This window comes from Onychostoma macrolepis, chromosome 07 (assembly GCF_012432095.1).
Source record: "Onychostoma macrolepis isolate SWU-2019 chromosome 07, ASM1243209v1, whole genome shotgun sequence".
Classification (NCBI taxonomy): Eukaryota; Metazoa; Chordata; class Actinopteri; order Cypriniformes; family Cyprinidae; genus Onychostoma; species Onychostoma macrolepis.
The window spans coordinates 44,774,722-44,918,900 of NC_081161.1; the positions used below are offsets into that span (position 1 = coordinate 44,774,722).

General features: G+C 36.8%; 8 protein-coding genes, 2 long non-coding RNA genes and 1 other non-coding gene across 16 annotated transcripts; 6 read left to right on the plus strand and 5 right to left on the minus strand.

The window, feature by feature from the left end:
• Positions 1 to 2,099: 2,099 nt before the first annotated feature.
• Positions 2,100 to 11,459, minus strand: si:cabz01074946.1 (CD48 antigen). The gene is made up of 6 exons (XM_058782921.1): positions 11,028 to 11,459; positions 10,453 to 10,767; positions 10,085 to 10,366; positions 5,755 to 5,877; positions 5,616 to 5,667; positions 2,100 to 5,535 (listed from the first exon to the last, which is right to left on the minus strand). The coding sequence occupies exons 1-6, from the start codon at positions 11,074 to 11,076 to the stop codon at positions 5,478 to 5,480; spliced, it is 879 nt and encodes a 292-aa protein (XP_058638904.1). The 5' UTR covers positions 11,077 to 11,459; the 3' UTR covers positions 2,100 to 5,477.
• Positions 11,460 to 14,052: 2,593 nt separating this feature from the next.
• On the minus strand, positions 14,053 to 34,206 carry vangl2 (VANGL planar cell polarity protein 2). Of its 3 annotated transcripts, none has more exons than XM_058782970.1 (8): positions 34,012 to 34,206; positions 28,042 to 28,296; positions 25,858 to 25,981; positions 18,993 to 19,600; positions 17,666 to 17,802; positions 17,409 to 17,544; positions 15,633 to 15,876; positions 14,053 to 14,429 (listed from the first exon to the last, which is right to left on the minus strand). In XM_058782970.1, exons 2-8 carry the CDS (start codon positions 28,110 to 28,112, stop codon positions 14,169 to 14,171), a joined length of 1,581 nt encoding a protein of 526 aa, XP_058638953.1. In that variant the 5' UTR covers positions 28,113 to 28,296; positions 34,012 to 34,206; the 3' UTR covers positions 14,053 to 14,168. The 3 variants fall into 3 exon arrangements, with proteins under 3 accessions (XP_058638953.1, XP_058638952.1, XP_058638951.1); XM_058782969.1 differs by lacking the exon at positions 34,012 to 34,206 and adding an exon at positions 33,105 to 33,121; XM_058782968.1 differs by lacking the exon at positions 34,012 to 34,206 and having other exon boundaries at positions 25,858 to 25,975.
• A 4,352-nt stretch (positions 34,207 to 38,558) lies between these two features.
• On the minus strand, positions 38,559 to 77,064 carry arhgef11 (Rho guanine nucleotide exchange factor (GEF) 11). Of its 3 annotated transcripts, none has more exons than XM_058781478.1 (42): positions 75,811 to 77,064; positions 70,643 to 70,657; positions 70,148 to 70,239; positions 69,962 to 70,066; positions 69,156 to 69,205; positions 69,000 to 69,057; positions 68,728 to 68,918; positions 67,973 to 68,044; positions 67,787 to 67,894; positions 67,084 to 67,132; positions 66,948 to 66,985; positions 65,413 to 65,502; positions 65,263 to 65,331; positions 64,066 to 64,170; positions 63,143 to 63,241; positions 63,009 to 63,051; positions 62,819 to 62,915; positions 61,113 to 61,235; positions 59,831 to 59,854; positions 59,610 to 59,739; positions 59,429 to 59,522; positions 59,189 to 59,218; positions 57,752 to 57,875; positions 57,405 to 57,608; positions 54,529 to 54,576; positions 54,296 to 54,444; positions 50,806 to 50,946; positions 50,489 to 50,565; positions 49,472 to 49,597; positions 49,276 to 49,393; positions 48,119 to 48,297; positions 47,970 to 48,045; positions 46,428 to 46,598; positions 45,827 to 45,908; positions 45,616 to 45,693; positions 45,495 to 45,529; positions 44,490 to 44,657; positions 43,433 to 43,663; positions 41,779 to 41,853; positions 40,326 to 40,645; positions 39,839 to 39,974; positions 38,559 to 39,716 (listed from the first exon to the last, which is right to left on the minus strand). In XM_058781478.1, exons 1-42 carry the CDS (start codon positions 75,843 to 75,845, stop codon positions 39,658 to 39,660), a joined length of 4,314 nt encoding a protein of 1,437 aa, XP_058637461.1. In that variant the 5' UTR covers positions 75,846 to 77,064; the 3' UTR covers positions 38,559 to 39,657. The 3 variants fall into 3 exon arrangements, with proteins under 3 accessions (XP_058637461.1, XP_058637459.1, XP_058637460.1); XM_058781476.1 differs by lacking the exon at positions 75,811 to 77,064 and adding an exon at positions 70,978 to 73,634; XM_058781477.1 differs by lacking the exon at positions 70,643 to 70,657.
• A 1,145-nt stretch (positions 77,065 to 78,209) lies between these two features.
• Positions 78,210 to 78,281, minus strand: trnae-cuc (transfer RNA glutamic acid (anticodon CUC)). The gene has a single exon. It is a non-coding gene; the product is annotated as a tRNA-Glu (tRNA).
• Positions 78,282 to 78,846: 565 nt separating this feature from the next.
• On the plus strand, positions 78,847 to 85,221 carry myadma (myeloid associated differentiation marker a). The gene is made up of 2 exons (XM_058780464.1): positions 78,847 to 79,002; positions 81,504 to 85,221. The coding sequence occupies exons 1-2, from the start codon at positions 78,875 to 78,877 to the stop codon at positions 82,432 to 82,434; spliced, it is 1,059 nt and encodes a 352-aa protein (XP_058636447.1). The 5' UTR covers positions 78,847 to 78,874; the 3' UTR covers positions 82,435 to 85,221.
• A 1,212-nt stretch (positions 85,222 to 86,433) lies between these two features.
• On the plus strand, positions 86,434 to 90,583 carry LOC131544597 (GTPase IMAP family member 7-like). Its single transcript, XM_058782936.1, has 2 exons — positions 86,434 to 86,615; positions 89,255 to 90,583. The coding sequence occupies exons 1-2, from the start codon at positions 86,609 to 86,611 to the stop codon at positions 90,448 to 90,450; spliced, it is 1,203 nt and encodes a 400-aa protein (XP_058638919.1). The 5' UTR covers positions 86,434 to 86,608; the 3' UTR covers positions 90,451 to 90,583.
• Positions 90,584 to 101,559: 10,976 nt separating this feature from the next.
• LOC131544685 (GTPase IMAP family member 7-like) lies at positions 101,560 to 107,957 on the plus strand. The gene is made up of 3 exons (XM_058783070.1): positions 101,560 to 101,686; positions 103,978 to 104,032; positions 106,426 to 107,957. Exons 2-3 carry the CDS (start codon positions 104,026 to 104,028, stop codon positions 107,577 to 107,579), a joined length of 1,161 nt encoding a protein of 386 aa, XP_058639053.1. The 5' UTR covers positions 101,560 to 101,686; positions 103,978 to 104,025; the 3' UTR covers positions 107,580 to 107,957.
• Positions 107,958 to 108,245: 288 nt separating this feature from the next.
• Positions 108,246 to 109,623, plus strand: LOC131543892 (GTPase IMAP family member 7-like). The gene is made up of 2 exons (XM_058781699.1): positions 108,246 to 108,252; positions 108,307 to 109,623. Exons 1-2 carry the CDS (start codon positions 108,246 to 108,248, stop codon positions 109,458 to 109,460), a joined length of 1,161 nt encoding a protein of 386 aa, XP_058637682.1. The 3' UTR covers positions 109,461 to 109,623.
• Positions 109,624 to 116,531: 6,908 nt separating this feature from the next.
• On the plus strand, positions 116,532 to 123,499 carry LOC131544372 (uncharacterized). The gene is made up of 2 exons (XR_009272114.1): positions 116,532 to 116,604; positions 123,050 to 123,499. It is a non-coding gene; the product is annotated as an uncharacterized LOC131544372 (long non-coding RNA).
• Positions 123,500 to 125,486: 1,987 nt separating this feature from the next.
• On the minus strand, positions 125,487 to 126,132 carry LOC131543515 (uncharacterized). Its single transcript, XR_009271925.1, has 4 exons — positions 125,999 to 126,132; positions 125,795 to 125,905; positions 125,639 to 125,709; positions 125,487 to 125,534 (listed from the first exon to the last, which is right to left on the minus strand). It is a non-coding gene; the product is annotated as an uncharacterized LOC131543515 (long non-coding RNA).
• An 8,975-nt stretch (positions 126,133 to 135,107) lies between these two features.
• LOC131543222 (uncharacterized) lies at positions 135,108 to 141,558 on the plus strand. 2 transcript variants are annotated; one of them, XM_058780354.1, is made up of 4 exons: positions 135,108 to 135,144; positions 137,184 to 137,218; positions 137,327 to 138,274; positions 138,332 to 141,558. In XM_058780354.1, exons 2-4 carry the CDS (start codon positions 137,212 to 137,214, stop codon positions 138,991 to 138,993), a joined length of 1,617 nt encoding a protein of 538 aa, XP_058636337.1. In that variant the 5' UTR covers positions 135,108 to 135,144; positions 137,184 to 137,211; the 3' UTR covers positions 138,994 to 141,558. The 2 variants fall into 2 exon arrangements, with proteins under 2 accessions (XP_058636337.1, XP_058636335.1); XM_058780352.1 differs by having other exon boundaries at positions 137,327 to 141,558.
• Positions 141,559 to 144,179: the final 2,621 nt, after the last annotated feature.

Sequence of the window (144,179 nt, forward strand, 5' to 3'; positions counted from 1 at the left end):
TGCTCACATCTGATTGATCCAATTTCAGTTTGAGATCTCTAACTCAGAACATAACCTGCCCCGGAGCAGGATAGCTGTGGAGTGTAAGTTATTGTGGCAATGAACGCAGCTGAAAGCCAAGCCACTTTCATGGTACCTAAAACCCAGGATTGGTGCAAACTAAACTGAAACTTACCTGGGCTAGCCAGCTAATCCAGCTTCATTGTACAAGCCCCAGAACAATTTTTAATATAACTCCGATTGGATTCGTCTGAAAGAAGAAAGTCATTACACCTAGGATGCCTCGAGGGTGAGTAAAACACAGGCTAATTTTCATTTTTGGGTGAACTAACCCTTTAAAACTTCTCTCACATAACGCTATTAGATTGAAGCCATCACTCCAAAACTCAAGTCGTCTCACAATCATTAAAGACTTTATTCAGGTTAGGCGCCAGGATGAAAACGAGGCTGTGAGGGATAGACCATGGGACACATTGTATAAAGGTCCTAGATAAGCTAATTTTCACAACTTTCAAAACTGTTTTATGGAGTTTTTCTCTACTCTTGGCCAAGTTTTTTTTTCTTTTTTTTTCTAGAAAGATTTTCGTCAGCTGAATAATTGGTATGTTGTCAAACAACAGTACTTGCAAAGTTACTTATAGTCAGTAGAGTGTCTGTTGGGAGACTACAGCATCACAATAAAGAGTTAACAGATATGAAGCAGACAGTCTACTAATACTCTTATGAGAGTTTGTTGACATGTAGGTGCAACATTACTTAAGTGTCAGTTTAATGTTCAAAAGAGACCATCAAAATAAAGTGTTACCAAAAAAGGCTTTATTTAAGCAACCGAATGAACCGAACCGAATCACATCTGTACATTTTCAGAACTCACAACATGTGTATGAAACGTTTTGTTGCCTTTATTTTTTGTTAATGCATATGCTAAACCAAAAGGACCGCAGTGAATTGCACGAACTGCAAACGGTGCAGACTTCACACTTCAGCTCCCCCTCTAGAAAAAAGCCTAAAAGCAGCAAACAACTCTTCATATATTTGCGTGTGTCACTTTTCAGTGGCTCTGCCCTGTGAAACTGTCCAGTGTGGTGAAGTTTTCAGGCCGCTTCTGTCACGAACAATGTCTCTTTGTTCACTCTGCTGTCAGTAAAGGCCATTTTCATCACGGATTCTGCAGTTTTATGAAGTTAAAACTTTCTTTAAAAACCAAGTAAATTTAAGATATCACCTACACTTAAAGTGGTCATGAACTGCCTCAGTTTTTTTTATTTTGTACTGTTCTCTGAGGTCCACTTATAATGTTATCAAGATTTTTACATTTAAAAAAAAAAAAACATAATTTAGAAGTAATAAGCTATTTTCTGTCCTGTTATTAACCTGTTATTGAATATTTGACCTGGTTTGAGCTCTCAGATGAACTTGCCGTTACACGTGCAGTTTTGGACGTGATATTTATTCAGTTGGATTTGATATTATTTTCGCTGTGGTCACTGTTGCTGTGGTTATAGATGATATTCACAAGTAGAATATATGGGCTTGATATTTCCGAGAATCAGACACAAACCGTTGCGAGTGCTGCTCCAAGCGGGGCCTCGCGCCAAAATAAAGTACAACCTGACCTGGTGATGTGAAGCCAATAGTTTTCAGGATTTTAAAAAATAATTAAACACTGTGGTGTCAAATTTGATATTGTGGTTTTATAAAAGACTATTGTATGTGTCATTATATTATTAGCATTTTATGAAAGTCAAGCTGAAGTGGAGTGACCAGCGAATGTCAGACATATGAGTGTTTTGCAACATTAAAACAGTCCCATCTGAGGCAGTAAATGCATTGCATTACATTTTCATAAACTTACAGGTTATAAGGTTTATTGGAGTTTTGTGGGCACTCGGTTTTTTTCTGTCATTTGGCATGTTAAAAAAGTTACAGTTAGAATAAGTTACTCTGGTATTTCCTTGTATTTTGTTTGTTTAAATGTATTGTTCTGATTTGTCTTCTCATGTTCTTTCTGTGACCAAGTGACGATGAGTCAAAGAAAAGCACAATATCAATAAAACTTTGAAAACAATTCTGAAAAAAAGTCACTGGGCAGTTTGGAGAAGTGTTAAAATTCAGTGGAATATCCTTTTATTGGAACCAGTTTCTGAAGTATTTACGCAGAAACTGAGGTCATGTGTCCATTTCTATGAAACATTGACAACTTCCCATTGACAAGACAAAAATAGCACTCACAGACTTGTCAAGAATACTGTGACACACTGAGCACATACTGCTACAATTCATTATAACAGCTAGTAATTGCATAGAAAAATAAGCTTCACATGCATTTTTGAACAAAGAAGCTAAACGATTTATTAAATAAAAGAGCTGCCATGCTGAGTCCAGATTTAAAGGACATCAGTACCAGAAGGGTCATGTCCGTTCAAACTGAAGGAGCACAAGCCTCCAGATCTTTCAACATCCATTTTTTGTATCTTTGAAAATGTTGCCTAAAGTACCAGAAATGATCATGCACACAGGTGACAGATGACACATTTCACAGACCGCATCCAATGAGGTCAAACCAACACAACCTCCGCATATTGTTTTCTTTAAAATGGAACTTCTTAAAAAACAAAAACTGTCAAACATAATGCCAGATGTTCTCTTCCAGACATGTTCACAAGTCTCTGAGGTCCAAGTCAAGTCTCATGTTTTTGAGGTCAAGTCGGTCAAGTCTCAAGTCTTTAAAGCGGAGTCCAAGTCACGTCTCAAGTCTTTGTTCTATTTATTAGCAACAGTTCTTTCAGCTAGTAATTGAGGCTAAATCAGTTTTGAAATACTGATTTCACGATATGATTTTCTCGGCAACAACAACAACAAAAAAAAACTAACAAAATTTAAGACAAATTAGAAATGAAAAGGTGTCCATTTATCAATTGTCAAATAAAATGCTGCACATTTCTTTGAAAAATTGAAATGATGTCAAACAACAAAACTACATTTTAAAACAAACCCCAATTAATCAAATGAATTATAAAAATGAAATAAATAAATATCATATAAACAAACTAAGGCTTTGTCTGTGCTCTTTTTCAATTTAAAATTAGAGGCAACCGCTGTATTTTAAACACAACACAATCCAAACAAAGAGGCTGCATACATCCAGCATGAGCAGTTTTTAATCTAAATTGGATTGTATAATTTGAAATTTGAAGCAAAAACAAAATGGTCTGACTTTAGTTTTGTAAAGTCTTAACTATTCTACATAAAACATCTGCAGAAACAAAACAGCAGACAGGCTGAATTAATGCAGATTCACTCTCTGCCAGCAGGTGGCACTTGAACAGCAATTAAACATAGTTTGCTCCCTGATAGCACATGTACATCTTGGAGACGTCTATTTGACGTCTGCATTTACATCTGCAAGACGTATTTTTTAGGGTGTTTTAGGGTGTTTGCTCATCTGCAATATGTCTATAGGACATTTCCTTTTGACCAGCAGATGCTTTCCAGATCAAGAGATCTTGCAGACGTACGTGTGCTATCTAAAGCAAATTTAACATAGGCCTAGATCAAGCTTAGTCACTGTGGCAACTTACGCTGGGAAACTAACCTGGTCTATGGTAACCTGGTTTTATGACAGCTGTACCTTTTATAGTTTGAAGAACATTAGAACATTACAATCTAAAATTCCTATTTAAAGCATTAAAATAACTAAATTAAAAGTTAAAAATCACTGAATTAAAAATGAAAATAAATTTTAAAAATGACGATTTTAACTGCTATAAGAAACACACACCCTGATAGCACACGTACATCTAGGAGACGTCTATTTGACATCTGCATTTACATCTGCAAGACGTATTTTTTAGGGTGTTTGCTCATCTGCAATACGTCTATAGGACGTCTCCTTTTAGATGTCAAATAGACGTCTATTAGATGTCTTTAAGATGTTTATGATTTAGAATGTATGTAAAACTGACATCTTACAGATGTCTGTCAGATGTTTGTAGACAGCAGATGCTTTCCAGATCAACAGATCTTTAACAGACATCTTGCAGACGTACGTGTGCTATCTGGGACATTAACTCATTTGAGCTTAGTAGTATTTGACGTCTGCATTTACATCTGCAAGACGTATTTTTAGGGTGTTTGCTCATCTGCAATATGTCTATAGGACATTTCCTTTTAGATGTCAAATAGACATCTATTAGATGTCTTTAAGATGTTTATGATTTAGAATGCATGTAAAACTGACATCTGAAAGACGTCTGTCAGACGTTTGTAGACAGCAGATGCTTTCCAGATCAAGAGATCTTTAACAGACATCTTGCAGACGTGCGTGTGCTATCTAAAGCAAATTTAACATAGGCCTAGATCAAGCTTAGTCACTGTGGCAACTTACGCTGGGAAACTAACCTGGTCTATGGTAACCTGGTTTTATGACAGCTGTACCTTTTATAGTTTGCAGAACATTAGAACATTACAATCTAAAATTCCTATTTAAAGCATTAAAATAACTAAATTAAAAGTTAAAAATCACTGAATTAAAAATGAAAATAAATTTTAAAAATGACGATTTTAACTGCTATAAGAAACACACACCCTGATAGCACACGTACATCTAGGAGACGTCTATTTGACATCTGCATTTACATCTGCAAGACGTATTTTTAGGGTGTTTGCTCATCTGCAATACGCCTATAGGACGTCTCCTTTTAGATGTCAAATAGACGTCTATTAGATGTCTTTAAGATGTTTATGATTTAGAATGTATGTAAAACTGACATCTTACAGATGTCTGTCAGATGTTTGTAGACAGCAGATGCTTTCCAGATCAACAGATCTTTAACAGACATCTTGCAGACGTACGTGTGCTATCTGGGACATTAACTCATTTGAGCTTAGTAGTATTTGACGTCTGCATTTACATCTGCAAGACGTATTTTTTAGGGTGTTTGCTCATCTGCAATATGTCTATAGGACATTTCCTTTTAGATGTCAAATAGACATCTATTAGATGTCTTTAAGATGTTTATGATTTAGAATGCATGTAAAACTGACATCTGAAAGACGTCTGTCAGACGTTTGTAGACAGCAGATGCTTTCCAGATCAAGAGATCTTTAACAGACATCTTGCAGACGTACGTGTGCTATCTGGTTACCGCTATAAACAAAGCAGCGCTGCGGTTATGAACACTACATTTAATATGCATTATACGGAGGCAAGATGAAAAGAAAATACCATCTAAACTTTTCTAAAGACAGCCAGTTCCCCTCAGAGATACATTTATATGAACTCCTATACCAAATGACTAGCATTTTTTACGAGTCTCATGAGTCACGAGTCCAAGTCAAGTCCAAAGTCTTTATTTATGCAACTTAAGTGTGACTTGATCCAAGTCGCAGACTCGAGTTTCCATCTCTGTTCTCTTCCATAGAGTAATACGTAAAACTGTTCATTTGCAGCTTATGCAAGAGGACTTTTCTTCTTCTTATGCCGCGGTTTGTTTCCTTTGAACACCACGGGAGCCAGGACTGAAACTGGTGGTGCTTTAAAAAACAAACATCCAAGATAAGTACCGCGGTAAACCGAGTCCATTACATCTGTGATGTCTGTGGTGTGATGTTACCTATTCTGGATGAAATTGCAGGGACTTTTAGACCAAGCATCTAGAATTCTGCCTAGAAAACATCAATCACAGTTCATGAAGACAATATGATTCATGTAAACATTGCAATGTAAAGATGATTAGAAGATATGTTTGTTACCTTTATTTTTTATAATTGCATATACAGAGAGCAAAACAACTGCAGCTGTAAACAGAATACTCCATAGCACAGCGGAAGCGCAGGAACTGCAAGCGGTGCAGACTTCATACTTCTGCTGCTCCTCTAGAAAAAAAACAAAAAAAAAACAACTTCATATATTTGCATGTGTCACTTTTCAAAGGCCTTGCCCTGTTAAACTGTCCAGTGTGGTGAAGTTACAGGCCGCTTCTGTCACGAACAATGTCTCTTACTTCACTCTGCTGTCAGTAAAGGCCCTTTTCAAATGATCACGGCAGGTTTTTATTTAAGACTCTTTAAGACCAAGTAAATAGCATTTAAGGTATTAGCAACACTTCAAAGTTTGAAAATACAACTTCCAACTGTCTTGTACTTTTTAATTCATTTTACCAAAAAAAAATAAATAAAAAATAAATAAATAGCTCAAGGTTTGAATAGATGTGTTAAGCAGAGCTAGGTTTTATGTGTTTAAGCTCAAATGTCACCGCTTTCTTTTGCATTCAAAGATTTCACTGTCAACATTTTACACCTCAAGGCCAAAATATATTCATGTTTTGATGCAAGCAATTAGTGCAAGCATACAGCCAAACTTTTAGCCATGCAAAGTACATTTAATTTGATAGCGCACGCAAATGTGGGCCCTCGATACAAGTGAGTTTCACTCCTGTTCAGTGTATGTGCTATTTTACTGCAGACGTTATGACCAATATAGGACGTGTGCGGCACACTTGGTTCAAGTCATGTTGGACAGATCATATTTAGGAGTTGACTGCATTTGAATGCCACCACAAAGTCGTATTTACCAAACTCTTAAATTTCTTTAAGCCCTGAGTTTCCAAGCTGAGAGCGTGTCAGACAGATGCAATTAATGCAGTATCAGGTTTTCAAAGTAGAGTTAAAAGAAAAAAATTGCTTGAATTTTATGTATCTTTTCAGACCAAAGTGACTTGAATGCACCTGATGTGGTAATTACGACTTCCCAAATCTTAATATGAACTTCCCAGGAGGACTTCAACGCACCAAGAGTACAAATGCTGATAATTAAAGGGGTCATCAGATGCAGTGTTCACTTTTTACATGGTGTTTGAATATAAATGTGTGTTGGAATTGTGTGTATACATCCACCCTATAATGACAGAAATCCACCCAGTGCTTTTTTTTTTTTTTTTAAATCCCCCAAAATAATAACCCCTTTCTCTGATCAAGCCATTCACAGATTCTGACCTGATGTACGTCACACAGACCCAGGCCCCTCCCACGACTATTGATCGACACTAGGGATGTGCATCTCATGACTGAGGCTGATGCGATACACATCTCGATGCATAGCCAACGATACGATACATTGAAGATACATATGAAGCAGCTACCGATGCGATGCGATACGATTCACCCCTATTACGATGCAGTACGAGCCGATTTCGATTCAATTCGATTCGATTCAACACAATGCAATACGATGCAATGGAGATCACTTTTCAAAAACAAGAGATCACTTTTTCATAAAACAAGTTAACCAAATTAGTCAGGCTTATTTCAGTTAGTCTGACTCATTGTCAAATGATTTGGTTCCCTAAAGCAAATTTAACATAGGCCTAGATCAAGCTTAGTCACTGTGGCAACTTACGCTGGGAAACTAACCTGGTCTATGGTAACCTGGTTTTATGACAGCTGTACCTTTTATAGTTTGCAGAACATTAGAACATTACAATCTAAAATTCCTATTTAAAGCATTAAAATAACTAAATTAAAAGTTAAAAATCACTGAATTAAAAATGAAAATAAATTAAAAAAATGACTATTTTAACTGCTATAAGAAACACACATTAACTCATTTGAGCTTAGTAGTTAGTACTGTACTAGCTTACATTTGATTTACCCATTACAATAGTCCCTTTACAGTTACTGCTATCATAAAAATACACTTATATGTAGGTTTAAAATTCCATAAAGACACATTTAATGCCCAACAACAAATATTTTAGCGAAACATATAGTTTACTCTGAATTATTGTGCCCCTATTCTTTGCTCTCGCGGTCTCGTCCACTCCTGACAGTAAAATAGATATGTTTGCTTGACTTTCTAACATATACACTTGAAAAATATACCTGTGACATGTCAGTTGTGCACTGAGGAAAACACAATGTCTCTTAACGCATTAAACAGCACAGATATATTCTCTGTTTGCCATGGTGGATCGATTTGATCCATGATTGACAATAAGATCTGTTTATAAATAAGCATGCATAAATTAGTTAGATTGTCAAGTCAGGTCAAGTCACCTTTATTTATATAGCGCTTTTAACAATAGAGATTGTGTCAAAGCACTTAACAGTATCAAATTGGAGGATAGCGTGTCAGTAATGTATAATGATAAGATTAAACACTCAATTTTCAGTTAAAGGCATTTCATTATTGAATTCAGAGATGTCATTGTCTAGCTCAGTTTAGTTTAAATAGTATCTGTGCAATCAAATCGGCGATAATCGCTAGAAATGAAGTGTCCCCAACTGAGCAAGCCAGAGGCGACAGCGGCAAGGAACCAAAACTCCCTCTGAGACAGAATGGAGAAAAAAACCTTGAGAGAAACCAGGCTCAGTCGGGGGTCAGTTCTCCTCTGACCAGACGAAACCCGCAGTTCAAAAGTTTAGATTTCTATTTTGTTGCAATTTCTAACAATAATAGTAATTATGTAGTTAGGTATTTTATTATATTTTTAGTTATTTAGTTATATTTTTATTGTTGTTGTTATATTTTATATTTTTATTGTATAATTCAGATTGTGTGAATTAAATTTGTTGTTTATGGAACTGCTTTAGCCCCGATTGATTTGTTAGGTTATTTCAAGTCAAGTTTTGGACTTTAATCCCAGTTTTTCCTCAGGTCTCCGCAGTGTTGTGATTCGTCATATTCACGCAGCAGTGGTGATGAAAGAACACGCTTGAGACACAGTTTCGAGAGGAGCAATCAATCTACATATAAAATATTGGTCACAGTTTATTGGTCACTTTAATAAAAGTATAGCGCATCCACTAGTAATTATATATAAATAAATAGATTTTTTCAGATGCAAATACGTTAGAAACGATGCATCGCGATATCATTAACTTTTGGCGATGCTCCCAGCGAATCAGGGAATCTTCCCATCCCTAATTGACACTGATGTTTTACTTTAGACCCGCTCTGAGTGAGCTGGAAACAATATGCCATTGTTTTGATGCTGGAGCAGGTGTAGACAAGAACATCTCCTAAGCGATTGAGGTGTTTTGTTGTTGGATGTAATAATGAACATTGCAGTCATCATTTACTCCTGACATCTGAGACACTGAAGATGCAGTGGATTACTTTTGTTTTTGAAGGGAATGTGCCCCTGATCTGCCTAAATGTGTTTATGTTCGTGCAAATCATCCGTGATCCAGCTTCACCTCCAGAAGAAGTAAGTATAAGGTTTTTTATGAATCTTTGCAAATCGCCTTTCCTAACAATGTGCTAGTTAGCAAGTTTTGCAGCTAAATTCAGCTAAAGTGTACAGTCTCATGAGAACTGCTGCTCACCCCACAGAAGAGAGGGGCGGGGTGAGCAGAGCTCATTAGCATTTAAAGGAACATGCACCAAAACAGGTTGCTGTGAATAGAGCTGTTTTGACAGTGTAATAAGGGTGTTGTTTTACACTGAGAAATTTTTACCAAAGTATGTTACTGACTTTTCATGAAGACCCTAAAAAATCATACCAACTTGTGGAAAATGGACATCCGATGACCCCTTTAAAGTTACTTCACGCACACAGTTTGCATAACCTACCCAGCACACGTACGTCTGCAAGACGTCTGTCAAAGATTGTGTTATCTGGAAAGCATCTGCTGTGTACAAACATCTGATAAACGTCTTTAAGATGTCAGTTTTACTTACATTCTAAATCATACACATCTTAAAAGACATTTTCTAAACAACTATTTGACATCTTATAGGATACGTCTTAGTGACGCATTGCAGATGAGAAAACACTCTAAAAAATACATCTTGCAGACGTCACATAGACATATCCGAGATGTGCTATCAGTGTAGTGTAAGCAAACTAAACGGTTTACCGAAAAATAGCAACATATAGAGAAGGAACATGGTTCTATTGATTGGCTAATGTTTGGATTTTGAAATGTGGGAAAAGGACTCAAAAATGAGGTAGTTGGATGTGAGCTTGAAGAGTTGGAGTTTAAGTGGACTGAATGATTGGAGTCCGGCTTGTTTGGAAGCGTGTGACTTAATATGTAAATATACAACATCCTAAAGAAGCAAAAATGTGTTGAAACTCACCTGAACATCCCACTCTCATTTGCCTGGTCACTGTCTGTTGACCACTGGAAGCATTACAGTTAAATGTCACGTTTCTGTTGCCACTAAATGATGCGAAAAGAACCAACGAAGAGACGACAGAGTTTGGGATTCCTGAAATATACGATCCGCTGAACTTGCCATCAGGCGCCCAGGTCAAATTCACATTTTGGCCAAATGCAGTGCACTCAAGAGCAATGTAGCAATGGCTGTCATTGAGGGAATAAAGCATCTGGATCTGGATGTCTGGTGTCTTGAGACTTTCTGCAGGACATTATATCAGTTACTCAATCTGGCCGACAGTCATTAAGTAGAAGTACATTGTTGACTATACTCAAAAGATTGCTTACCTTGAACTGTGAGATGAACTTTAGCTTGTTTACGCCCGCCATCTGAGGTGGCCAAAGCCACGTTGTATGTCAAGCTGTCGTTCACCGTCACATTACGGATTGTTAAATCTCCCGTTTCATTGTTGATGCCAAGTCGACCCTGATGTCTCCAGAAATTGTATAAAACCACGTCACCGTCCTTTAGACCTGCAATGTATGTGGTGTTCTTATAAATGGACCACTGAACTCTGGTGAGATTCCATGATCGGTCCGCTCCAGATTTCAGGATGACTGACTGGCCGCTGTAACCAGTAATATATTCCTCTCTGCCGCGCACTGCAAAAAATAAACACAGATACGTTGATTTGTGTGAATGCTCTAATATGTGAGAGGAAATGCTTTGTTGTTTCGCAGAAAAGGGAAACACCCTGTTTCCAACGAAGCAGAATTTAGGTTCACTTTCTTGTTTCTCACTGAAAGACATTTCATTTTCTTCTCAAATATTCTCCAGTAATCTCGTCCGAAGGACCAAACTATAATATAACAATAACACAACCAACCCTGCAAGATATAAGAGTGAATTCCAGTCAACTCACCTTGATGGATACACACAATACACAGCAGCACAACTCTACATAGATTCATCGCTTGTTGGCTTGTTGGCGTAAATCAACGAGGTCCTTGAAGTTCTTGGCCTTCCTTCACGCCTCTTCTGATTGTGGGGCTCCTTATCCAAAAACACAGCCAACTGACTCCTTCAGAGTCATGCTACAAACAGTTCGCTTGAACGAAACGGGAAGTGTGGCGTTAAACACGTGTTTCCTTTCATAGCGTATCTTGTGATAGCCGATATTTTACGAGCGGTGGAAAGTACAAAAATTGTTGCGTTGGAGGAAGCCTTGGTGGTTTTGAAGGAACACTTCTAGGGAATCAAATAAAGAGACTACCCCATTATATGTGATTGACATCACAGTGTTGCTACATCAGTCAGAACTCTAGCATATATATTTTTTCAAGCTTAAATACGGCATGTACATCCCCTAAACCACGAGACACTTCCTCTTCATCACCCACGTTTTCACATGTTAAATGTTACTGATGCTTACTCCCGACTGAAACTGAAGCTTGAACTTTATCCATCGCATTAGTCCTGATGCGTTTTTACAACAGCAAATTATAAAGGAACCGTCCCAATGGTGTTTCAATCCCGTGGAGCGCAAACAATGTTTTGCAGAACAAGTTTGTCACTTTTATACACAGTGACTGTAAACGTTAATCTGTTGTGCTCATAAAATGAATTGTTCACTTGAAGTCTTCCCTTTTTTGTTCCTGTCAGACATCATGTGCGTTTGGCCAGTATTATAAACCATTGATGCTTAGTGTGACTGATTTGAGAAACCATATTTGAATGCAAAACTAACAATGTGGTGGAACGGAAGTTTTTACTGAAATGTTTTTTTTTAACATTATTCATAACACAAAACTTATATTACTTCTGAAGAGTTGGATACAGAGAATCATCACAGTTTTACCCAACACCATTGATTTTAAACAACATGAGGGAAAGAAAACTTCTCTTTTTTTTTTTTGGCTAAACTGTTCCTTTTAAAGCAACAGTTTCTAAGTCAAGATGACTTAAAACGAGACAAAAGCTTTAACCTGTCAGGTGGCAGTCAAATATGACCTTTTAAAACTTCAATTAAATGAATGTACTACATTTTAATTTATATTATAATTTAAGTTATGTAAAATTCAAAATAAAAGTTTAAAGTTAAGAAACAAATATTTTAAAATGTTTTATTTTTATTTTTTGCAAAACATGTAACATTATTTTACTCAAACTGTAAGAAAATGAAAAACAAATCTAAACAAGTTCCAAATTTGAGGTTGATAAAAAAAATAAATAAAATAAAAATAATCTTTGGGCGCAGTACCAAATATTTCCACTAGATTAAATTTGTTTCCAATAAAGTAATTTTCGACCACAAACTGTACAAGTGTGACAATTTTTTCAGGACCATTTAACCTTTTCAAATCATGTCCATGCCAAAAATCCTTTATCAGGATTTGTACCATTTTGACGGGAAGGGTGAGGGTGTCACTTTTTGTTGGTCAGAAATGACCAAAGAGAACCAGTGTGTTAAAATGGGCTAAAATAATGATTTGTAAAATAATAATTTTAATTCATCCACAACAGCTTTCAATTGGAACTAGAATACACATTCTTGGAAAACCTGGATTTAAAAGTGTGATTTCTACACCTGGAAAACTCATATCAGTCAATACAATCAAAGCACAATGAGTATTTTTATAAATACAAGTTATGCAGCCAAGCTCTAAAATATTTAACTGGGTAGAAGCAGAGTTAACATTTAAAAAATAAATAACTTTAACCAATAACAAATACCTGGATAAGGAAATTCACTGTTTTAAAAAACTATTTTTAAAACCATTTTTATTTGAGGTGGCCTTGGTGACTACAGCTTAAAGACACGCTGCATGTCCACTTACACCATCAACATCCTGCTATCAGACGTTCAACTTCATACATACTTCTAGAAAAAGGAGCCAAACTCTGTAAAAGTAGAGTCGATCATTTATTTAAAAAAAAAAAAAAAAAATTCTGCAACATTTTTAGTTCTAAAATTATGAATTGCCAAAAAGGTCTTCACACAATAACCAAAAATCTACAAATCTCTTTACAACAAACCATTTTTTAAAGGGAAAATGTTAAAAGATTAGCTTAACTTCCATACAAAAAGAGTAAAAAAAAAAAAACAAAGTACAAAACCGCATCGCCTATATGCATGCATCAGGCCTAAAACTTAAACTGTCACCAGCTACATCATTTCAAATCCCTCTTTCACTGACGTACACGCGCGTACAAAAGAAGAATGAGTTATGTACAAAAGGTGAAGGAGGGAGGAACAAACTACAATGACCCACAGTTGGTAGCTGGGTTAGGGAAATGTGAAGGACTAGTTAACTCATTGTCCTTTAACCAGCAAGAAAAGGGTGTGTGTGCAGCCACGAGAATGCCGGCCGCCGAGGCACAGTTATGACATTTGGCACACATTCATGTTTTTGCATTTCATGTAAAGGTCACATTTGATTGGTCATGTATGACAGACGCACAAACGAAACGCTACAAAAAAAACCACAGCGGCTTGAAGAAAGTCAGTGAGTTTGCTGGTGCATTTCAACACAATGTAAACCAACGATATAAAAAGGCCCCTCGATTCATTAGATTAAAGTACTGCAAACGCGATACATACGACATCTTAAACATTCACGACAGATACAGAGTTACAAACATGCTTCTCCTGTGCTTTTTTTCGACCGACAATCATAAAAATTAAAGCACTTGATTGCTCAGCTACAATCTTGTAGTGTTTCCATCACTTCTGAGTGATTATTTCACGGGTTTTGAAGCATAAATGTGTGTGTAGTGTTATTTTGACACCTGGGATTGCTGGTAAATCGTCCGTATTGTGCAGCACTGATGTGTGAAAGTGTATTTGACTGTGACACACGTTATATTCACAGCTGAAATGCATAAGAGTTAGTCAGTCCAGAGTCAGTCTCTAGATCAAAGTAGTTCATGTAGTGTAAAAAAAAAACAAACAAAAACAACAAAAAAAAAAAAAAAAAAAAAAACATACAAACGGTCATAAAAGTGATATCTAAAAGACAAAAAACGAGTGGTTGTGTCCTTGTAATGGAGTCTCTTGTGGTTATCACACTGAGGTCTCTGATTGGAGCCGCATGACAAACTTGTGGCTCTTGGGATCGATAAACTCCTCCCCCAGGTTGAGGAAGGGGAGGGGTGTCACCGTGACAACCAGAGAAAAATCGAGGCGGCGGAGGGAGAAGACCAACCCTTGCCGCAGCGCTGAGGTCACAGGCTCCTCGCTCACCAGAGTCCACTGGCGCCCCCTGCCGTTCTCACGCTGGTACTGCATGGTGGGGCCCGGGGCCAGGTACCGCTCCAGAAACGCCTGAGCACAGAGACATTTAGCACATCAGGACCAGTCATCACATGTGTGTTCCTTATGTTACATGCATGCTCTACCTAAAAGTACTATAAATGGCATTTTGCTAATTCTTTTACTTTGGAATTCTTGTTTTAAAAACGACTCACACAACACAGGACCGTTTACAATGAACTAGTAGAAGGATGTAAAATATACACTTCAACATGCATACAGAAATTACAAAAGGTCTTTGGGCACATTATGTATTTTTCTACCCATATAGACATGAACAAAAAAAAAAAAAAAAAAGTATTTAAGAGAAAGGCCCAAATGTTTGTTTGTGATTTAATGAAAAGGCGGCTAAAATAATTAAGTTATTAAAATTACGAAACATTAAAATAATATTTTCAAATGCATATGTAACATTTAAGTAAATTTATTAGTATAATAAATAAATTAAAATGTTACAATATTAATAACAAGTTAATACCAATTAAAAAATAACTTTCCTTAAATTTTGCAAATGTTATGCATTAATCTACCACACAAAAGCTTACTTGGTAACACACGCGCACACAAAATAAATAAATAAATAAAATAATACATTTATTTAAATTTATGCAGGTAAAGTTTGTCCTGAAAAGGAGGACTGTATGGAGAAATTTAAGGATCGATATTAAATGAATTAAACTTAATTTAAATATTAATTTAAGAACATTAATATATAAAAAAACAAATACAATAACATTTTAAAAACTTATTTTAACTATTTTACTTTTGATATTTTTAAATTCTGTTTTTTAATAAAAACTAAATGTGTCAAAAATAGTCAATCAAATAAAACAAATTTCCTATGCAATGCTAAACAGTATATTCAGATTTGAACAATATTTCTGAATGTAGTACACTACATTTTTTGAGAGTCTCATGATCTCACTACACTGCACATTTAATTCACCAAGTGCTGTCGAGTTATTTTAATCCAATTTTGTGCAAAAATGTCTTCAGTTGCAGCAGTTCAGTCAAGAAAGAGAGGTTAAAAATCATAATGATGTTACTTCTTGTTGCTGAGCACATTGCATTGTGGGATATAGCACACAGTAAAGTCTGCTTATATAGTGCACATGTAATAAGTTGTCTGAATATTGCGTCACACACTGCAGAACCGCAGCAGCAGCAGTGTGGATGCCAGTAGCAGACGGGTGAGTTTTGGCTGTGTTTGCTGACCTTGGGCGTCATGTTGTGAGTGATGCAGAACTGCAGGTGCGCGATGATGCTCTCCATGCTGTGGTAGGGCTGCTGGCGCGTCGTGCGCAAGTATTTCTGCATGGCTCGTGCCATGGGTGCGAAGATTGCCTGGGCTGCCTCTCGAGGGTCCATCACCTCACGCGGGTGCTTGGGCGACGTCGCCGCCTCGTCGTCCTGAAGCCTTTTGATGTGAGTGAACGCCTCCTCTACTGCCACCACCAGTCTGGGAGGAAAAAACAACTGTGAGCAAACGATCTCCACAGGTGAAAAACTGAATACAAGAGTCAGGAACATGCAGTTACACACACACACACAATGTGTCCAGGTCACAATTCACTCCAAAAATAAAAATAAAATACAAGTGTATAAAATAAAATATAAATTAATAATAATATTATAATAAATATTAAATAAATAAAAATTAATAGCGCTGTCAAACGATTAATCGCATCCAAAAAAAGAGTTTTTGTTTACATAATATATGTATGTGTACGGTGTATATTTATTATTTATATACAAATACTCATACAATAATTGCTTGAATCTGATTGGCTGACGAACGTTCTAAGGTGTGCAATTATTTTCAGGGAAACGCACAGCGAATGTAGTTCCAGGCAGCTCTTGACCGCATTACATAACAGAAATCATTTGAAATGACCATATCACTTCGCCAAAGGTCTTACAACAGCAAAATAACCAAAACCCACAACGACACTGGCCAAACAAATAAATATAAACAAAAGGATAAAAACGACATGATCATGTCCATGTTTTTGCCACAAAATTACGCTTTATTATGTACGGAAAGCACATACTCTATCTCTCCCTCACAGACCGCACATACATAACAGTTTGCGCACACACTAGCATACATCGTGCTAATGTTGTTAGCGCTACTCTGACAATTTTATCAGTAAACAACTTAAAAACTACATGATTTCTCACAAGCAAGGTAACAACGACGGCGCTGTTCATGAAGAAAATGAACTAAGTTTCACTGCTGCCGAACACTGTTGAGAGACGCACAGAGGTAATCTCTCTCCCTCCCTCTCATAACTTATAGTTATTAACTGTATTAACTGCATTAATCTGTTATCAACAGCTCAAGCCTCCGTTACTAGGTTTAAAATGACATTTTGGAATTAGCAACGGAGGCGTTGGATGAGATGCGGAAGAAATAATCCTACTCACAATAGGGATGTATCATCTGATCGATGTCTTGAGGTGTGGCAACCGTAGTATAAGTGGAATAATTTACTTCGATCCGTTGAAATATTAGAAAAATAATGCACACCCGAGGTGTAACTCCACTTCACGTCATGGCCGCATCACCACCTTGGGTGTGCATTATTTTTCTAATATTTCAACGGCCCGTCGTCAATTATTCCTTACATATTTAATATAAAATTTGTAAATATATGTGTGCATGTATGTGTGTGTGTATATAAATATATACACAGTACACACACATATTATGTAAACAAAAACTTTTATTTTGAATGTGATTACTCATGATTAATCGTTTGACATCACTAAAACTTAATAAAAAAAACATGCATACTAAGATTTTCTGCATTGATTATTTTCATAAACACTTTCCATCTAAATTCTGATTAATACAGTGAGTTTTATATATTCATTAGATTGTCATTAATGTAACAGTAATTTTTCACTTTTGTTTTGTGAGATTTACCCAGATATTTATGATTTATCAGGAAGTATTTCTTTTGAAGAGTTTTTCTTCAGGACTCTGACCTGGCCTTGCGTTTTCTGATCCTGCGGTCCATCTCGGCCTCCTCGTAGTAGTATTCGTTATGAGAGTTGTCTCGTCTGCGGGCGGCGGCGGCGATCATCGCTCGAGACTGACCGGTCGAGTTATTGGTGCTGTTCTCTGGAGAGGAAAAACAAGCGGTCAGAACCACTGGAAACAAACAGCCCTGCTCAGTCACTCATCAGCTGAGTTTGAGAAACAGAGACTGAAATGGCTGTAAAATGGGAAAGATTTGGTGTACCTTCTCCCAGGGAGTACACCTTAAATCCAGACATCTTTTTAGAGAGGATGGACTTGGGCAGGTTGAGTAAAGCAGGGTTGTAGACGGGGAAGTCAGTGTAGTAGTGATCCAGAACCCACACCGCCGCTCGCTGGATACTGAGATAAAACACAGACACACAAACCTTCTGAATCAACAGCATTTATCACATCATTTACTGATTTATTCCAGAGGTGCATGATTTATTGAAATAAAATAGAAATTGCAATATGGCTTAGTGCCGTTATCAAATCGCAAGTGCTGGGATTTAAGGAAATAAATATACATGTTGTGCGTTTCAGAGTGAAGAGCAACACGTGCCAAGCATCTTCCTTAAACTTAATAAACAGCACTCATAAACCAGCTGTTGTCAACAAATAAGAAGCTTGTGGTCTTCATACAGTTTTCTGCCAAAATAAAAACCCAATGTTTTAACATTTGAAAATTAAGACTGCCATAAATTTAGTATCAACTCAACTTTTATTTATAAAGCACTTTCAAAACCATAAAAATGGACCAAAGTGCTGCAGAGATATAATTATAACTAATAATAATGCTAATTATATATAAGCATAAGCTTTGGAAGTGCCTTTTTCTGTTCTAAAGAAGGGGGTGTCCTAATATGTTTGTCCATATAGTGTATGCAGAAGTCATTGGTGTTTGGTAAAGAGTTTTTGGCTCAAGATCTGCATTTAAAGTTCAGCTGGATTAGGACTTGGCTTTCTGCAGACCAGTCAAGTTCTTCCACACTGACTAAATCAATCATTTCTTTTTGAACCTTGCCTTATACACAGAGGCATTGTCATGTTAGAATAGAAAAGAGTCCTGTCCAAACTGTTGCTTTAAAATTAGAAGCACACGATTCCTAGAATATCATTATATGCTTAAATAAATACATATATACATACATATATACATATATATATATATACATATATATATATATACATATATACATATATACATATATACATATATACATATATACATATATACATATATATATATATATATATATATATATATATATATATATATATATATATATATATATATATATATATATATATATATATATATATATCACATTACAAACATTCAAACCAACACAGCATGACACCAATATATTATTATATGCATTTTATGAATCACCAAGTACCACAGTTTCAGCCAAAACTCTTTACTGTTCTACTGAAGAAAAAAAAAAAAAGTCCCTACCATCTCTGTTAGCCTGAGTGTGAGTAAATTAACATCAAATTTTCATTTTTGGCTAAACTATCCCTTTACGTTAGTAATGAGTGGTACTAACCTGAGGTGTCCCACGTTGTAGAAGCGGCTGGCCCCGTCGGTGGTGCGAACCACTTTGAGGCAGAAGGCCGGTCTGAGGTGCCTGACCTCCAGCAGCACAAGCGCCAGATACTGAATGAACAGCAACGCGTCAACCAGCGAGACGGCGTATCCCACGATGCCCCTGTAGTCACGCTCTCGGGGCTCCAGCACCCTGACGCCGTAGAAGAGCCAGTACGAGGCCACGAAGAGGAAGACCAGCGCCATCAGCAGGCAGCGAAAGACGAAGAAGCGCGGCAGAGTGGCGCGGGGCGGCCGCAGGAACAGGGCCCAGGACGAGATGAGCAGCACCAGAAGCTTGAAGGCCAGCGAGACGTAGAGGCCCTCGCATGGGGTCCCGCAGGGCTCCAGAGAGTCACGCCACAGCAGCTGCGGCAGCAGGAGGAAGGCCAGCGGCGTCAGGAGCGCGAACAGACCCAGAACACCGCTCAGGACGGGCCCCGCGAACCGACGGCACTCCAGCGGCGACGAGTCCTCCAGCTCTTTAGACGCCCGCGTCAGGTCCTCATTAGACACGCTGTGCTCGGACGTCCCGGTCACGACGGTGGTGGTCTCGCCCCAGTTATCATCCTGATGAGACATCAAGAGAGAGGCTGTGAGTGATGCTGAGAGGAGCGGCGACGTCTGAAATATGAGCCTGTTTCTCACCGCACGACATCAGATGAGGCTCATGAGTCACAAGCACTGCTGTTTTTGTCAATTAAAATCATTACAAATAATACTTGATAACTAAAAGCTGAAATAAAATATAAATATTAGATGAAAACGTAAAAATTAGAAGCGTTGCTTTGGCAACTAGCTGAAATAAGTTTAAGTTGAATTATTAAAATTACTAAAAAGCTAAATATGAATTAAACACTTTACAATAATAATAAAAATGATTATTATTAATAATCATGTAAAAACTAAAAATAAATAAAATTATATATATATATATATATATATATAATAATAATCTTACAAAAATGACAAAAGCACATAACAAAACTACAATTTACGCTAAAATTAAAATACAGAAAAATAAAAACAATGAAAGGTAATTAAAAAAATTAAAAGGCTGAAATAAATGCAAACATTAGACAAAAACCTTCAATTTAAAGGATAATTAAAAATATTTCAATTAGCAAAAATATTTTAGTAATTTTGCCAAGGCAATAAGGCTAGAATAATAAAAAAAAGGTAATAGACATTATTTCACACATATACACACACACACACACATTATACATTATTTCAGTGAAGGCAACATTTCAAATTCTAGTTAAAGTACTAAAATTACTTAAACCGAAATAAAAATAAAACAAAAAAAGAAACATTGGAAAACTTTATTAAAAAAAAAAAAAATCTCAAAATATAAAAAGCTATTTTAAAACAAATACTGTAATAGTATATAAATACTACTAAAATTGGTCACATGGACTGATTTTATGGTTATTTTATTGTACTTTTTGTCCATTTTGGTGCCAACAAGCTGAAGTCTGAAGCTGAAGCTGAAGGGAGAAGGCGATTAGTCACCAGAAGAGACAGACGGCAGTGCGTAAGTGTTTTAATACTCATTCTTAGCTCTGTTGTTTAAATTAATTCCTTGCTGCTAGGAAAGAATAGTTTGTTTCCTACCTATTTCTATTCTGCTTTTTCGTTGTGGTTTATATTTTTTATTGCACTTACTGGTCATTATAATAACTGCCCTTTAGCTTAAACTCCTTTCCTGCACTTAAGTGCGAAGTGTTAGTTTCGATTTGAGCCATTGCCCTGCGATTGGCTGGTGGTTGTGCTAATTAAAAGCGACCACAGCTTTTTTTCACTCTAGACTGTGTATTTGTTTGAGGTGTGTGCGCTGACGCGGAAGCGTCTGCGGAAGCGTTCAGCCGTCGTGTTCAGCCTCCTCGTGTGAAGACCGAGGGGTGTAAAGACCTGCGACTTTTTCCTGTGCGACTTGAACCGAGCAACGACACCGAGCTACACACTGAAGTATCTTTTTTCCTTCCTCACTCTGCTCTCCTATCCTCTTTCCTTCTACCTCTATCATGTGTCTCCAAAACATTCCGGTTCTCTCTCAGCCACGCTCTAACATCACTCGCAGACGGCAACGTAATACTGCTAACCTACGCCCTATCTCTACATCTTCCACTACACCTCTGGCTTTCTCTGTGGGTCTCTGGAATTGTCAGTCAGCCGTCAACAAAGCTGACTTCATTTCTGCCTTTTCTTTAAAATCCACTCTCAGCATCTTGGGCTTGACTGAGACCTGGATTCGTCCAGAAGACTCAGCAACCCCAGCTGCTCTCTACTAATTTCTCTTTCTCTCATACTTGGCGTCAAGTTGGTCGGGGTGGGGGTACTGGCCTGCTCGTTTCACACAATTGGAAATACTCAACCCGCTCTACCCTTTGCAATTACAACTCATTTGAATGTCATGCCATTACTGTATCAGCTCCGATAAAACTCCAGATTGTGGTAATCTACCGTCCCCCTGGACAAATTCTAGCCACCTTCCTAGAGGAGCTGGACGGGTTGTTGTCCTCTTTGTGGAGGATGGCATTCCACTCTTAGTCTTTGGTGATTTCAACATTCACCTAGACAAGCCTTATGCTACAGACTTCCACTCGCTACTAGCTTCATTTGATCTCAATCGCCTTACCACTACTAGCACGCACAAATCAGGCAACCAACTTGATTTAATTTACACACGCAATTGTACTGCAGATAACATTCTGGTACAACCGCTACATATCTCGGACCATTTCTTCATTACATTTACACTACATTTTGCTACCCGTGTGCCACCAACCCCCTACGGTTACTTTTAGACGAAACCTGCGCTCCTTTCTCCTTCCCATCTTTCCTCTGTAGTATCCTCCTCTCTTCCCTCACCTACCCATTTCTCATCTCTGGATGTAACGCAGCTACTGAAACTTTATGCTCTACCTTAACTTCTTGTCTAGACGACATTTGTCCTCTCTCCTCTAGGTCAGCACGGACTGCCCCTTCTAACCCCTGGTTATCTGATGTTCTTCGTGAACATCGGACTAAACTCAGAGCGGCAGAGAGAAAATGGCACAAATCAAACAACCCGTCGGACCTGAGTAGGTATCAGTCTCTGCTCTCATCTTTCTCTGCTGATGTCCACACTGCCAAATCCTCACATTTCCACAACAAGATCAACAGCGCTCCAGACATGCGTAATCTCTTCAGAACATTTAATTCTCTCCTCTGTCCCCCTCCACCACTTCTATTACAGCTGATGACTTTGCTACTTTTTTTTACAGACAAAACTAGATCGATCAGTGATCAGTTCTCACCTCCACGCACACAGGACCCCCAACCAACCACATCCACTGCTAAACCTCCCATTTTCTCCTTCTGTCCCCTGGACGGAGGCTGAAGTATCAAACTTCTCCTCTCCAACCATCCTACAACATGTCCTCTTGACCCAATCCCTCGCACCTTCTGCAAGCAATCTCTCCCACGCTCTTACCAACACTCACACACATCATCAACACATCCCTCCTCACAGGCATCTTCCCCACTGCGTTCAAGCAGGCTCGGGTAACCCCACTGCTCAAAAAACCTACATTAAACACTTCTCTTATAGAAAACTATAGACCTGTCTCTCTCCTTCCATTCATAGCGAAAACACTTGAACGTGTTGTCTTCAACCAGGTCTCATTGTTTCTTTCACAGAACAACAAACTGGACGCTAAACAGTCAGGTTTCAGGAGTGGCCATTCAACTGAGACTGCGCTTCTCTCGGTCACTGAAGCCCTGCAGTGCAAAAGCCCATTCCAAATCATCAGTCCTCATTCTGCTGGATCTATCTGCCGCGTTTGACACTGTCAATCATCAGATACTCCTCTCCACCCTCTCATCACTGGGCATCGCTGGAATTCCACCGCTGGTTTGAATCCTATCTCACTGGTAGGTCTTTCAGGGTGGCCTGGGAGGAGGTATCCAAAGCACATACACTGGTCACTGGGGTTCCTCAGGGATCGGTTCTTGGACCCCTCCTCTTCTCCGCATACACTACATCACTGGGTCCCATCATACAGGCACATGGATTCTCCTACCACTGCTATGCTGATGACACACAGCTCTATCTCTCTTTTCAACCAGATGATCCAACGGTAGCTGCAAGGATCTCAGGTTGCCTGGCAGACATCTCGGCATGGATGAAAGAACATCACCTGCAGCTCAACCTGGCAAAGACTGAGCTTCTTGTCTTTCCTGCCGCTCCAACTCTACAGCATGACATCACGATCCAGTTAGGTTCATCAACAATTACCCCATCAACTTCGGTCAGAAATCTTGGTGTAATCTTTGATGACCAGCTGACCTTCAAAGACCACATTGCAAAGACTGCTCGATCTTGCAGGTTTGCACTACACAACATCAGAAAGATCAGGCCCTTTCTGGAGCATGCTGCACAACTTCTTGTCCAGGCCCTTGTCATTTCTAGGCTGGACTACTGCAATGCTCTTCTGGCTGGACTTCCATCAAACACAGTCAAACCTCTACAAATGATTCAGAATGCGGCGGCACGACTGGTCTTCAAGGAACCCAAAAGAGCCCATGTTACACCTCTCTTTATCTCATTGCATTGGCTACCAATCGCAGCTCGCATCAAGTTCAAGACACTGATGCTTGCTCATAGAACAACCACAGGCTCAGCACCCGCCTACATGCACTCACTATTAAGAATCTACATCCCCTCCAGAAATCTGAGATCTGCTAGTGAGCGACGCCTCGTGGTACCATCACAAAGAGGCTCAAAATCACTCTCCAGAACATTCTCGTTCACCATTCCTGGCTGGTGGAATGATCTTCCCACCCATATTCGGAGTGCTGGATCCCTGTCAATCTTCAAGCAACAGCTGAAAACTCACCTCTTTCAACACTACTTGACTTCAACCTACACATAAAAAAACTCTTTCACTCTTTCTCCTTACTTATTCCTTCCCTTGCTAGCTTGTACTTATTTAAACAATGCCTGAGACTTGGTGTTACAAGCACTTCCTTTGTCGGATTGCCTCTTCAAGATGAATCGCTTCATGTGTTCCCCAAATTGTAAGTCGCTTTGGATAAAAGCGTCTGCAAAATGACTAAATGTAAATGTAAGTCTATTTTGGGAAACAATAATATTTTTGTATAGTGACATTAGTTTCATGACATTTTCCACTTTGCTATATTAACATCGCTCCATTAAAAACAACATATTGACCAACGTGCTTTACAAAGGGCTAGAATATATAGTAATAACATCTCTACTGTCTCCACTCACTCCCATTCCCATTTCTTTTAAATCTCAAATAGCTGTGTCTTCTTGTGCATCTCCATCCATCTCTTCTATTTCTTCTACAGCTTTTTCGATCTGCGAGGACGATGTCAGAATATAAGGAAATCTTCTGGCCCTGATCAAGTGTCTCCTTGTCTGAAATGTTGTGCAGACCAGCAGGCCCCTATTTTTACTCAGATCTTTAATACATCATTAAGACTGAGCAAGGTTCCAGCATGTTTCAAGCGTTCTGGGACCATACCGGTTCCCAAAAAGGCTTGCATCTCAAGCCTAACCGACTATAGACCGGTCACTTTAACCTCAGTGGTTATGAAGTGTTTTGAGAGGCTGGTATTAGTACATCTGAAGGTCATTACTGGATCAATGCTGGATTCATTCCAGTTTGCATACAGGCCTAATAGGTCTGTGGAAGATGCGCTGAATATGGATCTGTATTTTAGTTTGAAGCATTTAGATACTCCAGGGTCTTATGCACGTATTCTTTTCGTAGATTTTAGTACAGCCTTTAATACAATTATACCAGACATTCTTCATATCAGATTAAGAAAGCTTTTGGTGCCAAGTAATATCTGCAACTGGATTTTAAATTTTTTCACGGACAGAGTGCAGCAAGTAAAATTGGGGGAATTTACATCTGGAACGAGCACCCTGAGTATTGGTGCCCCTCAAGGGTGCGTGCTTCCCCCATTGCTATTTTCTATTTACGAATGACTGTACTTCCTCAGATTCTACAGTCAAGCTTTTAAAATTTGCTAATGACACTACAATCATTGGCCTTATTCATAATGGAGATGAATCAGCATATAGTCAGCAGGTGGATCAGATCGTCTCGTGGTGTATTCGTAATAACTTGCATTTAAACATTGGCAAGACCGTAGAGATGATTATTAATTTTTACAAAGAAGTCTACCTGCTTTGCTCCAATAAAAATAAATGGTTGTACAGTGAGCATCACTGATTCTTATAAGTTTCTTGGCACTGCCATCTGTAGCGATCTCAAGTGGGACAACAACGTTATGCGCGTGGTTAAGAAATCACAGCGGAGGATGCATTTCCTCCGTCAGTTAAAGAAGTATAATCTGTCTAGTGGAACTGTGTGTATATTCTACGGGGTATGATTGAATCGGTCCTGTGTTCTTCATTTACTGTTTGGTACAGTAAAATAAGAACTACCAGATTTCAGAATAGCTTTTTTCCATTAGCCATAAAAATTCTACTTTGTAACTGTGTGTGTGTGTGTGTGCGAGACGCCTTATACCGGCAGTAAATTCCTTGTATGTTATGCACACTTGGCCAATAAATGCTGAACAAATGCTGAATTGAATAAGCAGCAATAAGAGAGTAGATTTTTAACATCTTCGAACAATTCTCTATGGCTGGCCGAACTTATTTTTGATGTGTCCTGATGTTTTACTTCTGAAGGTTTTTTGGTGATTTGCATTATTCTCAATGGTGATTCTCATTCCTGTGATACAGTAAATGAAATTCATTCTTTCCAAACACTTTCTAATACTCTGGTGCAGCATGTACTGACCCGGTCATCTCCGCGTGTGGACTCGGCGTCCAGCAGCGGCTCTCCAGGAGCCTGGATGGTCACAGACTTGTCTCCTCTGCTGCTGCCGTCTCTGCTCTTCGAGCGATGCCTGTCTCTCCTGTCCCTGAACCACATGGGACAGACCACGAGTTGCATAAAAGCACAAGAAAACACAGCTTGATCAGAAAAAAAAAAAACACATTTTACACTGCAAATGAAGTGAAGAAACCACATTTAAACTACCATTCAAAAGTTTTTTAAGAAGTTTGAAAGAAATACTTTTTTTAAAAGCCAGTATCCAATAAATTGAAAAATGAAAAATGACAGTCAAGACATTTATGAAGTTACAAAAGATTTCCATTTCAAATAAATGATGTTCATCAAAGAATCCTAAAAAAAAAAAAAGTGTTTCATGGTTTACACAAAAAAAAAAAAAAAAAAAAGCAGCACAATGGTTTTCAACATTGATAATAAATCAGAAATATTTCTCGAGCAGTAAATCAGCATATTCGAATGATTTCTGAAGATCATGTGACACTGAAGACTGGAGTAATGATGCTGAAAATACAGCTTTGATCACAGGAATAAATTACATTTGACATTCACATAGAAAACTTATTTTCAATTTTAATAAAACTTCCCTGTTTTACTGTATTTTTGGTTAAATAAACGCAGCCTTGGTGAGCAGATGAGACTTCCTTCAAAACCATAAAAAAAAAAAATCTAAAAGGTTCAGCTCCAACTCTGATCAAACACCTGAAGCAGCTCTTTAAGATCCTCAGCAGCTCTTGATAATTACAGACAGGTGTGTTTGATGAGGCCTGTAACTGAACTCTGCAGGAACAGGAATGGGCAGGACTGAATAAACAGGAATCATTTCAATTGAATACGTGACCCTAGGGATGGGCATTTTTGGCAATTTCTTATTTCGATCATCATTAGGTTTCAAAAACGATTAATCGAGCACTCAGGGGCGGGGCATGGCTGTAATGGAGATAATGAAAATATCTGAAGACTGTTATAAAAATGAATGTTAAAAATAAAAATGACATGAAAACATGATTAGAACACTGTTAGATTGATTATAATGCAGCAATGTTATTAAAAAAAGAAGCATCTAAAAACGAATAGCTGCCTGAAGTGAAGCTGACTTTTACAATAAACTGAAATCCGTTCTATGACACTTCTTATGATATTAATCAGATAACTTGTACAACTTGTATCTGCACAAAAGGATGCATATGGCAGTGAACTGTAAGTTACACGCTATAGCGAGAGCGAGAGAGAGCTCCTGCCGTGAAACACGGGCAAAGAAAAGGGGTTACTATAGATTTCACATCCTATAAAGTTCTCATTATAATGCTTATGGCAGATTTGTGCTATATTTTCATCTACATTATCATTATTATAGGATCAGTATTTTTTTTTTTTTAAAGAAACATCTAAAAGCAATATGAATGTCTCAAATAACTCTGTCAATTTCGGGCATTGCATGTGTGCATGAAACTAATCACTGGTAATATGCAGCACATTCAGCATGTGAATAAATGTTAATATCCCAACGCATCGTCTATTAGATTAATCAGATATGCATGTAGCTAAACTAACCCAGACATCACTACGTGACTTCAAAGCCAAGCTTCTCTCTCTTCTCACGTCTATACTTTGAACCGCATGCTGTTGCAAGCTAAACAATCAGAGCTCAGGGTGTCGCCCAAGGTGCTGCTATAATATTTTTTTCATGATCGATCATCGCTGTCACGGCCGAGTAACTTCCAATTAATTTGAGATTGAAAAGCATAATCTGAAAGCTGAATAAATAAGCTTTCCATTGATGTATGGTTTGTTAGGATCTGACAATATTTGGCTGAGATACAACTATTTGAAAATCTGGAATCTGAGGGAGCAAAAAAAAAATCAAAATATTGAGAAAATCGCCTTTAAAGTTGTCCAAATGAAGTTCTTAGCAATGCATATTACTAATCAAAAATTAAGTTTTGATATATTTACGGTAGGAAATTTACAAAATATCTTCATGGAACATGATCTTCACTTAATATCCTAATGATTTTTGGCATGAAAGAAAAACGTATAATTGTGACCCATACAATACATTGTTGGTTTTTGCTACAAATATACCCGTGGGTACATGTGTCCAGGGTCACATATGTGATCAGTATGTACCTGTGCTTGCGAGAGCTGCGTGAATGTGAAGACTTGTAGGAGTAGCCCGAGTACTGCGACTCGTTATCCATGTCTGGGGCTGGTGGGCGGGGTTTGTGGGCCCCAGCTCCGCCCCTGGAGCGCTCTGTGGTTCCGCCCAGCTGAGTCTTGCGCTCCGAGATGGATTTGGACGACAGAGTCAATGGCAACTTCAGCAGTTCCACCTTACTCCTGAGAGAATCTATCTTGGAGGCTGACGGAGAGGAGAGGACGGACCTGTGAGGAAAACAACAGAAGATTAACGCTTATGAATTTCTGGACTTTGCCGTCACATCACAAATCACAATATGCACATCGCAACAACCAAATCATACTTCAAAAAGTTACAAAATATCCAAGCTATATGTAACTCAAGTTACATGTAAAACATAAATTTCAAGCATTAAAGATTACATTTTTCAAAAAAAAAAAAAAGCTTTTACAAAAAAATTCTACACGGCAAAAAATGCTTTTCTTACTAAGATTGTGTTGTCTTGTTTCCAGCCAAAATATCTTAAAATGCTTAAATCAAAAAGGATTTTCTAGACAAGTAAAAACTGTCTTGTTTACAGCAAAAACAAGTCAAAATTAAGTAAGTTTTTGCTTGAAACAAGCAAATTAATCTTGTTTTCTGTTTGAAACTCACTTAATTGAGACTTGTTTTTTTTCTGAAAACAAGACAATTTTTACTTGTCTAGAAAATCCTTTTTGATTTAAGAATTTTAAGATATTTTGGCTGGAAACAAGACAACACAATCTTAGTAAGAAAAGCATTTTTTGCAGTGTACATTGCTTTTTTAATTGCTTTTACACCTCTAAATTGCTTGCATATCACATTAAATGTTCAAAAACTGGGTACAACCTTTATGTTCAGAGTTATTCACCCACACTGGTTTCCATTTCATTTGCCAAAAATCTACACTGAGGTGCAAATACGCATTCATTCGTACTTGTTTTGCCTTTTTCTCAAACCCTTGTGAGGGTAAAACGAATCTCTCATGCTGTTTTTTTTTAGTTGCAACACTAGTAATTGAGATCCAAAAGAACTAACAAACCAAAAACAACATTTAACAGATCTGTGAAACTCAATTTGACAAACAACAAACTTTTCTCAGACAACTGAGAAGACAAGTCTCAGTTTTCAGGAAACTTTGTGTTTTACATTTCATAAGAGTTTGCCAAGCTACAATGAAAGTCTTCTGTTTGCTTTACCCGACTCTTTGTTTTTTCAAAGCAATGATTTTTGGTAAATTGCATGCAAACCAATGGGGGTCAACATAACCCCAATACAAAATCTGTAATATACAGCCTTTCCAAAACAAGTGTGTTGAAACTTTGCATGCACATTCACAACCCTAAATGAGAAATAATCACCAGAGTTCAAGAAGAAACGAACAGTTTAACTAGTATTTTAAGCAACTTAAATCAAGTATAGGTCAAATTCACCCCAACACAAGAGTAGGGTTAATAAGTTATCGCATATCGCGTTTTTCTTCAATACAACGCAGCCCTAATTTACTTACATATTCAAACCAGAAACCCAACACTTGACCTCTGTGTAAAAACACCGAGCTTCATTTGTGAAACACAGGCTGAGGAAATTGTATTTAAATCATTCTCACGTAAATTGTCTCATTCAATTAATCACAACAATTCAGGCAAACAACGATTTTCCACAGAAATTTGTTCTGCTCATGTGAATGAATGATGGCCATTGTGTTTGAACATCTCTCAGGAATACACACAATCGGCATTTCTAATCGTTTTGAAATAACTCTAAAGACTTCTGTTGCGATGCACAGGAACTAAAGCATTTCTGTAACACTTTAAGATCATCAAAAAACTTTAGAGACTAATCTCAGCCAAGCATCCTGCACAAGGACTTCAGCATCTCCATAAAAACCCCATTACTCAAACACACACACACACACACACACACATTCCCCAGCCATCGCCTGTCATCTCCACAGCAACTGAGCTTGGCTGTTTCTATGGGAATGAATGTGTGAGGGGTCAGGAGGGGCTGTGCGCTTCTATCGCCGCCTGACCTTTAGACATCCACCATATATGAACATAAAACTCAAACCAGTATGAAGAATAACACTTGTCTGTTTTGCATTGTTTTCTTCACCAAACGAGCCGAGTTGTTTTGCCCGTTTCTTAAGTAACGGCTCAATCTGATTATCTAAATAAGAGCCAGCACTCTGCCGTCTATTTTTGCTCTTAACGCTGACATTTCTGTCTGCTAACAGGACTCATGTGAGACAGACACAGACAGACAGCGTTTCTTCAAGCACAAACACACACGTGTGTGTGTGTGTGTGTGTGTGTGTGTGGGCGTCAGGAGTTGTTTACAGAGCTGATAAGACACCATTTGTCCAGGACGGATTCAGAACATGTGTCACCCATCAGTCTGAGGAGGAACGCCCGTCTTCTCTTGGCCTTCAGCGATTAAACCCAACTGTGAATCAAGTAGCGCTGGAAACTGAAATACAGGTTTTTGGGAATAGTGTCATTTTGTTCAGACTACCAGATTTGACAGAATACAAGAAACTTTACAATATTCACTATTATCTGAGAGTCTTCCCTGAACAACCTGCTAACTTGCTGCTTATTAATACTTAGTATGGTAGTTGTTAAGATTAGGTATGGGGTGGATTAAGGGATGTAAAATATGTTCATGCAGAATAAGGCATTAATATGTCATTTTTAAGTACTAATAAACAGCCTATATGCTAGTAATATGCACGCTAATAAGCAATTAGTTAATAGTGAGAATTGTTCCGTAAAATACAGTGTTCCTGAAACTTTTTTTAATCATCTAAAATATGCTACAACTACTTCGAATCAAGTACATATAGCGATTTTTTGATTTTGGTGCATCATTGCAACAAGTCAACTGTTGTCACTTCAAGTTTATTCGTATAGAGCAATTTCCACGTGATAGAAACTCAGTTTCACATTAAATAGAGTTTAGACTTGGCATCATTTATAATAAGTGTTGCTTATAAGGAAAGCCGCCACTATATTTTATATGCAAGTTCTACTTTTATTTCTAACTCTTGTTCTATATTCTGTTCAATTTAAAGGATTAAATATCGATCAGTGCAACAGGTTAACTGTTGTCACTTCATGTTTAGTCGTTTAGAGCAATTTTCACATGAAACATTAAATAGACTTGGAGTTTATAATAAACATTGCTTATAAGGAATGCCACTATATTTTCTGTTTAAGTTCTACATCTATTTGTCATTTTTGTTCTACAGCCTTTTGTGTTAAATTTAAAGGATTTTGTTGAGTGAGAGGAACTAAAATAATGTTTATAAACGTTTCGCAAAATGCGACTTAACTGTGCTTTTTTTTTCTCTCTCCACAATGCAGTTTTGAACTAGGTCAACTTATGTGTGTTTTATTTTGTAAAATATAGCAATCATCCTCCAAATGATTGAAAGAATCGTTCATTAGACCCAAGTCACAAAGTTGAATCAGAATCGTTACAGTCGTATATAGTTTTAGACTCAAGGTCGGCGAAATCCAGTCATTTGATCAGGCAAGATGCTCAGAAAGCTGCTTTTTTTGAAAGTGACTTCTGTGTGATCTGTGCTTCATACATTGTTACAGTACTGATAATAGACAATAAAACTTTTTGCCAGCAAAATTTGACTAATGCGTCTCCACCTTTAAACAAGACACCTGGGGGCCAGCTGCCAACGCTTGCGTTTACGTGGGAAGCGCTCGTAAATGCATCAGATACAGGTGTGATGAGCAAAACAACCTGAAACAAAAACATGAATCACTGTGTGACCAATAAGTAATAGGATGGACAATATGGAGAATACTCCAGTTCTTAAAAAAAAGAAAAAGAAAACAGGCATTGCAACAATATTACGCACAATATTTATCAGTCAGCAATCTCAGCTTTCTGTATAAGTAAACCACAACCACATGAGACATCGTTAAAATCAGCAGACAGACCTTGATAAACAGATCAAGATCTGAAGAAGGCCATGCTCCAAAACTAAGCGTCCGCATCCTACAAGATTGCATCTAAATATATCAGTCCAGGATGACACGCCACTGCAGTTTTACTGTAAAGGTGCAGAAGTTGATCTGGTATTCAGTGCCATGCATTCGTTTGGCAGCTGCAGTAATAACTGTGAAGGTGAGGCGTGGCAGCTGTGATTTATGAACCAAGACACCGGTCCCAGGTGTGGATTCTGCCTGCATATACAGTTACCCATTATCCCTGGTCTCATCTGACCTATTTAAACAACAACACAGTTGAACAAACACACATGTTCAAGTGTCACAAGGCACATTACTGGCACCAAATGAAGCCTACAAATCACCTACACTGTACTTTCGTTTATGAAGAATGCAAAATATACTGTGAACGTCTAATTGTTTATAAATGAGCGTCCATTGAGTGTTTCAATGCCGTGCTCGGGTTACAGTCTCCTAGGAGACGGTACAGGAGACATCTGAGCTCATTGCACCGCGCGGGCCTCAAAGCCTCGGACTGAAGGCGTCAATCACGCCGCGTGACATGCGCTACACCCCGCCGCCCGCACCTACGAGAGTCCGAGGCTTTCGGGCCTTCCTACGACCACACTCGACGTGACACAGTAACCTAAATACAACGTAACCGAACAATACCAAGTAACAAAAATGTAATTTTTTTGTCTACGTTCTGCACGTAAATTAAAAGAAAAAAACAAGAAAAAGAAAACAAGGGGAAAAAAGTTTACAACAAAAACCACAATAAAATATTAGTGCATGCATTTCTTATTGAGGTCTCGCTACGCTTTAGAGAGTGAAATACAAACAATAAACAAATAAATCACTTTTAAAAAGTGCGTGCAATGAAAAACACGAGTTTGTTTTACAATTATGCACATAAATGTGAAAATCACTGAGTAAGCTCAGATGGGAAAAGTGTGCAATTGGTTTAGTTTCAAGGAAAACGCTAACGACTAAAAACAAACTAAATATTTCTCAAAAGTTACATGTATTGATTGTATGAATGTTTTTATAGATTTTTGTACATTACGGGCGTTGTCTAATAACCATCACTAAGTGTAACAGCATCCAGTGAGTAATTATCATTAGCGATGCCAACGAATCATTCTATTGAACCGAATCGATGTGATCGTTCAGACGAACCGATTCGCTCCACATTCGTAAATCACTCGACTGCGAGGCAGGTGGAATGCTGGAATCATAAACATAAACGCGTATTAAAATAATACAGCTTAAAAAGTTAAATATATGTAAAACCAAAAGACTTACAAAATCAAACGGAAGCTATTTAAAACGCAAGAACAACTCTGGGAGGGATTCGAGCGATGACTCCGACGAAGCGCTAAACTAAAGCGAATCGATTCACTAAAACGAATCATTACGCTAAATATCACTGTATTGAGACTCATCCAAAGAGAAAAAAACACCACTTTCTTTCGATTTAAAACTATTAATTGTGGTTTCAAAAAAAAGTTTCAGCGCCTAAAACGTCTTGGGCTGTAATCGGCCGTATCTTTTACTCCAAACGGCTGAATTTGTGGATCTCTGAACACAAAGAAGAGTCCAAGAGAAGCTGTGAAACAAACCCGCTCCGGCTAACCTTCATTCAAAAGCGCAGTTTACAGAAAACAATGAAAGCGGATCCTCGAGGTTTCTCGTGCATTTCAATGCAAAGTCCACGACAGATTCACGGCCAACTGTTTAACTTTAAACCTATCGTGCAACACCAGACTGAATATAATAGAGTCCTAGTAGAAACCCATCCGAATGAGATATTAATGTTTTAAAACGGAAGTATAACCCTCTGCATCCCGCAAATGATACATGCAGCAGCCACTTTCACTCGCCTCTTTGTATCTCTTTCACCAGAACAATAATCCACACGATACAAAAAAACAAGGAAAAAAATCCCGCTTTTCTTCGTAAACTCACAGTTTGCAGATGAGTAAAATCCTCTTCTTGTAGTTTAGTCGCTCTGGATCAGTGAATGTGAAATGTTCTCTGGCCTGCGGGCTTTACTTCGCGTCCGTGTTTTTCTTTTTTCTATTTTCTTCACAGAAACTCACATATTTCCGTCTCCATTCAAACCTGAGCTGATACACGCCCAGAATAAACCCGACCTCCCCCACGTTCCTGCTCCGCCTTCCCATCACACACACACACACACACACACACTTCTCTCTCTCTCTCTCTCTCTCACACACACACACACACACACACACACTCTCTCTCTCTCTCTCTCTCTCACACACACACACACACCTCTCTCTCTCTCTCTCACACACACACACACACACACTCTCTCTCTCTCTCTCTCTCTCTCTCACACACACACACTTCTCTCTCTCTCTCTCTCTCTCTCTCTCTCACACACACACACACACACACACACTTCTCTCTCTCTCTCTCTCACACACACACACACACACACACACTTCTCTCTCTCTCTCACACACACACACTTCTCTCTCTCTCTCTCTCTCTCACACGCACACACACACACTTCTCTCTCTCTCTCTCTCTCTCTCTCACACGCACACACACACTTCTCTCTCTCTCTCTCACACACACACACACACACACACTTCTCTCTCTCTCTCTCTCTCTCTCTCACACACACACACACACACACACACTTCTCTCTCTCTCACACACACACACTTCTCTCTCTCTCTCTCACACACACACTCTGTATCTTTTTGAGGACATTCACTGACACAATGCAATCTCTAGCTCCTCACCCTAAACCTACCCATCAGAAGTGCCTCACCCAAACCCTTTCCCTAAACCTAACCTTTACCCAACTATAACCTGACCCCCAAAACCAAGTCTTGACCCTCAAACGGGCCTTTAAAGGGGTCTCAGAAAGACCAGACCAGCCAAAATGACCTCATTTTACAAGATTGTCCTCACTCCTATGGTCTAAAACTCAAACTAGCCCTCACACAGATAGCTGTACAAGTGCACACACACACACACACACACATTAACTTACTGAGATTGCTATTTTTGGATAATTTATATATTTATGTATCTATATATCTATCACTTTATATATATATATATATATATATACACATATACATTATATATATATATATATATATATATATATATATATATATATGATAAAGGCAGCTGTGAAAATTAATCTGCATTGTTAATCCTTTTGATCTTTTATTTTTTTTTTAAATCACAAAAATCGAACCTTTCATTGGATAAGAATTTAAAATGGGGGTGAAATATCATTATATGAAATAAATGTTTTTCTCAAATACACGTTGGACACAATTATTGGCACCCATAGAAATTCTTATGAGTAAAATATCTTTGAAGTATATTCATATTCACAATTTTGAGCACTCCAGGGTGATTATGAACATGAAATTATCCAGCCATGGCTTCCTGTTTCACAGAAATATAAATAGGAGGGAAAACAAAACCCAAATTCCCTTAATCATCCATCACAATGAGAAAAACCAAAGAATATATTTCTGATGTGCAGCAAAAGATAATTGAGCTTCACAAATTAGTGAAGTGGCTTTAAGAAAAGATTTCCACCATCAGGACAATAATTAATAATTTACAATCAACATAAAATGTTATGAATCTGCCTGGAAGAGGACGTGTGTCTATATCGTCCTAATGCACGGTGAGAAGGAGAGTTTGAGTGGCTAAAGACTCTCCAAGGACCACAGCTGGAGAATTGCAGAAAATAGTTGAGTCTCGGGGTCAGAAAACCTTTAAAAACATTGTCAAACAGCACCTACATCAGCACATGTTGTTTGGGAGGGTTTCAAGAATAATTCTCCTCGCTCATCCAAAAACAAACTCCAGCATATTCAGTTATCAGACACGACTGGAACTTCAAATGGGACTGGCTTCTATGGTCAGATGAAACTAAAAAATGAGCTTTTTAGCAGCAAACACTCAAGATGGGTTTGGTGAACACAGGGATAAAAAGTACCCCATGTTTACAATGAAATATACTGCTGTATTTTTGATGTTGTGGCCTATATTTCTGCTGGAGGTCCTGGACATCTTGTTTAGACGCATGGCATCATGGATTCTATCAAATACAAACAGATAAAAATCAATAAGTGACTGACTCTGTTAGAAATCTTATAATGGGCCATGTTTGGATCTTCCAACCATACAATAATCCAAACACAAACCTCAAAAACAACACAAAAATGGGTCACTGAGCACAAAACCAGGCTTCTGCTGGTCATTCCAGTCCTCTGACCTGAACCCTGTAGAACATGAGTGACCTGAAGAGAAGAAGCAGCAACATGGAGCTGTGAATCTACATTTACATTTACATTTATGCATTTAGCAGACGCTTTTATCCAAAGTGACTTACATTGCATTCAAGTTACAGTTTTTACATTTTATCAGCTCTTGCTTTCCCTGGGAAAATCTAAAGGGTCTGGAGTGATTCTGGATGAAGGAATGGTCTCTGATGTCTTGTCAGGTGTCTCTAACCTCATCAGGCATTATAGGAGAACATTTAGAGCTGTTAAACTGGCGAATGGAGGTTTCAAAAAGTATTGAATAAAAGGGTGCCGTTAATTGTGGCCAATGTGTATTAGAGAAAAACATTTAGTTCATAATCATATTTCCCCCCATTTTAAATTCTTATCCAATGAAAGGTTAGATTTTTGTGATTAAAAAAAAAAAAAAAAGATCAAAAGGATTAACAATGCAGATTAATTTTCACAGAACTTCTTTGATGATATTTACCAAGGGTGCCGATATTTTTGGCCATGACTGTATATGCACTAAACTAGGCTCTTATTTTGCCTCTGTTGTCTGTAATATATTGAAACATTTTGGAAAACTAAAAAAAAAAAAATATGTTAAATGACTTGCAGTTACACTTCTTATTCACATAATTTATACTTTGTAATTATTTACAATATAGCAAATCTTAATAGCTTGATTGTTTATATTAAGGTCATACAGTAAACCATCCAAAACAGCTAATTGTGGGAAAATTAGGACATTAACATCACATTTCTGTAAAGCTGCTTTGAAATAATGTGTATTATGAAAGTGCAGTGCAAATAAAAACTCCTCAGTGTTGTTTATCTAATCGAATGCCTTGTTCTTAATTACATTTTTATTATTGTTAATTACATTTCTTTTCTTTGTATTTGAGATACAAACAATAAATCTTGCTGCAGTGTATACAGTTACAATAAAATGTTTTATAATTAGATAACTTCTTTGTTTGTTTGCTTTTTTGTTTTGACAGCACCAGCTGATAAAATTTCAAATTAGAATAAAGCAGGGTGAGTTGTTACACTTTTTACTTCAGTGAATATTTATATGGTTTAATTTCTGTTCTGACACATGCTTTGTGACTCTAAAAACCCACAGTTCATTTAACATTCACTGGTTCTATAACGGGGAAGGTTGTAGTTTCACAAATTAAGCAAAATGTAATTCTTGAACAAGCAAAAATCTAAAAGGTAACATGCAAACAGGTCTTTGGCCAACAGAAATAATAATTAATTAACTGTATAAAATTATAAGATGTAAAAAAAAAAAAAATTATTTGACAGCTTGTTATGATCTGACATTTATAAGTATTTTCCTGAAAACACAGTTCCAATTTACCTCAAATAATTCCGTAGAACTGACATTAGCCTTTTAAAAATATAATATAATATTATATTCAAAACAAGTATCTAGGAAAATGAGCAAATTCAATAAAAGTTGCATTCCTGTGCTTGTATAAATTTAAAAAAATGCTTATGAAATGCTACAAAAAAATTTATGTTTTCACAATGTATATCATTAGTGCTAACCACAATATTGACAGATATCAATTTTCATGCTTCAATCCGTTTTCAAAGGCCAGATCCAATTCCAAAGCCGCTTTTCATTCTTTATTAGAGATAAAGTTACTGGAATGTGAGAAGAAAATCAGTCCGGACAGGCTTTGAATATGAGCAACCTTTCTTAAAATTCACCACCAAAAACACACTGCGAGGTTTTTTAAACATTTTTAATTTCACAAAACAAATGAGTTTTTTTAAACACGAGTTTTCATTTTCCTTCTGTGCATCTAACAATCTCGCCATTTTTAAAAAGAGGGAGAGAAAATAATTTACACATCTTTTCGTTTGTCATATCTACAAAAATAAAATTAAAGAAACGACTAGAGCTTTACAGAAAATGAACATATAAAACAGGCCGTCAACTATATTACATGAGTGAATGTCAATACAAATAAAAACAAACGTTTACGTACAGTAGTTCGCACGAGCATGGGTTTCTTCGTTGTGCAGCGTACAAATCGTCGAGCCGTTGACGAGTATGAATGAACGTTGAAGATGGATGAATGAGGCAAGAAACCAAAGACGAGAAGAAAACGCATGAGAAGGAGTTAAAGCTAACGAGAGAAATCCCCTCTACATTTCTCCACCTGAGTTAACAGCAGTTATCCATACAAGCCTTCGCCGCCGAATTCAATTCGCGATAAAAACACTCTGCAGTCACACAAACTCGCAAATACAAAATAAGAATAAGAAACAAAAACTTAAAAGGAGGTGAGGTAACAATCCTCCTTTGGCAGGTTAGGTGTACGAGTTAAACACTTATAAAGACGCTTGCATTTCAAACGTAATAATTACGTTGTTTTTTTTATTATTAGAGTTTCCGATCCCTTCATTTCTGTTTCAAGCACCCATTGAGCTACGAATGAACAACCGCAAACGGTGTGCGACAAAAGTTCACAGTATTTACACGTAATACAATTGTGTCAGCTTGCAGGTCACATGACATGATGTCAGAATTCATAGACACGCCCCTTTTTTGTTTCTGTACGATATATAAACAGGAGTCCAGTTACGAACTGTGCGATAGTGTGTAGAAACCGAAAAAAAATGTTCATTCGATAATTGACCACAAATAAAACCTTCAGCTTTTTTCGCTTTCCTTCCTTTTTTTTCCGCATAGTGTTACGCAATGAAATACAAGCTACGATATTAACGAACGAACAACGATATTCGTGAGACATCCTTATTCGCCCCCCGTGTTTATTTTCACAGGGGTCCCAGTGCAAAAGAACCTGAATTTGTCAACGCCGTCCACCCGTAAACGGACGCGGCTCACAATATGCGCGACCGAAACATCGCCCGTTTGTATTCGCGAGTTTCCTGACGAGCTGAATGGAGGAGAAACAGACGAACAGCAGGTAAAGTGCCGGGTTTCCTTCGCGGGACAGAGTCATGTCTTCAGCTGCGCTAGTTCACGTTCCACTTGCGTTTTTCATTTCTTGTTCTTCGCGCATTGCTTCGCAATTACGTTCTTCGTCAACAACATTTCGTTTTCTCTCTCGAATGCACTAGTACTTTCTTTTTCGTCCTTTCTTTCTCAGCGCTGGCCGAAGGGTCGTCTGTCCCAAGTCACGAATTTCTGATTGACACACACAACACATAATTTAGCCTGGATGGCGCTTCCAGGCGCAAGGCATGCTGGGAAGGGGCTACATCATAGAGTGCAGAGCGTGTGTTTGCGTGATTCTGTGTGTGCGAGATAAAAGTCCTCCAGTAGGTCCAGTGATAACCGTCAGAAACCAGTGGACTGGATTTCTGGCTGAGCTGGTTCTGATGAGACGCCCTCTTTACCTGAACAAACAACACAGAAATATTAAATATAACATGACTTCATACACAATTTCTGCTCTGCAAAATGAATTTAAACATTCTAAAGTGTGTTAAATGTAAGACTTTGAGACTGTTTTCCTCACCATCTCCTGCTCCGCGGTCCAGTGATGGCATTCGGACCGATGTGGGAGACTTGTAGACGAGATCGCTTAACATTTTATCCACAGGAAGAGGTTTTCTTAATTTCTTTAGGAGTCTGTAGTGATCGGCTTCAATGTCCTACAACAACAGATCAGAAAAAAACATATAGTGCATTTTAAATAATATATGCACAAGATAAAAAACCTGCTTCAACATCATAAAAGAATAGGTGAGAAGAAAATGATAAATTTATTTATATGTATATTATTATTTTGCCATCCTCACTTACATAAATGAACTATAGTGTCCTGCACCCACTAGTGAAAAAAAAAATCAAAAATGATATCTGGTGTCTGAATAATGTTTGGTTTGACTGTATAGTATAATATATTTTCTTATTTCGTTTTTTAGTTTTTTTAGGTCAAATATGACCTGGACATGTGTGGATGTGTCTGTACAGTGATGTGTGTGTGTGTGTGTGTGTTTTACCCTCAGGTGCTGTAGTTTTCTCATCAGCTCCTCCATGGTGTTGAAGATCTCGTCCACATTTTTGATCACATGTCGCTGGATGCTCGGTTGTGATTGGCCGAGTCTTTCCCTATGACTCAGGGTCTCAGTCAGCGATTGGTCAGTTGGAGAGAGACAGGGCGTCTCCTGTTCCTCTTCCTCGTTGATGAAGGACGATGAGAACATGTTTTGAGTCTGATGGATGCTGTCAGACGCGTCTGAGTCTTTGAGCTCGTCTGTGCTGCTCTCGTCTGTGAGAGCGCTCGACTGATCTTTGGGCATGACCAGATAAAACATGTTTCCTGGAAGCAGCACAGCAACAGTGTTATTGTTCAAAAAAACTAAAAATACAAGCGCACTAAAAAAAAGAAAAACATTTATAAAAATCAAGTCTAAACACTAGATGAAAACTTAAAGTAAATGAAAATTAGAAATGTTGACCGGACAATTAATTTAAAATAATTGTGTGTTTAAGTACAACAATGACTAAAGCTGAAATAAAAATGAAAAAAAAAAAAAAACTAAATAGGAATGTTAAATGAAGCAAAAAGTAATAAAAGTGCCAAAACATTTTTGAAAATAAATTAATAAAATAAAATAAACAATAATAATAAAATAAGATCTAAATATTAGATGAAAACTTAAAAACAAATGAAAATTAGAAATGTTGACTTTGCAGGAAAAATAATTAAGTTTAAGTACTAAAACTGAATATGAAAAATAAAAGCAAACATTGAATTACTAAGCAAAAATTGAAAGACAAAAATAAACAAAATTACTAAAATCAAAATAAAGACAAATGAATATTGATAATGAAATAAAAACAACAAAAAATATAAAAAATAACAAATGAAAGCTGCAGCAATATAAATAACTTAGCAACCTAATACAGAAAAAAGCAAAAAGATAGTTTTAATGTAGAAAGTTCTGATCTTTTTTTCATAATATATTAAATATATAATTTAAATATAATTTATATTTTACATATATTACATGTAATGTATAAAAACATTTTAATCGACTACCAGTAAAAACTAACAAAATAATGAAATTCATTAAAAATAAAAATTTGATTCTTTATAAACATCTCGTAACTTCTTGACTTTTAACATCACAGCTGATGGTAGTTTTCTATAATATTTCTCCCATGTTCAGTCACGTTATTGATTACAAAAGGAAACGCGCTGAACGACGAATCGTTGAGGTTCATGAGAAGAACAACAGAAAGAGAGATGGACTGCATCCAGATCATTCAGGACCGGTTTCCAAAACTGAAACCAAATCTCATCCCGGGTTATATTTCACAGTCGGCCGAGACTGAAAACAAGCCATGAAGCTTGAGACCAGCCACAATTGTTCGCAGGAAACCGGCCCAGAATGCATCTGCCAAGAGTATTGTACGATATATATATATATATATTCATATTAGCCCCACCTCCGTCCCGAGAGGACTGGCCGGCGGTGACATCATCAGTGATGTCATCGGGAAGAGAACAGCCCGCACCCACAACTGTGTGTGAAAGACAGCGAGAGTGTGTGTGTGTGTGTGTGTGTGTGTGAGAGAGAGAGAGAGAGAGAGAGAGAGAGGTGTGCAGAAAGATAGACGGCGTGTTGTTAGAAACAGACAAATACAAGAAGCCACAGCAGCAGTACATGAGAGAGAGAGAGAGAGAGAGAGAGAGAGAGTGTGAGTGTGAGTGTTGTGGAATAGTAGCAGAGAGAGACAGAGAGCGAGAGAGAGCGAGAGAGAGAGAGAGAGATGAGAGAGGTGTGTTAAATCACATAAGCTTCATCACAGTGAGCTCTGAGCACATGCAGAGAGACAGACAGAGACAGAGGGGAAAGAGACACAAACGCTTCAATTTTCTGAAAATACAGTCAAACTTAAGGTCTTTGCACACGGAATGACCAAAAATAATACCAAAATGCATCACCGCCCTGCCTGATGGGCTATCTTAAAATACAGGGCTCCCACGGGTCCTTAAATCTGATACAACTAAATTGAAGAGTTTTTAAGGCCTTAAAAAGTTTTAAATACGTTAAATGGTATAAGAAAAGTCTTAATTTTAAGAGGTCTTACAGATGAAAGGCAAGAATCGCGATATGGCTGGATTAAACTTCAAAAGGCAATCATGTCACTGAATAAATATGAGCGCTGCATGTTTTTTATGTGAATGCGTCTCTGAAGGGAACCGACTGTCCTCAGAAACAGTCGGTTTAAACAGCGTTTATGAGCCGCTCATAAGCTCAAAAAAATGCAAAGCTGCTGCTGTGTGTACATCTGTTACCGGGGAACCGCTTTATTAAAAGCGCCACCTCGTGGCAGAGAGTACATTTGCATTTCCAAAAAGCCTGTCTTCTGTTTAGATCAATGCCCAATTGTGCATATCGACCCATGTTTTTACGCAGCAAACACAGCGTTGTAAATGTGGAAGAAGTTAATGTGCCTTCTAAAAATCTAAACAATTTAGACAGTATATTAAAATTTTATAAGATTTTTGTGAAAACCTGTATCTGAATTGTAAATCATGTCATTTTGTGGCTTAATATGTTACCATAGATATTGTCCAGCACCACTCATATGGTGTTCATTTTACTTGTGCAGCTCTTAAAGTCATAAATTGCCTTAAATTGATTAAAAAATAAACTGTAGATACCCTGTAAATAGTAAAAAAAACTTTCATTGATATTCATTGACATTTGTGTATTGAAAATGTTTTTGATTTTTAATTTGGGCTAGTTAAATTAATTTTCGGGCTAGCAAAATCTGAAGAGTACCTGCCCGAAGGGCTACCAGGGATTTAGAAATTTTGCGAGCCCTGCTACAGATGCGGAAACGCAGAAAATCAAACCTAATCTGAATTTTGTTATGACGGACGAAAGTTTCTGAGGCAGTACGTAAACCTGATTGACGAAAATTTGGGACGAGAATTTGGACTCTGTGTGCAAAGACCAGTGAAATCATTTTCGGTAATCAAAATAAAGCTGAAATAAATTTAAATATAAACACTGGATGATTAACGTGACTCTAATCGCTATATTTTGCTCCAGAACTATGATCATGAAGTTGCTGATCATCGAGCGTTTACCTTTCCTCACCACCTGAACAGGTGAATGCAGCACCTCCAGGGGCGGAGCTTCTACAGGCTCCTCCCCCCACTGGCCAGGACGCTCGCTGGGGGCGGGATCAGGTAACTCCACCCCCGGTCTGTCTGTGAAGGGACTCCTTTCATTGGCCGTCTCGTTTGTGGGCGTGTCATCTGAATCTTGACTCCACCCGTCCTCCAGGTCTCTGAAGATCAGCTGACGGAGGGTTTCCACTGAGAAAACAAGACAAAAATGAAAACTTTTAGAGTCAATTAGTAAAGTTAACAAGATGTTTAAAAGCAGAACTGTGTTATGCGTTTTGTTTTATCAGTTATATGTGCAAAATAGTTATAGGTACTTCATCTCGGACGGACAGAAATTCTCTTCATAATGCAATTTTAGGTCATTTCTGTTATTTATTTAGAGGAGCATTTCGCTAAATATTAGACTATATACTCATTATATTTTACTTTACTTGCTAAAGATGTCTTAATGTTTAAATAAATCTATAATGAATCAAGTTATGACAGCTGTTGTGTTAATGAATATATTTCAACAAATATAAATTTTATAATTTAGAAGTTAATTTAAAAATCGCATTATGTGCAATTTATGTTTCCATGTGTTATTATACATTGATACAGCATTTAAAAAAAAATAGTAATTAAATTTAAGTTTGGGCTCTGTTGTTAATTGTATAACCTAGTAATGTAAAAAGGCTCCCTAGTTCAGTTGAGGTATTTGTTTTTTTTAAAAACTGTTTAATAAAAAAAGAAGCAATTTCATGTTTAGTTTTTTTCCCTCCTGTTGTACCGAAACCATACTGAACCGTGATGTCAAAACCGAGGTATGAACCAAACGGTCATGTTTGTATTTTCTAGTAGTTTTAGTACATCAGCTTAAATGAAAATAAGAAATGTTGCCTGGGTTGCTAACTTAGAATAAGTTTAAGTTCATTAATTTTTCCATTTTATGCTTTATAACGATAACTGGCTGAAGTGTCTGTTTGGTGGGTTGGTGTATTAACGCTATGGCAAGCGAACACAAAGAAAGGCTCACCGTCCTGAAGAGCAGCTTCTGCGACAGCGGCTTTATTCTGGAGGAAGCTGTCTCTGTTCTGGCGCCGGTGCGCGTCCGATCCGTCGGTCGGTGTGGTGTCGGGCGTGAGAGCGCATTCATCTTCACTAGCAGAGTCCTGCTCCAGAGACACGCACGACTCCGACACATCTAACAGAGACGGGGAGATGTCACGCTCTTCTTATGAATGAATAATGCATTTTCCTTCAATAATGTGACACATATCTGAGACACAGATTTAATGGAAAACTTTTAACCTTAGTTTTGTAAGTTATTGCATTTTGATGAAATGTCACAAAAACAATGCTTCTGCCGAATAACTTGCGCTGACAATGTATTAAGAAAATCATAAATTAAATCTACAGCCTTATCTATGGATAATAACATTCCCATACTGTGTAAAATAACTTAATTTCAGCAATTTTGCATGCATTTCATTTGCAGCCATTAAATTGCACTCTCATTCAAAAGTCTGTGGTTGGGTTTTTAAAAGTGTTTTCTGCTGCATTCATCTGATAAAACATGCAGTTAAATCAGTAAAATTGTGAAATATTATTATAATTTCAAATAACTGTCTTCTATAGTAATATGTAGTATAATGTAATTTATTTCTGTGATCAAAGCTGTATTTTCAGCATCATTACTCCAGTCTTCAGTGTCTTCATTCTAATATGCTAATCTGCTGCTCATGAAGCATTTCTGATTATCAATGAAACCAATATTTTTGTGGAAACTGACATTTTATTTTTCAGGATTCACAGATGAATAGCAAGTTCAAAAGAATTGCATTTATTTGAAATAGAAATCTTTAGTAGCATTATAAATGTCTTTACTGTCACCTTTGATCAATTTAATGCATCCCTGTTGAATAAAAGTAATAAAAAAAATGTACTGGCCCCAATCTTTTGAGCAGTAGTGTATATACTGCTATTATATTTTCAATCTCCAGATTATGGTATTGGCAATTACAAAACCCTCATCTCTTACCTATTGCATTGGCAGACGAACGCGCATCAGACGACCTGAAACAGAGCAGACATGATTTCATCAGGTACAGTGAGGATATGGCTGTAGTTTTCAGTGTTTATGAGCTGATGGTGTGACGTACGGTGCTGGTGATCCTTGTTTGCTCGACCCTGCTCCTTGAGTGACGGCAGCGATTGTCTTTTCCAGCAGGTCTTTCCAACTGCGAGGAAACATCGAATGAAAGGGAGTTACTACACTTTCAAATGCATGCATAACAATTAGAAAAACATGGTTTTAGATGCAATATGGACTGCTTATAATAACTGCCCAATGAGGGTTGAGCACAGACTCACGTGTTCTTCTCTGAGGATGTCCCAGCCACCAGCTCATAGATCTGACTCTCTGAAGTGCTGATCACGTACAGCGCTTTATTGTCTGCAAGATGAACATGAGTTCATTTAATATCTGAAAGCAACTCTGAGTCTTGTCCACGCATCCTTTTTAATTTAAGGTATAAACGTATATGTATCATACTGAAATTTTTTAAAAAAAAAAGCTCAGACCTAAATTGGGGTTTCTCTTTCGTATAATAAAAAAAAAAAAAAAAAAAAAAAGTTGGTTCCTCTCAGTGTTGGACCATGAGTCATGCAAACTTATCCTTACTAAAGAAGTTAGAATGCATATATCATGCTGCAATATGATTTGTGACGAATGCATCTTCTCGTTCCCATCATTGCACTGTGTACAAATTGGTTGTTTGGTCCTTTTTGCACCAAAGGAGAAAAATGCATATGCTACTATTTACTGCCAAGGCATTATTAGGTAAATTACCAACTTTTCTAGTTTTGTGTGTGTGTTATCTGTTTATGTGAAACTTTCCGTGCTGCCATTTTGGCCAGGACTCCCTGGTAGAAGAGATTTATATCTCGATGGGATAATCCTTTGAACCCTCACCTGTCGCGACGGGCCGCACAAGGGCGGAGTCGAGGCGCAGGATTGGGCAGAAGGGGGTCTTGTGGTCCGGAGGTCCGCCCAGCGAGCGTGACGGACAGCGCAGGATGAGCCGCTCGTCTGGACCCCTCTGAAGAAGCACCAGCAGATCTGAGAGCAGCAGCGCCTGCACCTCTGAAACATCCACACAAAACACAATCACAGACTTACAGCTAAACGCCTCCAGCTCAACTATGTGCTGCTCGGGGCTAAAACTATAAGAAAACATTACTTAAAATATAAATAAATAAATACATACATGTTAATTGAAATGAAATATAATACAAAACAACTTATTTGATTTCAGTCAGTTGCCAAGGCAACCTTTCTCATTTCATTTTAGTTTAATTTAATAATTTTTATGTAGCAGACGCTTTTATCCAAAGGGTCAATTTAACAGTTTAACGTCATGTGATAAGATAACTAAATCTAAAACAGAGATTATTGTGTTTTGTGTCAGTTAGCTGTATTTTTTTGTTGTTGTTATTATTATTTAAGCAAAATAACCCGACTGCAGTTTGATTGAGATTAACTGGAATGCATAATGAAAAAACAGTTATCCGTTTTTGCAAATGAACTCTTCATATATTTGTGACCCTGGAGCACAAAACCAGTCTTAAGTCGCTGGGGTATGTTTGTAGCAATAGCCAAAAATACATTGTATGGGTCAAAATTATAGATTTTTCTTTTATGCCAAAAATCATTAGGATATTAAGTAAAGATCATGTTCCATGAAGATATTTTGTAAATTTCTTACCGTAAATGTATCAAAACGTAATGTTTGATTAGTAATATGCATTGCTAAGAACTTCATTTGGACAACTTTAAAGGTGATTTTCTCAATATTTAGATTTTTTTGCACCCTCAGATTCCAGATTTTCAAATAGTTGTATCTCAGCCAAATATTGTCCGATCCTAACAAACCATACATCAATGGAAAGATTATTTATTCAGCTTTCAGATGGAAAAAATCGAAAAATTGACACTTAAGACTGGTTTTGTGGTCCAGGGTCACATATTTACATAAATCAAAATACAAATTTTAAAAATATATTAGTATCTCAATGATACTGAAGTAACATTGGTACTAGTGTGCAACTAACAGCTGATAAACTAGTTTTAAGATGTTAAGATATTTTAATATAGAATATATAAGAATATAATAATCAGGCATGTGATACGCAAAGGACAAAAGAAACAAAAAATAACTAACCCTAACAAATATTATTTTTACTCTTATTTAAATAATAAATAGCAAGCAAATCAATAAAGAGATATATTACTATCGTAACAATGCAGCCCTGAATAATATATTTTTATATATAAACTGTTCATTCGAAGTCAACTCAAGAAAGAAACTGCCTTTACAAAAATGCGCATTACCACATTTTACTGTAGCAATAATCCCAATATTAAGTCATGTATTTTAGCAGACCCTATGGTTATTTTTAGTTAGTTTAATGTGGATTCTGTTCTGATTTGCCCATCTGCATTAAACATCTTTACCGATGGCTTTGTCTTTGCTGACTTTCCAGGTGAGCGGCCCCTCATGGATCATCCTCTTCGTGGTGAGATCCAGGTTCTGTGGGAGAGGAAGCAGACGGCATGAAGAGCGATGCTAGCGTCATTAATGAGGCGCACGGGGCGGCTCGTACCTTGAACTGCGCTGCGACGGGATTGGCCAGCCGCTCCAGAGGCGTCAGGTCCAGCCTGCGCTGGTATTGGCTGAGCCGATGCCGGTGCTCCGTCTCCCTGACGACCTCGTTAACAGCCTGCAGTATCCCACGGCAACGGGCCTGTGCTCTCTGAAGCAGCTGCAGGTCCGGAGACGCCGCTGCACACAAATATTGACAAATATTATTACAGTTTAACAGAACTGTTTCTATGTGAATATATTGTAAAATGTAATTTATTGCTGATCAAAGCTGAATTTTCAGCATCATTTCTCCAGATCTTCAGAAATCATTGTAATATGCTGATTTGCTGCTCAAGAAACATTTCTGATTATTATCAATGTTGAAAACACTTGTGCTGCCCAATATTTTTGTGGAAACTGTGACATTTTATTTTTCAGGATTTTTTCATGAATAGAAAGCTCAAAAGAACAACATTTACTTGAAATTGAAATCTTTAAAATATACAAAATCTTATACATCTTAATTACCCCTAATATTTGGTATTGGTAATAATGTATAGTCATGTAAAAATAATTACATTTTATATACTAACACCAATTATAACCGATTATTATCATCATAGTCATCTTTTATAACTTGTAACTTCACCTTTAGATTTATTTAAATCAGAGAAACTTACAAAATGCAATAGATTTGAGATTTAATAGATCACAAAAATTAAGATTTTTAGTTTTGCACATATGTGACCCTGGAGCACAAAGCCAGTCTTAAGTCGCTGGGGTATATTTGTAGCAACAGCCAACAATACATTGTATGGGTCAAAATGATAGATTTTTCTTTTATGCCAAAAATCATTAGGATATTAAGTAAAGATCATGTTCCATGAAGATATTTTGTAAATTTCTTACCGTAAATATATCAAAACTTAATTTTTGATTAGTAATATGCATTGCTAAGAATTAATTTGGACAATTTTAAAAGGCGATTTTCTCAATATTTAGATTTTTTTTTTTTTTGCACCCTCAGATTCCAGATTTTCAAATAGTTGCATCTCAGCCAAATATTGTCCGATCCTAACAAACCATACATCAATGGAAAGCTTATTTGTTCAGCTTTGCATAATGTGTAACAAAATGCATAAATTCCAATTTAAAAATTGGAAAGTGCTCACTCACTCTCTGTGTATTTGATGATGTTGTCCAGCAGCAGAGGGTATTTAGTCAAGCGCTGCATCTCAGCCACCAGCAGATCCTTCAGCTGTAACCTGCGGCAGTGAGGACTGGCCTCACACTCCTGACAAACATCACAGCGCGTCAACACACACTCGTATGATCCATGGATGATCTGGGGAAGCACTGATGCATGCGTTACCTGTATGAGGTGTGCGAAGCGAGGGTCTTTGCGCTGTTTGTTCTTGATGAGCTCCAGCGCTGGACTCTGCTGACTGCACAGATGAGACACCTGCTCCTCAAACTGATCTCCAGCCTCTCCCTCCAGCTACAACACACACATACTGCGTGACTAACATGCTTCATGAACAAAAGCATTACTTTTAAAGGAGCAGTTCATCCAAAAATTAACATTTGCTGACAATGTCCTCCCCCTCAGACCATCTGGACGGATCAGGACAAGTTTGTTTCTTCATCAGATTTGGAGAAATGTGTCACTGCATCAGTGTCTCAGCAATGGATGCTCTGCAGTGAATGGGTGCCGTCAGAATGAGAGTCCAAACAGCTGATAAAAACATCACAATAATCCACACCACTCCAGTCCATCAATTAATGTCTTGAGAAGACAAAAAACTGTGTGTTTGTAAGAAACAAATCCATCATTACAACATTTTTAACTTCAAACCATTGCTTTCAGCAAAAAAGTCCATAATCTATAAAAACGCTTACTCCAGTGAAAAAGTCCATTCACTCTTGTCCTCTTAGATCACAATCCACTCACATATTTGTTTAGAGCTGTTTTGGCTTGTAAACGGTGCTTGATCTGTGCAGATTTCTCTCCTGATTCAAGACAAGATTACTTTTTCACTGGAAAATTATGGATTATGGATTTTAGCTGGAATCAACAGTTTGAAGTTAAAGTGTCTTAATGATGGATTTGTGTCTTACAAACACGCAGCGTTTTGCATCTCAAGACATTAACTGATGGAGCGGTGTGCATTATTGTGATGTTTTTATCAGCTGTTTGGAGACTCGTTCTGACGGCACCCATTCACTGATGTGAATGCAATGCTAAATAACTCCAAATCTGACAAAGAAACAAACTCATCTACATCTTGGATGAACTGAGTGCGAGGACATTTCCAACATTTTTTATTTATTTTTTTGAGTGAACTATTCTTATATAGCTTAACGAGTGCAAGATGACCGAGACACTCACTTTGGCCAGCATGATGTCTCCGATGCCCTGAACGATCGGCGATTCCCTGCGATTCTTCATGGCCTCACATAAGCTCGCTGGATAGAAAAACAACATTAGTACACCTATGTATACTTACAAAAGAGCAGATTTTGCACAGTATTGTGCAGACTGCATCCAAAGTTCATATTTTGCCTTATAGTGAAATAGCTTGTTACACAAATCAAGTTTCCAAGTCACGTCTTATTATAATTTCCATCCTGCATGCATATACATCCTACAGGAGTAGAGATGCTCATATACGGCCAAACCCGAGGCAGAAATGCGCGACTACTGACCGTGTAGTTCGTAGACCTGACGCAGGTTCAGGAAGATACAGGACAGCTCTTCTGGACTCAGGACGCTCTGCATCTTCTGATAAAACACCTGATCCAGAACCCGCAGCGTCCGCAGGTGAGACACCTCCGTGGTGAACAGCTCTACAAACCATCAAGCATTAGATGTCAAACAGCACTCTTGTGTCTGATGCTCTAATAAAACTACTGAACTATACATATGATCCAATGGGTTTTATCGCTTTATTTACAAAAATATTATGGGTAAAATGATATTATGATATCTTACAATGAAAGCACAAACTGCTTCTACAGACTTATGTGTTGAGTACGCTAGCTTAGCAGGCTAATCATGCTAACGGAAAAGACAGGACAAAAATGTAGCTTGAGTAAAACGGTGTTATTTGCAATACATAGGTTTGTGTAATATATCTGTAAAATTTAGGGTATTTCACTATAATAGGACAGGGCTGTAATTATGTTTCCATCCAAAGTCGCAAATTTAACTTGTGGAAACATTTTAATATTGTATTAAAGTTGTGATTTTAACTTATGCGAAAAATTTGAATATCACATTAAATAAAGTTGCAAATTTAACTTGTCCAAAAATAATTATGATATTGCATAAAACAAAGTTGTGATTTTAACTTGTGCGAAAAATTTGAATATCGCATTAAACAAAGTTGCGAATTTAACATATGCGAAGAATTGGGATATCGCATTAAACAAAGTTGCGTATTTAACTTGTGCCAAAAATTTGAACATCACATTAAACAAAGTTGCGAATTTAACATATGCGAAGAATTGTGATATCGCATTAAACAAAGTTGCGTATTTAACTTATGTGAAAAATTTGAATATCACATTAAATAAAGTTGCAAATTTAACTTGTCCAAAAATAATTATGATATTGCATGAAACAAAGTTGCGTATTTAACTTGTGCGAAAAATTTGAATATCACATTAAACAAAGTTGCGAGTTTAACTTGTCCAAAAAATTGAGATATCACAAAAAAACAGTGAATTTAACTTGCGTGAAAAATTGGAGTACTGCATGAAGCAAAGTTTTTTTTTTTTAATAAATGAATAAAGCACAGTTTCCATCTCGTGTGTTCAAAAGATCAAATTTGTCACTTCCTGGGAAACTGGTGCAAGCTATCGATAACAAAAATGAAATTAAGACCTTTTTTCCTATATGATAAATGACTTGAGCCTCAAAGCACACAGACGAAACATGTTATCTTGCACTCGGATGCCTGATGTTTGGAACACAATCTTGTGATACAGCATAAAAATTGCAGATTAAAAAAAAAAGCATACATGCATACGTTTTATGCCCATTAAGGTTTTTCATGCATCTTGGCTTTTTTGTGCAACATCCCATCTATGTGGATGGAAACATAGTATAAAGTATGAATTAAACGACAATAATGGACTGATTTTGCAGCAATATTTTAAGATTTCTCAGTAGGTTCCATATAAACCACACCAAACACAGTGAATCGTTTAAGGGTGTGACAGTGTAATTTCAGTCTGTTCACACACTCAGTTTTGAGTGATCTCAGGACGTGTGTGTCTCAAAACAGCCTTAGATTTAGGTTACAATTTCCTAAAACTGCTCACGTTCATCCATTTTACCCATAAACACGCTGAAGTCTGAGGCTTGAGGCCATCTGAGATCATAAATGACTGGTGTAGTTTTCATAGATGTATCATCTTAAGATACAAACTTGACATCTCAGCCTCAGAATAAGGAGAAGGCATGTCTGGGGCTGTCAGAAGCTCACTTCTCCCGCCTGAGGAGAAACAGAGCTGACAGACATCTGACGGATGTGATGCAGAATATCCCCATCCCTGGCTTCTCTCGGGTTTCACACAGTTTACGCTGCACCCTGGGCTGCTTATTAATTCGAGGAAGTATTGAGATTTCACTGTAAACAGCCAGTTAACATTCTTATTGACATATTTACACACTTAATATCATTTATTAAAGATGTTCAGCATGTGACAGGGACACAATCAATCTATTAAACTGTTCTCAAGTCTGTTTGGTGATTAATTTGCTCAGATTTTGACTACATAATGGCTAAATATTTACGTGAGGCACTAATTTAGAAGTACTTCTGCTGAATGCCTTTCAAATGTATAATCGTAAAATGATGCTGAACAGGTTTATTAAATTGTAAAATAAATGTTATATTAAATAAATAAAATCAGTTGCATTAATTCATAACAGTATTATAATAATAATAAAAAAAATAATTCCAGGCTCGGTTCAGTTCTGCATTATCTGGAGCATGATTTAAAAAAAATAAAAAATAAAATAAAAATAAAAATAATAATAATAATAATAATAAAATATAAAAATAAAGTAAAATAAAAAAAAGTTTCAGTAATGCCTTTAAAACACAAATAAATAATGGAAAAGTTTTAAAAGCAGAGTTTAAAAAGTAGAAATGTGCTTATCCAAATCAAAGCATTACCAAATCAAACAATTGATGTATTTTCCTCAATATTTAAAAGTAATTAAAAATAAAAGTTGCTCTGATTTTTGTTAAAGCATTTAATTAATTCTTCGTGAACAAGAAGTGTTTTATTTGAGCTATAACATTGTCTAAATTTGTCTTTTTGATTTTCACATTTTGTTCAGATTTGTAGGATGTTCAGCTTTTTCTCCAGGTAAAATCATTTTCTCACATCTTTCAATGCATCACGGAAACTTCACAGTAAGGACCCACTGTTTAACGTTAGTTAATGCATTAAATAATATCAAATAACAATAAGCAATACATTTGTTGCAGTATCTTTGTTAATGTAAGTCAACAAAAATACATCAAATATATAGCTCAGTGCCATTAAATAATATTAACAGATTAAACTTTTGTTTTGAATAATGTACTAGCAAATATTACAAATGAACATTAGCCAAGATTAATAAATGCTTTTTTTCGTTGCTAGTTAATGTTACCCAATGTAAATGGGTAACTAATGTTAACAAATGAAATCTAAGTGTTACTAGTGATTTTATCACATTAGTCTCATGTTAATGTCGAGTTTACTTTAATTGTATAAAAAGCAGTGCGTGTTGTAATGCTAACCATCATTTCCCATTATAAGTGCCTAAAATTTGTTAAAATTATTGTCTATGGTAACTGACATCATGTCACAGATGCAGTAAATACAGCTTAAGTTGTATCAAACCTGGAGTATTCCCTTTAAAGCAGATAAAAAGGATATCTAAATGGAAATGTGTCATTTCTGCACCACAAACAGCAAAAAATGTAATTGTAAATGACTGTTTACAAATGACCTGCCTTTAGTTTGTTTAAATTGGTGTAAATGTACTGATGTGAATTGATGTGAGACACGCTTTGAGATGCAAGACAAATTTTGGTAGAAACTCCAACAATAAAGTGTAACTGAGGTGAATTGGTCAGGCAAGCGTGGCATGAACACTGATTTCAGATGTGTGTGTGTGTGTGTGTGTGTGTACCGTAGATGACGGCCTGCCGGTCGATCTCTCGTGAGGAGAGTGACGTCAGCACATGCGGCTCCACCGTCTCCTGCCAGTTGTGCGAATCGATCACGTCCTCGTCCAGAGCCGGAGCGTCGGGTAACAGAGCCAGCGGAGCGTCCAGCAGCCTGCAGACAGACAGCAGAGAATGAGACGGACGAACAGAGACAAACAGAGCACCCTGCGGCCGAGAGAGAGCGGCGCTGCATCACCTGCGCTGAGAGCGAGGCGTGTACGGCGGCGTCGGGTTCTCCAGAGATCTGAAATAACACAAAATATAAGAGTTACACTAGAACAAATTAAACTAAAGATCAATATATCATTTTACACACACATATGTGACCCTGGACCACAAAACCAGTCTTAAGTGTCAATTTTTCAAAATTGAGATTTATACATAATCTGAAAGCTGAATAAATAAGCTTTCCATTGATGTATGGTTTGTTATGATCGGACAATATTTGGCCGAGATACAACTATTTGAAAATCTGGAATCTGAGGATGCAAAAAAATCTAAATATTGAGAAAATCACCTTTAAAGTTGTCCAAATGAAGTTCTTAGCAATGCATATTACTAAACAAAAATGTTTTGATATATTTACGGTAAGAAATTTACAAAATATCTTCATGGAACATGATCTTTATTTAATATCCTAATGATTTTTGGCATAAAAGAAAAATCTATAATTTTGACCCATACACTGTAGTTTTGGCTATTGCTACAAATATACCCCAGCGACTTAAGACTGCTTTTGTGCTCCAGGGTCACATATATGAGTGTGTATGTGTGTGTGTGTGTATATAGAAAGACTTTTAATGCTTTTTTAAAGATTTATTTGATCAAAAATACAAAACAAAAAAGTAATAACATATCACTTTAAAAAATAATTTATTCCTGTGATCAAAGCTGAATTTTCAGCATCGTTACTCAGTTCTTTTTAAGTTTTTATTCATCAAAGAATTTTGAAAAAAAGTATCAAAGGTTTAAAAAATATATATATTAAACAGCAAAAACTGTTTCCAACATTGTTAATAAATCAGATTGATTTCTGAAGGATCATGTGATGCTGAAGACTGGAGTCATGGATGATGAGAATTCAGCTTTGCATCATATTAATAAATTATATTTTACAGTATATTAAAACAGAAAACCATTATTTTAAATTGTTATATTTCACAATATTACTGTTTTTCCCTGCATTTTTGATCAAATAAACGCAGCCTTGATAACCAGAAGAAATGTCTTTAAAAAAAACATTACAAATCTTACTGATCCTAAACTTTTGAACGGCAGTGTGTATGTTATTATTAGTGACGCAACAGATCACAAAACTCACAGTTCGGATTGTATTATGGATTCTGAATCACGGTTCAGAAAAAAAAAAAAAAAAAAAAGTTTGTTTTTTATTAATTACTGAAAGTTTACTTAACTAATAAAGTCAGTAATAAAACAAGAACAATTACACAAATTACAAGCGTAGATGAATACGATGTAAAGTTACTAATAAAGTCAATAACACTAGTATTCAGGTGCAGAAATGTAATAATTGTAAAATAACACAATAGTGCTCTTCACTGCAGGTATTTATAGGCTGCTGTCTCTTTAAGATCAAATGCACGTACCTAATCTGGATTCTTTCTCAGCTGTTTCAGTTCACTTAAGACATAACCGACTGTGTTTACCAGAAAACTTGCCAAAAGGGGTCTTTAAATATAACTTTGTGTGAATGTTTCCATTCAAAGAGAAGTGAAAGAGGAATCACTCTGTGGGAATCGCGCCTCTCTCTCTGTGTGCGCTCGCTTCGGGTAAAAAACACATGCGTGCCAAGCCATGGGGTCTGGTCCGTACAGATCATCTACAATCCGCTGCACCCCTAATTATTATGTATATTATTAAAATGCTGCGTAGTTTTTCAGACTGCTCCGCCCCAGATGTGTGTTTGTTACTCTTGTCATCCTCCATGCATCCATCTACAATAAGGGTAATATAAAGAGAGAGTTAAAAGTGGGGCCACTGCATGCTTCATGATTAACCCTATGAATACTGTACTACAGATAAACAGCTTGGGGAAATGTAAGTATTTAGCTTAAATAATTAGACCAGGCCTGGTCCTCTCTCGTCTTCCACTGTCGTCACTCCTCCTTTTATCCTTCCGGAGCTCCTCCGTGGGACTCGAGACCGGTGAGCGGCGCAGGTGTCGCTCATTATCATTCACTCCACCGGCCTCGCTCCGTTCCCACGGCTCTCGGCCCCACCCCACTCGCCACAACCATTAAAATTAAAACATGGAAGAAATAGCGTATTGTGTGATTATTCTTTTAAACAAAAGTTGTTGTTGTAGTAGTAGTAGTAGATAAACCGAACTTTTATTTTGACGGGTTGCCATGAGGACCTCCTTAAGATTGTTTTACTCAAATGAAATGGTGAAATGCTCATGAAGCAACTCTCAGAGCAGTTCTGGGGATGTTGTTCATGTATTTATGTCCTCATTTAGTGAGACGGCAGATGCTGAAAACACAGCGAGCGTCACGCACTTCAGTGTGTGTGTGTGTGTATAATCAAAACCGCGCGTCTGTGCCATTCACATATACAGAGACACGCAGAACATGCATAATTCATATTTAAATAAGTCTTTTTGCAGCTTAATATTTACAGATTCTAGTCCATAGTCTAGTCCGATTTAAGTGTACTGACCTACTTTTGATTAATTCATCAAAACTTTGACAAATTCTGTGACTCCGCGTTATACAGTAAATTCCCTTTATATGACTGGCTTCCGCGATTCCGTCCGCATTTTCCCCATCGCGGAAACCATAAATAGATAATATTGAGGTGTTTTGCAACTTCAGTGTAGTGGATTGTGATTTTTTGCAACTTGAGCAACGTCTGCTGCTGCCTTTGAGAGACAACTGATGCGTGATGATCACTGAAACTGTAGCAAGCGCTTTCAGTGAGAGTGCCTTAGTCTTCCACATTGATTGGTCAGACTCGTGACTCCCAACAAATCAGATGCACGGTGGGTGGACACCGATAATCATAAAAATGCTTAATATCGGCGCCGATAATCGGTCGACCCCTAGTTTGTACCGTGCTGAGCTGCTGGAGGCCGAGGACGAGGCGCTGTGATGTAACTGTCTCAGTCCTGGCCCCTCCCTCTCCTCACAGTCCTCCATGTCCACGTCGCTACGGGAACGAGGGACAGACTCCGCCCCCGCCCCGCCTCCTCGCCGACGCCCCTCCCCCTGAGCTTTCAAAGACTCGCTGCGAGCCAAACGCACCGAGATAGTCGGACTGAGGAAGACAATAAACAAATGCAATTAACATAAACATTGACATGTAACTGCATACAAAACATTTGCATGTTGTGTTTATGATCGTAATTTAAGATCAAATAAGATTATAATATTATGACTATTAGTGAATAAAACACAAACCTGTCCATGGTGTCCTCTCCAAAGCTGCTGGAAGACAATCTCGGTCCCTCAATATCACCGTCTTCAACAGAGTCTGAACTATTCTCAAACTGCTGGATGATGTTCCTCACGCTGCCCGGACGAACTGCGCACGAGAACAAAGACGAGGCGTTAATATATCTGCGCCGTCTTTCCATAAGGGGTACACCACACATTTTAATTGTATAATGTTGTCAATATTTACAGAACACTCCTAAAACTAAACTACTATTGTATAGCATCCTTGAGCTCTGAAAAAAACAAAAAAACAAAAACAACACTATACAATTAAAATGATACATTAAAATATAATACAGGGTTTCTGCAGGTTTTATGAAGTTAAATGTACAACTCTGTAAGACCTTAAATAAACTTTAAGGAATAAATTTGATGGGACACAGCGTGTCAATATGGTCTCTAAATGTAAATGCAAAGTTTGAAGCATTAGTTTTTAAAGCCATTTTATTAAAAAAAAAAAAAAAAAAAAAAGTCCAAAGATTCTTGACGAAATGAAAATGAAAAATAAGCAAAAAAAGAAGAACAAGCAAAACGACATCAGATAAAGTCGTGTTTTATGGGAAATTGATCAAAATGAAACGAGTTTGTGTTTAAAACAAGGACAAATATCTGCCAGTGAGCTCAGAAAAATCAACATTACTCAAGGGAAAATTTCATATCTTCTTGACAGATATTTGTTCTCATTTTAAGCATAAACTCACTTAATTTTGTTCATTTTCTCAGAAAACAAGCCTTCATATCTTCAGTTTGTGTCTCAAGCAAATGTGTCTTGATTTAAGGCTGTTTAGATATTTGTATTGGGAAAAAAAAAAGACAAAACACTGAGGAAGATATTAATATTTTTGCAGCGTATGCAACATTTAATGCCATGACAATTAATTTAAGCCTTTCTGCTCCGATTTAACACCTTAATTTGTGGACGGGTGAATTAAATCTTTTACAGACCTTTTTAAGACCCACAGAAACCTTGTAAATAAATGAATAAAAATAATATAATATAGTAATAAATTAAATAGTGCTGTCAAACGATTAATAAAAGCTTTTGTTTACATAATATTGATGTACTATGTATATTTATTATGTATATATAAATAGCATATATTTTGAAAATATTTACATGCACTTACATGTATATATTTATACTTATTTAATTTTATATATAAAGATATTATATATATATATATATATATATATATATATATATATATATATATATATATATATATATATATATATATATATATACACACACATATACATACACATATATACATACAGTAGACGCACATATATTATGTAAACAAATACTTTTATTTTGGATGCGATTAATCGTTTATTAAATAATAAATTACTTGACGTAACAAACAAATAAGTGAAAATGGAAAAGACAAGGATGTGTACCTTCAGTGGGGGACAAAGGAACATGGAACGCTGGAGAAATAAACAAACATGAACACACAAACAAACAATGAGAATAACCAAAAGAAAACGATACAAACTACAGCATTTCCAACTAAACTTATAAAGGAAACAGTTCAAAATAAACCCTGAACGACTGACAGGCTCAAACAAGAGCTGAAACAACTGAAACAACAGTGTGTGTGTGTGTGTGTGTGTGTGTGTGAGAGATTGTGTGTTTACTGGACTGGGTTGTGCTTCTGGGTTTGCCGATGTACTTCAGGATGGGATTTCGTTTCTTGTCGTCTCCATCCCTCTCTCGTTTCGCGCTGCTCAGCTGCGTATGAACATATGAAGCACATTATGCAGATACAGTAAGATCTGTACATCACTCAATATATTACATAAAACAGAACACATTTACCTTCTTAGCTTTAGGAAAGAAGGGAAGCCACTTTTCCTTCTCAGACATCAAGCCGGGAAACACTTTGGAGTCTCTGAGTTTAATGCCCGAGTGTCTGAGATACAGATGAACCGCAGACGCTAGCGGAGAACTGACAGGATGATAACAGTCAACATTATGTAACGTAATACACCGGGTTTAATAGATTTTAGCACTGCTAGCAATATAATAAAGGTCCATACCTTCTGTCCTCCTCATGCTTTGAACTGTAAGGAAAGAAAACTCATGTTAGCATGGCTGTATTTACACAAACACTGAAGTGTTTTTGATTTCACAGCGGTTCGGTGTGTTTTGCGAGGGTCCTGTGACGGACGCCTCATGCTGTGTGTACAGCTGTCATGTGACCTCTGGCTCTGTGTCTGTGGGTCATGTGACAGCTCTGCGTCGAGGTGTGTCGCGTACCTTTGTCACTCATGCCAGCTCGTTTTCACTTTATTTTCCGCGTCATCTGACCGGTCGCCGTGGAAACGGACTGCTGGTGTGTGGGGCTCTGTATAATCTGTGCTGCTGTTTTTTTGTAGGATGTTTCTAACACTGGTTTTAAAGCCTATTATGCAGAGATGCAAACTCAACAGGGGTAAAAAAGGGGACAGAAAATGTGTCTCTTTTCTCCTCTTTTCCCCTGGTTTTCAAATGTAATTTTAAATATCATTTAAAATATGGATTTAAAGTCAATTTTAGCACGATGTTACTGGGGGAAAAGGATATAGTGTTTTTTTCTTCAATTGTTTCAGGTCACATTCACATAATTGTTTTTATGGAACCCATTCAAAATGACTAAACGATAATAATTAAAAAATAATATTGATATATGAAAGTAATAGTAGTAGTAGTATTAAATTATAAAAATTAAACCAATAAACAAACTAAAACTGCATTTTAGTGCCATTTAAAAAAAAAAAATTAGATTACGAGATTAAAGTCACAGTATTTCGAGAATAAAGTTGAAATAAATATTTCAAGAATTAAGTAGAAATTACGAGAATAAAGTCAAAATGTTTAGAGAATAAAGTCGAGGTGTTTAGAGAATGTTAAAATTAAAAGAATAAAGTCAGTGTTTCAAGAATAAAGTCGAAATTACGAGAATAAAGTCAAAATACTTAATTTTACAAAGCTATTATTGATGATTGAAAAAGAAAAGTTATCAGAAGCAGATCAAGTGATCATATTTCTCATGAAATATCATGAACACAACCACTTTTGTCTTCAGAATGGCATGCTCTGATGCTTCATACATTTAGTCATTTAACAGATGATTTTATCCAAAGCGACTTACAAATGAGGACAGCAGAGCAATCGAAATCAACAAAAGAGCAATGAGACGCAAGTGCTGTAACAAGTCTCAGTTAGATTAACACAGTACACGTAGAAAGGTTTTAAAAAAATTTTTTTATACATTAGCTAAGTAAACTGAGCGAGTGCTGAGCTCATGTTTAATGTCTCTGAACAGAAGCGGTCACTCACAGGATCTCCCAGAGCGCCAGCACCTGTTTGTCCACCACCTGCCGCTCTTTCACAGGATCTCCGTCTAACTGCTGCAGGTCGCTCTCTCCAAACAGAGAGCCCAGACCCATCATCTGCTTGTTCCTGCCGCATATAACACGACACATTACATTACACACCCCACAGAGCGCAGAATACACTGCTGTGTGCTACAACCTTTAACAAATGTGGAAAAAAATCAATAACATCTCAAAAAGAGTATGTGTGACCTGCGCTGGCGAAATGAGTGTGAATGTGCAGAGGCTAATTTTGAGCTACAGGCAAAAAAAAAGAGAAAATGCAGATTTGAGGTTTTCACCAAAAATGAGTTCATTAAGCCCTCGTCTAGCGATCCCAATGCTCCACACAGTAATTAAACATCTACAACGATCTTTATTTGTACGTTTTCTCTGCTCAGCACTCGATCCTGATAAATATACACGCATACACAGAATTACAGCATTTAAGTGTTCACGCAAACAAAAACTGTTACGTCTGTAGTGTAACATTACATTAGATCTGTGCAGTACAGCGGGATTTGTGATGTAGGCCGTCTGTCTCAACGTTAATCTATCAAGAGAGAATCACTCGCTGCTCTTGACTGAACTGCTTTTGTAGTTTTACTAATCAATTTATTCGTAATGAACACTGAAGTGATTTTTACATTTGATTATTTGTTTTTCTAACTTGAATGCTTTTGTTTAGATGTAATGCATTATTTGTTTCTTTCTTATATTTGTTCTGCTTTTTTGCATCTGTTCTTATTTTTAAATAACAAATAGCTATATTGTGATTATTAATACAGCAATTATTATTCATTATTCCATGGTCTGTCTGAATCCTGGATTCTGATTGGCTGGTAGGTATACAGTAAAACCGTTTAATGCACAGGAAGTTCCAAGTCAGTTTAATCACAGCTCTATATTAACGTGCTGCTTTAATTGATGCACACTAAATCCTTTAATGCACGGCAAGCCGTTGATTATCTCTTATGAAAAGAACTGGAAGGAAAAGATGCAGGTGATTTTGCTTTGGGACCTTCACAAATCCTCAACTCTTTCGACTTCAAATGGGTGTAGCTCAGTCATCTTTTGTTTGATTTCAATAAATCATACAAGGTCTTTTAATGGAGAATGTGAAAATAAAAACAACTCATTTTTGAAAATTTGCTCATTTTGACTCATTTTGCCAGCACAGGTCACATTTGTGACCCTGGAGCACAAAACCAGTCTTAAGTCGCTGGGGTATATTTGTAGCAATAGCCAAAAATACATTGTATGGGTCAAAATTATCCATTTTTCTTTTATGCCAAAAATCATTAGGATATTAAGTAAAGATCATGTTCCATGAAGATATTTTGTAAACTTCTTACCGTAAATGTATCAAAGCTTAATTTTTGATTAGTAATATGCATTGCTAAGAATTCATTTGGACAACTTTAAAGGAGATTTTCTCAATATTTCGATTTTATTGCACCCTCAGATTCCAGATTTTCAAATAGTTGTATCTCAGCCAAATATTGTCCGATCCTAACAAACCATACATCAATGGAAAGCTTATTTATTCATTTTTCAGATTACCTATAAATCTCAATTTTGAAAAATTGACACTTAAGACCAGGGTCATATTTATTAGTATTAGTTAAAGTTGCTACAATATAACTAATCACACTAAAGCTGAAGACGCACCTGTAGTCTTGAAGCTGGTCTTGAATATCTGGAAGCACCTGCTGCTGGAGTTCAGACAGCGGCCCTCGAATGTCCTCCTGCGCATGCAGACGATTCTCTACAGGAAAACACAACAAACACACGCTCGATTACAGCTCCTTCACACTCACAGCTGGTCTAACTGAGATCCAAAAACTGCACCAGTCCTCACCTATATCTGTCAGAAACTCCTCTCGCACCTTAATCTTCAGAGGCTGAACAGAAACACACATTGACAGTCATATATAAAAGTGCATTCAGAAACGCAGCGCTGATTCGTGTCATGTGTGTAGATCAGATACTCACAGCATCGTGGTCCAGGAAGTGTGAGCAGATCTGAGGGGCGAGGGAACGGGCGTCTTTGGGGCTCGAGCCCAGATACGCCTCCACAGACAGATAAAACAGCTGCATCAACAACAACACACACGTGAGAAACTGGTTTGTATTCATACAGACACATACTCTCATTGAGCTGTGGTTAACACACAATCACATTACATACACAGATTTTTTGGAACCGGTGATATTTTTGGATGAATAAAAAGTTAAAAAGAACAACATTTATTCAAAATGGAATCTTTTCTAACAATATAAGTCTTTACTATCACTTTTTATCCATTTAACACATCCTTGCTAAATAAAATATTTTATAAAAAAAAAAAAAAAAAAAAAAAACACAAAGCACATTTTATACAGAATCTGCTTTTTCAAAGTATTCCAGAAATGGGCTACAAGATTTAATAAAAAGATAGGGTTTCATTCGAATTCCACATTTGATCTTTTCAAGTTTGAGGGCAAAAAGTAGGTCAAAAACCCACTGGTGGTAAGATGGAGGAGATGGCAACTTCCAATTAATTTGTATTTTTGAGAAAAAAAAAACTGTTCTTTTTAATGTTTTCTTTATCAAAGAATAGTGAAAAAAGGTCCCAAAAAAATATTAAGCGGCAAAAACTGTTTCCAACCCTGATGATAAATCAGCATGTCAGAGTGATTTCTGAAGGATCATGTGACACTGAAGACTGGAGTAATGATGCTGAAAATATAGAAAGTATATCAAAATAGAAAACTAATATTTTAAATTGCGATTTCACAAAATGACAGTTTTTTCCTGTATTTTTTTTTTTTTTGATCAAATAGATACAGCCTTGATGAGCATAAAAACATTTAAAATCTTACGGATCCCAAACTTTTGAACGGCAGTGTGTTTCATATGACAAGCAGGCACTGACCAGCGGGTTTGGATCCAGTAGCTGGCTGAAGACGTATCTCATGAACACCGTCATGTGAGCCGGACGACTCTTCAGCAGCTCTATGTCCTGAAACGGCCCGTCCATCTGTGATGAAGAGTGAGGAAGAGTCAAAGACGAGAAGACGTCATCTGATCTACTGCACACATCATGTGACTTACAAGTCCAGTGTAACAATATTTAGGACTAGCTTTCATTTTTACGTCTTCATTTTCATTTTTGTTGTGCTTGTGTAATTTTAGTGATTGTAGGATTTTTTTTTAACATTCACGTTTAGCTTCATTTAATTGATTTTAGTACTGATTGTTAAAGCAACATTTCCCATTCTCATTTAAGTCTTTTTTTCTCATTTATATATTTAATATATAAAGAAAATATTTAAATTCAATTTGAGTATTAACATTTTTAATTCAATTAATGAAAACAATTTGTAATAGTTGATTTTAGTTAACGATACAACAGTGAACGAGCTTCACCACTGATAAACTATTATAATGAATATAATGTAGAAACTTTAATTTTCTTGCACCACGAAAAGCGTAAAAAGAGTTTTTCCAAATACACTTTAATACATGTATGCATTGAAAATAAAATTAAAAACTCTTTGCATAAGTGTAAATGTGCATATCCAAATCTCTGTCCAATAAAATATTAGCAATAAACTAAAGGGTCTTGTTATAAAGAGACAATCTCAACAGGAAAACGTCAACACTTGTACTCGCCAAGATATTTAATACTTTCTTACTCAAAAATGAAATAGAAATGCAAAAAAAGTGAACATTTATTTCAGAGAAAATAACTGGATGACACTAAAATGTCAACTATTCAAATACATATTTATAATTTAATTAATACATTTCGAATATTTTAATTTAAAAACAATTTTGCATATTTACGATTAGTTTATGTTGGATAGGGATCACACAACATGCACTTAAACTAATATTTCACCTTTACTAATAAGCATTTTTATTTGAATTTATTATTATTTTTAAAAATCATTTATTTATTTAATTACTAATAAACGAAACAAATATTTCACCTAATTAGTAAGTGTTTTTATTTGAATTTATTTATTTAAATTATTACATTAAATTGATTTCTAGCTTTTCATCAACCCAATTTGGGAGACGCTGCTGTATACTGTGATATACAAGTTATTTAATGAAACTCTCTCACCTCATTGATCGAATACCCATCATCATCCTCCTCTTCTTCCTCTGGCCCAATGATCTGTGTCTTTCCTCCCTGAAGAGACACGAAAGAAACAGTCTGGAGGCTGAGCACAGGGCACTGCTGTGTGTGACGGAGATCTAGTGTGTGTCTCACCGAGTCTGAGGTGTGTGTGTCGGATCCCTGCCGGCAGAGCAGAGGGGTCCTGAGGAAGGTGGAGGGGGAGGAGAAGGGACTCTCACACACCTAAACACAAAGACACAGACCGGGGCGGGAGAGCGTTGGCAGGTGGATGGGGTCGTCTGAGTCTAATGACTCGTTTCCACCGAGCAGTACGGTTCGGTTCAGTACGGTACGCAGTTATTTCCGTTTCCACTGTCAGAAGTTGTGAATGGTGCCAAAATAGCAAACCGTACCATACCACTTTTTTGGGACAGCAAAGGGTACCAAAAGGGTGGAGCTAAACTCACTGCAGAAGTTGATTGGTTGACTAGAAGCGTCACTTTTGCGTGATACAAGGGGCTAAAGCTTCTCCTTCACTCGTTCCGCTCTGCTGTCCATGAGTGTTGGGCTTATAATTACATCAGAGTGCGAAAACAAAAAAATATAACAGTGTATTTTATAATTTTATACACAGACAATAGCTGTTTCTCAATATGCGTTCTTGTGGACTTATGAAAAATAATAGGCCAAAAACCCGTGTAAAAATGTATGAAATGTAGTTTTAAGAGTTTTTCAGGCGAGAATGTAGTTGTTTAAAACTCAAATCTGTAGTTTATTTATAAAGATAGCGCCTATTTGAGAATTTGCTATGCCGATTTCGGAGCTCCAGACGATCACCGGGCGCTCAGTGCTCATGTATCCCACTGAGAGCAGCCTTAGCTCGACTAGTCCTTCCCACATTTGCCGCTGGCTCTGATGTCTCTGTAGTGATTAAACATGAGATACATTTCATTTTGGGTATATTTAACAGACATTCATGGTCTCATGATTCTATTATTTGTTCCTGGTCATCTCGTTTTGGCTGAGCACAAAGTTATGTTTAACTTTATATATTTATTTTGAACTTTACCGTAGTACAGCGCTGACTTTGTAGCATACGTTTGACTGAATTGTTTGCTTTTGTCTTTATTATAAGCCTCTTATACTTTGTACTTATACTTTTATAACGGCTATTATTGTTCATTAAAACTGACATTTAACAAAAAGAGGCAGAGTTGTGCTTAATGTCACGCTTTATCACCGATCGCTACTTTCCGGCATACACCACGCCTATCAAGTAAGGGTACTGTTGGCAGTGGAAACACAAGCTGGATCAGGGTGTTCGGTCCCGAACCGTACTGACCCGTACCGCTCGGTGGAAACGAGCCATTAAGGTCCTTGCACACTAAGTCTGAAAATGTGTTTTTTCGTATTTGTCATCCTTTCCTATCAAAATGCTTGCTACGGATGCGAAAATGCAGGAAAATCAAACCTGGTCCGAATTTTTCTTTATGATGGATGAAAGTTTCGGAGGCAGTGTGTAAACGTGATTGACACAACGTGAGGTTGTATTTATTTTTTAACATGCGAAAACTTCGGACGAGAAATTCAGACTCAGTGTGCAATGACCTTTACTCTTCACTTCGATTCACACACATAGGATTTTGATGGGAGTCGCTTCTAAAAGCCGTAAAGCGAATGAAACTCACCTCGACGTCTCCTTCACTGGACTCCATCAATAACCGCCCTGAAAATACAGTAAAATCACAACAACATAACACCATTAATGCTGATTAATCATGTCAGATTGGTGTTTAACACACGGTTTTATTAATGAATACTGACCTTCTCCAGCCGTGAGATAGTTAGCGACAGCTTCTGATCGAGTGCCATCCTGAAACAGAGCAGGATTGAAAATGGTAAATGACCTTGTGCAAAACTGTGTGATTTTGGAACAACTAATTAATCAATCAACTAAGAAACCCTGATTAGGCTGGTTTCAGGTTCACATGAACTCTGATGTGTTTCACACTGAATATTACACCAAAAAGCTCAAAAACGCAGCAGAAAGGAACCAAATGCAACTAATTGTACCTTTAAATCCAGTCCTTAAAATCTAACAGTAGTTTGTTGGTGGTCTTTTGTTCTCATTTGTACGTCGCTTTGGATAAAAGCGTCTGCTAAATGATTAAATGTAAATGTCTTTTTCTTTCATTATTTTTGGCCCCGATCCCAACTAATCAATGCCATCAAGGAAGCATTTTTATAGATTATGGACGTATTTTGCCAAGAAATAACGGTTTGGAGTTAAAAGCATCTTAATGATGGATTTGTTTCAGCTTTTGTCTTCAAGACATTAATTGATGAACTGGAGCGGTGTGGATTATTGTGATGTTTTTATCAGCTGTTTGGACTCTCATTCTGACGGCACCCATTCACTGCAGAGGATGCATTGCTGAGACACTGATGTAATGCAACTCATATACATTTTGGATGGCCTGAGAGTGAGTAAGTTTTCAGAAAAGAATATATTAAGCACAAATCTCACCACATCCTGCTGGATCTTCACTCGCACTTGATTGGCTCTTCGTTTGGCACTTTCTATTCGCTCCTCTAATGAAGGGGAGGGGTTTCGAGACTGTTCCTCCAGAAGGTTCTGCACAGTGAGAGCAGCAAACGTCATTAATGATGGGTTTAAACACGACTCAGCTCATGTTTAGCACTGATCTGATACCTGTAGCTCTGCCTCCTCCTGCTCCAGCATCTTTCTGAGGATTTCTGTGGCGTGTTTCTGCACTTCGGGGTCCTGCAAATGATGGAGAGCCACATTAATATGATGAAGGAGTTTACTAATCAGGGCATCTGTTGTATTTTGTCCCAAATTCAATGTTTTCCATTCGATTTTATTTTTTCTGGATTTCATTGTAATGGTATAATTTCTTGGATTCCATATTAAAGGACTTCCATATTAAATTAAATGTTAATAATTGACAAGGATTCCTTTTCAATTTATTTGTCAAAACTTTTACAGTGTAACCGTATATAACAATGTTATCAATAATAGAGAAACAGTGTGATAATAATGAAAGGTGTTATTCTGTGTTGTCCATTTTAATTCTTTCTGCATTTTAATGAATGAAAATCGAATGAAATTTGAACAATCCTTTAATTTTTTAGGCAAACAGTGCTACAAAACTTTGAGTGCGTATCTGAAGACAGGGTCTCAAATGAAATGGAGAAATGCTGTTGAAGTGACTCTCAGAGCAGCTCTGGAGATGAAGTTCATGTGTTCATGTCCTCTTAATAGTGAAAACACTACGAGCGTCATATGTGCTTGAGTTTGTGTAGTAGATAAAACAGTGGCAATCATTCACACAGAGACACGCAATCTTTTTGAGCTTTAATACTCACAGGTAATAGTCCATATAGCCAACTGAGGGCCCTACAGCTGTAAATAACAGCCAATAAAAAGCTTAAAACATGGCACACCTGTAATGGTTTGGGTCCAGTGATTCTCTGAGTCGGGGTGCTGCTTCCTGTGGGTGGTGTTGGTGGAGGGGGCGGGGCTTCACCCGGTGCTGTCCTGTGATTGGGCAAGAGGTCAGTGGGGAGAGGCTGAAGCGGGACGGACCCGACTGAAGGAGGCGGGCCCTGAAGAGTCAACGCCACATACGTCCCAGCTATCAGAGGAAGAGGACACACATCAGCACTGACAGTCTCCACAACTACAAAAACTAGATGTACTAGACTACTAAACTCACATTTGATCATCTTTACCACTTCCTGATGAGACATGGACGAAACCAGTGAACCATTGACCTGAAAGGCAAACAGAGATGACAAATATGAGATTAATTATTAATTAAATTAGTATCACTTTTGTTTTACAATGGAAAACGTGTTGTGACGGAGAATACCTTAATGATCCGGTCTCCTTCCTGAACTCCAGCCTTGACCGCCGCTCCACCTGTGAGCACAAAGCAGATTTGATTGACATTTTTTTTGCTCAGCAAGGCTGCATTTATTGATATTATTAGTGAAATATTATTACAATTTAAAATAGCTGTTTTCTAAGTGGTCATATTTTAAAAATGTAATTTATTTCTGTGATCAAAGCTGTATTTTCAGCATCATTACTCCAGTCTTCAGTATCACATGATCTTCAGAAATCATTCTAATATGCTGATTCGCTGCTCAAGAAACATTTCTGATTATTATCAATGTTGAAAACAGTTCTATATTTTCTGTGGAAACCATGATATATTTTTTTTTAAGATTTTTTGATATTCAAAAGAACAGCATTTATTTGAAATCGCATCCAAAATAAAAGTTTTTGTTTACATAATATGTGTGTATATTATAATGTAAATATAAACACACACAAAATATATTATGAAAATATCTACATCCATTTAGATTTCTATATTTATATAATTTATATTATATGTAAATATTTTTAATATATAAACATAATATTTTTCGTAAATCTATACATGCATGTGTGTGCATTTATATATAAATAATAAATATACACAGTACACACATTTATATTATGTAAACAAAAACTTATTTTGCGATTAACTGTTTGACAGCACTAATTTGAAATCATCAACATTTTACATGTATTTACTGGTGTTTTTGAGCAATTTAATGCATCCTTGCTGAATAAAAGCATTCATTTTTCTTAAAAAAACAAACAAAAAAACCCCGGTGTGTTTGTTACCTGGCCGAACATTCTGCACTAGTTTGATTCTCTCGCCACAGACGGTGAAGCCAAACCCCAGATTGTCCCTTTGCACAACCACACATCTTTGGACTAAACCCGTTCCTATGAAACAAACAGATGAATTTTCACCAAAATCACTTCATTTATTTGTTGTCATTTGCATATGAGCTTGAGGTGCATTACCCGTGTTGTCTGAGGAGAGATCAGACAGAGTCTCCCTCTGCTGTCCAGGAGAAGACCTGCGCTCCGAATCTCCTAAAGTCAAACTGCTCAACCTAAAAAAAAGACGAAAAACAAGAAATGGATAACTAAGGGCCCAGGGAGCAGGAGAAAAGGACAGAGGACTAGAAAAAAGCAACTAGGGAAGGATGCATTCGACATAATTGATGCATGATGCAAAATAAAACTGAAAGTTGGTGAATTTCATAAGATTGAACAAAAAGTAAAAGGAACTTAGACATATTCCTGAGTTTCACATCAGTGCTAGTATTAGAAAATAGTGGTTGTGTTTTCAATGAGCAACTCAAATATTGATATCTAACGACAAACAGCTACAAAAATGATAGATTTTACACATATTTACTATAACTGAAAAAACTAAATAAAAACATGCATTATCTATAGACTTCAGCCTGGTCTGTCACTAATTACAACACAAAAATACAAACAGAAACTCACCAAGCAGCAAAAGGACTAAAAGGAAGCATGAAAGAGAAAAGGAAGGCATTACAGCGAGACAGATGGGAGAAAAAGAGAGAGAAATGCAAAGAAAGAACAAATACTCAACATGAGACGGACTGTAAAACTGACTGAGAAAGTGAAAGACGTGTGAACGAGTTTATAGCTCATGTAACTCCTCCTAAATAAGCACATGGCGGAAGAGGCTTGTGTGATTGACAGCTCAAAAACAGTTTAATAAACATCATTACTCCACCGCACGACAATTAGCACCGGAAATCTGTATTAATGACTGACAGATGTCGTGTGTTGGGTTTGACTTTGATTCATCATACCTGGGCAGGTGTGTTTGTTTCTTAATGGTTGCCCTGCAGTCACATGACACAAACAGGAAGTGGACGCACAGGAAAAACAAGCGAATGGGAAAGAGAGATAAAGATCTTGAGACAGAACAAGACACACAAAGACAGAAACACACACAGACAACGTGGACACGACTATCTGAAGTGAAACTTGTGATGGCTGATCTTCTCCAGTGCGACTGCGTCATTCATCAGTTAAACACAAACACACAGCTGTAACAGACACTGATGCAGCAAGAGCGTAAAAATAGCAACAAGGAAACTAAGGCACACTGGACGAATGGAAAAACCTGTATTGTTAGACAGAGGACATGACGACGAGACGCTGATCTGAGGAAGCAGTAACTGTCTGAACCTAATGTTACCCTTGCAAGCGCACAAAACCTTGAATCTAGCCTGTGTACTCAATCGAAACAATTATTTTGCTTGTGGGCTTTCATCGATCAGCTAAGTCCAGGTAAAAACTACAGTGAAAAATCTGGTCAACACGATAAATCTGGTCACTTTTTATTTAGTCAAGTCATCCAACGTTTTCAATAAAAGTTAAAGACCTACTTAGTATTTAAAATCACTTGCATGTGATAAAATTGCTAGGGATGTGTGTTATTGTGCACGAGCGGGCGCCTCATGAGGGCCGACATCTCGATGTCACATGATCAGCTGAATACTACACACTCACTATAGCCCCACTTTTATTGAACACACTTTCACTCATGGAATAAATTAATCTTGCGGCTCATGGAGAATAATGCATTTCTACAATGTTATTGGTAACAGAAAAGAGCTGCTTTTAAGTGATGCTGCATCCACACTGCATAAATAATTCATTTGAATGCACCTAGGCTAATGCCAGGCATCACAAAAAGTCATTTAGACGGATCTCTCATGCCTTTAAAAAGATTAAAAATTGCAATTCTAACATTCTTTGAGACGTTGAGGATAACGGTCAGTGTAATGTAATGCTGATTCATACGTAATACTTAATGGCATCAAATGAAAACGTGCACGAAACCGATTCAATGGAATAAACACATATATAACTAGGGATTTAACGATGCACCTCAAATCAGTAAATATACATTACGATTCTTGTCGGTTGGTCGAGGTGTTAAACAAATCTTGATACAACTGGGAGTTTATATGAATGCGTATCTGACTGCTATCAGAAGAGTTTAAATAGTATTTACTTTTCATCTTGCCTATGTATAATGCATGTTAATATAATATTTGTTGCTGTTCCACAAGCGCCACCTGCTGTCAGAGAGTGAACGTGCATTTTCATTCAGCCCTTCTGCTGTTTTGTTTAGCCTATATGAAGAGATTTTTTTAAATTGTACTATTTATTCGATTTGATTTGATTCAATTTAGTTTTGTTATTAGACATATTTCAGGTTCACAAAGAAATGGCCAGCATTTTGTTTGAGAAATAATAAAAAGGACACCTTTCCACTTTTTCAATTTGTGTAAATTCTCATTTTGTGAGAAAATCATGTTGTGAAAACAGTATTGTGAATCGTATTGCATCATGAGTTAAATGAATTGACCTATCGGTAAGCCCCTCCCCTCGAAAGCAGACTAGCCAATGGCAGTCGAGTATCAGCAGCACGGGGAGCAGAACTCGGACATCTTTAGGTTTCAGCGCCATAAACATTGGAAGATCCGAAGCTCGCATCGGTTTTATGGGGTTTATGCTTCAAAAATTGAAAAAACGATGTGCTTGGGGTACTTGTAACACTGATTCCAGGTATCCTGAGAGGATGGGCAATATAATTTATTTTATTACATTTCCTGAATCCAAACAAAACAGAGCAAAATGTCCCTAAGTATTCAACCCCAATACAAATGAAGACAAAAACGTTCATTTTCTGGTTGACATACACTCATTAAGTTACAATTTTCATCTGCTCAAGCAGAACATTAATGTTATCTTGTGCTTTAGCAAGGTATCTCTGGCTAAAACTAGGTAACGTTAAAGTTAGTGAGTCCATGCTAATGTACAAACCTAAATAGCGGACTGTTCTCGCGTCTTGTACAGTGTAGGTCAAAAACACATAAACGAAGGTCTACATTTCAGTGCCTCTCCATATTAAACTGGTTAAATGTACATTAATTTAATCGTACCTTGCGATATATGAACAGTGTTGATCCTGCATGTTGTCATCCGCGATCGTGATGACCGACCGTAATATGAGACTTCTCCCGCTTACACTGTGATCTGTAAACCCTCGCTTCGATTTACCCACCGTATTTATTTTTAAATATTTTATAAATCCCTCCATGGAATATTTAATTCCCGTTTGGTGGCCTTCTGTGTCCAAAATTGTGCAAAAACATCGTGGGACAAGGTTTTCACACTGCAGCTGTCATTGAAAGACAGTGAGCAACTCCGTTTGTTTGTCCGAGGGAGCAACAGTAACTAAGGGGGGCGGGGCTTACCGATAAGTCAATTGTTACGTCCCTATTTATAACAATTTTTAACACCAGATCAGAAGTTATTTATTGTCCATTCACAAGTCTGTCAATAGATTTCAAGAACTGACACACTTGCTAACACCGCTCGACCAATCAGATTTGAGGACCTACTAGTATAAAATACTACATACTAGCTCAGTTTATGAATGGAATATGTAATAAATAAGGCATTGTGTTATCGAAATCGTAAGTGATCGCTATAGGTTTCGGTCTCATTCAGCAGAAATAAAACAACGATTGAAACCTCACTGTGCACGTTAAGATAAAAACAATCGTTATCAGTCTAAAGGTCGCTTTAAGAAAAAAAAAAAAGCAAAATCTGCAAAATAACTGCGATAATCACACATTTATACTTAAATATTAGGTCTACCGATAAATCTGGTAACTTTTTACTTAGCCAGTCACACTTAAACTATGTTCTCAATAAGAGTTAGGCCTAGATAAAGATCCACTTGGCATTTAAAATTACGTACACTTGCAAGTGATGAAATTTCCAGTCATATGTAGCCTAAAAAAAATAATTTTTAATGTGCACGGAGCGGGTTGCCTCATGAAGGCCTCCATGTTGATGTCGTGTGATCAGCAGAATACTACAAATTCACTAAAGACCGCATTTTTATTGAACTCTAAATTAATTATTTGGCTGACGGCGAATAAAGCATTTCTACAGCATTATTGGTAAAAAAAAAAAAAAAAAGCTGATTTTACGTGATACTGCAAAACCATGCTTAATTTGTGGTTACCATGGTTTAACTACAGTAACATGGTTTTTGGTTTCATTTGTAGTAAAACCATAGTTATTTTTTTGTAAGGGACGATACATGAATGCACCGCACACTAGGGCTGTGCGATATGACGATATATATCGGATGGACGAAATAAAAAGTCTATCGTTTCATATTATGTTCTATCGTTTAAATACATTGTTTATGGTAATACTACTTCATCATTTGGATGAGTGTGATCCGCCACCCACGGGACGTGAAGAGAGACAGAACCAGGTGGAGAACGACCAGAACCAAAGGAGGAGCTCGTTCCTAAACGAGGGACTGCATCTGTAGCATGGGCACGCGTTTTTAAGCACTGCAGTTTTAAAACAACCGATTTTAAGCCGTTGCTTGCGCCGTCTCTGCTTCTGTGTGAGAGGACCGCGCATTTATTATTATTTTTTTGCCGCTTTATTGGCTTTGAACAATTACATAAACACACTTGTATGCGTCAGAATCCCCGTCTTTGCAAGTATCCTCATAAACACAGTGATTTAGGTCTTAAGAGAGAGGAAACAGCTGAAAGAGAAAACGCATATGTAACAGTATATTGGATCCGGACTGGGTCTTAAAGGGGAAGCTGTCCAATATTCATTCTGTCTGCCATTCATATTAATCATAGCACATTGCTAGCCAACCTCTCACTGCTCTTGACTAAATCACTTTTGTAACTTTAATAAGAAGAAATAAAAAATTATATATATATATATATATATATGTGTGTGTGTGTGTATGTGTATGTATAGAATCTATACATAATACACGTTAGTTATATCTATCATAGATATACTAATTAATTTACACAATGTATGTAGCGTTTCTTATTTATTGTAGTTTTTGTCCTATTGCTTGCAATTAGTTTCTTATCCTTATTTCATCACTGACTGTTTATTTATCTTCAGTGAGTTTGAGGTTGTCTCTTTTTAGGCTTGTATTAGTTTGATATTGACATCAGTGACATGGATTATGAAAATTCCGTGGTATTTTAATATCATAAAAACCTTTTTAAAAGAAAAACGATTACTATATCGTGATATATATCGTTATTGTGATATAAAATTAGTCATATCGTGATATAGGATTTTGGTCATATCGCCCACCCCTACCGCACACCTGCATTTGTGTCATAGGCTAATGTCATGAATCAGAAAATAATTTAGACACATCTCTCGTGCTTTTTATGAAGAATAAAAATTGCAATTCTAACATGAAGTGTTGCATTTAAATGCATTTGGGACGGCCGATATAATGCAGATTCACACATAATACAGACATCAAATGAAGATGTAATTAACACTTATATATCAGAATATTTACTCAGATTATAAATAGTTGTCAATATATTTCAGGAAATGAGACACTTGCTAAAGACGCTCGCTCAACCAATCAGATTCGAGGACGTATTGTATATATATATATATAAAGTAACGTTACTAATACTAGCTAAGATTACGAATGCGTAAATAATACTAGCAATAATGTATTGTGCTATTGTTCGTTAAATTCCTGACTGTCTCATAAAAAACAATCGGTATCGGTCTAAAGGTCGCTTTAAGAAAGCGCTCACCTGTCCAGCGTGGAGGTCGGGTGTCGAAGACTCATGGCTGCAAACCCTCCGAGGTTTGTCTGTTTATTTGTGTAGTGATTTTATGTCAGTCTGAGATCATGTCATTAGTGTAGGGTTAGTTATATTTCCTCTCTCCACTCCTTGAGGCGAGTTTTGTCCTTTCGCCGCTTCAGGGGTCAAAGTTCCTTTTGGGAAAACGCAGTGGTCCTCCTCACCAGCATCGTGCCATTTAATAAACAAACTCCAAATATCCACATAAACCCAGTGAAGTCACAAACACCTCAGTATTTGGTAGTGTCACAACAGCTAGGATCAATACGCCACATTTCTGTATTATCTCAAGTTGGAGATTCCTGAGGACTGAATCATCTTTCCACTTTAGGGTCGATTTAAAAACACTGACAGACTGCGGAGATGTCAACAACTTCACACACAATCTGTCTAAATGACTGAGTAACGTTACTCTGAGGCTTCACTACAGCGTATAAAGATCGAGATGATTCACAGTCACTTGGTCCCAAGGTTATTCTAGTCTTTAGAGCTACTGAGCTCAATGCAATACAAACTGAGCTTCTCAAATCCCAAATCTGGAGAGTATGATATAACCCACAGTGATAGGAGACGAATAAAGTGCATAAAAGTAATTAATAAGCAGCAAGGTTCACAGTGGTGACAGCGAGGCTAATGTAGATGCATGCACGGTGCACTCCTCCAAACACCTCCTGCAATAACGTGCAGCGCGCAAACCCATAGAGCCCCGTGTTTTTAGCGAAAACCTCCAGCAGATGCGCTGAACGCGAGGCCGCACGGCGCGCATCGCATCCCCGCCGCCGCGTACAGACGGGTGCCGCAAGCGGGCGCGACTCCGGCGGCCGCGGCCGATCACCTTCACGCGTGCGGTGGAGCGCTAGCGCGCCGCGCAGCAACGCGATCCCGGACGCGATATTCTGCACTCGCGGTGCGACGAACCCGGCTCGGATCGCTGTCGTTTTGGGGTGCAATTATTGTGCGGATTTTGGCGACTTGCACGCGCTCGTTTGGTGGCCAGCGAGATTCATTTGATCCGTGGACGCCTCTGTAGCCGCTACAGTCCTCGCGTCTCTCGCTGCGTGGATGTTTAACGTTGATATTGCTTCCCAAAGATATGTGATCTGGAGGTCTTTAATCGTACTGTTATCCCGATGTCCGAGCGTTCGCCATTCCGGAATAATACCATCATCCTTGGGTTTATGTTTGGCTACTGGGAAGACAAACAGACTCGCGCTCGCCCTCTATCGGCTGGATTTCGGTACTGCGCGGAAAAATCACAATTACTGGAATTTACTGAATTTACTGGAGAGACAATTTAACAAGGTTTTTTTTTTTTTTTTTCAATATTAATTACAGTACAGTTAGTATTATTTTTGTTATCATACATTTGCTTGTAAAGTATCACACTAAATAAACTAAATAAAAAAATATTATTAAATTGACATTTATACATCATCTGAATAAATAATCTTTCCATTGATGTATGGTTTGTTATGATAGGACAACATTTGGCCGAGATACAACTATTTGAAAATCTGGAATCTGAGTGAGCAAAAAAAAATCGAAATATTGAGAAAATCGCCTTTAAAGTTGTCCAAATGAAGTTCTTAGCAATGCATATTATTGATCAACAATGAAGTTTTGATATATTTACGGTAGGAAATTTACAAAACATCTTCATGGAACGTGATCTTTACTTAATACCCTTATGATTTTTTGCATAAAAGAAAAATCAATAATTTTGACCCATACAGTGTATTTTTGGCTATTGCTACAAATATACCTGTGCTACTTATGACTGCTTTTGTGCTCCAGGGTCACATATATGTTATTAATATAATGTTATTATAGTTAACTAAAACCATAAAATAAATGTTGAAAGAACATAAAATATATATTTTAATTCAGCTAGTTTCCAAGGCAACACTTCTCCTTTTCAAAAAATAAAAATAAAACATGATACATTATAATACACATATTTAACAACAACGAAAACAAAAATGACAAAAACACAACAAAATTTCCAAATATAGGCTACTGAAATGATACTGAAAGAACACTACTTGTGAATTGTAATTTTACCCTGGCACAAAAAAGGAATATATATATAAATATTATTTATTTATGTGCTTTTTTGGTTGTACTAATTTTGTACATTGTTTATATATATATATATATATATATATAAATTGCCTGTTTGCATTTTTTTTTTAAACGGTAACACATATCCCATTTTGTTTTTGTAATTATCACAATTAATAAATAATAACAAAATAATTATTCTACTTCACTCTACAGTAACCATTCAGTAACCCGTGATTCAGAAGATACAAAGAAACTAATTATTGTATTGACAATGAAAACATGTGTTCCCTGACCGGGAATCGAACCCGGGCCGCGGCGGTGAGAGCGCCGAATCCTAACCACTAGACCACCAGGGAGCGGTGTTTACATGCGCCGTAGGTGTCATTATATGATGCAAGTGTCTGAACTAGAATTACAACATCCCTAGACTCTGGTTTACCACATTATTTGACAGGTTTAGAGACGCTAACGAGTTTAAAATCTGTAAAATCACAGACTGACAACAAACGAACAGATTTCATCCCGTTTTTACCATGATTAGGCTACTCTCAATACCATCGTCAAATTTAACTTTTCCCCTCATTATTTGTCATATTATTGTAATTGTTTTGCTCCATACCCTTACTGTGTTTACTTCAGATCACATGCAGCGGTCAACCTCAGTCACGCCTGTCCGGGTTTCGAACCTGATTCAGTTCACATGCAGTTAGCGAGTTCCACTCAAAAACAAAGCATGATTCTTATACAGAATTATATATATATAAAAATAATAAGATGGTAAGAATTACAATTCTAATCTATTCTCCTTTTTTTTTTCTTTTGTAAAGTAGACAATATGACATGGCTAATGGAATGCTAAATACCAACATCTAATTTTAGCATGCAAATTCCCTTCCCTAGACTTCATGGAGAGGTCAAATGGTGAGAGAAAGGCAATACCTAATTTGGTATGAAATGGGCGTGGAGGACTGAAGTGAGCCCCGTTAAGGAAGAGAACATCTGGGCAGCGTTACAGGAGAGAGGCTCGATTCTCCTTTGTGATAAAAACTGGAATAAAGCGGAAAAAGTCTGTACAAGGTATGTCTTTATCATGTGTTTTTATATTTTATTTTGGGTTAGTCTGTGTTTGCATTGGCGAATGTTTTTAGACAGGACCCTTTAGCCTGAGGAATGCGCCTCATTTAGCCTATAAATACCCTTTTGTGAAAATACTTTAGTAGCCTACTTTATAACGTTACCTGCGCTAGATTTATGTTGGTAGAACATCTGGCATATTTTAAACGCTTATTAAGCGCATTCAAAAGTTCTATTAGAATTCTGTTAAATGCATTCAGTTCGAAGATAGCTATGTTTGGTTTCTCCGAACCCCACGTTCACTGTTGCGTTCATCTAAACCTCATCCGACCCATAAAACACAAGAACCACACCCGTCGCCACATCCGTTAGCTGCTAGAAAGATGGGGGGGGGGGCATGCTGAGGTGTAAGTTTAGCTCTGTGTGTAGCCTATGCAATTAAATAAAATAACAGAGGCGTAACATATAGTTTAAGTCTTCCTCAATGGCTTTCAAAACTCTAGTAGAGATGTTCTTTTTGTTTTCTGGCTGCGCTTGTATCAAAAGCAGGCAGTAAAGTGGAGGAAGTGACCCGTAGCTGAGTCACTTCTGCTGATATGGGTTTGTTAGATACGTGGTGTTACCTCATAGGTACTCAGAAAGTAGCTTAAATTGGGACATAATGTGTGAAGCTCTAACTCTATATTCTATCTCTGCATATCTAAGGTCTTAAAGGAACAGTACACCCAAAAATGGATGTCATGTCATTCCAAACACAACCCCATCTTTACTTTGCTTTAAAAAGGAGATATTTGGCAGAATGTCCTGGCTGTCCTTTGTAGACCTACATTTAAATGGTTATTTGCTGAACGGATCGCCTGATGCATGCTATTGTGAATCAGATTTGGGAGTTATGGTAGAGGGAAGAGCACACTATTAACTTGCACAATTAAATTGTAGTGCTTTACAGCCATGTTCAATTTATTGGCATAAGAGAGCAGGTTGGACATTATGGTGTGGACTGTGCTGTTCTCATAGAATCAAACTAATTATTAAAATTTGTAGTTAAAGTTGTCATCTTTGGTGTGAACAACACTTAATTCCTTATGTGTTCTGTAGAAGAAAGTTAGAAAACAGTATGAGTTTAAGTAAATAATGATTGATGTATAAACTGTTGCTTAAAAAGCTATATCATGAACATCAAATCAGAGAAAAGGTGTGTTAGACACGTTTCTTGTGTCGTTTCCCAAACATTTTGTCATCATTTACTCACCCTCAATTTGTTTCAAGACAATTTGAATAATGTTGGTAACCAAACAGTTGCTGGTATAGCCATGACTTCCAAAAAATACTATGAAAGTCTATGGCCTACCAGCAACTGTTTGGTTACCAACATTATTCAAATTGTCTCCTTTTGAAGAAAGAAATCCCTACATGCTTGATACAACACGGGGTGAGTATATGATGCCAAATTTTTATTTTTGGGTGAACTGCCTCTTTAAAACCACTCTGGGGAGTGAGTGCACATCTATAACATTTTTTTTTTTTTTTTGGATCAGTACTTATCGGTTACGCAACCAAGGCATGAATGCAATACAATGCACACTTTAGTAAAGCCAATGTAGTGCAGGAAACAGCCCACACAGTTCCTCCTAAAAGCGTCAAACCTCCTAAACTGGCCACATGTTCACACATCCAGGGCTGAAGTGCATGAAGAGCATGTGGTCAAAGTAACACGATCAGTGATTGGAGTTTTTGTCAGATTTCTCAGCCAATGGCATGCTTTGTTAATTCAGATGGTCGTTATTTTTGTTTTCTTTGTGCACAAAAAGTATTCTCGTAGCTTTGTAAAATTAAAATTTGCCATTAATGAATAAACTGTTGCTTAAAAGGTGATCTTGTACATTAAATCAGAGAAAAAGTGTTAAGTACTATGAGACACATGTTTCTTGTGTTGTTTCCCTGAGCTACATTAAAGGGATAGTTCACCAAAAATCTTATTATTTACTCACCTTCAAAACAATTTTGAATAATGTTGGTAACCAAACAGTTGCTGGTAGTCATGACTTCCAAAAAACACTATGGTAGTCCATGGCTTACCAGCAACTGTTAACATTCTTCAAAATATCTTCTTTTGAATTCAGCAGAAGAAATAAATTCCTACATGTTTGATACAACACAGGGGTGAGTAAATGATGCCAAATTTTCATTTTTGGTAAACTGTCTCTTTAAAACCACTCTGGGAATGAGTGCATATCTATCATTTTTTGGATTAGTGCTTAATGGTTACGTAACCAAGGCGTGAATGCAATGCAATGCACACTTTAGTAAAGTCAGCGCAGTGCAGGAAAGAGGCCACCCTAAAAGTGTCAAACCTCATTAACAGGTTATATATTCACACATCCAGGGCTGAAGTGCTTCTCTTGAGCATGTGGTCGTTGTAACACGATCAGTGATTGTTGCATGTCAAATCTCTCAAATGTTGATTCAGATGGTCCATCTGCTTCTCTGTTTGTCCTTTGCAGAGTCATCAGAAGGACACACATTGCACATCCAAAAACTTCTTCAATCATGCCTCTGGTGATCTTGAAGTCCTCCCGTCTCATGTGGGTGCGTTTGGCCGCACTAGTGTTCACTTGTGTGGCATTTAGCGTGGCGGCCCATGGAGGGGCGGTCAGCGGCGGCATGTACGACTGGAGCATCTTCTGCTGGGCTTTCAGCTTCGCCGGGACCCTGCTGGTTTTGGTGGTGGAGCTCATGGGTCTCCAATCTCGTGCCCCTGTGTCCTGGAACAACTTCCCTATTACTTTCGCCTGCTACGCTTTGCTTCTTTGCCTGTCGGCGTCCATCATCTTCCCGCTCTACTTCCTGAAGGGCGAAGCGAGGCGCAACGAGATACGAGACCACCGAATCGCCTCCTCGGTCTTCTCCTGCCTGGCCACCGTGGCGTATTTCGTCGAAGTGTGTCTGACGCGAGCGCAACCGGGCGAAGTCGCCGGGTACATGGCCACGGTTCCAGGCCTGCTGAAGGTTTGCGAGACCTTCGTGGCCAGCGTCATATTCGTGTTCGTCAGCGACCCCATCTCTTACGACAGTCACTCGGCTCTGAAGTGGTGCATGGCTGTCTACTGCATCTGTTTCGTGATTTCGGCAGCCATCGTGATCATGTGCATTGGCGAATGCACTGGACGCTTGCCGTTCCCGTTCGCACGCTTCCTATCTGCCTACGCTCTGCTGGCGGTCATCATGTACCTCACCGCCACCATCATTTGGCCGATCTTCAAATTCGACAGCCGTTATTCGAGGAGCTCAAGTCGACCAGCCTTCTGTCAATACAGTCCTGGATTGTGTCCGTGGGATAAACTGGTGGCCGTGGCAGTTCTCACCGCTCTCAACTTCCTGATCTATCTAGCGGATCTGGTGTATTCTGCCCGATTGGTGTTTGTCACGGTGTGAGAGAGCAAACGGACGTCTTTTCCCTGACATTGATGAAATCTTTAAAAGCTAAAGATTTTGCAGACTGTGCTTCAATGAGTTTGAGCTTTTATTCCAAGTTTCTGGAGCAGGAGGAAAATATTCAGTGAATAATGGTGCGTTCAAGTCAGAAAGTTCGTACTTATGAGTTAAACCTGCATAAACACCACCACAGTGGCATAATTATGAGTGGGAAACAGTATTAGTTTAGTAGTTTTTAGTCTCATTGATTGAGTAATCGTGCTGTTTATATAATTAAATATCATTATCGAGTTAATTAAGGGTGTCGAAATATATTGGCCATATTTGAACACATACTATAATACGACACATAATAATTCAGTGGCAGCGCCGTTATGCAGCGTTATCTGTCCACCTTTTTCCTACGCCCCATTACGCTTTGCGCAAATTATGGGAGTAACTTCTGTTTACACTGTAAACAATGAGCAAAAGGTTCGCTCTATGATAAGCATTTTCAAAAACTGGGTACAATGACGTGACATTATTTTACTCACCCTTCAACCATCGATCATTAAAATGAAATTCAAAAGTGTAAAATCATTAACGAATTAGTTTCAGCGTGCCTCGAAGATCCTTCTATCCGCAGCAATTTTACCGACGTGTTAAGTATCATTATATAGTAATATTTCATAACAATTACATTTTACAGCGTCTGTGTGAAAACAAAGATTTGGGGAGAAAAATGCAAGATTCTTAGTGCATTCCAGGGAATTATTCCTGGTTTATATCGTAAATTAAATCGGGAGAGCAGACCACAAATGCATAGTATATGTTGTCTTTTTTCATTTACTTTCAGCGGAATACAACGGAAACATGAAAATAATCAGGAGTGAAATAATGCAACCCAGCTGAAAAGAGCTATAGATATCGTTGTTATATCACGTCACATTAACATATCAAACGTAACATTATTCTCCTAACTTCTGAAAACAGAAAATGAATGAAAATGTACAGCTCATTCAGTCAAAATGATGGATAAGGGTCATCTTATGATCTGAAATGATTTGTTGCAGTCTTTTTGAGTAGAACTTTCCCAAACCGGAAGTGCCTCCCGTAATATAAAAAGCAGTAGGCTCGCTGGGAAAAAGGTGGATAATCTTCGGTTAAATTCTCATTTGTGGTTTGTTTCATTCATACTCGACACCAGAAGGTGCCCTGGCACAGAAAGTTCACAAGCGAGACTCATATACATAATATAGCATATTACCTTCCAAGAAATCCCTACAAAGCACCCAGCAATCACTGTAGCTGAATGAAATGCAGAAAAAAAAATGTTTTGTATTGTAAAACGTGATGAGAATCAGCACACGATTATAACAGTATACGTTTTATCTGTGTTCTTCAAGCAATCTCAGGTATTTTCATAAGGATAATGTATATTTATTTTCCTATATTGTATAATTCTGTTTAGTGTAATTGTTCCTTTTGTGTGCAATGAAAAAAAATAATAATAATTTGACTGATAGCATTATTTATTATTATTATTATTATTTAATTTTTTAGGATCTCTGTAGATATCACGATACATCATTATTGTGAATTTTAGAGGCCAATAATCATGTAGTGAAATATCTGATATCATGACAGCCCAAATATATATATATATATATATATATATATAATTAAGTCTTTATTTAACCAGGAGAGAACCTCACTTATAGGCGGCCCAGTTATACAAATACACGTATGACAAAAAAACAGTAAAATATCAATAAAAATACAGCATTAGAAGCATTTGCAAATCATTAAATCATTTTCTATTACACACACACACACACACACACGTTTGTTTTTGTGAAAAGTGGGGACATCCCATAGGCGTAATGGTTTTTATACTGTACTTACTGTATGTGCTATTGCCCTACACCAACCGTACACCTAAACCTACCCCTTACAGGAGACTGTGCATTTCAACTTTCCCCAACAAAAAACCTCATTCTGTGTGATTTATAAGCGTTTGAAGAGTGGGGACATGGGGCAATGTCCTGAGATGTCACCTTCACCTTGTAATACCTATGACCTTTGTCATTATACACATCTATGTCCTGACTTTTCACAAAAACACACGCACACACAGACACACACAGTTGTGCTCAAAATTATTCATACTCTTGGTGTGATCAAAAGAAGCTGTGAAAATAAATCTTCATTGTTAATCCCTTTGATCTTTTATTTAAAAAAAGAAAAAATCGAACCTTTCATTGGAAAACAGCAGTATATTTCATTTTACACACGAGGAACATTTTTACTCCTATGTGCACCAAACCCATCTTCAGTGTTTGCTGCTAAAAAGTTCATTTTCTTAGTTTCATCTGAACACAGAACCGGTTCAGTTTGAAGTTCCAGTCGTCAGTTGCTTTACTAACAATATGGTCAGATGAAACAAAAATGAAATCATGACTTCCCAACTCATAAATACGAACTTTCAGGAGGACTTGAATGCACCGTTGTATTTTAATGTGATTTATTGTATTTTCTGATTGTGCCACTGCTGCCTTATGATGGAGTATCACGTCCACATCGCTGTGTTCAACTACTGTATGTTTTTGTGCTGTTTTATGTGACTTGAAGCGCATTTTGTCACATGTAAGTGTTATCATTGACACGTTGCATCACGCTAGCATTTCAGCCAGGTCTGTGTTCATGTGTTATATTGAAAGTGAACAATTCCAGAGCAAAACAATTTTATATTGTTTTCTTTAATATTTTCAAATGTATCAAGAACAAATAAAGTTGTGATATAAACAAGATGTTGTGCATTTCCTTTTTTTAGTAATCTGATGAGACAGAGCTGTGTAAGCACATCTACTGATTTGTCACTTGCTTTAAATCAATTAAGTTGGTCGTGAAAAAGCAAACTATGATAAAATATATATAAATGCACACTGATTCACATTCATATTCTTTTGAAGATTATGATGGTTCCCTCTACTAGGTTTGTATGTATATTTTTAAATTCAATTGAATATTTTCTTGTGATCATCCGTAAGAAATCTTTACAGGCTGAATGCAGAGACGTCAGCTGGGTGTGTTACTCATAAAGAGCAACATTCGCTCCTCCCCGCAGCCTGGTTAGTTTACAGGATCTCCAGAGAAACCAGCGATGAATGTGTGACGTAAGAAACATCAAGATGGATCATGGGAGTTATCTTTCTAAATATAATAACATGAGATTCTCAAGTATTTTTCGAAGTAACAATAGCTGTTGCCGTACTGAATATGAAGATAATACCTCTTTTAAGGACTTTTGTGGTCCAGGGTCACAAATAAATACATAAATAAAAGTATGTTCAAAAATCAATGTTTGGTGAAAAAACGGTAACATTTTATTTCGATTGTCCACTTTAGACATTCTGCTAACAGTAAGTAACTTTGCAACTACATGTCAACTAACAGTCATTAGAGTATTAGCAGACTGTCTGCTTAATATCTTCTAACACTTTATTTTGATGGGTCCACAACATACAACATACTGACTATGAGAAACTTTGCAAGTATATGTCAACTTATTCTACTAACCCTAAACATACACTTACAGTCTACTCTGAGAGTTAGTTGACATGTAGTTACAAAGTTACTTATAGTTAGTAGAATGTCTAAAGTGGACTAGCAAAATAAAAGTATAACCGGAAAAACAAACAAACAAAAAACAGATACTATTCATAGTTCTGGTGTTGGTAACAGTGACACAATTCTACCTTCTATTTGATTCATGCTTCCCAAGAATGAAAACACACAGTAAAGGTAATGTGAATCATTCATACTTCAGCCTTTTCTATTCTGCTATTCTGCTAATAACCAAGTTTGACTTTCTTTACCATCTGTTCTGAATTTGGTGTGATGAGATTGTGACGTGAAGTAGGAGGTGTGTGAAAGCGTACGGAGGACTGGTCGTTCTGGTAATTCCTGTAGCTCATCTGTAGTGTCTAACGACTCATTTAAGGGTGTTTCGAGCAGAGAAACTCTTCAAGCTGTTCGCTGATACACATCAAATGGCTTTTATGTTACAGTAGTTTTTTATTAAATAATCTGATAGAGAACAAGGAACCATGACTGGATGAGATTTTAGATAAAAACATTAATACAACTTAATTTTGATTCATTACTGCACCTCAGTTGTGGACGGGACAAGAACATGGGAGGTAAGAAATGATACCATTAATGAAATACCTTTCCTTATGATTATAAAATATGAGATGATCATTTTGACTTTCTATCATTTGACTTTCAATTCCAAGCGTTGCCATATTTAAGATGAAAAGCCACTAGAGTGTTTAACCTTTAGCAATTCAGATGCTACCAATCTTAAATGGGAAGTTCACTCCAAAATGAAAATGGTTATCCTTTATTAACCCTCAATTCTCAAAAATATATGACTTTAATTCTGCTGGTGAACATTTTACATACAATGAAAATCAATGTTGTTTGACCCTCATTGTTCTTCGAAGTAACTTTTCTTTATGTTCTGCAGAATAAAATCAGTCAGACACCAAAAGATTACTGTTATGCATAGAAGTCTGTAGACGGTGATTTATTAACAATGGGATATTCCCCAAATAGTTTATGAGTGTCATGTAATTTTGACTTAAAATCAACTTTTTATGCCATAATCTTTACTTTTTTTTTTTTTTTTTTGGCATTTTCTTTCCTTTTTTTGGGGGAATTTTTACTTTCATCTCCTAATTATGACTCAATGTCATATCAGCTTTTATTATATATATATATATATATATATATATATATATATATATATATATATATATATTAACATAATTATGGATTTTTGTCATATCTGTCATATTTTAAACTTATCTCATAATATCTCTGTCATCATTACTTATTGTATCATAATTTTAACATCTCATAACTTATTCAACTTCAATTTCAGCTTTTTATCAATGACCTACTATGTCATAAGTATGACTTTTTCATAATTTTGATAGTATCACATAATTTAAATACAACCTGAATTCCAAAAATGTTGGGTGTTTTTTTAAATTTGAATAAAATGAAAACTAAAAGACTTTCAAATCACACGAGCCAATATTTTATTCACAATAGAACATAGATAACATAACACATGTTTAAACTGAGAAATTTAACAATTTAATGCACAAAATGAACTCATTTCAAATTTGATACCTGCTACAGGTCTCAAAATAGTTGGGACGGGGACATGTTTACCATGGTGTAGCATCTCCTCTTCTTTTCAAAACAGTTTGAAGATGTCTGGGCATCGAGGTTATGAGTTTCTGGAGTTTTGGTGTTTGAATTTGGTCCCATTCTTGCCTGATATAGGTTTCCAGCTGCTGAAGAGTTTGTGGTCGTATTTGACATATTTTTTGTTTAATGATGTGCGAAATGTTCTCTATAGGTGAAAGATCTGGACTGCAGGCAGGCCAATTCAGCACCCGGACTCTTCTACTATGAAGCCATGCTGTTGTAATAGCTGCAGTATGTGTTTTTGCATGGTCCTGCTGAAATACACAAGGCCTTCCCTGAAATAGACGTCGATGGAGGGGAGCATATGTTCCTCTAAAACCTTTATATACCTTTGAGCATTCATAGTGCCTTCCAAAACATGCAAGCTGCCCATACCGTATGCACTTATGCACCCCCATACCATCAGAGATGCTGGCTTTTGAACTGAACACTGATAACACACTGGAAGGTCGGAGGATACGGCGTCCCTGATTTCCAACAAGAATGTTGCATTTGGACTCATCTGACCATAGAACACTTTTCCACTTTGAAACAGTCCATTTTAAATGAGCCTTGGCCCACAGGACACGACGGCGCTTCTGGATCATGTTCACATATGGCTTCCTTTTTGCATGATAGAGCTTTAATTGGCATCTGCAGATGGCACGGCGGATTGTGTTAACCGACAGTGGTTTCTGGAAGTATTCCTGGGCCCATTTAGTAATGTCAAAGTCAGAATCAAGCTGATGAGTGATGCAGTGTCATCTGAGGGCCCAAAGACCACGGGCATCCAACAGAGGTCTTCGGCCTTGTCCCTTACACACAGAGAGGGTTCTCTTAATCTTTTGATGATGTTATGCGCTGTAGATGATGAGATTTGCAAAGCCTTTGCAATTTGACATTGAGGAACGTTGTTTTTAAAGTATTCCACAATCTTTTTACGCACTCTTTCACAGATTGGAGAGCCTCTGCCCATCTTTACTTCTGAGAGCCTCTGCCTCTCTAAGACGTCCCTTTTATGTTACAGACCTGATGTCAATTAACTTAATTAGTTGCTAGATGTTCTCCCAGCTAAATCTTTTTGAAATTTCTTGCTTTTTCAGCCCTTTGTTGCCCCCGTGCCAACTTTTTTGAGACCTGTAGCAGGCATCAAATATGAAATGAGCTCATTTAGTGGATAAAAGTGTAACATTTCTCTGTTTAAACATTTGTTATGTTCTCTATGTTGTATTGTGAATAAAATATTGGCTCATGTGATTGGAAAGTCTTTTATTTTTCATTTTATTCAAATTTAAAAAATGTACCAACATTTCTGGAGTTCGGGTTGTAATCATGACTTAGTATGTCAATACTTTTATGGCATATTTATGACTTTTTTGTGTAAATCATGACATACAGTATGTCAGTTAAACTTTTTATCTCATAATCAAAAGCATGCTTTTTCTCAAGTGGCAAAAATGGACTTCCATATTATGATTACATGTTCAAGAATTAATATAGATCTGTAGACCTCATAGTGTATTATTAAATTAGTAAATTCCATCATTACCAACAGATTTTTTTTGTTGTTTTCAAACAGCTTCTGACTCTCAGCCTGAGAAAAGGATTGTGCTTCTTGGGAAAACCGGAGATGGCAAGAGCAGTGCCGGGAATACGATTCTCAAACAACAAGTTTTCAAGAGCAAAGCTTCACCAGAATCTGTGACGGCTGAATGTGTCAGTGGAGACCGGAAGATCCACGGCAAAAAGATCACCGTTATTGACACGCCTGGACTCTTTGACACCGGCCTGGATGAGGAGATCATCAAATCAGAAATCATTCGATCAGTGATCGAGAGCTCTCCGGGTCCAGACATGTTCACCATCGTCCTGAAAGTTGGGAGATACACAGGACAAGAGATGGAGGTCGTGGATAAAATCGTTGAGTACTGTGGAGAAGACACCTTCAATCATTCAGTGGTTTTATTCACTCATGGAGAACAGCTAGAAGGTCAAACCATCGAGGAGTTTGTCAAGATGAGTCCAAAGCTACAGGAGCTGGTTGATAAATGTGGAGGCCGCTGTCACGTCATCGACAGCAAATACTGGAAAAAACGACAAATGGGATACAGGAGCAACAGAGTCCAGGTGAAAAACCTGCTGGAGACCATCGAGCAGAAGCTGAAGGACAATCAGAGCGGCTGCTACACCAACGAGCTGCTTCAGATCGTGGAGGAAGAGATTCAAGTGGAGATGAAGAACATAAATGAGGTCAATATGTCGCCAGAAGAGAAACGAGAAGAAGCGAAAAAGATCGTGCACAAAAAACTTCTGGTTAAGCTTGCAGGGGTGACCACGGGAACACTAACCGGTGCGTTTCTGGGCATCGGTGTCGCGGTGGCCTCCGTTGTCACGTTACTGAAAGCCGCTAATATTCCCGGAGTGGTGAAAGCTGGAACCGTAGCCGGGGCCGCTGGAGCCACGGGGATAGCGGCGGGAGCAGCGGCGGTGAAGGCGGGGATCATCGCCGCGGGGGCCGGGGTTGGAGTGGCTGGTACCGGTATCGCTGCAGCCGCAGGTGTCGCTGTTGGAGTCGCGGCTCTCGCTGGAGCGATCGGGGGAGGAGTTACCGGATGCAAAGCCGCAGATGAATCGGATTCGGTGTGTGACGCAATAAAGAATGCCGCGAAACTCAACTATGAGAAAGCTAAAGGTGCCGTGAAAAAGGCAAAGAAACATCAACACAAACTTTTAAAAAAGGAGACGAACGAATGTACTGATCAGGGAACAGAATAGTTATTTGGGTCATTGCACCGAATGGGTGCCATTTCTGTCCCCAGGACATTATGTACAAATATGCATAAAAAAATAGCTGTAAAATACATTTTACTATTAAGCAAAGTGTCCTGCACATTGATCTAACTGTACATTTAAAATATATAATTTAAAAATATATTAAAAACTTCTGAAAATATAGCATTATTTTGTTCATGTCCCCAGTGCCTAACGGTACCTTTTAACATGAAATATAATGTTTACTGTATGTATACTGATTATTAGGGAACAGACTAGTTATTTACAATTTATCTAGTGCAGTGAAAAATATCAACAAAACCCTGATAGCACACGTACATCATGGAGACGTCTGTTTGACATCTGCTTACCCTTATGAAAATTAAACATGGTTTTATTACCAATAAAACCAAAAAAACATGGTTACTATTAGTTAAACCATGGTAACAACAAATGAACCGGTTTTGCTACACTAACCATAGTTTGACCATGGTAGGTCACTTGTAGTAAAACTGTGGTTATACAGATGGTAGTAATCAATACGCCAAAAAACATGGTTACTACAATTTTAATACAATAAAACCATGGTTAATTTTCGTACGGGTTTTGCATCTGCAAAATGTATTTTTTAGAGTGTTTGCTCATCTGCAATAGCCTTTGTAGGACGTCTCCCATCAAATAGAAGTCTATTTATGATGTTTGATTTAGGGTGTATGTAAAACTGACATCTTACAGACGTCTGTCAGATGTTTGTACACAGCAAATGCTTTATAGATCACATGATCTTTAACAGACATCTTGCAGACGTACGTGTGCTATCTGGGAAACAGAAGAACGGCCCGTATTCACAAAACATTGTAAGGCTAAAAGTAACTCATAACTTTCAGATTTAGGAGAAAATCTTAAAAATAATGGGTGTGTCAGTCCTAAATTTAGGACTCCTAAATATTTGCTCTAAGAGTATTTCACAAAGCATTTTAGCACTAAAACTAGCTCCTAAATCTGTGAAACGTTAGGAGTAGAGAAGAGGACCAAGTCACTAAAATCAAGCCACAAACTATCTTAAAATAGCTGTTGCTGGTAATCTGCCTCAGAATATAAACATTTCAGAAACATTTGACGATCATGACCTTTTAAAAAGGTATCTCCTTTTGTTTTGGAGGTTACCGCAACTCCAAATTTTCCTTTGATTATATCATTTTCATTAACCAGTTGGGCAAGAAGTAACAGCTGTTCTTGCATCCAGTTTTTTTGTTTTGTTTTGTTTTTACATTTGCATGTCTTACTATCAGCCATGATTATTCTACTCTTTTAATTAAAAGGCTGCTTATATGCATATTCGCTAATTGTTTTTGAGAAGCATACATGTAAGAGGCTGACAATAAGCTGAATATACTTGTTTAATTAGTGACACTTATCCTGCATTTTAGAATCTTTATTTGAATGTGACAATTACATTTTTTTTGTTTTAAAACCTTTATTTGACGGCAGGGGTCACCAGACTCGGTCCTGGAGGGCCGGTGTCCTGCAGAGTTCAGCTACAACTTGCCTGGAAGTTTACCAAGCAATACCTTGATTAGCTGGTTCAGGTGTGTTTGATTAGGGTTGGAGCTAAACTCTGCAGGACACCAGCCCTCCAGGGACAAGTTTGGTGACCCCTGGAATACAGCAACATATCTTGCTCTACAATATTTCTATGAATGAATCTCTGACAGAGACCCCTCCGCTATCAGCCAATCAATGTGTGCATAGTTAGTAAGCACACTGACATGCTCCATAGCAACAAGGTAAACCCCGCCCCCTTACTCTTAGCTTATGACTTCTCTCTTTTCCTTAGTACAAGTTTGTCTCAGCAGCTCTGTGAATAGGTTTTAAGAGAAAACTCTTAGCTAAGAACTTTTACTGCTATTTAGGAGAACTCTTAGTGGTAAGATAAAATGTTCTGTGAATACGGGCCCATGTGTACGGACCGGGAACCGACCGTTTTAGTGATCTATATGACGCTAAACTTTAAAGGTGATTAGGCTACTAAGATTAAGATAAAACTAAATTATGTAAATTTATATTTGTTGTTGCGATTTTGTTATTGCATAGGGTTTGTTTTTAATTCTCTCTGTATTATATGAACAGTCACTCTTTTATTTATTAAAATGACATTTTTTGTTAGCAGGATAAAATATTTTTCACAATTACTATTTGTGTAGGTCTCTTTTTATTTTTCTCACAAGAGCATAATCACTCTTGGCCTGCACGACAACAGCTGAATCTCTCATTACATTTTAGTTATTTTCCTACAAGCCTTTATTTTCAGTGTACACTAAAAACTTTTCCCTATTTCCAACGCTGCTCCAAACACACACAGACCACGTAGTCTTCAAATAAACCTGACAGATGTGATTAGCTGGATCAGGTGTGTTTAATTAGGGTTGAATCTGAGTTTGACACCCTTGCCTGCCCTATTTGATCTCTTTATGTGACTGTTCAGGTTTGATTTATTAGATGATCATTATATGGACATGTTGGGTGACTCTCTGTCCAGCAGGTGGCGCTCTTGCAACATGAATTATTGTGCAGTTAAACTCGGTGATAAAACATTCCAGTATCTTTTGGCATGAAATTAGCTTTATTGTACAAACATCCAGAAGAGGTTGCAAGTATGGTTCTCAGTTTATTGAAAGCACATGAACTGAAAAAGCTATCTTTACAAGAATTACAGCTTCTAGAACTAGAGCTGTAGTGGAGTAAACTGCAGACACAGTTGCATTTTCTACTACATCCAAATCACAGCAATGAAAATGTCTTCCTGGTTTCCTGCTCCCTAAAACTGAACAGTACAACAACACTGTGTATTCTTACACTGTTTCTATTATATTCTTGCATGTGCAGAACACTAGGCTTCACTCTTAAAAAAAAAAAAAAAAAAGGTTCTAAAAAGGGTTTTTCGCAACAATGCCACAAAATAACCATTTTGGGTTCCGCAAAGAACCTGTCAGTGAACAGTTCTAAAAATAAACTTTTTTTTTTTTTTTTTTATGTGAAGAACATCTATAGATCCTTATTTTATAAGGATCCAGCATTTTGAAGTCTTTAAGCGTCCTCCTCAGTCCCCTGACCCTAAACCCATTGAAAACCTTTGGGAAATTATAAACAATAATTTGATCAGTCATGCAGGTCTTTCAATGAAGCTCAACTTTGGGAAGAACTGGAAAGAAGTTAAGCATGGCATATGTGCAAATAAAAGTCCAGGTGAATGGCTACATTTTGAGCATATATTGTACAGATGTCCCGCAAATATCCCCGAACATCACTTTAGGCCACTATACTGCAAGTTGCTATGCTACTTACATACCATGAACGTTTTTGGGACTGAAAGTTATATCTGCTCACCTGTAAATTTCACATATGCCACATAACCTGCTTTCTGGAAAACCCGCCATCCCACTCAGGCCAGTTTTCAGGTTCCACCACATGTATAAAGAACATATGAAAATGAAAGTGTTGAAAGAAGGCAGGCACACAATTTTAACTCACTTTACTGTCTTCACAGTCCTCAGATATTTCTAAGAGCGACAACAGAAGAGTGAGAGCTCCAAAGTACTTCACGTCTATTTCATTCATTAAAAGTTAAAGGTTATGTCTATATTTTTTTCACATTTGTTTCTGAAGTGTTATTTTCATGATTTCCTTTCGCAGATCACTTTTGTAGATTGTAGATCAGAAGATAATCTCCAGTCTAACGAAACAATCATCATCATGGTATCGATATCATACGGTTATGAAAAATCTAGAGATTTCTTTTATTACAGAAGTCACCACCATCAGACAGTGACAATGGCAACAACAATGTCACTTATATATATTGATTCTGCTGTAACATTATTAATAGCTATGCTAAACACTCAGGGTGTTTTGTCATCATTAGCAATTTTGTCAACATATATGAATAATAATTTCTCTCAGTGAAAACTACCACATACACATTTAAAAGATATTTACAATGTCGTAAAAAAAAAAGTTTTCAAGATAACATTGTGAAGTCTAATAGCATGTATCTTCTTTCAACAGCCAGACCATCTCATGACATTATAGGAGCGATGACAGGGATGGCGATCGGTGGTAGTCTGGCCTTTACAGTTCTGTTGGTTTCAATCCTGATTTTTATTTGTGGACCCAAATCACGAACTTTGAACAACTATTTTTTTGTGGCGACACTTGTTACAGGAACAGCAGCGTTAGTTGCTGGGCCAATATTCCTAGTAGCCTTCATTCTAGTTATTCCCTTTGTAGGAGCAGCTGTAGGATTTGTCATTGGATTGGACGCCGCACACGAAGCTCATTCAATGTATGATGCTTTGATTAGGGCAATTTTTTGCAACTCTGAGATGGCAAAACGCATGACTGATAATGTACACCAATTTAAAGTAAAAGCAGATAAATATTTAAAACTTTATAGACCAAAAATATCAAAAGTCATTGAGGTGTAGTCAAGTCAAATCAAGTCACTTTTATTTTTAGAGAGCTTTATACAATACAGGTTATTTCAAAGCAGCCTTACACTGATCAACAGGAAAATACTGATTCAGTGATGCAAACAGAGTTCATTGTGGCTGTAATTTTTAAGTGTACCCCACACATAAGTGTTAAAGCACTTACAGGAGTTATTGGAGTTGCAGGAGCAGCAAATAAGGTTGCAAAAGCAGCAGCAAACAGAACAGCAGCAGTGGCTCGCAAACTACATACAGTGGCCATCGCTGTATTGGTTATAGCAGCACTTGCAGGATGTATCCTTGGATATGAAGCAGGAGGACAGGCAAATTCAACATATGATGCACTAACAAGGGCAACAGATCATAACTTTGAGTTTGCAAAATATGTGATAAAGAAGGCAAAATAATTTATTGCTTTTGTTTTAAAAGACAACAGAATGTGAAACTAAAATAAAATCAAATAAACAGGACTCCTATTACGGCCCTTTTTAAAAGTTGTATGTCAGTCTCAGGTGTACCAAATGTATCTGTGAAGTTTCAGCTAAAAATATCCACAGATCGTGTATTATTCCATGCTGTAAATGCCTCTTTGTGACTGGAAGCAAGAACATGCTATTTTTGTGTCTCTTTAAATGCGGCATCTCTTGGACGTTGACAACATGCTACTAACGCAACTTAACCAGGGCTTTCCTTAATTCATTTTAAATAAATGTTTTAATTATGTAGAGAAAATACTTCCAAGGCACTCGCGTGGTAAGATAAAAAGCCTTTAATGTGCTGGGCTTAAATCATTACAAACAGTTAAAAGTCCTGAAGAAGGCTTTGTGCCAAAACGCGTAGACCTACTTTTAACTATTTGTAATTTATATCATATATAGTATATCATATATAGTATCATTTATATCATATATAGTATTTATATCATTTTTTACCTCTGACACAGGCAATGTCCAACTCTCCTGAGCTCATCCACAACATCCGGCGCGTGACGCGTCAACGGCTCTGGAACATAGATGTATATATACATAGATATATACGTAGATCCGTACGTATCGCAACCCATAGAAACAGTCGCTAATGAGGCATCTATGTATATATATCTATGTGCCAGAGCAGGTTGACACGTCACGCACCGGATGTTGTGACAGTCGGACATTGCAGTGTATCAGAGGTAAAAAAATGATATAAATACTGTTCAGTTTCTCTCATAAACCGATCGTTTCGTGTCTTAGGACATCAATGTATCGTCACGAGCTGCAAGGTTTAATTTGAATTTGTCTGTGCATGTTTTTTTTTTCTCTCAAAGATTGTGTGCCCATTGACTGGCATTATAGGACTGACAGACTAGAACGGTTTAAGTTAAAAATCTTCGTTTGTGTTCTACTGAAGAAAAAAAGTCACCTACATCTTGGATGCCCTGGGGGTAAGCAGATAAACATCAAATTTTCATTTTTGGGTGAATTATCCCTTTAATTAGGTGAAAAAACATGAAATACATTTTATCTATATATTAGAAATTATCTTGTTTTTTTTTTTCAGTTGACGCCACCTATTTTGTCATGTCCCTCATGGCCTTCTATGAAAGTGTACTTGGGATATGAATAATAAAATTAGAAAAAAGTCCATACATTTTGCTATTCTCATAAATATTTATCTGTGCTTTTTTGCTGGTAATGTTTTTTTGGTAACACTTTACAATAAGGTTCATTAGTTAAACATTAGTTAATGTATTAACTAACATGAACTAACCATGAGCAATACATTTGTTACCGTATTTACTAATCTTCGCTAACGTTAGTTAATAAAAATACAGATGTTCATTGTTAGTTCATGTTAGTTCACAGTGCATTACCTAATGTTAACAAGATTTTAATAATGTATTATTAAATGTTGAAATTAACATTAACAAAGATTAATAAACGCTGTATAAGTGCAGTTCATTATTAGTTCATGTTAACTAATGTAGTTAACTAATGAACCTTATTGTAAAGTGTTACCGTTTTTTTGTCTTCTAAGTAAATTCATGATTATTCATTAAAATCATATTATTTAGTTTCGTACCTCAGTAACCCCTTAACCCGTTACACAAATCATTCTCCCCCATAAAAATAATGAACTGATCCTTATGTGACATCATTAATAGGAAGTAACATCATATAACTCTTCTGAACAACATTGTGAGCAGACATAGGCAAGTTACCACCTTCTTTTATAAATATAACTTATTAATATTGTGATTGTCAAGCTTAACGACTAAACCCTGTTACATCAAATAAAGATAGAAAACTATTACTTGTGAAAATAATCTTTGTTATTTTAACAACATACATGATTTCTTAATATCATGTACCATGTGCTCTCCTGTTATTCACTACATTTAGGGCAGCGGCTATTTTGAGCAAAAAAGTCACAACCCTGTCAAACTCAACCCTGTTACTTATTTGATCATAATGGGGTTGTGAGATTGTGATGGGGTTGTGTTTTTAACACTTTGGTTCTGAAGTTATCCAGTAATTTAAATGAATTGCTATATTTGATCAAGAATCTTAAAGCTATGTGTGTATGTGTGAGAATGTGTGTTCTGCCGAGATTCACATCTCAGTGTTAAGAAAACTCTACAAACAATACCCCATAATGACAACGTGAACAAAGTTTGTTTGAAATCTTTGCAAATTTATAAATAATACAAAAAAAAAAACCACAACACACACATGTACATAAGTATTCACAGCCTTCGCTCAATACTTTGTTGAAGCACCTCTGGCAGCAATTACAGCCTCAAGTCTTTTTGAGTATGATGCTACATGCTTGGCACATCTATTTTTGGACAGTTTCTCCCATTCTCCTTTGCAAGACCTCTCAAGCTCCATCAGGTTGGACGGGGAGCATCAGTTTTCAGATCTCTCCAGAGTTGTTCAGTCGGGTTGACAGAGCTCTGGCTGGGCCACTCAAGGACATTCACAGAGTTGCCCCGTAGTCACTCCTTTGTGATCTCGGCTGTGTGCTTAGGGTTGTTGTCCTGTTGGAAGGTGGACCTTCTGCCCAGTCTGAGATTCTGAATCATTATCATTAAGGCTATCTCAATATTTTTGTGCATTGAGCTTTTCTTCTACTCTGACGAGTCCCTCAGTCCCGGTCACTGAAAAGCAGCCCACAGCATGAGGCTGCTTCCAGCACACTTTACTTTTGGGATGGTACTTTGCAGGTGATGAGCAGAGCCTGGTTTCCTTCAAACATGATGCTTGGAATTGAGGTTTATCAAACCAGAGAATCTTGTTTCTCAGAGTCTGAGGGTCTTTTAGGTGTTTTCATGCATCTTCACTGAGGAGAGGATTGAGTCTTGCCACATTGTCATAAAGCCCAGATTGGTGGAGTGTTGCAGTGATGTTTGTCCTTCTGTAGGTTTCTCCCATCTCCACGTATGATCATGGATTTGGAGGATGATCAGGTTCTTGGTCACCACACTAACCAAAGCCCTTCTCCATCAGTTGCTCAGTTTGGCCTGGAGGCCAGTTCTAGGAAGAGTCCTGGTTGTTTCAATCTTCTTCCATTAAGGGTAACAGAGACTACATGCTTCTGTGAACCTTCAATGCTGCAGAAATTTTCTGTACCCTTCCTCTGATCTGTGCCTTGATACAATCCTGTCTCTACAGACAATTCCTTGGACTTAATAGCTTGGTTTGTGCTCTGACATGCACTGTTACCTGTGGGACCTTATATAGACAGGTGTTTTCCTTTCCAAATCATGTCCAATCAACTCAGTTTATCACAGGTGGACTCCAATCAAGTTGTAGAAACATCTCAAGGATGATCAGTGGAAACAGGATGCACCTGAGCTGAATTTTGAGTGTCATGGCAAAGGCTGTGAATACTTATGTACATGTGATTTTCTTCGTTTTTTATTTTTAACAAATTAGCAAAGATTTCAAACAAACTTTTTTCACATTGTCATTATGGGGTATTGTTTTTAGAATTTTGTGGAAAATAATTTAATCCATTTTGGAATAAGGTTGTACCATAACAAAATGTGGAAAAAGTGAAGCACTGTGAATACTTTCTGGATGCACTGTACAGGGGTGTTGTATGTTGGTGTAAAACCAGAGCCTGTGTGCTTCAGCACCATCTCCATGTGGAGATCTTGAAAGAGGTGTGGGCCAGATATTGAATGCCACACAAGTTATGTTTTATTTTGATGACCAATTCAGTCAGTTTATAATGTTCTAATGTATACTATGTTATTGTTGTTTTTCCTGCAGTCGGGTTAGTAAAACTCAGTTCAATTGCAATTTATATCTGTTGTTTTTCTTGGTCACATAATGAAATACAGTGTTTATAGAAAATCTCTACAGTGAATTTGAGTAAAAAACAACTATTTATATGTTAAGCTGTATTTGTCTCTTCAACCCCGTTACCATCTTCAACCCCGTTACCCTAGTCTCAACCCCGTCACACCTACATTTTTATTAATTATTTTTTTTAAGTTTATGAAAAAGTAATTTCAATGTTTGTTGAACTCAGTCTGAAATGTTCGGAACAATCATAAGAATACTGATTTTAGTTCAAATTCTGAAGTTATCCCACTTCTTTGATCAAAAATTATGAGGTTGCTGTTGCAAAAAGTTCCATTTCATGCTTTAGTATAGCAAAAGTGTGAGATTTTATGTAACTTTTATATTTGCAAATACTGAATTAGTGTGAGGGACATCTGATTAATAAGAAAATGTTGATTTCATTACAAATGCATTTTATGATCATATTCAGTGAGCTCCCATAGTGTCCATAACGGGATTGAAGATTAATAGTGCCCATATCTTAAAATAATAACCAATAATAATAGGGATTTGATGCCTGAGGTGGGAAAATGTTTTTCAGGAAGTTAAATATGTCATTAATGCCTGTGGGGTTTGCTACAATGGGTTTGCTACAATGTAAAGTAGTGAGTGTACAGCTTGTATAACAGAGTAAATTTGCTGTCGCCTCAAAATAACTCAACACACAGCCATTAATGTCTAAACCGCTGGCCACAAAATTGAGTACACCCCTAAGTGAAAATGTCCAAATTGGACCCAATTAGCCATTTTCTCTCCCCGGTGTCATGTGACTCATTAGTGTTACAAGGTCTCAGGTGTGAATGGGAAGCAGGTGTGTTAAATTTGGTGTTATCGCTCTCACTCTCTCATACTGGTCACTGGAAGTTCAACACGGCACCTCATAGCAAAGAACTCTCTGAGGATCTGAAAAAAAGAATTGCTGCTCTACATAAAGATGGCGTAGGCTTTATATGAAGATTGCCAAGACCCTGAAATTGAGCTGCAGCACGGTGGCCAAGACCATACAGCGGTTTAACAGGACAGGTTCCACTCAGAACAGGCCTCACCATGGTCGACCAAAGAAGTTGAGTGCACGTGCTCAGCGTCATATCCAGAGGTTGTGTTTGGGAAATGGGGGTGGGGGGTCAGCCTGTCAGTGCTCAGACCATACGCCACACACTGCATCAAATTGGTCTGCATGGCTGTCATCCCAGAAGGAAGCCTCTTCTAAAGATGATGAACAAGAAAGCCCGCAAATAGTTTGCTGAAGACAAGCAGACTAAGGACATGGATTACTGGAACCATGTCCTGTGGTCTGATGAGACCAAGATAAACTTATTTGGTTCAGATGGTGTCAAGCGTGTGTGGCGGCAACCAGGTGAGGAGTACAAAGACAAGTGTGTCTTGCCTACAGTCAAGCACTGTAGTGGAAGTGTCATGGTCTGGGGCTGCATGAGTGCTGCTGGTACTGGGGAGCTACAGTTCACTGAGGGAACCATGAACGCCAACATGTACTGTGACATACTGAAGCACAGCATGATCCCCTCCCTTCGGAGACTGGGCCGCAGGGCAGTATTCAAACATGATAACGACCCCAAACACACCTCCAAGACGACCACTGCCTTGCTAAAGAAGCTGAGGGTAAAGGTGATGGACTGGCCAAGCATGTCTCCAGACCTAAACGCTATTGAGCATCTGTGGGGCATCCTCAAATGGAAGGTGGAGGGGCACAAGTTCTCTAATATCCACCAGCTCCGTGATGTGGTCATGGAGGAGTGGAAGAGGACTCCAGTGGCAACCTGTGAAGCTCTGGTGAACTCCATGCCCAAGAGGGTTAAGGCAGTGCTGGAAAATAATGGTGGCCACACAAAATATTGACACTTTGGGCCCAATTTGGACATTTTCACTTAGGGGTGTACTCACTTTTGTGGCCAGCGGTTTAGACATGAATGGCTGTGTGGTGAGTTATTTTGAGGGGACAGCAAATTTACAGTTATACAAGCTGTACACTCACTACTTTACATTGTAGCAAAGTGTCATTTCTTCAGTGTTGTCACATGAAAAGATATAATAAAATATTTACAAAAATGTGAGGGGTGTACTCACTTCTGTGAGATACTGTATATACCCCCCCCCCCTTGCTTTTTCTCTCCCCTTTACTCCTAGTTGACTCATCCTAATCTCCTAAATCAGCCATGAAATCTTTAAATTGAAAGGAAACTCTGAAAAGTGATTTTCTAGCTTCACAGGTAGGAGGTGGAGAAAATGTGTTTCATTCTGTCTGTGACCACAGAACAGGTTAGACCAGCTCCTCCCTTAAACAGCAGCACACCGAGAACAGCCAGAACGAAACTGTGTAATTCTACATTATGGAAGTTAAAATGTTTTTGGTATAGCTGACCATCGACACCCTCTCCAGCTGCTGTGCTGATTCTCATCCATGTGAGTACTTTACATTTTGACACCATTTACAGATAATGATTGCCAAAAACTGATTTAGCCATCTGATCGATTCTTTACAATTGTCTCGCTGTCTGCAAAGTAGTGTTAATACTGTGCTAGGTTGTATTAAATTATGCAATTTTATCAGATATAGATATTCCACAATTATTATTTATTTTTGTAATTTTAATGTAGTTTAAGAGAACCTTTTACATGAAAAATGTCAGTCTACATATGAACATGGAAGTAAAGAGTTGTTCTTCTGTGCATATGTATTTTTAGTCTTAGAAAATCCTGCAGCCATTCTACTGTACTGTCGCACCACAATGATGCCAAATATATATAAATATATATATTTATATTTGGAACAATATCTATGGGCCCTTTATCTATGACTTGGATATTGTTTGTGGTTTGACACTTTGGATTGTTGTGTTTTGTGATATATGTTGCAAAGGTTTTACAAAATGTTTGTGGAATGCAGAAGAATCAAGATCTAGAATGTCAAATATGCTTAAACCACAGTTGCTGTAATTCCAAGCTCCTCAGGTGAAAAAGTGCACTTCCATAATATATTAAAGGCAAGGCAAGTTTATTTATATAGCACATTTCATACACAATGGTAATTCAAAGTGCTTTACATAAAAGGAAATAAAATCTTAAAAACAATCACAACAATAAAACAATCATTTAAAATGATTTATGAATGGATTTAAAATTAATTTAAAACAGTTAAAAATAGAAAATGATTATACATAAAATACAGTGCAGTCAGTTCGGACGTAGCACAGAGCTCATTCTGTAAATGCACAGCTGAACAGGTGAGTTTTGAGTCTGGATTTAAATGTGGCTAATGTTTTAGCACATCTGGGCCTGTATTTACAAAACTAGCAGTAAATGTTTTTAGCTAAGAGTTTTTTTCTTAAAACCTATTCACAGAGCTGCTGAAACAAACTTGTACTAAGGAATAGAGAGAAGTCTTAAGCTGAAAGTAAGGGGGCGGGGTTGACCTCATTGCTATGGATGATGTCAGCATGCTTACTAACTATGCACACAGTGATTGGCTGATAGTCTCTGTCAGAGATTTATTCATGGAAATATTGTAGAGCGCGATATTATGTTGCCATATTCAAATAAAGGTTTAAAAATAAAAATGCTAATTGCTGAATTCAAATAAAGATTATAAAATGCAGGATAAGTGTCTCTAATTAAACAAGTATATGTTCAGCTAATTGTCAGCCTCTTACACGTATGCTTCACGTAAACAATTAGTGAATATGCATATAAACAGCCTTTTAAATAACAGTAGAATATTCATGACTGATAGAAAGACATGCAAAAATAAAAAAAATAAATAAAAAAACTGGATGCAAGAAAAAAAAAAGAGGATATAATCAAAGTTGGGGTAACCTCCAAAACCAAAGGTGATACCTTTTAAAAAGGTCATTATCATCAAATATTTCTAAAATGTTTGTGTTCTGAGGCAGATTGCCAGCAACAGCCATTTTAGGATAGTTTGTGGCTTGGTTTTAGTGACTTAGGAATCCTCTTCACTACTCCTAACATTTCACAGATTTAGGAGCTAGTTTTAGTGCTAAAATGCTTTGTGAAACACTCTTAGAGCAAAAACTTAGGAGTCATAAATTTAGGACTGACACGCCCATTATTTTTAAGATTTTTTTCCTAAATTGGCAAGTTATGAGCTACTTTTAGCCTTAAGATGTTTTGTGAATATGGGCCCAGATCTCTTCTGGAAGCTGATTCCAACTGCGGGCGGCATAATAGCTTAAAGTGCTCCATTTTCATATACTAAATTGTACGTAATTTACTAAAAATATTCTTTAGTACCTTTTAAGATAATCTTATGAAAATCTAATTGTATTCAACTGAGCTATTTTGAGACACCATAAATATGAACTGAATTCAAGTGTAGTACAAGTGGTAAAATAATAATTTTTAGTAGAATACAAAATTAGTGCGTGAAAATAGAGCACTTTAAGTACATTATGGAAGTGCACTTTTTTTCCGCCTGGGTCTGAAGAGAACATGTCAGAATCATACAAGAGGACAAGCAGTCAGTGATCTGTGCACTTGTACAAGTCTAAAAAAACAAAACATTATTATTAAGTCTGATTAATGTTAGAAACACTTTGAGAAACATGACTGAAGATGTGTCCCAATAACATCCCTTAACTTTCCCAGAACATAAGAACATTGCCAAGGGAAACAGTGATGAACAGAGACTGTTGCATAAATAATCAAGGATAACCACATATCATTTTCTATTACAGAAACCCACATCATCTACAGATAAAAAAGAAAGAAAGAAAGAAAAAAATATGGCAGGTAAGGTGTAAAACCGCTTATAGGCCTATTATACACCTAGTTCCACATAAAAATGGATAACAAGAAACAAACGCTGAATTTTGTGATTCTCTTTCTGTGTGTGTAAATTTGTAATAATTAATAATTAACATACAGGCCCAGCTGCAGAATTAAATTGCTGAGGGTTCTTCTTAAATTAGCGATGGTGCTCTAACCTCAATATAAAGGTTTTAGGTTTTATAATCACTAAAATGCGTTCATTCATCTTAGTTCATCACGATCTCACAAAGTTACTTTATAATCAATGAAGTTCTTTACGCTGCACAACAAATCTCTTATTTACATCGCGACTACACTTTGTTATAATGAGATGATTCGTGCTGAACAAAAACTGGCGATTTGAGCGGTGAGTAGATTCTAACTTAAATGCCTCTGATTGGCTGTTGCGTTCTATAAATCAACAGACATGTCTGTGATTGGCTACATTGCTCAATGCTGCAAAAACACGTTGAATTAGAAACCGATCTCCAAAGCGCAAACCATAACGCACTGGATAGTCTGCCAAATGTGCAACGAAATTCCATTATTGCAGCCAGTGTTGAGTAAGTTACTCTAAAATATTAATTAATTACTAGTTAATAATTATATCTTCAACAGTATAATTAGATTACTGTACAAATTACTCTCTCCAAAAAGTATTTAATTACTTAGGCCAGTAAGTATGTCCCCCTAATCAGACACACCCAATTCAGTCAGTGCAGTCTCTACTAACGAGCTGATGAGTGGAATCAGGTGTGTTAGATGAGGGAGACATACAAAATGTGCAGGGCAGGGGGTCCTCCAGGACAGCTTTGAAAACCCCTGACTTAGGCTATTACTTTCTAAATCCTATATCAACCTTGACAAGTTAATGAAATGAGGATAGACATGAAATGGTTCTTTTAATTCTTTCAAATAAATAATAGATAACTACATAAATGATTCTGGTCACACTTTAGATTAGAATCCAATTCTCATATTAACTATGACTTTTGCCTCAATACTCCTAATTACTGCTTATTAATACTTAGTAAAGTAGTTGAATACTGCCAAAGATTGTCGTATTTATAATCTAAAATAAAAGTGTCCAGTTATAGCTCCCTATCTGTGTCACGAGGAACACACAGACGAGGATAAACTTCAAAATAATAGTTTTTAATGTAGACATCAGGGCAAGACAAGGCAAGGTTGACACAGAAAGGAACACCGGGGAACAACGAGTAGACCAGACCAAAACTAACTAAACAGGCAGGATCTAAATACACATGACAATTAGACATAATTACTAAAACACAGCTGGACAAGACTTAACTGATAATCACACTTAACAAGGACAGGAACATGAGCAAATAAGGACACAAGAGGCGGAACACAAGACACACACGACAGAGGACTGACAATCTGATTCGTTTTTGTAGAGTTGCTACTGAGTTTTGAAGTCAGCAAAAAGTAATGTCCTACATAGGCTAATCATGAGCGAGCATTGTTCACATTATCATCGCTGCCACTTCAGAAAACTCATGCACATCCCTATTAATAGTCCTACTATGTATTATATGTAGCTAATGTTGCTGTAATGCTTAAATAATTTGAAATAACCCAATAAATTTATTAAATAATTCTTACTGTTTGGGATTTAAGTCAAGTCTGGGGCTGTCCTAAATTTAAGACGTTATTTACAATGATTTTTAAGAAGGTTCTTTTCAAGAATTTGAATTCTTCTTAAGTTTTGTCTTAAGAGCAATCTTATGAAAAAAGATAAGAATATTCTTAAGAAGAATGAAATGGCAGTTAAGCCTCCGGACACTAAAGTGTTACCAATATTCTTATTAACTCACCAAAGTAGTTAAAGTGAGAAGGATACATAAAAAGCATGCATTTTAAAGTTAGACTTTAAATTTGGATGTTAAATACACTATTGTATTGTATATAAATGTTATACAGTCTATACACAGTATTAAGTTCAATTACATAAGAAGTAACTGTAATTAAATTACAGAAAAAAATAAGAGTAATCCCTTATTTTACTTTTTCAAGGGAAAAGTAATTAAATTACAGTAACTAATTACTTAGTAATTAGTTACACCCAACACTGATTGCAGCTTTAACTGAGGGTTCTAGCACCACCGTATAGAACTGGGCCTGTTAACTTACAAATCTGCCAACATGTGCATTTAGTATGTAGATTTAGACTTGGCTTATTTATTTGAGTGATGGTGCACAATATCAGCTTTAGATTATTAGAATTATAGTGAGTGTTTGAAAAAGTGTCCATGTGAATGTTTAATAAAGTGCCAACATAATCAAAAAATGTTCAGTTCACTTTGAAAACATAATACATTATAAATCTAATAACAACTGTCTCTCTTAAATAGCCAGTGAATCTCTGCCAGAAAGAAGAATTGTTCTTCTTGGAAAAACAGGAGATGGCAAAAGCAGTGCTGGGAATACAATTCTTGGAAATTATGTATTTTTAAGTGCTGCTTCACCTGAATCTGTGACAACTGAATGTGCTAGCAGTGAAAACACTGTTGATGGAAGAAAGATCAGCGTTATTGACACACCTGGAATTTTTGATACTAATCATGATGATAAGAAGATCAAAAATGAGATCATACGATGCATGATTGAATGTGCTCCAGCTATTGATGCCTTAGTCATTGTCCTGAAGGTTGGGAGGTACACAAAACAAGAAAAGAAGATTGTGGATACAATTTTTGAATATTTTCAAGAAAATACCTTTAAACACTCAGTGGTTTTATTCACTGATGGTAAAAAACTAGAAAATCAAAGAATTGAGGACTTTGTTCAGAAAAGTCCAAAACTACAGGAGCTGGTTGATAAATGTGGAGGTCGCTGTCATGTCATCGACAACAAATACTGGAACAACTGTCATTCAGGAGACAAGAGCAACAGAGTTCAGGTGAAAAATCTGATGGAGACCATCGACAAGATGGTGGAAGAGAACGGCTGCTACAGCAATGAGCTGCTTCAGACGGTGGAGGAACACATTCAAGAGGAGATGAAGATAAATGAGGACAACTTGCCTCCAGAAGAGAATCAAGAAAAAGCAAAGAAAATTGTTCATAAAAAAATTCTGGAGCAAGTTGCTGGAGCAGCAACAGGAGCACTGATTGGTGCTCTTCTGGGCGCAGGTGTTGCATTAGCTTCAGTTGTGGCTGTATTACAAAAATATTACCCTTTAAAGAAACTGATAAAAGCCAAGGTAGAAGCTGCAGTTACAGGTGGAGGAGGAGCAGCAGTTGCAGGTGCAGCAGCAGTGGAGATCGGAGCAGCGGCTGGAGGAGGACCAGCAGGGGTTAGTGCAGGTATGATCACTGCAGGAGTTCTCGGAGCTGCAGCTGTTGCAGGAGCTGCTGGAGGAGGAGTCGCTGGATGGAAAGCGGCAGAAGACGCTGATTCAGTGTGTGACGCCATGAAGAAGGCAGCAACAGCTAACTATGAGAATGCAAAAGCTACTGTTGAGAAAATACAAGAACTTTTTACACTTGCAAAAAAAACCCCATAAATTTATTTTGAAAATAGATATTTCATTCATTTTGTTATGAGCCCCTGCTCTTTCTTTGCATTTGTATTCAGAAATGATCTCCAGCCTCATTAACTATAGCGTGCAGTAATAGTTTGTTTAAAAATGGTCTAAATCAAAGTTAACATATTTCACATTATAGGGGATAAGAGTTTGATTTTTGTCTTAAAGCTTGACAAATAAATTGTGTTGCAGTCACCTGTGTTAATTTCAGTGTTCAGTTCCCCTTAAATGTAGTATATACACACTGAAAAAATAAGAAGTTAAATTTACTTAATTTTTGCACGAATATTTTTAAGTAAAATGTAAATAAGGAATTAAGTAAAATATACTTAAGTTATCTAAAATTAGTAAAGGAAATAAGTAAATTTAACATGACCAGGTAGAGTTTGATGAGTAATTTCTACTTAGTAATTAGTTACACCCAACACTGATTGCAGCTTTAACTGAGGGTTCTAGCACCACCGTATAGAACTGGGCCTGTTAACTTACAAATCTGCCAACATGTGCATTTAGTATGTAGATTTAGACTTGGCTTATTTATTTGAGTGATGGTGCACAATATCAGCTTTAGATTATTAGAATTATAGTGAGTGTTTGAAAAAGTGTCCATGTGAATGTTTAATAAAGTGCCAACATAATCAAAAAATGTTCAGTTCACTTTGAAAACATAATACATTATAAATCTAATAACAACTGTCTCTCTTAGCCAGTGAATCTCTGCCAGAAAGAAGAATTGTTCTTCTTGGAAAAACAGGAGATGGCAAAAGCAGTGCTGGGAATACAATTCTTGGAAATTATGTATTTTTAAGTGCTGCTTCACCTGAATCTGTGACAACTGAATGTGCTAGCAGTGAAAACACTGTTGATGGAAGAAAGATCAGCGTTATTGACACACCTGGAATTTTTGATACTAATCATGATGATAAGAAGATCAAAAATGAGATCATACGATGCATGATTGAATGTGCTCCAGCTATTGATGCCTTAGTCATTGTCCTGAAGGTTGGGAGGTACACAAAACAAGAAAAGAAGATTGTGGATACAATTTTTGAATATTTTCAAGAAAATACCTTTAAACACTCAGTGGTTTTATTCACTGATGGTAAAAAACTAGAAAATCAAAGAATTGAGGACTTTGTTCAGAAAAGTCCAAAACTACAGGAGCTGGTTGATAAATGTGGAGGTCGCTGTCATGTCATCGACAACAAATACTGGAACAACTGTCATTCAGGAGACAAGAGCAACAGAGTTCAGGTGAAAAATCTGATGGAGACCATCGACAAGATGGTGGAAGAGAACGGCCGCTACAGCAATGAGCTGCTTCAGACGGTGGAGGAACACATTCAAGAGGAGATGAAGATAAATGAGGACAACTTGCCTCCAGAAGAGAATCAAGAAAAAGCAAAGAAAATTGTTCATAAAAAAATTCTGGAGCAAGTTGCTGGAGCAGCAACAGGAGCACTGATTGGTGCTCTTCTGGGCGCAGGTGTTGCATTAGCTTCAGTTGTGGCTGTATTACAAAAATATTACCCTTTAAAGAAACTGATAAAAGCCAAGGTAGAAGCTGCAGTTACAGGTGGAGGAGGAGCAGCGGTTGCAGGTGCAGCAGCAGTGGAGATCGGAGCAGCGGCTGGAGGAGGACCAGCAGGGGTTAGTGCAGGTATGATCACTGCAGGAGTTCTCGGAGCTGCAGCTGTTGCAGGAGCTGCTGGAGGAGGAGTCGCTGGATGGAAAGCGGCAGAAGACGCTGATTCAGTGTGTGACGCCATGAAGAAGGCAGCAACAGCTAACTATGAGAATGCAAAAGCTACTGTTGAGAAAATACAAGAACTTTTTACACTTGCAAAAAAAACCCCATAAATTTATTTTGAAAATAGATATTTCATTCATTTTGTTATGAGCCCCTGCTCTTTCTTTGCATTTGTATTCAGAAATGATCTCCAGCCTCATTAACTATAGCGTGCAGTAATAGTTATTTTTTAATTGGCTTCTTATCGTTTTATTATGTAATTGGCAAGATACGTTTACCTGACTAATAATAAATTGTTATATTTGATTTATTCTGATCTCTTCTGAAATCATTTTTTCCAGTAGATTAATGTGTAGGGGTATTTCCGCAAATCTGCGTTCAGGACTGATCATACCAAAGCACTAATGGATGAACCATGGGGAGCACCATGAAGGAGACTTTGGATTTCTGAATGTCGCTGTCTTAACACGGTGTAGCTCTCGTGGTTATAGGAAAATACACTTTTTGTTATGAGTATGCAGGCGCAGCTCACTTAAAGGTATTATAACCACTCTGCACCCTCTGAGTAAGTTCAGAACTGACGAGTTTGTGTCGTGGATTCACTAAATAATCGGCCGAAGTGTAATTCCTATGCGATACCTAGTCCCTAATGAACGAATAATTGAAAGTATGGGATTTTCAGAATAATCAAATATCTAAGTTAATGTAGGCTACAATCGATATCTGTGATCAGTTTAATTATAAATATTGTCTAAATTTAATGATCACTTGAAATTGGAGTCAGATCAAGCACGGAGTTAGACTAAAATTGAGACTATATCCTGATAAATTCAGAAGCGCAAGTAAAAGACCGAATACGCGTTCAACCTTTGACCAGGCTGCTGGATTCTGTTGTTTGGGCTAGCGGGTGAATCCTTACAATACATCTCGAAAACAGCAAATACAAAGTTACCTTATTAATTATTCATGCCCAAGTGCATGATGGGAACAACAGGATCATGATATTTACAGTACATGATCAAGTTGATATTTACTTAAACAATATTTGTAAAAATAACAAACTATTCCAAGTAAAATATACTTATAAGTTCAAACTTTAAATTATACAAGCTTAAATTGAGTACTAATATTGAATTTACTCTTTTATTCAAATTCTTGCCTGAACTAAATTATTTAATGTAGAAATTACATTTGTTTTTCTGTAGTATTTACTTCACCACAAAATCATTTTTATCAGTGCAGTAGATGTGGCCTGGTTTCTTTTAAAAACATTAGTGCAAATGTTACCTGGATCTTTGTCTTTTCTTTCACAAATTAACAGAGACAAATGAACACAAACACACACACACACACACACACACAAATAAAATCTCTACCATTTTTTGACTTCCACTAACATTTCAGAGTGACAGAATTAATTGTCTTTACATTTTATCGGCCAATATTTTCAAGTACTACAAAAGAGATATATTGCATATTATTTGTTATATATTTTATTATTTGGCTGAATTATATATATATATATATATATATATAAGTGAAGCAAAATTTATATATATATATATATATATATATATATATATATATATTGTCAACCTCTATACTCATAGCCATTTCTTAATATCCATTTCATATAAAGTGAGTATTGATTTACTTATTACTTAAATACAGAACAAAAGCATGCACATCACTGGCAAAATGCTTGGTGTTCAACATCAGAGCTAGTAAGAAAACAGAACAAAAGTCAGCACACCACATTGTTATTTTATTTTTGTTAATTTGTGTATGCATTTATGATTAATCGCCCTGGTAGTATTTTTGATAAAACGTTTTAACTGTCTGATGAAGAGCCTGCATGCTCACATCACGTGTTATGAGCTTTGGTGTGCCAATTTTTGTTCTGTTTACTTTACATTTTATGTTACTGTATATTCTTGTGCTTTGTGCTGCGTAGGCATGTTGATACTCTGAACATATTGTTTTCCAAGCACATTTTACCAATTCCAAACCACATCAATTTTAATAACTACTATTAATTTTGTAATAATTTGATATTGTCCATGAAGGCTGGAAGCGAAAAACTTCATATTCAGGTGTGCATAATTATTAGGTATATAATAAGATAAAATGAGCCAAAAAAGAGATTAAAAAAATTATTAAATGCCCATGAGAAGGATGCAATACTAATGCATACTAAAAATAATGCAATACTACAAATTGCAAAGTTAAGGCATGACCATTGGACACCAAAATGCTCATTGGGTCAGCAGGGCAGAACAAAAAAACAGGTGGAGATAAAAAGACACGTTAACGGCAAAATAATTAAGAATTAAGGTGACGTATTAGGTGTGAAACCATCAGGAACCATTTAGTTTTTATGGCGTTTATTGACAGATTAACAGATTAATTTGTTAGTTCTATCTCGTCAGTAGTCAGTCCTCTAAAATGCATTTACAGATGGTCCAAAATGCTGCTGCAAGGTTGCTGACAGGCTGACGGAGGTTCAATTACATCTTGCCCATTCTTATTTCACTAAACTGGTTACCAGTCAAATTTAGACTTGTTTTTAAAATTTTAACTTTTGTTTTTAAATCTCTTCATAATCAACACCATCATATCTCTCTGAGGCAATCTCTTGTAGCATTTGGACCAATCAGACACAATTTTTCATTTGATTTAACAAATCAATTAGTTATTAGATTAACAAATAATCACAGACGCCTCACCCAATACACGTACTGGGTGCCCCTATGTCTGTGGACGCCTGTGGAGAGTGTATACTATATGTTGATACCTATGCAACATATTAGTGTTCTAAGAATCTTTAATAGTTTGTATATCAACTTCCAATCCATTTCATATGCAAATTACCATGCTCAGAGACAAAGAATCGTAAAACTTTCCCTCCAAAAGTTTCCATTGGCTCTTTGACACCCCAGAGGAGTGACCTCTATATCAGATAAAGCTCTCACATCAGTGACGCCTCCCAGTCTGCAGATCTTTTAGATTCTGAGAAGATGAGGATGTGAGCTAGAACTCTTCTGGACCCTTAAGTTTTTGTGCCAGGCCTTGCGGCCTTGACTTTCCATTCAACCAAAGGTCCTCGGACTTCAGCAGATCTCTTTCTTAGCTCTTTTTCACTTTCTACCTGGGAAGAAACTCTCAATCACCATCGAGTCAGGATATCTTTGGAATTCATCACTCTTCAACCCGGAAGAACGTGATCGGGAGTCCAAACCTTGAAACCATCAAGACTTTCATCCGAGACTGCATCTGGACACTCGTCAATCACCAAGGCAATGCAAGTATCGTACATTTAACTAAACGAAACAGAGGTTTAGTATAAGTTATTGACCCCGTTAGAAACGGCGCTGATGGTTTTACTCAGGTGGTTAACTGACTCCATGGCCGCAGGATCTAGGGGTGCTGAGGGTGCTGTAGCACCCCCCGCCGCAGGGCCGGGCCTGAGATTTTCCTTGTGCCCCTCGATCATCTCCAATATACTTGATTTTTGTGATTATATTAAACTGACCAGAAATATGCGGCTGTATTTTTCTTGCTCGCCTTAAGCCGTGCATCCCACATCCCTACATCTGCCTCTCACTGACAGAATTTCATGTGAAATGTTCACCCGATTCATTTTAGATTCCAACTTGTAAAAACTATTTACGTCTTTTTCCTTTTTATGAGCCGTGTTCCGAAGCTTTCTCGCTTCTCAAGACGGCCACCGACAATCACATAAGCACAGCTCTTTAATTGCGCTCTAGTCTCTGGTCAAACGTGCTTAAACCACTGTACTGTAGCCTAATCTTAACCACGCAAATCATAACATTTTAGGCAAGTAGCCTACCATATTATGTCATAAAATATTTTAATAAGACTGAATTTGTATTTCACCTGATCACATGTTTAATAAAAAGACATTTTAAGTTTAATTATAAGCCGCATGCCCACGATTATTCAAACAACGAACAAATTATACATGTTTTACATGATCAAAGAATATCACTGTATTCAGTCTAGCATGAGTCTTATTGTTTTAGAGCACTCTAAAAAAAAGCTCCAGTTAGGCTGTAATACCTAATAATATAATAAGTGAAGCTGTCTGCAGTGTATGATTAATTAATCTCTCATTTACATCGCATGTAGGCCTACATCTGCAAGTGCACTGACCAACTTTGGCATATCAACGATGTTAATATTTAGTAAAATCCCCTTAAATAATATAAATATTTAAGAAATTATTAAAGAAATTATATAAATAAAATCACAAAAGCACAAATATTGGTTCGCATATAGCCTAACTCTTCATTAATTTGTATGTTAATCTATAAGAGTTTGGGCTATTTAATATTAGGATTTTGTCTAAAATCCCCCACCGTGGCCCCGCCCTGCAACATCAAGCCCCATTTTTATATATAGCATATTTATAGTCAAATCTATCAGTAGGATAGTTGTGTATAGGTTTATATTGTTTTACTTCATTGCTGTATGCCTGTATTTATGTAGCACCGTGGTCCTGTGAGGCACGACATTTCGTTCCACTGTATGCCCCGCATGTAGCGCAATGACAATAAAGCTCAACTTGAACTTGAATTTGAACTGGACGAACAGATCAGTTGGTGGCAAATTTAATTCTGCTACAGTTATTACTGTCAGCCTGATATAAATAATTGTAATTAATCATAATTAATTGTAATTATTTATATACATTTCCCTTTTGAGCTAATTTGCTACAACTTGGACATTACATAAGCCACAGAAACAGACTCCTCCTGAAATAAAACTCCAATTTACTTGATTTTTGATTTAGATGATGAAAGTCACTGTTACCTATATAAATGTTTTACATAGATCCACTGAGTGACAGAGATTGGGAGAAAAAAAAGACCTCTAAAAAGCACGAGAACTCCATGTGGCACTGCATCTGCAACAACTGCAAACTCTTTTGGACTAACAGGAATTTCATGCTTATCTAAGAACCCAGAATAATTACAGATTGAACCATTTTGATTGAAAGGTTGAGATGCAAAAATAATAAAATGTTTAAACCAATTACCAAAGAAAAGAGATTTGTGTTTGTACAGTCTATTCTTATTATTCCAGGTTAGATATGAGTGAGGTGTAAAATTGTGTTTAAAAATTAGATACCAAGCTAATAACATTTGCATATGAAAAAGGGACAATTTGATAGGGATTTTCATAATGCTTTAATTACACATTAATAAGAAACTTAAACCACATAGTTTGGGAAGAAAATAACATTAGGGATCAGATTCCATCAGTTCTTTATCCAATTTATTTTAAAGATATGATGTGTGTCAGGATTGTGTGAAGATATTACAGCTGGTATGACATCATCAGGTCACATGACCAGGAACTTTTTAAAAAATTGTAATAGATGCACAATATATATATATATATATATATTTTAGTCTAGGTTGTGTACTATATGCTGCATGTATACATTGTAGGTGATTTGAGCTATTTCAATAAAACACCCACATAGTTAAATTTATTTCATTAAGACATTCAGTTTACTTACTCAAAGCTTGTTCTGTCAGATTGCTCAACAGCTTCTTTCCCCAGGCTGTGAGAGCTCTTAACTCCAATCTCCCTGTCCCCGCTCTGAAACCATGAACACCTCAGCCCCCCAACTATAAATAACTATTGACAAATTTCTCCTAAGTGCAATTCTGGGTGTGCTACACACAGGTGAGTGGGCTATACAAACCACCTGTAGTAACGCACTCGTCCCACTATATGCACACTAGACACTTTCTATAAACACTCCCTGCAACAAAGACTCAATAAGATAATATATGTTTACTTGAATATTGCACTACAAAATAATGTTTACTGGAGCATTGCACTACTACCTCTTTTGTACTATGCGCTGCTTCCCACAAAATCTCTCTTCTGAACAATTTCATGTACAAATATCTCTTTAGCACTATTTCATGTACAGTATTTATGTAAAGTTCTTGTACAGTCTCAGTTTGTGTATGTGTAGTCAACTAGGTATAGTAGTTATAGTATTTATAGTATATGTATAGTCAGATGGTTAAACTGTTGTATAGCCCTATTGTTTTTTGTTTCCCCTATATTTGCATTGCTGTATGTGTATCTTATGTTTAACTAGTATGTAGCACCGTGGTCCTGCGAGACACGACATTTTGTTCCACTATATGTCCACACATGTAGCAGAATGACAATAAAGCTCAACTTGAACTTGAACTTGTTTATAACAGATATAATAATCATTTAAAAGTTAAAAATCATCTTAATCTATACTTAATCTATTTGCTAACATAAACTACACATGTAAAAGGATCACGGTTTTAGTGTTTTTATGGAATAATGCACATATTTAATCAAGTTTATTGTGGATTTTGCACTTTTGAGACACTCCCTAACTTGATGTGCGCAAGCGAAACAAATAAAATATGTTTAATGCTTCACAGAAGAGTGAGTAAGTGATGACAATTTTACAGAGAACAGCGCCATTTGCTGGATGGAAAGTTCACAACGGCCATAAAGTCTGGAGGCATAACGCCTGCTGAAATTTTACGAAAAGATTCCGTTTTAAAAATAGTTTGTTGTTATTCGAAAGAATGTGAAACTATGAAACATTTTTTTTTTTTTGGTATTGCCGTCACGTACATCAGGCAGGATCTTTAAAGCTGGCTGAACCTGATGATACTGGTACTGAGAGTCCTTCAAAAAATTCATTTCAGGTTTTGGTTTATGTGGATGGTCTCTCGAAAATAATGTCACTGATTATAAACATTATTATTATTAAATATAATTTACATAAAAGAAAGTGGAATAACAGGAAACCCCCTTTAATTGTTTTAAAAATGCATGTAAATATGATGTATCATGCATTAAGTATCTATTCAAAGATAATCAAACCCTTAGAAAACCATGTGCAAGTATCTTTGTGTCTGAAAATGTTCCTAAAAGGAGCAAGATTTTTTTTTTTTTTTAAGAAATGTCATTTCTTACGTAAGAAGGCTATACGCTTTTGTAAATAAATAAATAAATAAATAAAAAAAATCACGCTAAAAACAACCCCAAACACAAAAGTCCAGGAATTACAAATGTCGGACATGCAAAGCAAAATTGGCAAGAGGCTTAAAGGGAAAGGAGGGTTTGTTTGTCACGTGACTTATCGAAAACAAAACCTCTGGAGCTTCCTGGGAAGTGCGCTGCGTAGCTGATACACGCATTGGAACCTCAGCATCACTAGAGGTAAAGTAGTCCTTATGTTCAACAGAACACTCAGATATCTTGGTTGGAGACTTCTTTGAGAGGTTTTTGACTTTTTAAACGTATATATGAAAAGATGGCATAACCTTGTATTGCTTTGCGCTGTCAACACAAACTTTTGCACAGATACAGCTGACATGATTGACTTGGGTAAAGTTGGTTTCATATTCGCACATTCACAACATTCACAACATTTCCGCGTTCAATAACTTTCTAATTATATGTGCAAAACATGTTTCTTTTGCAAATTCGATTCAGCGACATCATTGTCAACCTACTACCTTTTTTTCACAATCGAACAAAATGGCCAAGTATTGATTTAATGGCATATTTACTTGCGAATGTCCGCCAAATGTCCAATGTAGAGCGGTAAGCAAGATAGGTATGGAGTCAATTTAATGCTGCATATATATGCAAAAGAAAATAAGTTTTGCAAAGAAAAATAAAGAATTGCAAAAGAAAATGAAGTATTGCAAAAGAAAATATGTTTTGCAAATAAAAATAAAGAATTGCAAAATAGATCAATAAAACAGAGCAAAAGCAATGATTTTGCAATACATATTTTCCACAACAATTTAACCCTTTTCCATTTAACAACAAATCGAAATACGAACAAAAAGAAATAATATATATAATATATTTCTCCAAACATTATATTTCATAACACTATTATGGTAGTCCTGCAATTCGATCTATTAAAGAAATAAACACTCGGAGACAAGCAATATTAACTTCTCTATTGTTGTTCAGCCTTAGTACAGTCGGTAGTCCCGCCCCTCCTCCACTCTGATTGGTTGACTGACTAGAAAGTGAGAGTGATGAGCGCAGCATTTAATCCAAATTTGAACATTCTTCAACTCAAGGCGCCGAGAAAAACACGCCCGAACTCTCAGCGCGAAAAAGACGCTCAGCGCTTGGCACGCTCCTGGCGTTTTAAAAAACGAGGCGCTGCCATTTAGAACAATTGAAAAAATATGCCAGTCTCGGCTAAACTTGGTGGACACATGGCAATTGGCTACTGAAGGAATAGGCTGCGCTGCGCCTGGGTGTGTGAGCACAATAGTACAGATGAGCTCAGACGGGAAAGATTGTACAGAACCTCTTGTTGGATTTAGGCTATAGGAATTAAATAAACACAAATTTGTTTTCTATTTTTTTTTATTTAGACCTTTAGACATAGGTGCGCCAGAAAGCGCACCCTGTTATTTTACAAAAGCAATTTGTAAAGTTTTGTTGTTATTGTAGAAGTATAGAAAATAAAGGAGACATTTATATTTCTTTCCTCTATTATCACAACTTAGCTAATCGCGCTGGCGCCGCCGAACCAAGAACAGCAGTATAGCCTACTGTGCTTTATATGAAACGATATTTGCAAGAAATATAGCCTATAAAACAGCCAGACAGTGTGAAGAAACGTTATTGTGACTAATTTGCAGAGCGGTACATCAGATGAACTCTGAAAAGTGGCGTTTTAGGCTGGCCCATGCACAAATAGCCTATAGCATAAGCTCTTTTTAACCCAGGAACAAAAATACGAAAAAGCTTTCCGTTTGCCAAACAGAGCGAAATAATAATAATAATTGAATTATTATTATTATTATTATTATTATTATTAGCCTATTAGAAAATGTCTTTATTTCTTTTTGTTCGTATTTCGATTTGTTGTTAAATCAAACTTCAGTCAGTCAAATAAAGAAATATTCCAAGCCGGTGTGGATATTCAAAATGGCTGTTTTGATCTGATCATATAGCCTAAATGAGTCATGGGTCTGAGTGTAGTTATTGGATAGCACTATATTGTAGACAGATTGGAGATTAATCCTAATAAACATGCCGCTACAAATTAAAACCATTACATTAAAATACATTTAAAACAGTGTATTTCATAACTTCAGCAGCGTGCAGATTATATGTCAGGACAGTAGCACGGACAATCAGCTTGCTCACATAATGCAGGCTACCATCTATTATAACGGGAAAATATTTATGACATAATATGTCGTTATTATGAGAAAGAAATATGTCGTTTTAACGAGAAAAGATGTCGTTTTAACAAGAAAACATCTCGTTATTACGAGAAAAGATGTCGTTTTAACGAGATAATTATGTCGTTTTAACGACATAACATCTCGTTTTTACGAGAAAAGATGTCGTTTTAACGAGATAATTATGTCGTTTTAACGACATAACATCTCGTTTTTACGAGAAAAGATGTCGTTTTAACGAGAAAACATCTCGTTATTACGAGAAAAGATGTCGTTAAAACGAGAAAAGATGTCGTTTTAACGACATAAGATCTCGTTATTATGACATAATTGAGTGGAAAAAATAATATGTGTGTGGCAGCAATGCGTCACCGTAATTTGCAATGCAGCTTTTATTTTGCAAAAAGAAAATAAGTTTTGCAAAAAGAAAATAAGTTTTGCAAATAAAAATAAAGAATTGCAAAATAGATAAATAAAACAGAGCAAAAGCAATGATTTTGCAATACATATTTTCCATGGCCATATCTACTAATTTATTTGCAATGCAGCTTTTATTTTGCGTTTCAGTCAAGTTTGAGCTTGCGATACCGTTTTCCCTTTGCCCTTCACGTTTCTGCGCGTCTCACTTTGTGGCGCTGTTTTGACATGGGGGTGGAGTCAGGGGACGGGGGCGTGTCTAACAGGCCTGGGCATGCCTCCTTGGAAGTGACGTCATCGGCCCGAGACACAGATCACAGCTGATCCAGGCACCGTCATTGAGCAGAGGCATGCCGGCGGATCGTTTCCTTTTATTCACTAGCTTTAAAACATGCATGTTTTCATTTTGTTAACAAATGTATATGTGTATTAGCAGCGTTTGCTCAAGTTAAAGAAGTTGTTGATATGAACATCTGCTGTTTATTTCTCTCAATGTGTGCACACTTTTATAGCATTAAAATGTGTATTGTTTCATCTGGTTAACTAAATGTGCATTAATAGTGCTTGTTTAAAATCTCTTAACCTGTGCACAGCGCTCTTTGTTTACATTAGTTCAGAGTTACTGCTAGTTTTAATGTAAAATAATGCAATTAACTTCATAAACTATACATCATTAAAAAGGTCTAAGACTCAAGCTTCATATCCATCTCGACTTCGTTTTTCATTTACATAACTCCTGGCATAAATTAAGAAATGACTGGCACTGGAAGTTTAAAAAAAGATTAAAAAGTATTTTTGGTTTAGTTTTGTCGTGGCCACAAGATATTAATGGTGCTGTATGTAGGATTAACACCCAGTGGTTGAAATAGGTATTGCAGTCCAAATTCAAAATATTGGAGACAGGTTTTTTTCACCGGCCCCTCCTCCTCAGACTTGACGCACACGCAGGTTGCCAGATTACCGACACCAACAGGAACGAGAGCACATGCTGATGAATGAAATGAAATATGTTGTATTTTCCGCCAACTGGCAACCCGGGGTGCTGAAATACAATTGGGTAAACTGGCAGTGGGCGGGTTTCACAAACCATAACAAACACAGACATTCCGGGCCGGAATTAACATTTTCAAAGGAGAATAACTGACTGTAGAATTGTTTATCAGATAAACAAGTATGTTAACTTAGCATGTTTCTTAAATATCTGCAAACATATTATGGTATTTTTATGCTTTAGTAGAGTTAAAATCCTACATACAGCACCTTTAAATCGTGGGAACATGATAATACTGTATGTCGTGGCCATGAGTTTAATCATGCATAAACAAACCCGCGTGACCATAGCAACCTGGGATTATCAGAGACTGATCAAATATATGTATCCATCCCACAGTCCGTTGATCGTGTCTTTTTATTTAATATATGTGTATATTAGGCTATTATTATTATTATTATTTTTATACAGCCCTGAACTTTAAGAGATCGAGATGAAGGGAAAATAAATCAAATACATAACAACGAATATAAAAATATTACCAATACTAATAAAATACATGGACTTACAAGACTTGTGGGATGGATAAAAATGTTTTCTTGTCGGCCTATTTTATTATACTTTATGTAACATTTATTCATAATAAACTTAATTCGAATGTTGTCTACATCGCGATACAGTCCAGTACGTAGCCTATGGTTAACACTTCAACCACCAGAGGTCGCTGTATACCTAAAAGCGCCAGCGGGTCAGATTCACCCATGCCATGACTACTGTTTTGATATGGCTAAAAACGTAGTATGTCACTGTATTATGCCACTGTCTTCACAATGTCTAGAGTCATAAAATTATTATTTTTAGTCATCAGCTATGTTTTTGTCCTGTTGTTTTAAGTTCACAGCTATTTTTAAGCAGGTTACACTAATCACTTTTCTTAATGATGAATATAAACCAGTCTGCAATGACAACGAGAATTACGAGGAAATAAATACATATTTGGGTGTTGTAATATTATAGCTAATAAAATGTTTCAAGATAACCCATGTTATTTAAATGACTAAAACATCCTAAATAGACTATTATAAGCAATACTAATTCACCACATTGCAAAGGATGTACAATGACAGACTCCAGTGCACAGTTTCACCTAATTAATTAATTTGTTTAGTTATATAATTTATCATTTGAATAAGAGAAAAACACCAATAAACTTGGGGTAATCATAAAAATAGTTTTATTCATTACATCATAATTCATATTTTTTTTTCAGGAATAAATAAGCAACACAGTAGTGAACCATAAACGATAAAAAATTGCAAACACAAATTAATATTTAATCCAAAGTTTGAACATTTATGAGTAGAGGAATAAACATCTAAAACATCTTCATTTGAACGTAATGACAGGAATTATGCGTAAATTTGTCCTGATGGCGCTTATAGGTATAAATGCCCCATTTCTGTTCTGGGTTTATCTAAACAATTTTTTAAACAATAAACAGGGGATTGTAAATAACACAATTTTAGTAAAAGTCAATGACTGTAAGACTTGGATATTTTTAATTGAAAATATATTATGTAGCCTATTTGAAAAACAGCCATGGGTAAAATTACCCGGTGGTGTTAATATAATAATTTAATAATGTATTTTTTTGTATAATTTCTTAATTAAAAATAAAATATTAATAAATACATCTCTGATAATCCCAGGTTGCTATGGTCACACTGGTTTGTTTACCCATTAATATCTCTTGGCCACGAGAAATTTAAACCAAAAAGATTCAAGCTTCATTTTTTTTTTTAAACTTCCAGTGCCAGTCATTTCTTAATTTATGCCAGGAGTTATGTAAATGAAAAACGAAGTCGAGATGGATATGAAGCTTGAGTCTTAGACCTTTTTAATGATGTATAGTTTGTGAAGTTTTACATTAAAACTAGCAGTAACTCTGAACTAATGTAAACAAAGAGTGCTGTGCACAGGTTAAGAGATTTTAAACAAGCACTATTAATGCACATTTAGTTAACCAGATGAAACAATACACATTTTAATGCTATAAAAGTGTGCACACATTGAGAGAAATAAACAGCAGATGTTCATATTAACAACCTTTAACTTGAGCAAACGCTGCTAATACACATATACATTTGTTAATAAAATGAAAGCATGCATGTTTTAAAGCTAGTGAATGAAAGGAAACGATCCGCCCGCATGCCTCTGCTCAATGACGGTGCCTGGATCAGCTGCGATCTGCGTCTCGGGCCGATGACGTCACTTCCAGGGAGGCATGCCCAGGCCTGTTGGACACGCCCCCGTCCCCTGACTCCACCCCCATGTCAAAACAGCGCCACAAAGTGAGACGCGCAGAAACGTGAAGGGCAAAGGGAAAACGGTATGGCAAGCTCAAACTTGACTGAAACGCAAAATAAAAGCTGCATTGCAAATAAATTAGTAGATATGGCCATGGAAAATATGTATTGCAAAATCATTGCTTTTGCTCTGTTTTATTTATCTATTTTGCAATTCTTTATTTTTATTTGCAAAACTTATTTTCTTTTTGCAAAACTTATTTTCTTTTTGCAATACTTCATTTTCTTTTGCAATTCTTTATTTTTCTTTGCAAAACTTATTTTCTTTTGCAAAACTTTATTTTCTTTTGCATATATATTCGGCATTAAATTGACTCCATAGATAGGGACCGTCTAAAAAGTTATATATTTTTTAATTGTGTGCAAAGAGACAATTACTTGTATCACAAATATCACTCACAGTATGCCTTCTTATGCTCCATTAGCAACAATAAAAAAAAAAAAAAAATCTACAATATAATTATGCCGTTTGAAGAGACGTTTAGGAAATGACAAATAATGAACTTGTAATTTTGTAACAATACATACAATTGGTAAATCATGTGTAATCTCCTGAACATAGTTAATGTCTAATTTCAATTTATAATGCTTTTTATTTATTTCTTTGCCTCAAAATGAGCAAGAACTGTGTTGGTGTTAACAATGACATATATGATTTATTTCTATAGGTTTTGAAAGCATGGGTCGACTGCTCCAAAGCAAGTTGGAACATCTTGTCTGGACCCTACAGAACATACTGCAGCCCATGTCTTGCTGTTTTATTCACCTCTGTTTGTTTGTTAGTTTTTTCTGGTTTTAAGTGTGCTAAACACCATTGTAACAGTGTTCTCCAAGTGTTGAGTTGAGATGAATTGCTAAAATAACTTTTATGTTTTCCTGTTGTATGAAATCTTTATTTAACATTACACTCTGACAATATCACAATTCATGTGCATTGATTGATGTTTACAGTCCTGCAGAAATATCACTGTCCATGACACTGAATCAGATTCTTGACAAGAACTCAGAAAGCATGACAGCAAACAGGTTGCTTATTTTTGGTATTTTGGGTCAACACTTCATAAAGTAATGGCTAAACTTTCTTTAAGATGTTTTATAAATAAATTGTGCCTCACTCACATATTTTACAATTGTTTTCTTTACATGTGTAATTTCTACCAACATTGTATTCAAAGTTTTTCTTCATTGAGACACATTCCAGTTTGATAACTTTGGAAAACAGGCTCACACTTTTCCAAAACACATTTCTTAATAATTAGTTGAAATTGTACAACATAGCAGAACTCTTTAAAGGACAAGTATTTGCTCTAAATGTACATTTCTAACATCTCTCTGTTCGATGGGTTTCTTCTTAGAGACGACTGGCAGTTTAATAACTTTTGAAAAGAGGCTCACACCGTTACAAAACAAGTTGCAAAATATTCATTTGACCCTAAAGAACATACTACAAGTCTTTAATGTAGTAATATTTATTGTAGATTTAAAATTTTTAACATCACTGTATTCTATGGATTTCTTACCTTCCATCCAAAAACATTACATTATCTAAATGTATTTATTACTGTAATGCCTGAAAATAGTAACTTCTTTAATTAATGGATTTATTTATAGAGGAATTATTTGCTTTAAAAGAACTCTGAAACCATTATGAGCAAAGTGTAATACAGAAATGTTGCAATTGTACCATTTAGAGCAAATACTTGTACTTTAAAGACTTCTGATATGTTGAAAAGGGTCAGCTAAATATTTAGAAACTTGTTTTGTAACGTTGTGTGCCCCCTTGGAAAGCTATTGAACTGGAAGTTGTGTCAAAGGAGAACCCCATAGAAAACAGTGATGGTAGAAATTAAAAATGGTCTGTTATGTCTTTCTCTAAACTTACTGAATATACTACTGCTAAGCTTTAAACCTCAAATGAACTTGGCTATGTTTGAATGACATGGCGCTGTCCACATATGTGGTGCTGAAGGTCCATCCACAATCCTACCTGCAAATTAAAGTTTCAATAACTTTTCGCTACCCAAGTTAACACCAAACCACTTTGATGTTATTATGCACACTCCAAATAACACACTACACCATGGGGATTGGCATATTTATAGCATTTAGTTGACTGTGAAATGCAGCTATACAGCTCAAATCTTATACGGTGGAACAAACAGCTCCAAAGCTTGTTCAAAGTACACTGTTGCTGCAGTCTGGTAAAGTTTTCCTGGCCAGAAAAAAAAAATATATTTTTAGCATTCTTGCATCCTAATTAGGAAATAAACATTTTAGGCCTTGTCAGCATTTTGTAGATAATAAATAAAAAGTGAACTATCAAAATATCAAATGTCACATTTATTTCTCCCTCACAAATGCAAGTGTGTTTTTAAAAACTACATTCACATAAAGGGCCAGCAGAAGACAACGAGCACCACAACAATATGAAACATAAACAGAATACTAAAAAAAAAAAATGTATTTCCATGACATATCAAATAGGCAATACACATTTCTCAGAATCAGAATCAGAAAGAGCTTTATTGCCAAGTATTCTTGCTCATACAAGGAATTTGATTTAGTGTCACAGGCTTCCAGCAGAGACAACACACAGACAATAAAAAATAGGATGAGAATAAAAATACACACATACACTGTCCTCCAAAAGTTTGGAAACACCCCTGGCAAAGTGTGGTTTTGGATGACATCAGAATAAATCCTTATAATTTTTTGTTGGTGCAAATACTGTACATTAAAGTAACTTGACATTATCATTGAAGACCAGCAATAATAATTTTCATTTTGATTACATAATAATGGCAATATATACATGTCAAAGTCAGACATGCCCCTTTGCCAGCTGTGATGCCTGGTTACTGGTTTAAACTTGGCCCAGGTTTTCAGCTGCTAATGGTGGATATTTTGATTAATCGAAAATTTTATTATTTTCTATGTATAAACTGTTTATGTAATAAAATATGTTTTCATAGATTGCGTTGTCCCTTATCAGTGCAAAACAATTTTCTTACAATTGAAAAACACTTTCAGCATCAGCTCCTCTAACTAAATAGCTTACAAACACACATCACAAATCCATGCTTGTTCTTCTGGTAGCAGATAAATGTTGAGGCACTGAACATGAAACTACCTCTGGCATAATTCACATTGAATCTGGAAGGGAAATAGGACATGTTGTTAGATGTATTAAGAAAGTGTTGGAATTATTAAATGTAGTTGTGAAAACAGTCAACAGGCAGAAATGGCATAGTGAATACCCAGATGCATTGCTCCTCTGTTTGGGCTCTTTCTTTTTCTCCACACACAGAGCAGTACTCCTCTCTTCACACTGCAATCATTTGAATGTAGATAGGATTATAATTCATCTCTGTGTCTGACATGGAAATATACTGTTCTTTCAAAGTACTTTATACCTGATGCCAGCAAAATTTCATTGGCCACATTTTTCCTGTAGTGGCACATCATCTCCTTATATTAATGCTGTCAGGAATTTTTGGGAACTCTTCCACCACCGGTTTCGCCATCTAGAAGGACAGCAATGAAAATTAATAGACACAGTGTCATATGGGAAAAGGTGAAGACAGTGTTTATGTAAACCACTTTCCCTCTCCATTTACCAGCATCACAAAGACACCACAGCTGGAACCATCCTCCTGAAATGAATGTTGGATTGTGCCAGGTTTCCACTTGGTACTCACCAAGTCCTCTCTTCCATACTTGTTTTTTCTCATTTGGAAAAATTCTCTGTTTTTGGAAAAATGCATTGTGTGTGTTTATTGTGGTTTTAAGCAACACCAACTATGGTAATTTACCATCATTAATGTTGTGACACCTGTGGTGTAATGGTTTTGCTGGTAGAGATTTGCACCCTTCATATTAAGTACAGCTCTTAAATAGCACTCAATAGTCTACAAATAATACAGCATTTTGAATCAAACGTCAATTTGAATCAAAATACTTGAATATATTGAGGACAGCATTTACAAATACAAATATAATTGTACAATTATGCATTCAGATTTTTGTTTTGATATGTATTCCTCTCCAAATAATCATTCATGTGGCCTCAGTGTTTGGAATTCCTTGGGATGTAACAGGTACTCCAGATTCTGGCTAGGAGACTTATCAGCTCTGTAGGTGGCTTCTTCCATAGCATGTCGACCTATAATTACATGCAGTTCATACAGTAAATAATAGTGTACCTTAATATATGCAATAAATAAATAGTTTTCATTTTTGTATAATGATTTCATTACCTCTTCCTCTACATTGAGTACCTTTGCAGGAAGCTGACATGCACCAAAACTTGAACATTTATTGCTCTGTGTCACATACTTGTGGATCCTTTTTTGGGGGGAACATGTTTTTTTTTTTTTGTGGAACAGAAAATCATTTGGAATTGGTGGATGGGAAATGTTTGTTCTTCTTCATCCAAGTTTCTTGAGACTGATCAAGGTTCATAGGTGGCTCAGTTGTCATTTGCACTGTGTGTTCATTCGTTCACTGCTGTGTGTGTGCAATTTGGATGGGTTAATTGCAGAACACAAATTCCAGTATGGGTAACCATACTTGGCCACGTCACGTCACTTTCACTTAAAATTTTGGGAGGGGAGGGGCTGAGAGCCGTGGGAGCCACCAAGCCTCACGTTCATGGTTCTCAGTCCCACCCCATGCATTACAATGATAATTATATATTTAATAATCTTTAATTTAATTCAATAATTTCTCATTAATTCTCAGGACACTGCTCCACTGATCATGTGCTGGTTACCCCACTGCACACCTCAGATCACTTCCTGCTCACTCTTAACCTCAACATGGTTCCTGACACAACACATACCCCTCCGCATGTCATCTTTCGATGTAAACTAGGCTCACATTCACCCTCCAGGCTCTCTGTTTTACTTTCATCTTCGCTTCCTTGCTCTAAACAGTTAGCATCTCTTACTCAAACTGTCAAACACATCTTACCAACAAACATACACTCTTTCACATCCTTCTCTCCACTCTCTGAGTCAGAAGTCTCTAAACTCATCCTTCCTAAATCATCCTACTACTTGTCCACTTGATTCTATTTCATCTCATCATATTTCATCTCATTCACACTGGTGTTTTTCCCTCAGCATTTAGACAGGCTCGTATAACCCCACTACTTAAGAAACCCACTCTTAACCCAACTCTTTTAAAGAACTCTTTTCCCTTCTTCCTTTCATAGCAAAAACTCTTGAACGAGTTGTGTTCAACCAAGTCTCTGCCTTTCTCACACAGAACAACCTCCTCGACAGCAACCAGTCTGGTTTCAGAAGTGGACATTAAACCGAGACTGCCTTGCTCTCAGTTGTTGAAGCCCTAAGACTGGCAAGAGCGGTTTCCAAATCTCCATTACTTAACTAGCTGGATCTGTCCACTTCTTTTGATATGGTCAACCACCAGATCCTCCTGTCAACCCTATTGGCAAAGGGCATCTCAGGAACCGCACTCCAGTGGTTTGACAATTACCTCTCAGACAGGTCCTTCAAGGTATCTTGGGGGTGAGGTGTCCAAGTCGTAACATCTAGCTGCTGGGGTGCCTCAGGGCTCAGTTCTTGGACCACTTATATTCTCTGTCTACATTTTGTCATTCAGAAACATGGCTTTTCATATCACTGCTATGCTGATGACACTCAACTCTACCTCTCATTCCATCCTGATGATCTGATGATAGCTGCTTGCATCTCAGCTTGTCTAACAGACATTTCTTGCTGGATGAAGGACCATCACCTTCAACTCAACCTTGCCAAGACAGAACAGCTTGTGGTTCCATCAAACCAACCACTTCATCACAATTTCACCATCCAGTTAGACACATCAACCATCACTCCTTCAAAAACAGCCAGAAACCTTGGAGTTGTGATTGATGATCAGCTCACTTTCTCAGACCACATTGCTAAAACTACCCAGTCCTGCAGATTTGCTTTATTCAACATTAGGAAGATCAGGCTCTTTCTTTTGGAACATGCAATACAACTCCTTGTTCAGGCTCTTGTTCTGTCCAGGCTGGACTATTGCAATGCTCTCTTGGCAGGTCTTCCAGACAGTTCTATTAAACCTGTACAATTAATCCAGAACATGGCAGCAAGATTAATTTTTAATGAGCCGAACAGAACGCATGTCACGTCTCTGTTCATCAATTTGCACTGGCTACCAATAGCTGCTCACATACAATTCAAGACATTGATGTTTTGAGACTCTCTCTCTCTCTCTCTCTATATATATGTGTATATAAAAAACACACACCTTGTTATGTGTATTAATTTACAGCGATTATCGTCCATTTGATTGCATAGACACTATTTAAACTAAACTGAGCTAGACAATGACATCTCTGAATTCAGTAATGAAATGCCTTTAACTGAAAATTGAGTATTTAATCTTATCATTATACATTACTGACACTCTGTCTTCCAATTTGATACTGTTAAGTGCTTTGACACAATCTGTATTGTTAAAAGCACTATATAAATAAAGGTGATTTGACTTGACGTGTACTGCGTTAGGCTAACCACGACTTGTCATAGCACTTGCATTTTATTGTTCTTTTGTTGGTTTTGATTACTTCTATTGTCATCACTTGTAAGTTGCTTTGGATAAAAGTGTTTGCTAAATGATTGAACATAAATATGTGGTTTGTTTATATAAACATTGTGTTCACAATGATCTTTTGTTTTTTGTTGTTAATTATCAACAGCATATACTAACGTGATAATCAAAAATGTTGTCACTATACATTTACATGTAATTAATCAAACAACATGAAGCACACACAATCTTAAAGTTTTGCTGTCCATCCTGAACCTAACCACAGGTTCTACTCTTCACGACAACGGTAACACTACAAAACCAACATAACAGAAACTTCTGTAAATCCTGAAACTGGGAAGTGGATTTCTAGTTCCCAGCATGCTTTGCATAGGGCTAGATCAGGAGTGTAAATCTGTAAATTAAGTACTGCTTAATGTGTTTTTTAGTAAAGGGAAAGACTTTTTAAAGTTTGTTGTTCAGCTATTTTTGACATTTAAAAGAGTTTTTGTTTATGCCGATTTTTGAGGTTACCATTATTGTGAAGTGTAGGCCTTGTGGTTAGGCTATGGCTACATGAGCTAAAACTGTTGTTTTAAGACTTGACAATCTTTTTTGGTTTGTTTTAGCTCATTTGCAGGCTGAAAAAGATTGATGTGAGAGCAAGTGTTATGTTGGATGTTTGTTCTTATGAATAAAACAAAAATACATCAATTTAAAGCCAATCACATGACTTATATGGTCAGCATTTCTATTCTTCCCGATTATATAACACTTATGTGCTTATAGTAGCTAATAACCTAGTAGTAATCTAAGCACAAACTCCACTCTTCACCACAATGGTTAAAAAACATATATTTGTTAAATGTTTAAAATAAGTAAACATTAAGTTCCAACAGGTTTCTCCATTTTCATAAAAATGCAGAAAACTCACAACTCTGCAAGGGCACCAGTCTGAACATCAACAGCACTGGGTGGATCTATATGAGTGAATTGTGTTGAGAACATTCACAGAATATGTGAAATGAAACTGATGTGATCTCATTAAATTAGCATGATTTTTACTCATCAGTACAATTAACTAAATTTAAGTTCAAATAAATCAGTTCAACTGTATGGAAATAAGTGTCATAATTTCATTAATGCTTCAGCTGTTCTGGTATTTTGACACAACTCCTCCCGTGGCATCAAGATAGAAAGACACAGGAGACCTACTTTGCAAATGATGCAAGAGAATGCTGATGACATACTCTGTGTACAAATGATCAATGAACAGATTCATACTGAAAAGTTGTATGTAGCCTGGTATTTTGAAGTATTTTGTGGCACATTCCTTGATTACTGTCTGCATTAACTATATTTATATCATGATGTCAGAGTGAATGGAATCCCTTTTCCTCATTTCTGAGCCTATTACTTTTAACTCTTTTTTATTGAGACATTGTGTCATGTTCCCAGCCAAGAGTTGCTCGTTTGGTGTTGAGTGTGCTGTAAAAATGTTGACTGGGTTCATGCGTTAGGGTCTTTGTTATTTTTCCTCTTTTTAGGTTGGTTACTGGCCTAGCCTTTTTCTCTGAAAGTTTGTGTTGTATATCTCCATTTTGTTGGACTAACATGTTTACATCTTGGCCCAGTGCAGCAGGATTATTTTGGATTGTGAAACAGGGTCATTATGTGTCAACTCAACCAGAGGTCCCCAGTTCAAATTTTTGATTTTGCTAATATTTTTTTCTGAAGAAAGACAGACATGTATAGTGATGAAAGCCAAAATATTAAATGTCATGGATGAATATTTACTAAGTAATCCACTATTTTGTAGAGGGGATCAAAATGGCCATTTTCACCTGAGATTCAGAGCCAAATTACAGGGGGTAAAAATGGCTTCAGAAAAATGGCAGCATCATAATGTAATTTTTACACAGAGATTGGTAGGCATGTTAGTAAAATCTGTTCACTTTAGCAATCTTTTTTGCATTATGTGCCAATGGTGACCATTCAAAACTGGGGAAACAGCACTTTTCAAGTTTTTTTCTCCAAAGTTTGCATGCCTGTAACTCAAGAAGTATAAAGATATCTTGATGCCCTTTTACATATTGGGTCTTAACAAACATTCCGTTTGACATCTCCATTTTTAAGGCCCTATATAGTTCGGTTCCAGAGATATTGGAATTTTAATATGGCTTCAGATGTAAATTGTTAAAATGTACATATTTTCAGTGGTCAAAAACCAAATGTGACTCAATTTGCAAAAATATGATTTTAGTTTGGAATCTTCAATTTCCAGGCACTACATTATTCAATCCCAGAGATATGGGGACCTCAATCAGGCTCCATTTTCAGATTGTTGAATATTACATTTCAGCACTTGAAAACCAAATGTTGGTCATGGTCACTTTGTATACAGCTGATACTTAATGTATTTTAAAGCAGAATGTCTGAAGAATAAGTAATGTTGAAACTAGGAATGCGTCTTGTTTCCCTCTATCAAAATAATTGTATAGGACATACCTGTTTGAGTGTCATAAATATCCCAATATCCCTGTATGGTTTAATCATACACCTTGGTGCAGCTCCATGTCCAAATTGTTGTGTCCTACACATTTTCACACCAAATGTGGTTTTGTGTTTATCTAGTTATCATTGCTGACAATGCAAATAATAACAGTAACCTAGTGTTTAGGAATGTGCAGTGTGACATGATCAGGATTAATTGTTGACTCTAGATAAAGTATGAACAGTGTGAAATGTACAATAAGATTACACAGGATCCCCTTTAGCACTATAACTATGCTCAAATTATATAACAATAAAAAAGAAAAATAAATTATAATAATTAATCCAGGTTAGGCAAATCTTGGTTTATTGATGTGAATGCAATGTGTGGTAAAAAGTAGCAGAGTTTATTGAACAATCTTAGTTGCGTTTGTCTCAATGCTCAGACTTTGTCTGATGAGCACAAATTCAACAAGTAGTATTATACCAAACTGATTCACAACAACATCCCATTAACCTTGAGTTTCCATAAACATTCCCTGCTATCTCTTATTCATACAGACAAAACAGTTCATTAAACCCCACAATCCTAAAATTGAACAATAATGGAATTGCATAAGCAAGAAAAACAAAAATAAATATGAAATATAGAAGCATAATAAAATTAATAAGTAAATAAATGAATAAATGTTAAAAGACTTAATGATTTAAATGATAAATGATAAAAATAACCAAATGATAAATGGTATAAATGTGTAATGACTAATGATATATGAATAAATTATTATAAATGAATAAATGAATGAATAAATGAACAGTTTGCATTTGAGGATCCTCAGAACCTTTAGTGCCATACTGTGTTTCCACATCTGCCACTTCTGCAGCTGTTGTAGATCAGTTTAATCAATTACTAAAATTTCAAACACATTTAGATTCACCCTTCTGTTATGTCATACAGTGCCTTGCGAACGTATTTTTTTTGTTTTGTCACATTTTATGTCGCAACCTTATGTTAAACTGCTTAAAAAAAAAAAAAAATCCACATCAATCTACACTCCATACACCATAATGGCAAAGCAAAAACAGAACTGTCACAACTTTGTAAATTTATAAAAAATAAAACACTGAAATAAGTACATTGCATAAGTATTCATACCCTTAACTCAGTACTTAGCTGAAGCACCTTTAGAGCCTCAAGTCTTTTTTGATGCGACAAGCTTTGATCATCATCATCTGGCAATTATCTGCCATTCTCTCACCTGTTCACCTCTTAAGCTCTGTCAGGCTGGATTGGGGCAGATGCACATTTTCAGGTTTCTCCAGAAATATTTGATTGGGTTCAAGCCCAGGCTGTGGCAGGGCCACTCAAGGACATTCACAGAGCTGTCTATAAGCCACTCTTGCTGTGCTTAGGGTCATTGTCCTGTTGGAAGGTGAACCTTCTGCCCAGTCTGAGGTTCTGAATGCTCTGGACTGGGTTTTCATTAAGGTTATCTCAATATTTTGCTGCATTGAGCTTTTCTTCTTCTCTGACGAGTCCCTCAGTCCCTGCCGCTGAAAAACAGCCCCACAGCATGAGACTGCTACCAGCACACTTTACTTTTGGCATGCTACTCTGCAGGTGATGATCAGAGCTGGTTTCCTTAAAACATGATGCTTGGAATTCAGGTTAATCAGACCAGAGAATCTTGTTTCTCACAGTCTGAGGGTCCTTTAGGTGCTTTTTTGCAAATTCCAAGTGTGTTTTCATGTGTCTTCACTGAGGAGAGGATTGAGTCTGGCCACACTGCCATAAAGCCCAGATCGGTGGGTGTTGCAGTGATGTTTGTCCTTCTGTAGGTTTCTCCCATCTACATATATGATCATGGAGCTCGACTAGAGTGACTATCAGGTTGTTGATCACCACTCTAACCAAAGCCCTTCTCCATCAGTTGCTCAGTTTGGCCAGGAGGCCAGTTCTAGGAAGAGTCCTGGTTGTTCCAAATGTCTTCCATTATGGATAATGGAGGCTACACACTTCTGTGAAACTTCAATGCAGCAGAATTTTTTTTCTGAACTCTTCCCCAGATGTGTAATTTGATGCAATCCTGTCTCTGAGCCATACAGGCATTTTTATTTTTGTTTTTTTTTACTTCAGGGCTTGGTCTTTGCTCTAATATGCATTCTCAGCTGTTAGACCTTTTATTAAGACATGTATGCCTTTCCAAATCATTCCCATTCAATTGAATTTGCCACAGGTTAACTTCACTCAAAGTGTGGTAACATTTACAAGCAAAATGAATACTCCTAAGCTAAATTTCAACTGTCCCAGATAAGGGTATGAATACACATGCAATGGAATCATTTCAGTTTTTTTATCTTTAATAAATTTGCAAAGATGTTAAAAACCGGTTATTTACTTTGTCGTAATGGTGTATATAGTGTAGATTGATGTGCGGAAAAAAGTAATTTAAAGCAGTTTAACATAAGGCTACAACATAACAAAAAGTGAAAAAAATGAAGGGGTTTGAATTCTTTCACAAGGCACTGTATACACACACGCACACACACACACACATACATATATGGCTGTGGCCAAGTGCAATGGATTCTATTTACACTAAGTGAAAATAGCAGTATATGTTAATGATATGCTATTTACACTATGTTAAAGTAGCAGGATTTTCTGCTATTTATACTACTTATTGCAAATAGTGGCAATTATCTGCACTTCAGTATTGTAGTACATTATAAAACAGTATGCAATAACATATTGAGTGTAAATTATAATTCTAATTTAAATTATTAAATGGATGCAACCTCATTGGGATAATAAAGCCCTCCCTACACCTACCCTAACCAATACTTTATTTTCAACTTTTTGATTATTTCCTTAGCTTTCCTATGAGCCAAATGCCTTTCCGATGCGATATGAGAGTTTGGCAAAATGCGGTCTCGAACTCGGGTCGATCACGTCAAAAAGCATGCATTTTATGACATACGCCACTGGAGACACACTCTTATATTCGTCTTTTATAGTATTGACAATCCCAATCACACCTTGGTGGGCAGATTTAGTGTAAATAGCTTCTGCCAATAAGAGGGGATATTTGCACTTAGTGTGAATAGACACTCCGTTTTGTTATACAATATATATAAAACAAAACTCCCTGTTGAACAACTTTGCAATACATTTATTTTCATTAGTGTATTTGTGCATCCCGAGCTGAATAGGTTTTATAATCAATAGAGAACAAAACTATAGATTTGATATAAATATGTACTTTTAATAAACACTTTACTAGAAAAAAAATGCTGTATGAATGCAACAGTAGTTTCCTCTGCTGGACAACAGCTGCCACCTTGTGGGGTATTTTGACTTGAGTACTGTGCTGTTACAACAGTTATGTGTCTGACAAAGCAAGTTAATACATATCCCTTTGTAACATACAAGATCAAGATGATAAACATTCCTGACACATCACTACAGTTAGAATTAATAACTGAACATGATAATTAGAAAATTACAAAATACTTTAATATTTATAATTGTTTAAAATGTTTTTAAAGTATGTGTTTCAGCTGTTTAAAATGCAAGAGTTTGTCCAAATAAACCTCCTCTCTGATGACTTTAGTAGCATGGACAGTAAATCGTTGCAGGCTGTAGTGATCCAAACATGTTATTTGTAGACGGTCCCTCAGATGAGCGATGACGTCACGACACTCCACAGAGGTAAGTGTGTTTATCAGCGTCTTTAAAACGTCGAGTTCTACAGAAAAATGTGTTCTGCTTTGTGCTCATAGTAGTCGGTAATGATAACTGACCGAAATTAGCCTTTTTTGATGCAGATTAACAAAGTTATTGAACGCGGAAGTCCGAATATGCGAATATGAAACCAACTTTACCCAAGTACATGATTGTGATCAAGTCCAACCCTGTCCTAACGGGGCTTCGCTCATGATTTAATCAAACATCTCTGTCAGGTCACGCGCATCGAGGACCGCAGAAACGTGCGCAGCTGCAAATGATGCAGTTTGTTATGGCGACCAGGATCTAGCACAATGTTTATGTGTTTCTTTCCACAAAGGACGCATCTGGTGGATCAAACCAAATCATTACCTATGTTCAAAACCTAATGTTTAATTTTTACTTCTAATGTTTGCTAAACGAGTTTAAATAGGCAATATACGTAAAAACAATGCTGTAAATGAAAAATAAAGGAAAATAAAGAAAGTTATCATGCAAACCAGTGGTTGTGGAGTATTTTACAAATGTTTAGAGGATTTAAGTTAATCTGTAAACGTTATTTCATGTATGAAGTAAAAAATAAGCTAGTATTATAATAAAAACGAATCAACCCATGAGCTGGGTTAAATCAACCCCCATATGGGTTCTGTCCTATATTTACCCAGCCCTTGGGTTAAAAACAACCCAAATTGGTTTGTTTTTAACCCAGTATTTTTTAGAGTGTAGGATATGTTGGAATTCAGTTAAAGTTAGAAAAAGATCCCATTGACCTTAGTCTTAGATAAAGATGCACATTCTTTACTTTATTTTTCAGTGTACAATTAATATTTCTCACTGACACAAATCGCAACAACTTGCTAACTTCTTGCTCTGTTTATCTGAACTAGTCAGTGATTACATTTGGATGAAACTTTGATCACAAAGCACAGAAATAACAGGTCACACTCATTTACTCTGTGTTTTCTTCAGAACAGAACCCTGAGCTCTGATAATTTAAATTAGTTGTAGGCAAAATAATCTAATATGCATCAGCCTTTGGGTAGCACTTTATTTTACAGTAAGTGTACTTCCCTGGTACATACATGGTAAATATCTTGTACCTACAGGCCAATGAGTGGTAACACAAGGTACTTACCTGAAGTGTATGTACATGGTAACAAATAAGAAACACGGCTGTACTTAACAGTCGTACATGCATGGTAATTAGTTTGTACAGACCATTGTGGGTAAGAACGGTCACTTACAGGCAGTGCCCGTACATGGGAACTAATATCACCTTCTATCAATTACTCAATAAGTACCTTGGTCCATGTTTATACCCCCCAACTTGAGTACCGCATAACTTATTCTGTACATTAACTAATAGGTACATACACCAGTACTTGCATAGTAAGTATATGGAAATAGGACTGTAAAATAAAGTGCACCATTTTACATAAACATTGCACAGGAATTACCAGGTCTTCAAACTTTGTAAGCAATGTTGTGGAGAGCAATTTAGCATTAACGGTGCACAAGCAATTGAAACAGTCCTCTTTTTATAAGGTAAGGTTAGGACTTACCAAGATTACCGTATATATCAAGTACAATATGTGTCTTGTTTGTTACCACATAATACCACATTTTTCCACTCACTTGCCTGTATAGGTACAAGATATTTACCATGTATGTACCAGGGAAGAACACGTATACTGTAAAGTAAAGTGCTACCAGACTTGGTATGCCAATAAAGACTTTATATGCCAGTAAAACAGATGAAGACATTGAAGCAAATAAATCGGTGGTAAGAGAAACATCATAAATTACTAATATCCCAGTCATTCCTGTAGCTCAAATAGTAGAGCATGGCGCTAGCAACGCCAAGATCATGGGTTCGATTCCCAGGGAAAGCAAGAGCTGATCAAATGTAAAAACTGTAACTTGAATGCAATGTAAGTCGCTTTGGATAAAAGCGTCTGCTAAATGCATAAATGTAAATGTAAATGTAAATGTCATGATTAACCAGCAAATTATTTACCTTACAGAGACTGACGTTATCAACAGACAAGGATAATGGAACGTAAGATATTACATTATCTCACAATATCACTTAAATGAACAAGAATTGATAAAGCGTAGCATTATAGTTGATAATTTTCCTGTTTTTCTTTTCCTTTTTTTTTGCCAGAGAGAAAGATTGTGCTTTTTGGGAAAACAGGAGACGGCAAAAGCAGTGCCGGGAATACAATTCTTGGAGAAAAGGTGTTCACCACTAAAGCTTCAGGTAGTTCTGTAACAGATAAATGTGTAAGAGCAGACGGGACGCTCGACGGAAGAAAGATCACAGTGATCGACACACCTGGAGTCTTTGACACAAATCATGATGATATGGAGATAAAATCTGAGATCCTCAAAGCTCTGATTGACTGCGCTCCAGGCATCGATGCTTTTGCCATGGTCCTAAAGGTTGGAAGATACACAAGTCAAGAAAAGGAGGTGGTACAGAAATTCCTTGACACATTCAAAGATGAACACGTCTTGAAACACACAGTGATCTTATTCACTTTTGGTGATCAACTAGAAGACCAAACCATTGAAGAATTTGTAAAGACCAGTTCACCGCTACAGGAGCTTGTTGATAAATGTGGAGGTCACTGTCACGTCATTGACAACAAATACTGGAACAACTGTCATTCAGCAGACAAGAGCAACAGAGTTCAGGTGAAAAATCTGCTGGACACCATCGACAAGATGGTGAAAGAGAACGGCTGCTACAGCAATGAGCTTCTTCAGATGTTGGAGAGAGAAATTCAAGAGGAAATGAAAATGAATAAGAACTTGCCTCCAGAAGAGCAACGAGAAAGAGCAAAGAAAATTGTTCATGAAAAAATTATAGAGAAAATTACAGGAGCATTGACAGGGGTGATGATTGGTGCACTTCTGGGCGCAAGTGTTGCATTAATTTCAGTTGTGGCTATATTACAAGAAATTTTTCCACTGTTAAGGTCCCAGGTAGCAGCTGCAGTTTTGGGTGCAGGAGTAGTGGCAGTTAAAACAGCAGCGGCAGGTGGAGCAGCAACAGCTGTCAAGGCTGCAGTCGCAGGAGGAGCAGCTGCAGTTGAAGCTGCAGTCGCAGGTGGAGCAGCAACAGCTGTCGAGGCTGTGGTTGCAGGAGGAGCAGCTGCAGTCGCAGGTGGAGCAGCAACAGCTGTCGAGGCTGCAGTCGCAGGAGGAGCAGCTGCAGTTGAAGCTGCAGTCGCAGGTGGAGCAGCAACAGCTGTCGAGGCTGTGGTTGCAGGAGGAGCAGCTGCAGTCGCAGGTGGAGCAACAACAGCTGTCGAGGCTGTGGTTGCAGGAGGAGCAGCTGCAGTCGCAGGTGGAGCAACAACAGCTGTCGAGGCTGTGGTTGCAGGAGGAGCAGCTGCAGTCGCAGGTGGAGCAACAACAGCTGTCGAGGCTGTGGTTGCAGGAGGAGCAGCTGCAGTTGAAGCTGCAGTCGCAGGTGGAGCAACAACAGCTGTCGAGGCTGCGGTCGCAGGAGGAGCAGCTGCAGTTGAAGCTGCAGTCGCAGGAGGTGCAGCAGAAACAGGAGCAGTGGCTGGAGGTGCAGGAGCAGCAGCGGGTGCAGGGGTTAGTGTAGGTACGATCTCTGCAGGTGTTCTTGGAGTCGCAGCTGTTTTAGGAGCTGTTGGAGGAGGAATCACTGGATGGAAAGCGGCAGAAGAAGCTGATTCAGTGCGTGACGCAATGAACAAGGCAGCAATGGCTAACTATGAGAATGCAATAGCTGTGGTTGAGAAAATACAAGAATTTGTTACACTTACTTTAAAAAATAATGATAATAAAAAAACATAAATACATGTTGAAAATAGATATTTCACTGTAAATTTGTAATTCTTAAAGCCTGCAAACCGATTGCCTTCAAAAAAAAAAGTAAAGTGGAAAAAATAAATAAATATATATATATATATATATATATATATATATATTAGTAATTTGTACCAAATAAGGCTTATTTAGTGTTGTTCACTTACACACAAGTTCTGATCAGAATTAGAATTTTAACTAAGGATTAAGTGCTATATATTATGTATGTATTTCAAACAACACATTTATTTAAGTTGAGTTAAATAATGTAACATTTCTTGCAACTTGGTATTTCTTAGTTGTATATACTTGAACATCAATATAATTTACTTGCTAAAACCATGCAAACCAATTGCCTTAAAAAACAAATAAGTGTTACTCCAGTAACTTAAGTGCTTCAAACATCCATTATACATGAATGAAAACAATGTTCCATTCAACACACAAACAATTACACATACATTTAAGGTAGTGACACAGTTTAAAGTTAAATGTAATGTTTTTTTGTTTTTTTTTTCTTCTACAACTGCTGTTGCTATTGTGGTTTACACCAACAATGCTGTTTTAATTTGTATCAGAAACATTTTGAAACAAAGCAAACCCAATTTGATTTAGGGTATGCTTCTTGTAAACAGAGGAGGCGGCAGTAGGATGAGCTTGAGTATGGCACTGGGTTGGCCGCACAAGTTACCACTGGTTTATATAATTAAAGTTCAAAAAGTCACTTTAGTTTTTTTTTTCTTTTTTTTCTGTTCCAAGTCAAGCATCACACTTTGAATTAACTTGAAAGTGTTTTTCATGGCATTAGGGTAATCCAAATGTAGGACAGTCTGGAAGCAAACGGTTGAGGTCTGTTCTTTGCAGTACTACCATAAACAATGATGGCAAGGTAGAGAAAAATTGAAGAAGTACATCTTCATCTATGACAGTCAGCAACCCAACAGATACTAGTGGCCAGACTGCATCAACATCAGACACCTGTATAAAACCAAACAAAAACACTATTAATAGGGAAATGTGGATTATGTGTCGTGCCTCCACTGCCATGCCATTGGGTTAGTCCACCCAAAATGTAAAATTTATGACATGATTTACTCACTCATGACTTTCACTCATTTTCAGAACACAAATGAAGACATTTTCAATGAAATCTGAGAAATTTCTGTCCTTCAAATGAATGTCTGTTCACCCAAAACCTTAGACAGCTGATCATATAAAGTGATCATATCTGTTTAGAAGACTTGAGCTGCTTTTCCACCGTCGGTCCAAACTATTCTGGTTGCTTAACCATTCCATTCTGTGCCGATTCGCCTCAGCCAATACGGATGTGGTTACATTTTTCACTGTTGGGCTGATAACAGAGTCCTTTGGAAGGCAACACAAATGTGTCAGTCGTTGCCTTGGTAATGCAAGAGTTTAGATACAGTACAATATGTAAATAGTGACAGTGTTATGAAGGATGGGGTATTTCTTTTAATTTTACTAGTAACTTGTGTTTACTTCACTTAAATAGCAGCAGAGAAACTGGTGGCCAGGGAACAGACAGATGAAAAATCAGGTATTTTACAGCATGGTTCAGTCTGTTTGGCTAAGAATTCAAGACCAAGAATTGTTTTGTAATCAGACCATGCCTAACCAAGTTCAAGTGGAAATATAACTAGACCTGCTCCTTACCATTCTTAGAACCGTTTGGCCAAACAGTGGAAAAGCGCCTTTGGATTAAACCGCTCCATTCATATGCATTTGTTTTATGATTTCTTTAGGAACATTTTGAAGTGTCCGATTTACAGACTTTCAAAAGAGGAAAATAAATCTCTCTCTCTCACTTTTAAAAACAGCTTCATTGGTGTTATTAAGATGAACAAAGGTTTTATGGGTTTGGAATGATATGACATGAAGGAGGTAAAATGGCAGAATTTTCATTTATGGGTGAACTAGGTATATAATCAACATTAATCTTTATACAAGTATCTCAGTAATATACCCACAATTATGTGCTTCTGTAAGGTGTAACTATGAGAACAAAGCAGGTTAGTTTCAGAAGTATCTGGGGTAATGACAAAGTAAAACAGGTAGGCTTCAGATGGGTGTGTTGTATGCCTTAAAACAATACTCATGTAACAGTATGTAGGCCTGTATATATTTTTTTCTACATCTTGTATCGTGTGTGTTATATGCTGCACAGTGTTCAGTTCAAAATATGAAAATAAATTCTACCATTTTTGTGACTGCATGCCACTGATATTTCAGAATGACAGAATGAATTGTCTTTACATTTTATTTGGCCAATATTTTCAAATACTATAAAAAAAGATAAATAGGATATTATTTGTTATGTATTATGTATTATATTATTTGGCTGAATTGTGCTTCATTTATGTTGTTTATATATACACATACATTGTCACCCTCTGTACGCATAAAGCTTTGTTTTATGTGTTGTTGACTTATATATGTATGTGTTTATTGTGATTGTTACTTTTATTCATTCTTTTACTCATTTATTCATGTTTCCTGTTGTTGTCAGTAAATAAAATATAATTATTTCATTAATTTATGCATTAATTCATTGCTTGAATGAAAATTGAGATGTATTGACTTTGGCTGCATTTGTCTAGTGTATATTCATGCATACCTATGGCATATTATAAAAAATAATACATTTTGCTTGTTTTACTAAAACATAATTTTCAGTAAAAAAATGAATTATGTATATATTGGTAAGCATTTATCATTACTACAAGTTCACGCGTCAATGAGTAATAAAAGAACAAGTAGCTGCATTCTGATTACTTTTATGTCACTGATCAGGCTTTTATAGTCCTGTGTAGTTTGGGGTAACCAAGGGTTTTATAGGTTTGACTGAAATAATAATAACTGACACAACAACAAAAACAAACAAACAAACAGATAAAGTCAAAAAGTAGCTGTTGATAATATCTAAACATCTATCCAAATCCAAATGTAATACAATTAATTTATGTGTGATGACAATTTCTTGGCAACTAGGGATTGTTACATAGAGATATTCAGGCATCCAGTGGCTATAATGCATCACAGATAATAAAATTACTGTGCAAAATGTTTCATCTTAACAGTCAATTTACAAATAGGCCTAATGGGTTCAGATTTTTGGAACTCAACAATGCCCTGAATTAGTGTCGTTACTATGACAACCAATTTGAATGTGACAAGAAACTGATGTCTGAAAAATAAATTATACATATATATATATATATATATATATATATATATTATTTATCTATTTATTTATGTATTTGATTTGATTTGTGTAGACATACACATAACCTTTATTATTAAGCTCATTCCCAATATTGTCATGTGTCATGTGATGATATCATGAGGAAAAAGAAGAAAAAAAAATTGAAAAGAAAAAAAATTCATCTAAAATTATGACGCTGAGATAGACTCCAGCATCACTGTGACACTAGCACAATTGAAATTAAGATCATTTCATTTTCAGTACAAAAAACAACAAAAAAACAAACAACAACAACTGTATTAATATAGACTTAGTTCAACAAAGATGAACAAGTTTCACAGGCATTTGATGAACAGAAATGAAATAGTGAGATCCTGAACAAAGGAATCAAAAATCACAGTCAGTGTGACCAGATGCTTACAGTGCATCATGGGCTGCACCAAATTTGTGAATAAAAAGCTGTATTTATGGTCCTGAATTACTGTAACTTGTGACCTTAAACTCTTACAACTGTAAAATGTGTCTTAAGGACTGTTCCACAGTTTTATGTCCAATAAGTGTTTATGGTTAATAAAAAGCATTGTTTAACCCCCTTTGCAAGAGGCAGGGTTGGAGATCCCTGGTTTAAACTATATACACAGTACAGAAAATAAGTAACACTGCTTAGTAAAATAAGGTACTTAGTTTTTATTTATTTGTTTGTTTATTTATTTATTTTATTTTTCTGTAGCCTATTGTTACACTATTAAATAAACACTCTAAACTAACCTAAACTTTATTGTAGCATTAAGGCACAATTACATCCAATAAGAAGAATGTTAGCGCCTGCCTAAAGCAGCAGCATGCACCAATCCATTTACAGAATACATGGAAAACAAAGAGAACGAAACCAAACGTAGAACTCCATAATAAAAGTGAAGAGAAAGTGAAAGTCAGGGCTGTGGAGCCTGATGTTGCAACCTGTAAACATCCTCTGCAACTTCTGTCTTGATTCATGTGGTGGTAAGTGTCACTTTTGAACTTACTGATTCACAACAACGAAGTTCATTCCAGATAGTTGTAAAAACATTTGATTTCAAGAGATTTATTTAATAAATAAACAATATATAAACTACTTATATACTTTATACTTTAATATGATTTAATATATTTAATATATACAAATGAATACATAAAATTGACTCTTGACCATGTTTAGTCAGAGCATTTTCTTATTGTTATTTTTATTTATTTACTTGAGAAGCACAAATAATAGATCAGATAGGAATTACAGCTCTGTCAGATGTGATGCCATAATTAATTTACACCTGTCCAGTATTTCCTGATCTTGTTCATTGTCTTTTCATTTTAATTTAACCTTTATTTAACCAGGCAAGTTAATTAGGAACAAGTTCGTATTTTCAATAACAGCCTGGCAGGAGAATGAATATCTCCTGAGAAACATACAAGCATTTATTACAATACATAAGACACATAAAAAAATAATACAATCTCAGTTAAAACATTTAGGTTGAGGTCAGAGCACTTATTAGTAATTTTACTTACTAGTATTTTTTTTTATGTTCTCAATATTTAAAAACAAGTCTTCTCAGTAATACCACTGTGGTTCTAAACCTTCTGAGATTAATTGTTTTGTTCGTATTGGTTACCTGGTAACCCTGACCTTGCATCATGTTTGCTACTAGGACACACTGCTTATTGCACTGGATCTCCACAGAAACACATATCACTGGCATTGCACCAGTGCATAAAAGTTTGTGAAAAATAAAGCACTGAACTTTAGTACAATCCAAAATCACACATATATACATCAAAATACACACCATTTAAATCGATCAATCAATCAATCAATCAATCAAATAACAGCAACAGGTAAATAGTGCTCATTAGGGATGTGCACGAAGCCGAATACCTTATTCGGAAAGGCATGGATAATGGCTTCAAAACGAAT

Coding starts and splice junctions, on each gene's coding strand:
- si:cabz01074946.1 (XM_058782921.1), bottom strand. CDS start 11,076: ATGAATCTATGTAGAGTTGTGCTGCTGTGTATTGTGTGTATCCATCAA. Junction 10,367..10,452: donor AGTTCATCTCACAGTTCAAG/GTAAGCAATCTT, acceptor AATGTCCTGCAG/AAAGTCTCAAGACACCAGAC. Junction 5,536..5,615: donor TGCAATTTCATCCAGAATAG/GTAACATCACAC, acceptor TGTTTTTTAAAG/CACCACCAGTTTCAGTCCTG.
- vangl2 (XM_058782969.1), bottom strand. Junction 25,982..28,041: donor CGCAGCTCTCGCAAGCACAG/GTACATACTGAT, acceptor CATGTGGTTCAG/GGACAGGAGAGACAGGCATC. Junction 15,877..17,408: donor ATCAGAAAACGCAAGGCCAG/GTCAGAGTCCTG, acceptor TTTTCCTCCCAG/ACTGGTGGTGGCAGTAGAGG.
- arhgef11 (XM_058781476.1), bottom strand. CDS start 71,192: ATGACGCAGTCGCACTGGAGAAGATCAGCCATCACAAGTTTCACTTCA. Junction 57,609..57,751: donor GGAGAGGACACCATGGACAG/GTTTGTGTTTTA, acceptor TGTCTTCCTCAG/TCCGACTATCTCGGTGCGTT. Junction 46,599..47,969: donor CAGCAAAGACAAAGCCATCG/GTAAAGATGTTT, acceptor TGGATGTTTCAG/AGGTGCAGGCGCTGCTGCTC.
- myadma (XM_058780464.1), top strand. CDS start 78,875: ATGAAATGGGCGTGGAGGACTGAAGTGAGCCCCGTTAAGGAAGAGAAC. Junction 79,003..81,503: donor GCGGAAAAAGTCTGTACAAG/GTATGTCTTTAT, acceptor TGTCCTTTGCAG/AGTCATCAGAAGGACACACA.